The sequence below is a fragment of the Somniosus microcephalus genome, chromosome 24 (genome assembly GCF_052327205.1).
Source record: "Somniosus microcephalus isolate GS21.2 chromosome 24, FLI_Smic_1.0, whole genome shotgun sequence".
NCBI classification, from domain to species: domain Eukaryota; kingdom Metazoa; phylum Chordata; class Chondrichthyes; order Squaliformes; family Somniosidae; genus Somniosus; species Somniosus microcephalus.
Window position 1 is genome coordinate 29,317,035 of NC_141010.1, and position 144,179 is coordinate 29,461,213.

A 144,179-nucleotide genomic window follows, 5' to 3' on the forward strand; every position below is an offset into this window, starting at 1 on the left:
CCCTTGTGTTCGGGACTCATCAAACCTTTCAAATTTGTAAATTTCACATGGCTGTTAGAACAGAGGTTCCAACAGCCAGTCTGTGAAATCGACAAGGAGGATGTCGGCTCTCCCGATCCACCGCAGCTAAAGGCTGTAGAAAGAAAACAAGGTAAGTGAACACTTTTTTAAACTTATCACTCATCTTGCATATTTACCACTCCACACTTGCGCCCATTACTCACCTCTACACCTTACTTCCAGGTGCCTTCGACCGCCTCCAAGCTCCTCCACATCTCCTCCAACCCAGCGGGGTTCTCCAAGGTCGGGAAGCCTTCACCTGTGAAGGTAAAATGGCACTAACCCTGTTTTTTGCCTGTTAACTACCTGTTAACAGGCAATTAAAAGGATTAAATGCCTTTCCCGCCTCCAGGAGACGGGAACCGAAGCTACACATCTTCCCGCCTCCTGACAAAAGGGCACGGAGGCGGGATGGGGGCAGCTTTGCCATCCGCCCCCACTTTCTCTGAGTTTACCGGCTGTCCCGCCTCCATGCCCACCTCCTCGGGGCTTGGAAAATGATATCGCCCTATCTCAAAATCCTGGATCAAGTCTGAGCATTCCGTGAAATGGATCAGAGTAGAAATCTATCCTGGCCCAACACTGTCTCTTCATTATCATTTAATATTGGTAATTCCTAGTGCCCAGTGACTGTGAGCCAGAATGTGGTTGGGTGAAAGGTGTCTTACACCCCCTACTGCCTGAGGAAACGTTTTACTTTAGCAGGTTAAAGAATACATTGTTTACTGGACCTGGGTCTGAATGATAAAATATAGAACTCACCGAGGTAGTGCTATGAATATTCAATTATCTTGGGCACAATAGTTACAGGGTGAAAAAACTGTAACCAAAGTAACCCACTGTACTTATATCTCCCCCCCATCCCTCATAATAGAGACTGGGCTCCTGCTCAAAGCCAGAATACCAAACTTTAAATATTTATTTGCTATGTTGCTAAGTCAAGGTACTGAGCTATTTTGGGGAAGTCGAAAACCCTGGAGTTATAGTAGATCAGGTCTTGCTCAGTTCACTCACAAAGAATCAGCTGGGAGAGAAGCAGACAAGGCAGTATAATAACTAAAGTAAAAGAGCTAAATAAATATCTTTATCGCACCTAAAACTCACTAAAAACTGCAGGGTTTGGTTCTGTAATTTGATTACAAGTAACACTGGGAGCTTAGATTTCCTTCTCAAAACTGAAGGACTAACAAAGAACTGACCTATCACACGGACCCTGGGCTTTTATACAGTGTGGGAGCAGGAAGTCACCTGGGAGTGATGCCAATGACATTTAAAAAAATCAGTGTTGGGCCACTTGCTACAGTGTGGGAGGGATGCCTGTAAAATGAAGAATGTTTGGTTTCTCTTCTTCAAGAAAACTCACAGTGCACTCATCTGTCCTTCATTCAGTACTATAGGCACTTCCCCATACTTTCAGTGCTTACAGGACTTTTGGCTTTTGCAGTCAAGGATTTCATTGTGAAATTTGTTCCAACAGAAAACAAAAAGTCATAACTTCCAATATTGACCTTGTGCTTGTCATGTTAGAATTTCATTGAAAGAGGAGTTTCATTATATTGGGAGCCAGTAGTTATACTGTAAATGTATTTAGGGCATGTTAGACTTGTCATTATAAAGAAGAGTATGGGGTATCCAACCCGTGCTGTGTGTATCTAATCTAACTCACTTCTCAGCATTATCTGGTCTGTGGAGCTTTGCCTTTTGATCCCTCCTGTGAACAGAAACAGCTGATTTCCGGTAGGGTCATGGGAATTTTAAAAAACCCGCAGACAGTGCTGCCCCCTTTCTAAGCAGGATCCCATTGGATTGACCTGCACTTCCCACTCCCAGCAGCAACACTTTTCTCCTTCTGCTTAGATCCAGTCTACAGATCCTGGCTGTTGGAGCCAAGAACTACTAGTGCGAGCAGAAGACCCACACACTCTTTCTAAGAAAGCCAACAGCACATTGTAATTTTTTTCAAAAATTCCTTTGACTCCACAGGTTCGCAGTTTCTCCTGGTGGTTTTTTCAGAGATGAATACTTCTCATTAATAGGGCTCTCCTCACCTCACTTCTAGCTATGTTCCAGGCTTTGGAGTGGGAAGAAAGGTAGCCCACTTTGGAGTAACTGATTGACCCAGGCTCACAATGCCCCTATGCTGTTTCCATTAACTTGCCCGCTTGCTTGAATCCCAATGCTGCTGCTGCTTCTACACTCCTGACTGACTCCCAATGCTGCTATCTCTAACTCTCCCACAGTTTAGAAATGGAAGGAGAAAAATGGAAAGTGAAAAATCGCAAGGGGGAAAAGTAACAGAGAGGACAAACAAAAATAAAAGAGTGAAGAGAGAAACCAGAGTTGAAGATCGAGATAGAGAAATGTACAAACAGAAGTGAAGGAGAAAAGAGAAATAACTTAATAAGGATAGAGACAAAAGTGAGAGAGAGAGAGTGATGGGGAGAGAGTCAGAATGAAGAACAAGAGACCAATAAAGGTAGAGAAAGACAGAAATGAAAAAGGCAGACAGACAGAGGGAAGGAGAAGTAAATGACATAAAGCAAGGATCCCAGATTGAGGGTTGGACATTGTGTTTATCTTGATTCTACTTGACTTAAAATCAATTTGATCAGATGCTGGTCACTCATTAGTTGTGTCAAAGGATCCAGCCCACTGCTCTACAGCAAAGGGTTCTGCTGAGGTTGGAGCTGATGCAGATTGTCAGGGCAGAGTAGGAGGAGTGTTACACAACATCACTGTACCATATAGGAACCGAGAGTGCATGGTGCTGGCACTGGCTGCTCAAAATGGGAGCAGTCTTCCATTTCAGTGCTAAAGTACTTTAACTTGATGAGCGCAAAATCCACCAAAAAGTAATTTTTTTAATGTTATTCTACTGTCATCCATGATGAAGAATTTAAGTATTGTCCACGCAGACTAATGTCTGGAAAGACTATTGTCACTTGTACTCTTCACCATTAAGCTTTGACTCTTCAATTTCCAGGAGTACGAGACCACATGTATCTGAAACTGATCTTCATAAATTCCCTTAAGTATAGACTTGTCAATTGTGTGGCATGCGACTTCTACAGTATATAGGTGCAAATCCTATTCAATTAAAATAGAACTACTCTAAGGAGAATAGGCCGCTACAAGCAGATGGTTGTTGTTGCTAGGCGACCAGGTGAGTAGCCTTCATTGTGTTGCTTTTCATTGATCAACATGCCATAGCTATGATCAACTGCCCTGAAAGTTATCAGAATGGAAGCAATATACGTTCAATGTCAAAGTAATGGATGCAAACTCTTTTCATTATTTTGTTGCCTGAATACTCAGTCGGATTCCTGATTCAGGTTGCACTGTCTCACTAAGGCCAGCTTTTCATGTCAGCAAAGATTTAAAAAATATTTTCCCTCTAATTTTCCCTCCTTCTCTCCGTATGGTGCTGGTTCACAGTTCAGTGGTGCTGACTGCCATCCGCTACCATGACCAGTTGGCCATCCTGCATGGAAAAGCCTAGACAGTGAATGCTGGCCAGCTATTTGCTCACCGGGTGCAACACAGCTAAGCCCGATCCTGTCACCTGACATCCACGCGAGTATCATAGAATCATAGAATGGCACAGCACAGAAGGAGGCCATTCTGCCCATCTGTGCTGTGCCAGCTCTTTGAAAGAGCTCTCCAATTAGTCCCACTTCCCTGTTCTTTCCCCGTAGCCCCACAAATTTTCCCCCTTCAAGTATTTATCCAATTCCCTTTCAAAAGTTATTATTGAATCTGCCTCCACCTCCCCTTCAGGCAGTGCATTCCAGATCGTAACAACTTGCTGCATAAAACATATTTTCCTCATATCGCCTCTGGTTCTTTTGCCAATTACCTTAAATCTGAGTCCTCTGGCTATTGACCCTGCTGCCGCTGGAAACAGTTTCCCCTTATTTACTCCATCAAAACCCTTCATGATTTTGAGAACCTCTATCAAATCCATCCTTACCTTCTCTGCTAAGGAGAACAACACCAGTTCCTTTAGTCTCTCCACATAATTGAAGTCTTTCATCCCTGGTACCATTCTAGTAAATCTCCTCTTCAATCTCTCTCAGGACTTGACATCCTTCCTAAAGTGTGGTGCCCAGAAATGGCAACAATACTGCAGCTGGGGCCTAAAGGTTTAGCATAACCTTTATGATACAAGCAATTATGGATGTTCGTTTACTTCAGTATGGTTTCAGTACGTAATTTAGATGTTTCCGTACCAATTCATTTCTGACAATGTTTCAATTAGCTGACTGGTTTAAGACGAACTGCTTCAGGTAGAACCACAGATGGAGTCTGTTAGTAGAGGCTGAATGCTGCTGCAACATTGCTTTTAAACCTTAACAAGGGCACTCTGTTTCATTCCACCTTGGATCGTGAAGACACTTGAAACTAGTTAAAAATAAGAATAGTACCCTAAACACTAGGACCTAGGTATTAACGGGGGTGGGTTACGTAGGCGGGGGAGCAGAGTTTCGGACGGGAAACCCAGAAGTTTCAATTGTACAGCGTGCGTCTTTTGTACTTGACAGGTTCCTCGCCTGGAAATCTGTCTGGTTGACATCTTGGCTTCCAGTTGGTGGGGAGGACTCTAGAGCAGGCCGCAGGAGCAGGTAGGTCCGATCCCCGACCCCAGAGCGGGATCTGATCCTGGGGGGAGGGGTTGCGATCTGGAGGGGGGGTGGGGTGTCCAATCCTCGGCACCCTGGGGTTCTGATCGCGGAGGGGTCCGATCCCACAACCCCTGGGGTCTTTCTATGGGGGAGGGGTCTGATGGGGGCATGGAGAGCTTGGAGGGCCAGGGGGAAGCACTCCTGCTCCTCCTGGCCCACAAGCAGTGCTGTAAATGCACTTACCTTCTGCCTGAAGCTGTCATTGCCTCCCTTCAGCTGCCGGGTTTCCCGAGGCCTGGGAAATCCAGCCGGCCACTGTTAAACCTGCAAAGCAGGTTAAATTAGAGGCTGGCAGCCTCATTAAAATGTTTAAATTGGCAACCTGCCTCCTGTGAGCGAGTTGGCTGCCCACCCCTTGTCCCGCCTCCATTAAACACAGAAGTGGGCAGGTTGGAGGTGGGTTTCAGATCTTTTAAAATTTAACATCTGAACTGACCCCAACCCACCTGTTTTGGGGGTGTTAAAATTCACCCCTAGTAGTCACTGTATGGTATTAGGAATGACAGCCCTGGTTGATTTTTCTCCTCCTTAGCCCAGGGATACTGAAGCCAATTTTGAGCTTCATACTGCTACCCAGATTGGGATAGACTAACTCAGCACAGAGCAGGTACTGAACCTGGGACCTTCCTAGTTACTATGACCCATCCCAGACTGATAGTAGACAGTGACTTTATCAACTGAGCCACATGCAGAGCTCCAGCAAGGGGCTTTACTCAGGACTTTTAAAATTTAATTTGAAGCCAAATTAATTCAATAGCACTTGACTGGGCCTTTCTAGAAATACAAGGGATGCCTTTTCTATTTTTACCCTTACTGTGTTAGTATTCCAGCTATGAAGCATGTACAACATGTACCTTCACATTTTCCCCTCAACTTAGTAACTAAAACATTGCAGTCACCTGGTTGTGCAAACCAAAACTAACTGCGAATTTATACCCCAAAACTGCCCAATGCACTTGACTTAAGGCGTTAAGTCTCCGATTTTTACAGATAGTTTTAAAAAGAAACATGCTGTATTTGATATTGTCTGCTTCTAAGTGAGGCGATCAGAATTCATTTTCCTCAGTTTGGCAGGCAAATTGTCCTCCATTCGTGACCCTGTGGGCTGCAGGCCATGTGCCCTCTGTGACAGATCCCCCGTTGACTGTGTGAGGGGTTCCGAATTGACTTTGAAAGCCTTCAGTGGGAGTCTTTCCTCAACACCGGAATTGCTGGGGATAGAACTTATCTTCTGCAGTTTCAGAGGGAGGTCCCCAGTGCTGCAAGTTTTTTCTCCTATATCTGCAGTCATCCATAGGACTTTCCTTTGCAGGTCTTCCTTGCAGGTGCTCATTTTCTGAAGCTTGGCTGGTAATTTGCTGCCCTTTTCCTCCAGGGTATCGATACAGTCCAAAGAGAAGATTCTCTCTTTCCTGTTCTTGCTGTTGCTGATAGAGGGAGTGGCACAGGGTGATGTAAGCGACAGCTTCTCATCTTGTTCCTTCACACTATAGGGAGAAGTGGGGACCTCAAATGTGGAATGGAATTGGGAATAATCTACGCGGAAACAGCCTTCTTCTAGTGACATGACGGGAAGGAACCTATGGCCCCAAAGTACTTCATCTTCTGTGTACGAGGTCCTCGCTTGACATGTCATTCCTGCAAAGCAGAATAACAGGTGGTTTTTAAAGTTTACAAAATTGGTTCATTACTTCAATTATAATAATTAGAGAAAAATGTTAATATAAAATGGATTTGCAAATTATAAATGTCAAGTTAATTGTTATAGTTGAACATAAACGACTGGAAGTGCCTAATTATTGCTCCCATTATAAAAACTAATTTCTAATAGGCATAAAAGGTTTATTATATAATTAATTACAGTTAATTCTGCAGACACAGCAGCAGACCAAGTACAGTTGCCGCCTGATAAATACATACCTTAATTTGCTGCAAAATACCATGCTTTAACCAGGATTCTGCTCATATTAAATATATTTCAAATCATGGATAAAACAACTGTTGAGAGACTTGAAAAACTTGGACTGTATTCACTGGAGCACAAAAGTTTGAGGAAATCCAACAGGAATGGTCAAAATGATGAGAGGGTGTGAGAGAGTAAACAGTGAAAAGATGATTTCCACCGGTGAATCGGTAATAATGGAGCATAAACTCAGGATTCGTACTAGAAACATAAAGGGGAGATTGGAAGAAATCTTTTCACACGTAGTTATTAGAATATGGAATGCATTACCACAATTGGCTATTGAAGCCAATTCAATCACAATATTTAAGAGGGAATTAGATAAGTACTTGAAGCGGAAAAATATTAAAGGGTATGGGGAAAGCACAGAAAAATGAGACTGCTTACCTGTTAGCTCACATCTACTATTTTGTTCAAATTAACACCAAGAGGAAAACGTGCCCATTAGTGCCAATTATTGGTGTTCTACCATGTGGCACAAACATGGGACTTTTTTTTTTATTCGTTCATGTGGGCATCGCTGGCAAGGCCAGCATTTATTGCCCAACCCTAGTTGCCCTTGTGAAGGTGTTGGTGAGTCAACTTCTTGTACCAGCTGCAGCCCGTGTGGTGAAGGTATGCCCACAGTGCTGTTAGGGAGGGAGTTCCAGGATTTTGACCCAGCAACGATGAAGGAACGGTGATATACTGGGCCATGATTCCGCGTTTCCCACATTGTGAGCTCCCATCCTGGGTGAGGGTATTGAAGGAAAATAACTCTCAGCAGGGGGGGGGGGGAATGTTATCAGAGGTCAAATTAACTCAACTATTTCTTTGTTAATTATACAATTAATTCCAGTAATTGTTCAGTGTAGGTCAAGAGATACACCAGCAGAAATTAATTGTTCCCACTTATGAAGCAATATTCATCTTGGGAACTGTGTTGGAGATTAATTAGTAAATCATTCGCATATCAGGTGTCAGCCATGGCTCAGTAGTCATATTCTTGCCTCTGGTTCAAAGGTCGTGGGTTCAAGACATACTCCAGAGATTTGAGCACAAAAATCTAGACTGACATTCTACTGCAGTACTGAGGGAGTGCGGCACTGTCGGAGGTACCAGCTTTCGGATGAGACAACAACAACAACTTGCATTTATATAGCACCTTTAACATAGTGAAATATCCCAAAACGCTTCACAGGAACGTTATCAAACAAAATTTGACAAGGCCCCATCTGCCCTCTCAGGTGGAGGTAAAAGATCCCACAGCACTACTTAAAAGAGGAGTTCTCCCCGGTGTCCTGGCCAATATTTATCCCTCAACCAACATCACAAAAATGATTTGGTCATTATCACGTTGCTGTTTGTGGGATCTTGCTGTGCACAAATTGGCTGTTGCATTTCCTACATACAACAGTGACTACACTTCAAAAGTACTTTATGTACAAGTGGAAAGCTGTAAAGTGCTTTGAAACATCCTGAGGTCATGAAAGGTGTGATATAAATGCCAGTTCTTTCTTTATTACTTTCTTTCTCTCTTTCTCATGTGGGCTCTGAAGAGGAAGAAAAATAAATAAATGGAGAAATGGGGTGGACAACATTTTTAAAAAAAATTGCAGTGCTGGGAAACAGATTCAAATTTCTTCCCAAGCAGAATGTAAATAAGTCTTGGACATCATTTCAAGTACATAATGGCCCAGAACTTGGTGTCGGGGGCTTGCCGCGCGTGCAAGCCCCCGATGTGCACTTACCCGGCGCGCCGACATCTGAAACCTGGCCCGCAGTGGATTTCCTGTCAGTGGCCAGGTTCTGATGTCGGCGCGCTGTGTTAACCTGACCCAGCGGCATAGTTAGTGCGATGTGCCGGCTGGGATCAGGTGAGCACTGTTCAGCCAATCAGGGGAGGGGAAACTTCATTCATAAGTTTGAGAGTAAGAACTGTCAAACTCATGAGAAGTACTGCACCCCAAAACACTACTTAAACTTTAAATAAAATTTTTAAAAACATCCCAATCATTAAATTAAGTATAAATAAGTTTAAAAAAATAATTTAAACAATAATTTTTTTTTTTGAAAAAAATAAATTTTTAATAAAAAGGGTCTAAAACTAAACTTACCTTATTGTAGATTCTTTAAAATAATAAACCTGTGGGAAAAAAAATTCTAAATTGCACTAAAACACCACTTACCTGTAAAAATAAATACTTACGTGTGCTTTTTACAAGCGTAAAGACCTGAGGCCTTTACACATGCGCAAATCCCCTAAAACAGAGGAAATCCAAGACGCACGCGCTGCCCCCTACAGCGCACGCGCTAGCCTCTTCACCTCTTGGGTTAGAGGAGAGGAAATGCCGGTTTTCAGCGCATGCGCTGTGCATGCTGAAAACCGGCATTTCCTCCGGCCAGACGCGTGAGTACCCCTTCCGTTGACTTCTCATTTGCCTTTTCAGATGCTGAGGTGTGCTGTGTATTTTCTTTTTTTTATTGAAGAAGATTATCATACTAGTGAGATTAGTGCGATTAAAAATGCACAATGAAGCAGATATTTGCAGACTCTTTTCATAAAGTGTTTGACATAGAGATCAGTAGCTATTTAGAAGCTTTCCACTTGTACATAAAGTACACATGGAGTAGCAAAAAACACAACCAACAGTACAAGAATGAGCGAGGTCAGAAAGAAAGCTCGCTGGAAATCTGGAATAAAGGTAGAAAATGCTGGAAATGCACAGCAGGTCTGCTGTATTTGAAAAGGGGAAAAGGTAGGGTAATGTTTCAGGCATAACCCTGCATTGGGATCTCTATTCTAACGTGAATGAGATCCGTTTTTATTTCAAATTTCATTGCATATCGTTGGTCCTTTAACAAGCCTGACATATGTTTGCTCAAAAATAAGAAGCAAATTTGAAACAAAATCAGATGGGAAAATCACAGCCATTATTAAAGTCGACATTTACAATCCACTAGCATCCCTCAGACACATTGGGCTGGATTTTACCAGCCCTGAGGAGGCGGGTTCAGAGGCGGGACTGCTGGGAAAATCCCCCAAAATGGGAGCGGGTCCCAAACCCGCTGCCAACCCACCTCCAACCAATCTTCCCGGGAGTCGGGTCCCTGATTTGTGCAGGGACCTGACTCCTAGCAGTGGGAAGAGGGCTATAGCCACTTAACTGCCTGTTAACAGGTAGTTAACAGGCAGTTAAGAGGCTTTTTCCAATTTTTCAACTGCTGCTGCTGGCTTCCCGATGTCGGGGAACCCCGCCAGGGTAAGTGAGGCATGCTGTGGGTCTGTTGTTATGTTGGTGTTTGGATGACAGCTGCAGAAGTGGTGTGAAGGATGCAATTGGACACTGGTTAGTATCAAAGGTAAGGACATGTTGTGAAAGTAATTTTTAATGTGGGTAGATGTTTCTGCAGGTGACAAGCTGTGAAGTGTTTGTGTAGCCTCATCTCATCCGGAGAAGTGACAGATGGCTTCTGAAATCTCAGCTGCAGCTGCCATCTGTTTTATCCTAAGGAGAGAGTAATTGGAGAGCCTTGGTGCAAGGGCTCACCTTTGGACAGTGATTGTCAGTGTTTGACAGCACCTCAATGCTGTCAAACACTGTCAAATCATCTGTCAAACAAGTGTGGTGCATGTGCCTTTAAGAAAACCAGCAGATGAAGCATCATCAACTGACGTCATCTGACACCGGCTTTCCCTTAATTGGCCAGCAAGCCTGCAGGGTGGGCTTAAAAAGGCCAATCAGGGCAAAATAGCGTCTGTTCATCAGACGTCGCTGGGGGCGGGACTGGAACCCAAAAGCCAGCAGTCCCACCTCGAACTTGGCCTGGAAGGTAAGATTCCTCCCATTAAATTGGACTGCGCCCTTCTCTAATTCTACTAGTACTATTCTACATTCAAAATATTCAATCTATTATCTGCCAGGAAATTGCTTGAGAAAAAGTTCCTTGTTTGAAAATAGAATCATAGAATCTTACAGCACAGAAGGTAGCCATTTGGCCCATTGTGCCTGTGCTAGCTCTTTGAAAGAGCTATCCAATTCATCCCACTCCTCTGCTCTTTCCTATAGCCCTGTAAATTTTTTACTTTTCAAGTATATATCCAATTCCCTTTTGAAAGTCACCTTTGCTTCCCAGATCATCATAATTCGCTCCATTAAAAAAAAATGTTTCCTCATCTCCCCTCTAGTTCTTTTGCCAATTATCTTAAATCTGTGTCCTCTGGTTACTGACCCTCCTGCCAGTGGAAACAGTTTCTCCCTATCTACTCTATTAAAACCCCTCATAATTTTGAACACCTCTATTAAATCTCCCCTTAACCTTCCCTGCTCTCAGGAGCACAATCCCAGCTTTTATAGTCTCTCCACATAACTGAAGTCCCGCATCCCAGGTACCATTCTAGTAAATCTCATCTGCACCCTCTACAAGGCCTTGACATCCTTCCTAAAGTGCGGTGCCCAGAATTGGACACAGTATTCCAGCTGAGGCCTAACCAGTGATTTATAAAGGTTTAGCATAACTTCCTTGCCTTGCCTTGAAGTAGTCCACAGTCAAGTATTTTGACCATATTCACTTTGCTGAAGTACAGGTGAGATGCAAGCACACATGGGATATGAGTTATATGCGAGTCATTTGAAAGTTGTATAGGGCACATATGCTGCCGAAAGGGTTAAAATAGTAGTGTAGAAGAAAAGTCTTATTCTTAATTAAAATTCTAATGAATTTCATATTCATGTAAAAATCCATTGTTAAAGATCCAAAACTACAGCTGAAACTGAAACAAAAGTATGCTTGCATTGCAATCAGCCAGATTTTGTGTAAGGGTTGTAATAAAAATTGGTGCGATGCTAACACTGCAATCAAAATTAATGACAGCAGGAGCATCCAAAACCAAGTTAAATCCTGGTAATTAGCACAGCTCCAACCTGCTCTGACATTATTGTAGAACTTCCTTGCTAAATTGCTGCAGCATATATTTTCAGATTGGATCGCCTGAGGTAGCAACAATTACCCCCTTTTCTTATAGCCCCAATATGCATTTAATTCTCTTCCTGTCCGAGACCTCCCTATGAGTTTTACTTTATTATATGTGCGTCCTCTTTAACACCACCTCCCACTGCTCCCTTCCTTCTGCTGAACCAAAGAGATGCTGTGCACTCCAGTTTGCTCTATAAGCTGCATCAGTGCCAATTTGCTGTCAGCAGCTGCCTCACTGACTGGTTGTGACAGGTTTTACACCCCCTGTGAGATGACACACTCTACTGCCACCAGTGGAATGGCAAATAACTGATGAAATCAGCCCAGTGAGAATGGGGGAGTTCAAATGATAAAACTGTCAGCAACAATCACCTCCCGTCATTACCACCAAAAGAAGCATATGTGCTGTTCACTGATCATAGCATGGACTCCACGATAGCCCAGGGGCCTGATTCCTAGTATTAGATGACTGAGTTATGAGGAAAGACGAGAAAAATCTCATGCTTTGAAAGTGTCAGCAGTGGCTCAGTTGGTAGTGCTCTTGCTTCTGAATCAGAAGGTTGTGACTTCAAATCCCGCTCCAAAGACTTGACTCCAAAAATCTAGACTGAGAGAACGCTGCACTGTTGGAAGTGCTGTCTTTTGAATGAGTCGTTAAACCGAGGCCATGTCTGCTCTCTCAGGTGGACATAAAAGATGCCATGGAACTATTTTGAAGAAGAGCAGGGGAGTTATCTCTGGTATCCTGGCCAATATTTATCCCTCAACCAACATCACTAAAACTGATTATCTGGCCCTTATGACATTGCTGTTTGTGGGAGCTTGCTGTGTGCAAATTGGCTGCCCCGTTTCCTACATTACAACAGTGACTACACTTCAAAAAGTACTTCATTGGCTGTAAATGGGCTGTCCTGAGGTCGTGAAAGGAGCTATAGAAATGCAAGTCCTTCTTTTATTTTTTTTCTTTTGCTCTTCAACCTTGATAGAAGGTGAATGATAGGGGACCTTATCGAGGTATATAAGATACTAAGCAGAATAGAAATGGTAAATCTGTACTACGTTAAGTTAAACGATGAATGCAGAACAAGGGGTTACAAGTACAAACAGGTAAAAGGCAAGTTCAAGACTGATGTCAGGAAGCACTTCTTCACACAATGAAAATGAAAATCAGAAGAGGTGTTTAATGGGCAGCTGATCCGATATCGTCCCGTTTACTCACACTATCAGCAAAAGTTACAATTGCTTTCCAAGAAGTGATCAATACCTGGAATGGTCTTGTGAACAGGGCAGTGAATGCAAAATCTGTGGAATCATTCAACAGGCAGCTCGATGCTATCATGTGGGGACCATTGGCTGCTATGGAAGAAAGAGCTAGAAGGGCCAGCTTAGAGTTACAAGACTTGCCAGCTGCAAAATGACAAAAAAACATATACACAGAGGGATAGAATTGATCTGATTTTGTTGTTCAAAGTTTGCACTTTATGAAATTGGGTGTTGATCGCCAGGGGGAAATGTATAGATAAGTTTATTTCATCCACTCGCACTACAATGCACTGATCAGCAGACAATGAACTGATCAAAATACAATACACTGATCAGTCTACAATGCACTGATCAGCGCACAATTAACTGATCAAAACATAATACACTGATCAGCAGACAATACTGTAAAAAATGCTATAAGTAGCAACATAATACTAAGCGTGTTGGAAAAGCAGATTGTGAATGCTGTTTCCAAGAGCAAAGCTTTGAGCTCTCAGGCCGTGATTTTGCCAGCGCTCAGAGGGTGTGTTCGGAGGTGGGTCCGCTGTCAAAATCAAAATGATTGACAGCAGGTTGGGAGCACACTCTGAACCCACCTCCCTGTAAGTTTCCAAAGTATCGGGTCTGCGATTTCAGAACAGACCCGACACCAAGCGGCGGGGGAGGCATTTAAGATAGTTAAATGCTTGTTAAATGCTTGTTAACTACTATTTTGCCAGCCTATTTCTATTTTACCACTTTTTTAATGAGGCTCATGTCGTTCGGAGATCACATCAGGTAAGTAGGTCGGGTTCTCTGGGCTCGATTTTAATAGCGGAGGCGGGTTGAGGGCGGGCCCGCTGCTCGGCAGCTTTCGGACCCGCGTCCGGCTGCCGCCTCCCAGCACTTCCGATTCTAGCTTCATTGGCCTCATTACGGCCGACGTGCGGGTCCCTCCAGGCAATTGCTTGGAGAATGTCAGTTTCTCGCATCTGATTATGCGATGTTTGTTTGAAAATTTAAAGGGACCATGTCCCCATTGCATACAAATATCATTGGGATGGCTTGGTGCTTTATTATCTTGAAAGGGGAGTTGACAGCATTTGTTCTGGGCAAAATTTAACGTATGATATTGCTGGTCATATTATTCCAGAAAGAGATTCATGACTTTTTGATATATGACTTTATTATCTGACCTATGAAATGAAAAAGATGCCAGATGTGTTCCAAATATTTGCTTAGTAATATTAATGCTTTTTTCTCTTAAAGGTGCTGGGAGCTGCAGGAATAGCAGCCCCAAAAACTAAGACTGCACTCAGGTTTAATGAGGGCTCCCTCCATGCTCTTGTTGAGGGAGTTAGAGGACCTCAAGAGCTCCTCTTCCCTGCAAATTGCTGAGGAGGTGGGCTTGAGACGCACATGGGTTTTGTGTCAAAGGTTTAATGATCTGCTGAGATCACCTAAAGTGTGGCCTCTGTGTTCTGGGAAATGGAAGTTCAAGAGTGAGGGCTCAGGGTGATTTCCATGTAGAATGATGGGGGTGACACTGAACGCAAACTACCGTTTATTGGACAGCTGATGCCTGGGGTTTGAGACTGTTGGACTTATTTTCATCTCCATGTGCCAGCCACCTGTGGTTGAAGTGTTAGCTTATGCGAATCTGGCATGGATGAGTGCATCCCTTGCCTGACGGCCATCAATGTGGTCGCCTGCTGCTGGATTGGCCACATCTGGCCCCGCAAGGCGTCACTCCCCGTCCTCTTCCTCATCCTTTTCATCTTCCTCCGAGGAGGCTGTGTGCTGGGCCACTTGTTCATCCGGCAGCACTAAGCCGCGCTGCTCTTCCTCCGAATCTGACGACCAGGGTGAGAGGATGTAAATGGTTCCCATCCCGTTGTTCTAGATTTCAATTGAGGCAAGAAGCTTGCAAGTGCACTTTCAAAGTGGCCTGAAATTATTCCAATCAGTTCAAACAGCAGATGTGTGTCAGCTTGACCAGTCACAAGGTCAGTAGATTTGCAAAATCTTATCCCAAACCTCCAACAACAAAGTTGTTGTATTTGAATGCCAGCCATGTTACAGGAGTGCTTTTAAAGTTCTGCACCAATAATGACTACAGATCATGTCCTCCACCAACTCGTCTCCTTGCAGCTGGACTGTTTCTGACAAGACGGGAAACAGGAGCCAGAGGCACAAAGATGGGAAACCACTATCAAGGTAGGATTATCAAGGTAGTTAACTGGCTCTTAACTGCCTTAACTACCTGTCCCTCCGGTTGGAGTCGGGTGAGTTTGGGAGCGGCTGACCCGACACTCTCGAAAATCGCGTGGGGGCGGGACGGAGGCGGGTTGGGTGTCTGAAGCAATTTTTTCCGCTTTTCGCAGCTGACCCTCTTCCAAACCTGCCTCCTCAGAGCTATAAAATCGAGCCCTCTATGTCTCCCCATTGCTGTGAATAGGTGAGAGCTGCAAAAGTGGTATGAAAGCTACAATTTCACAGCTGCTCACTTTCCAATGTCAGAAGCTTGAGCCTTCAGGACTTGGAAGACACTTTTGAGCTTTATGCAATTTGGAAGAGTTTGGAATAAACTCTCTATCGACTGTCACCTCCTTGGAGCAAGCTCTCTCACCACTGACATATCAGGCTGGATTTTGCCAATGGGGAGCTTTTGGAGATGGGACTCCCACTTGTCGGGTTTTAGTCCCGCCTCCATCGACTTGTGGCCAACCCACACTATTTTCCCTTGATTGACCTTGTTAAGTCCGCCCAGCGGGCTTAGCCGACCAATTAAAGGAAAGCCAGTTGCAGGTGACGTCAGCGAGTGACGTTTCATCTGTCAATAGCTTTTGACAGATGAAATGTCAGCGTTTGACGGCTCTGTGAAGCTGTCAAACGCTGACAATCTGTCGTCTAACTTGAGACCTTCTACTCAGACTCAGTTAGAGAGCCTTCCTGAGCAGAAAGCAGAGGCTGCAGCTTTTGACAGTTCAGCGGCCATTCTGTTTCTGTGCCGGTGAGCTGAGGGACTCCCGAGACCTGAAGGGAGGAAGCCTGCAGGAAGAAGTAAAGGTAAGTAAACCTTATTAAATCACTTTACACACACCTCACACGCTTACCTCTGCACACATGAACCCATCACTCACCTAAACACCAGACATCTCGGCCCCTCCAGCCCCCGCAGACCCACGGCTCACCTCGCTGATCCTGGCGAGGTTCGGAGCCGTCAGGAAGCCCACACTTCAGGGCTCAAAATGGGGATTCTCCAAAAAACTGCCTGTTAACTACAGGAAACTCTTTGGTATCCGGCACCGACGGGACCGGCGTATTGCCAGTTGATTAAAAATTCCGGATGATGGAGAGGGTTATCTACCGAGGCTATTTTTAACAAACAAAGAGTCAGACTCCTATTATTGAGGTGTTCGGACTCCCGACAGCACCAAGAAGCCGAGTAGTGGCAGTTTGGAGAACTACCCCCACTGACTAACTCGCCCACCACGGGAGACTCGGACTCGGACTTGGACTCGGCAACATTGCCGGTTATTGAGGTGTTGTTTTCGGAGTATGAATTTTGCCGGTTAATAGAGAATTCCGGATATTTAGGTGCCGTTTAAACGAAAGTTTCCTGTACCTGTTAACAGGCAGTTAATTGGCACTAATCCCCTTCCCGCCTGGAGGAGACGGGACCCGGAGCAGGTCGGGTACCCACCTCCTGGGAGGATGGCACGGCGGCGGGTTGGGGGCGGGATGGGTACCTGCCCCCAGATTCTGCCATTTTCCCAGCAGTCCTGCCTCCAAACCCACCTCCCCAGGGCTGGTAAAATCGCCCCCACCGTTTCTTTCATCTCAACTTCAGCTGCCATTTATTCCAGCAACATCGGTGCCCTAGAAAAAATGTCACCTTGGTCCTCAGAATCCCTCCATGATCAGCCCCAACACCAACATCATCAGGCACACCAACATCACCAACAGCAATACCAACCTTCTCCACAATCACCTGATACTGCACAGGACACAGAGCATCAGCACCCAACAAAATTGCTGCCCAGGAGGCCAGCAATGGCATCACCATGGCCAGATTTACTTCACTTGATGCTGAACACCCTGGCTGATGCGCCAGGTTGACACCACCCCACACCAGCACCATAAAGCATCCCTACAATGTTCAAGCCATTCCTTTCACACTCATCACAATTGGGTGGGGGGGGGGGAAGTTATGTCTCAACATTCACTGGAATGCACTAAGAAACTTCCAAAGGTGAGCACAGATCTGTCTAATAAGGTAGAGTGTTGAAAATAAAGGTTTCAATGTTTGACAATACATTAACAGAAAATTTACATGAAAATTGCATAAAACACCCAAGTGCCTATCCTTGTGTGTTGTTAGTTGGTATGATTGCACTAGGATGAGGGTGAGTGTGAGGGATAGCTACTGAGACGGGGAAGTGATAATGTAGATAGAGAGGGATGAGTGGAGGTGCAAGGTAGGTTGGTGTGAGTAAAGATGTGCAGGAGTAGGGTAGGGAAGGCAGAGTGATGTGGATGTGATGAGTGGCACAGCAGGATGAGGTTGAGTGTGGCTTGGCAGTAACGTTTCGTGATCTACTGAGATCATTGAAAGGCTTGAGCCACTGCAGCCTGGTCCTCCTGATGACATCCCTGCTTGTGCCCTCCTGTGCAATGTGCAACCAGGCTGAATTGATCTCCTGGGGAGGTCTCTTCCGCCCATGGGAAGGGAAGAGAACCTCCCTGTGTGCTGTGACTCTCCATAAGCATATGGAGGGAGTCATGGTAGAGCCTGGGTGCAGCTGTGCACCTCTGTGCAGTGACTGTCAGTATTTGCAGCATCTCAATGCTGTAGAACACTGACAGCACAACTGTCAAAATCAATTTGGACATGGCCTCTTTAAGGAAACCAGCTGATGACACGTCATCAGACCCGCTTCCTATTAATTGGCCGGGAAACTCATAGGGCGGGCTTAACAAGCCCTGTTAACATAAAATCGTTTGGAGAGTGTGGGCTGCAGTAGGCAGCGGGCTCGGGCCAGGACACTGGCCCTGCCGCCCCAAACCCACCTTAGTTGGCGAAATCGCGGCCTCAGTGTTGACTATTATTTGAGTTTGGAAATTTTCTATGAACAAATATAGCTTCCCCCAAAAAACATAATGGGCTGGATCTTGCTGGAATGGGGCATTTCGCGGCATGCACCGTTCGTTAGACTTTTCTCCGCACCCTTTAGCTCAAAGTATTTGTGCCCTAACTTGCTGGTAGTGCGAGCCAAGGACAACAGGGCATCTGGGACGTTAGTGAGCGTTGGGATGAACAGTCTATGGCCTAGAAATTCAGTATAGCCGCGTTTGGGGCGCTAGTCCTGGCGATGCGCAAAGTTTAGCGCCAGGCGCAATTTAGCGCCACCTAGTGCGATATTGGGTTGCAGCGCCCCTAAAGGTGATTGCGGCGCTAAATCAGGCGCTGCACGCTACTCCTAAGGCGCAAACCCGGTGGCGCAACCCACTTTCCCTGAGACACACTGACGCCGGCCAGCTCTTAAAGGGGCAGGTCAATTGGCATCACCAGACACTCACTGCCTTGTAGGCCTTCAAAGCGGTGGGAGCCTACCTGTGGCACACCAGCCTAGCAAGACATGGAAAGGGTGAGGCAGAGGGCGGAACGCCTCACTGATGGGGCATTGGATGCTTTGGTTGGCGCAGTGGAATCAAGGCCAAGGAAGATGGTCGGAATGTGATTTATGTTTTGGACAGCCTCCCGGGTGTGAGGCAGTTATGTGTCAGTGTATTAGTTTTGCTTTCTGTTGCCATAGCTTTCTCATGTTTGAAGGAACCACATTTTGTGTAATGAAACACTTTCTTCATTTACAATGGCCATGCCTGCTATTTACATGCATCTTGCCCTTCACAGGCTTGGGGGTATCAGACCGGTTCCATTCCTGTTCTTGGAATGGCAGCAAGCATTCCGTGAGAGGGGCCTAGAAGCTACTTCTGATCAGCCTCTGACGTGCAGCCTGAGAAGAGCCACTCGCGTAGAAGTTCAGGCCAGCAGGCATCTTCTCAGCCACCGACAGAGATGTCCTGAACCTTATCTGAGGCTGCAGATCTGGCTGAAGCAGCTGGCACAGCTCAGTCACCACCTCCTTTCTAAATCGCAGCCTTCTGACACACTGCTCCTCCGGCATGTTCATGTAGGAAAACTGCTGTCGGAAAACCCTGCCAGCATAAGGTCTGCTGTGACGACGTCTGTTGGCCCTCCTCCGTCTGGCCATGCCCGCCCCCCTCTCCCAGCGTCTCAGTGCCCTTTCCAGATGATTCAGCAGCAGGACGTTCCCCTCCAATGCAGCCCCCATAATAAGTGCCCACAGGAAGGTTCCCCGTTGTCAAGGCTCACCAACAGCAAGGTGATGGTCAGAAGGCTGAAGATCGTCTGCCTGCGCTGGCTCAGTGGTCAAATGGCTCTCAGTGTGCAGCTCAGCAACTCATTGTAGCTCTCGAGGAAGTTGTGCTCCAAAAATGGCTGCCGCTTTTAAACCACACCAGTCCCCTTTAAATAACGCTCCTCCAGCCCGAGAGCGACTTGGTAAGGTTCCAGATAAGCTGTCACTATTAGCGCCAGGCGCTACGGAGGGGGGCGCCACTGAATTTCTGGTCCGGGGCGCCCAAAAGGCGTTGCACACTCAAATGACATCATAATCAGCCTGCGCCCATGAGCGGGCGCTAAGATTTAGAGCCGGCGCTAAATGCATGTTTAATATGGGGCGAGGCGCTAGGCGCCCTGCGCCCGCCCAGAAATTGGCTAGTGCCCCACTTCTCGGCCTCTTTAGGCGTTAATCGGTGGCACTAACAACCAAATTTCTCCCCCTATCTCTTTAACCAATGAGACTTAAGAATTGCGAAAGAAACATAGGAACAACAGAAAAGGAGGATGAATTAGAGTCAAATCAGGTAAAGAAAGAGAAATAGAGAGGGAAAGATTGGATTAAGAGCGACAAAAGAGACAAAGGGAAAGTAAGAAAATTTAAAATTTATAATTTGATATTTTTTAAATCTCTAACAATTGACTACATGCAGGAATGAGACTGAACAATTTAAATTGTTCCCTTTCTAGGCCAGAAAGGTTGATTGACAATGTATTAACAATTATTATGTCGTTAAAAAGGTACTTATGCTGTTAAGATCCAACCCTAACTTTCTGCGGTGAGTTTAATGGGCAATGAATGTGTAACTGCAGCAAGTTCTTAAATATACGGGGAGGCTAAGGGCGAGTTCTGTCTGTGCGAACCAAATGGCGGAGTGGCGTAAATTGACCAGCGAGTTCTGGAGATTCGTATCTCATAATCCCCTGAATTTGCTGGCCAGTTTGCGCATTAATAACAGCGTGCATCATTAACATGCCATTTTCTTTCCAGCTCAATCTGCGTGAATAAAATTAAGAGTGGTGGAATGATGGGTTAGCACCTCTGAGGCCTGTGTTCAAATCCTGTCCAGTCTGATGGGATGAAAATCTTCTCCCTGTGTGTCCTAAGTAAAATTAGTTTGGGCATCCTCAACCCAGTTTCCATCTCAACTCGATTGGCAATTCAATACCACTAGGCACAAGATTGCCTCTTAGAGAAGCTATAGAAAGAAAGACTTGCATTTATATAGCACCTTTCACGACCACCAGATGTCTCAAAACGCTTTACAGCTAATGAAGTACTTTTGAAGTGGAGTCACTGTTGTAATGTAGGAAATGCGGCAGCCAAGTTGCACACAGCAAGCTCCCACAAACAGCAAAGTGATAATGACCAGACAATCTGTTTTTGTTATGTTGGTTGAGGGATAAATATTGGCCAGGACACTGGGGATAACTCCCCTGCTCTTCTTCGAAATAGTGCCATGGGAACTTTTACATCCACCTGAGAGAGCAGACGGGGCCTTAGTTTAACATCTCATCTGAAAGATGGCACCTCTGACAGTGCCGCACTCCCTCAGCACTGCACTGGAGTGTCAGCCTAGCTTCATGTGCTCAAGCCCCTGGAGTGGGACTTGAACCCACAACCTTCTGACTCAGAGGCGAGTGTGCTACCCATTAATGCATAGCTAACACTATAAAGATGTCTGGTGTATGAAATGAAAATGAAAATGCCACAATGGGACCCAGTTCTGATATTATCATTAAATTATTTTGTTGAGGCGATGTAAATGGAATTTTGCCCTGCCTCTTCTGTGTTTCACTGGGCCTGACATGCTAAAACTGGAGTCCAAATAAGTTGAAAGATGTTCTATTCCCCAGCAACACACCTCCTCTCCATGAGCAAAATTCATCCAAAATAAATTATTTTACAGCGCTCCATTTGTATCTTTTATATTTGATTCCACCAACTTTATCATTTATGCTTTATGCGGGTATACAGCTCATTATAAGTTCATAAGGTCATATTTCAGGGATAAGACGTCATTTAGTCAACCAAAGCTAATCCCTCTAGGACATAAAATCTCCCATCACAAGATTTAATTGTTTTATGAATTACCCAATGTTTTTTTCTTTATTACATTACTTGGTAGATTATTCCAATATTTATGAGTCATTGAGTAGAGAAGTCTTTCCGGAGATCTGTTCCAAATATACATGTCATGAAATTCCATTTATGTCCTCCGGTCTTGATTTCATGGTGCACTTTGAAATACTGGGTTTACTTTGTATATACTATTTCATATTTTCTATACTTAAATACCTTCTTTCTAGACTGAAAAGCTTAAACATCTTTATATAACATTGGAGTTTGTGATCTGTCCTCTGTTACATGATACCAGATAGGCTAGACATTATGCTGTGTGATATTAGTGCATGACAGCTTAATGCAATCTTTTGAAATCATCATTTCTGCTATTTAAACAGAGGCATAATTGCTAGGCTGATTTCTTTGCTTTTCTGACTAAATGTAAGATTTTAGTACAGTGCCTCTATAAATCATTGAGAATACAAATCGCTATTGACGTCTAAAAATAATACATCAGTTAGATGTCTAGAACTTAGTTAAAACACCATTTGACTTGAGTGCTTCATGTTCAACTCCATAAACCTACAGCTAAAATGTATCAAGTGCTGGCGTACAAACCATGCAGCACTATTTACTCCAGCCATATTTCAGAATAAAAGCTCCCACGACTAACTTTTGGAGTTTGCCTGCCGCATGAGAAAGGAGATTTCACCAATCTGGTGCAAATGGGCCAGAAGCAAAATCTCAGCTCAAGTGTCAGAGTGATCATTTTATAGCACTCAGCGCATGAATCTGGCCTGGGCAGCCTATAGTGCACACATTCTGGGAGCCTGCATTCACATCAGATCTTTCCAACCTTCTGCAGGACTGTAGCGAATGTGCCATTACTTAGGATTCCATAATGCATCAATAATGCCACAGCTTTAAATCTGGACCAAGCCTGAGCAGCAGAGGTTGAAGGTCATGTAGTGCTGTACATAGGAATTGCTAGACAACAAATGACCAAGGCCCATCTAGTTTGTCTTCGACCACCTTATCCCTGTGCTTGCTGACCTACATTGGCTCCCGGTCCAGCAATTTAAAAATTCTCATCCTTGTTTTCAAATCACTCCATAGCCTTGTCCCTCCCTATCTCTGTAACTGCCTCCAGTTCTACAACCCTCCGAGATCTCTGCGCTCCTCCAATTCTGGCCTCTTGTGCATCCCCGATTTTCATCGCTCCACCATTGGTGGCCGTGTCTTCAGCTGCCCAGGCCCTCAGCTCTGGAATTCCCTCTCTAAACTTCTCTACCTCTCTCTCCTCCTTTAAGAGCCTCTTAAAACCTACCTCTTTGACCAACCTTTTAGTCATCTGTCCTATATCTCTTTATATGGCTCAGTGTCAAATTTTGTTTGATAATGCTCCCGTGAAGCACTTTAGGATGTTTTACTACGTTAGAGGCTATAAAAATGCAAGTTGTTTTTGGTAGTCGCATGATACAATGATAATAGAGTTGTTGACTAATGTCAACAATCAATCTCCAGCAATTAGTCTACAACAGACCCAGACATGACATGTGGAAAACCCCAGTGGTGGAGAGCTTTGGGAACCACAGCTCCAAAGTCACCTTTTTCCTCCCAAGCATGCTACACTTACATGTCATGTCTCAAATTACTTATATACTGTATCCCAAAATGTTTGGGTATGAATAATATTAAGTGCAAGGTCTCAGGGTGAACTAAATACAATGACTGCAGACAAATCCACATAAATGGAAATATGTGGAGTCAAAACTTGTAGGACATAGAATCAAAGAATGGTTACAGCACAGAAGGAGGCCATCTGGCCCGTCGAGCCCGTGCTGGCTCTCTGCAAGAGCACTTTAGATAGTCCCACTCCCCCACCCTTTCCCCGTAGCCTGTAAAAGTTTTTCCTTCAGGTACTTATCCAATTCTCTTTTGAAAGCCATGATTGAATCTGCCTCCATCACCCTTTCAGGCAGTGCATTCCAGACCATCACCCTTTCAGGCAGTGCATTCCAGATCATAACCATTCACTGTGAAAAAAGTTTTCCCTCATGTCGCCTTTGGCTCCTCTGTCAATCACCACATACTGAGAATCTTTTTCAAACTATTGTGTAAATGAATAATAAAGTACCGCATCAAAATGCCTACAAAATACTACTCTCCTCACTCAGTGTGTGCTGCCATATGCATGCATTGAGGGAATCCAACTCCATATCCTTGTTCTCTCCTCTCTTGGAATAGGAGAGTAGCAACTGTGTGTTGAGCCCTTGTGTTTGCACTGCAGAACTGTAGAGCCAAATTTCATCATAAGGGAACCATTTTTATGCAGTGTAAACGCAGGGAATTGGTGCATGGATGTTGCTCTCCCATAACCTAATCTGCAGAAACAATTTAAAAATGGCTAGAGTTAAGGCAAGTAAGGCCTTAACCTGCACAATATCTAGGTAAATGATATCAAGACCCAGGGATCATAAGAGAGAACCCTTACTCTGTACACTGGTTACTGGGAATGTATCGCGTAGCGTTACGTCTCCTTTCTATAAAAAGCAGATTGACTGTACACTCTTATCGGGTTGAGACTTGGGCTTTAAGCCAGACAGGTTTATTTAAGGAAAGCAGGTAAATTTACTGTATACAGTATAAAATAGCGATTCGTACACTTCACTATTCGCCTGAATACATAAAATAATAATGTCGCTCACTTTAAAGGGAAAGGTGCTCCCAGGGAGTGGGTCTCAGGAAATCACAGGCTGCCGCCCATGATTTTCCTTGCATTCATTTTAATTATACTGAATGGAAAATCACAGGCTGCGTGAGCACGATTTCTCAGGCTGTACTCCCTGTGACCACTGCTCCCTAGTAGGGTAACAGGTTGGAGAACCACCCCTTATATTGATATAGTCTTTTTAAAAAATCTTAGTGTGTCCATGTATAAAATTATTGAAAGTAAAACTGTTTACAGAATCTTTACAGGTCATTTGAGGGCTTCAGACAGCATTATAAACAATAAAAACTAAGTTTTGGTGCCGCACGTCCATCTACTGAATTGTAGGATTGAATTACTCTCTTAGGTTTACAGAGCAGCATCTGTTACTGTTTCTAACACAAACACAGATGGATTGGATTTTCTTTATAATTATAGTTCTCTGCGTTGCATTGTCACATTCTATTTCCACTGCTGTTGCTGGTTTAAGCTGTCATGTGATGTAGGGCCTGAAGGTAAAACAATCTTTGTGAAATATGTCCTGAAGGGATTTGCAACATAGACCTGGGAAGTATATTGAATTACAGAAAGGGACGTGCAGTATATTTGGCGTGCTGTATTAAAAGTGCCTTGTATTTATTATAATCTGTTCTCCCAATTGTACTTGCATCGCCATTAGCTATTGGGCATCGCACTAGAATCGCCACGCCAGATTGCTCTATACTACATGAAAGGGCTTTAATGTTTGGGAGCAGAATGGAGCAATCTAGCTTTACTGCCTCTGCTGTGATGATTTCTGAGAGTTGGGTCACAACAAAAGGAGTTGGATAGCACAAAAACAATGAAAATATGCCCAGAGATAGATAACACCCAACATTACTAATCTGACATGCTGTATTAGTAATAGCATTCCCCACGCGATGGATTCATCATCTCTGCTGGGGGAGCAACAGAAGGGTCATTTATTTTGCCTAAGTTAGGAAAGGGAAACTGGAGAACAGGTCAACTTATTTATATCTTTATGCACCCCCTAATTTTTTGGCTTGGAGGAAGTCATAAGTTCAGGCATAGAATCAGCTGCCTGTCTGCCTTGCTGCTAAAGGAATAGTGTATATATGACATATACATGGAGGACCTTATACTGCGGGACAAGTGCCTGGGCCCCTCTGTTTTCAGTGGTTACCAGGAACTACTCATTATTTAATACCATCTGTATGTGAAAAACACTCTTGATTCTGCTAAGCATGCCTATACAACTGAGTTGATGTATGCGCATCTATGATCTCTGTAAATTATACACAACGCATTAAATCATATTTAAGATCCAAGTTCTAATGAGTTTTCATCGTGGGCAGTTAGAGGTTTAGAAATCAAGTGTACAATTTTCCAAGCTGTTGTGGTTTGTGAGTCAATTGCTTGTGATTCAATCACTAAATGTGCTTGGAGAAAACATATGCCCGGGGTGGGGGTGTCTGTTCAGTATTTAATTCTCAGACATGTCACAGATCAGCAGCTGACATGAACTCTCACTCCATCTCAGTCCCTTGCTGAATGAATCCCTCTGATCATTTTCTGAGATGGGGGCATGTTATGTTTGAACTTTGACCTCACTCTTTCAAAAGCACTACATCTCAAGCCTTGTCAATCATCTTTATGATGCATTTAACAAAGTGTTTCTTCACTTTATTCCGATGCTGAGATGGAAGCTATTTTTCAATCTTTGAACCAACTCAAGCAATACATTGAAACCTCATGGGCTTCCTCTATTTCAACTATCTCGCCTGGTCACATCAATTCTGCAATAAATGACAAATGCTTTGTTCACAACAGACATTGAAAAGTGCTCATACCAGGAAAAGGACATCACTGCAGAACAAAAGGTCAGCACTCCAGAATAAAAGTTATTCACCCCAGTCCCCACTCTAGTGTAAATGCTGTTGTATTACTTATATACAAATACCGGAACCAATAAACAAATATAGAGTAGGTAAAGGATCTCAGAGGCTACAAGCATTTAGAAATGCATGAGTTAATCAAAGACAGGCAGCGTGGATTTATTAAAGGCAAGTCGTGTTTGGTAAACTTAAGGGCTTATTCAAGTGATAGATTGGAGTTAATAAGGAAATATAGTAGATGTAATATATATGGATTTTCAGAAGGTATTCAATAAGGTGTCTCACAAGATGGATGAGCAAAAGGGGTTTGAAGGGATAGGGGAACAGGGTGGGTAAATGTGATTAGAACTATTTGCTCTCTTGGGGTGTAAATACTGACACAAACTGGTTGGGTCGAATGGCCCAGTTCTGTGTTGTAACTTCTATGTACTGTTTTATCATGCCCAGAGCATTATACCATGTAATGCACCATGTATTCTTTTCTGATAAGGTAGAGCTATGCTTAACCTGGCTTGTCCCTTTAACATCACAAAGTCTAATCGCTGTGTATAGGGGTATATCAAAGTTAATTACTGCTGAGAAAGATTTATTGATTGGCAGTAGCTTGTAAATCGCAACTCCAGATCAGAAGAAACAGACAGGAACTGACCGTTTTCCTTTCTCATTTTTATACTTCTTTTAAGATACTGCTTTCTTATTGGTAGGTTCAGTTACGATTTACTTAAGTTTGCCGAATATCAGGTGTAATGTTGATACAGACTTTGCAAGCTTGACATTTCCAAGTGTATTATATATACTAGATGATCTCCCATGTTGTTATTTATGGCTAGTCATGGATCTAAAGCATGGTTGCAATGTTCAACTGCTAACCTGGCCAATCCTTTAAAGGCCACTGCTCAGGCATTACCTGTGGAGAAATGGTCTAAATTGGTCTTGAGCTCAATCAGAGGCTAATTATTGTTGCCGTTGGAAGTTTCTCTAGATTAGCAACTGTCTGATTACTTTCTTTTCTTTATTAATGACCTCACCAAGTTATCTCAGGGTCAGAAGTAAACATTGGGAAATAACTGAATCCCTTTCTCTTTTTTTGTGTACCCTTTTAGAGATTGTTCAGTTATGATTTGCTGGTGCTTTATAGAAAATTTGATGGCTGCAGAGCGAATCTTGGACAGATGCTGTCAAGCTTTTACTTCAAGAGAATATAGATGCCGTGAGTTACAAGGCAATAATTCAATCAAGCAGTTCTGATAGTATAAATGGTGAGAACAAATCTCAGCTCATTCAGCAACATCAGCGGAGCTCTGGCTTTAAATTTCTCTTATTCACTTTGCCAGTTATTTGTTATTCTTTATAACATAAAGGGATTTAATTTCCTCTTGTGCTCTATTTTTAAAATAATGGTTGACAAAGTTGTATTAAGTTCCCAGGTTAGCAAGTGCTTTAAAATAGTGCGGACAGCAATTTAATGTAAACATAATAAGCCAAATCTTTCTGGAGCAGGGCATTTCACGGTATGTACCATTTTTCCTGCATCATTTAGTCTACAATGAAACCGTCAACAGACAATGAACTGATCAGCAGATAATACTGTAAAAATGCGAGAACTAGCAGCACAATAATGCTGAATGTGTTGGAAAAGCAGACTGTGAACGACACTTCCAACAGCAGAGCTTTGGACTCTCAGGGCAGGATTTTCATTGGGTCGTGGAGTCGGGATTGGAGGTGTGTGGGGGGTTTAAAATCCCGAAATCAGGGGTCCCGACGCCATCCCGCACCCAAACCCGCCTCCATGCCAGTTTCAAAGGAGGCAGGTACCCACCCCGCACTGGGACCTGCCTACCCAAGGTGGGAAGGGATTAGTGCTAATTAACTGCCTGTTAACAGGTAGTTAACAGGCAGTTTTTAGCCTAATCCCTATTTTGAAGGTTGAAGTGTGGGATTCCCGATGGCTCCAAACCACGCCAAGTTAGAGGAAGCGGGCCGTCCGATTGAAGGACTTGGAGGGGTCGAGGTGTCGGTGTTCAGGTGAGTGATGTGTGCATGAGTGCAAAGGTAAGTGTGTTTGGTGTGTCGAAAGTGATTAAAGAAGTTTAAATGACCTTTTCTTACCTTTTCAGCCTTCCTTCCTTTAGGTCCCGGGAGTCCCTCATCTCACCGGCACAGAAAGCAGAATGGCTGCGAACTGTCAAAAGTGACAGCCTTCAGCTTACTGTGCAGGAGAGATTTCTAGCTGAGTCTGTGGAGAAGAACTCAGGTTAGAAGTACGACTGTCAGTGTTTGACAGCTTCAAAGAGCTTTCAAACATTGATATTTCATCTGTCAAAACCTCTTGACAGATGAAATTTTAGTCTGTGATGTCACCTGTTGCCAGGTGGCCCTTAATTGGCCTGCTGAGCCCGCTGGGTGGGCTCAACAAGGTCAATCAAGTTAAAATCACGTGGATTGGCCACATCGCGATGGAGGCGGGACTACAACCCCGAAAGTTGTAGTCCCGCCTCCAACCCAACTCCTGACTGAAAATCCTGCCCTCAGTGTTGGCTATGTTTTGAGCGTGGAAATTTTCTACAGACAAATATAGCTTCAATCCCAAAAAACATAATGGGCATCTCACCACACATGCCATTAGTTAGACCTTTTCTGCACCCTTCAGCTTGAAACTTTTTGGCAACGTAACTTGCTGGAAGTGTAAGCTGATAACGGCAAGGGCATTGGAGCATTGGGGCATCTGGGACCTTAGTGAATGGTGGGACCAACAGTCTATCTCCTTAACCAATGAGAGATAAGGATTGAGAAAGAAACAGAGGAACGACAGAGAAGGAGGGTGAATTAGAGTCAAATCAGCTACAGAAAGAGAAATAAAGAGAGGGAAAAAAATTGGATTAATAGAGAGGGAAGGAAAAGTTAAAATATTTTAAATTTGACATTTAACAACAATTTACTACATGCACAAAAGAGATTGAACAGTTTAAATTGTTACCTTTCTGGGCCAGAGAGGTTGATTAGCATTGAATTAACAATAATCACATTGTTAATAGGGTACTTACACTCTTAATCAATAGCCCTAACTTTCCGTGACGAGTTTACTGGGCAATTAATGTGCAAACCCAACAAGTTCTTAAAAATTAGGGGGAGGCTAAGGGCGAGATACCGTTTGTGCGAAGCAAACGGTGGAGCGGCGTAAATCGACCAGCAAGTTCTCGAGATTCGTATCTAATGGCCCATCTCTTAATCCCCTGAATTTGCTGGTTGATTTGCGCATTAATAATGCTGTGCATTGTTAAGACACCATTATTTTTCCAGCAAGATTCAGCCTATTGACTAATGTGGTAAAATAATGCACAGGAGAAATTGAATTCTGTTTAATTTAAAATGTAACCAGTTTTGATGTACCTCACTTTTACACTGTTTCACTGAGGTTTCTGCAGATCTTCTGTCGTTGTCAGTGGACAGTGAGGAGAACCCCCATGGAAATTCAACTCCACATAGCGTAACTGGCGCTGTGATCCTTCTCACTCTTTTTGATCATAAGTCACACTTCAGTTTGACTCATTCAGCAGCATTCTGAGCATTAACTCAAAGTCATGGGTTAAGTCCCACTCAGGGAGTTGAGCACATAAACTAGGCTGACACTCCAGTGCAGTACTGAGGGAGAGACACAGACAGAGACAAAGACAAAGACAGAGAGGGGGAGACAGAGAGAAAAAGGGCAGAGACAGAGACACCCAAAGACACAAAGAGAAAAGACAGTCAGAAAGAGAGGTATAGAGACACAGGCCTTGATTTTAACAGGGGAGGGGGCGGCGAGGGTTGGGGGGAGCCCGGTGGTGGGCGATGAACCCGGCAAGACCGGGGCATGGAGGCACTGCCAATCTTAAAAGCAGGGCTTCATTTGAATAAATAATCGCAGAGTCCAGCCCGGCACCCATCCAGATTGACCACCTGGCTGGCGAGCAGTATGGGAGCCTGGCCGAAGCCGGGGACCCATGGGAACGGTCCCCGGCAGTCAGTGGCTGGAAGGGACTCACTCAACTTGCAGTGGGAGAAGGAGGCCGGGATTTTCTTTTAGTAGTTAAATAGGGCAGGTCGGGGCTACTGTGGCTGGGGGTTCCCCGAAGAACATGGGGATTCCAGGGCTGGGGAGGCCAAAGGGCTCCTTGAGAGGCCTGGGGGGAACATTCTTGCTTCTCCTGGCCCACAAGGAGTTCAAAGACAGGCAAAGCTTTAAACCTCTGCCCCTATATTTTTTTCATTTTTTCTCTCTCTCTCTCACATGGCAGCTGTCGATCATTCTGCCATTGCCATTTACACTTCATCTAGAGTCATCTTTTGTTTCTTAACTTGTCCCATTACCATCTCCTTTTGTCTTGCACCATCATCCCTTTTGTCTCTTAGGCCTAGAAATTCAGTATAGCCACGTTCGGGGCGCTACAGTCGGGCGGCCGCTAAAGTTTGCGCCCGGCGCAAGTTCGCGCCACCTTCGCCGATATTCAGTCGCATCGCCCCAAGAGGTTGCTGCTGCGCTAAAACAGGCAATGCACGACTATCATTAGGCGCTAAGCCGGCGGTCTGGGGCGATACCCCCGAGGGCGAGCGCAGCGCAGGTGCGGCGAGTTGCTGATTGACGGCAGACACTCTGGCGCCGGTCAGCTCTTAAAGGGGCAGGGTGGACTTGTCTGGCTGCCATGCCCTGCGCACTGCAGCCCTGAAGCAAGGCCTGACCAATGCTGGTTCATCAGTTCTACGCCCTGGACCATGGGGAAGCCCGCTATTCTTCCAAATCCCATTGGACGCTCTTGCTGCTTGTCCAGGGTCATGGGGAAGGAGATGTACTGACGTCTCCTTCTGAAAAGGGCATTGTTCACCTGTCAGATGCAGCAATGTACCGCGAACTGGGAGATGTTGGCAATGTCCCCAGTAGCGGATTGGAAGGAGCCGGTGGCATAGAAGTTGAGAGCCACCGTCACCTTCACTGCCACCGACAGAGACGTCCTGCTCCTCAGCTGTGGCTGCAGATCTCTGCGAAACAGGTGGCAGATCTCAGTGACCACCTCCCTTCTGAATCGCAGCCTCCGAGCACACTGCTCCTCAGACATGTTCAGATATGAGAGCTGCTGGCGGTATACCCTGGGTGGGTAAGGCCTCCTGTGCCGACACCTGTTGGCCCTTCTCCGTCTGGCCATGACTGGCACTCTCTCACGACGTCTCTGATCCCTTTGAATGCAATGCAGAAAGCCAACGTTTCCACCCATTGTAGCCCCCATTACAGTATATGTGGCGACTCAAGGCTATGGCACTGAAAGTGAAATCCAAGTGCAAAGCTCTGGCCTGAAGCCAGAAGTACCTGTGCGAGCGCTGAGTCAAAGCAGAAAGCTCTCTGCCTTTGTCTCTCACACAGAAGGATTGGCACAAAATGGCTGTCACTTATAATGCAGGAGGAGCCCCCTTTAAATAGCGCCCCCCGCACCCCGCAGCGACTGGGAACCGTTCCCCTCTACCAGTCGCTGGGGGCGCAAGGTGCATAGAAGGGCGGCGCCACTGAAGTTCCGGTTTGGGGCGCACAAAGGGCGTTGCACGATGAAATGACGTCAGGATCTGCGCGCGCAGCTGAGCGCGCGCAAAGACTTTGTGCCGACGCTAAATCTCTAGTGAAGTTGGGGAGAGGCGCAGGTCGCGCTGCGCCCGGCCGCTAGCCGCCTATCGCCCAACATCTCCTCCTCCTAAGGCGCTACCGGCTGGCGCAAGCAACTGAATTTCTAGGCCTTAATCTCTTCTGCCTTCCACCCTATCACAGACCTTCCCTTTTGTTCTTTCCTCCCCTCCCCCCTTTCCACACCCCTACATTTGCTTAAAAACCTGTTACATCTCCAACTTTTTCCAGTTCTGACGATGGGCCATCGACCTGAAACGTGAACTCTGTTTCTCTCTCCATAGATGCTGCCTGACCTGCTGAGTATTTCCAGCATTTTCTGTTTTTATTAAAGCTTTAAACTTGCCTGGGCCTCTTCAGGCCAGTTGGTTCCTCCCGCTAGGATTCTGTTGCCAGGCGACCGACAGCGCAGGACTCCCCCTGCATGGGCCTTAAAATCACATCGCAGCGCCGATGACATCAGCGGGCCATGACTTTGGAATCTAACCTGCCTGATTTTAGCGAGAGGCTCATCCAGGGCCTGAATTGTTGCCATTAATATTACGCAGGTCTGGAAAGTAGCAGTTTGCAGGCGGGATCATGATTTTTAGGATTTTAACCCTTTGACCGACCCTTGCCTGCCTATCGGGGGGGGGGGTGGGGGGATTAAAAATCGAGCCCACAGTTTCAAACTTTGACATCTCATATTACTCATGTTCTAAACCACAAATAAATTAAACAGACACAGATTTGCTGGGATTACCTAGAGGGTAAGCATATCACTTTGTAAAGCAATTCTGGATAGATTATCAGGTCAATTCCTGTTAGTGATAATACTTTTTGACAATACCATTCATCAAATGCAACACTTGAATGTCTTGCAATATAAATTTCATCCAGTCATAATTCATTATTCAGTCATACATTGATGGTCCCTAACCATTCTATGCCACATTTTCAAAGCTAGCAATAATATGGATGTAAACTCTGGTTGACTGTACAGGGTACAAGACTGCTATATATTTGGGGTGTGTGATTAGAATGAAGGACTGCCCTATTCTCAGCTTGATCATAGTACACATGATCTACTGGAACAAAGACTTGGGGCTGGATTTTTGTCAGCCCCGAGGAGGCGGGTATGGAGGCAGGACTGCCGGTAAAGTTGCAGAATTTGGGGGCGGGTGCCAAATCCGCCCCCATCCCGCCTCCGTACCCTCTTGCCAGGAGGTGGGAAGTCGTCCTGCCCCGGGTCCCATCTCCTCGAGGGGGGAAAGTGATTAAAGCCTATTAACTGCCTGTTAACAGGTAGTTAATGGGCAGAAAATAGGATTGTTCCCATTTTACCTTCCCAAGTGCAGGCTTCCCGACCTCGGGGAACCCCGCCAGGGTGGAGGAGATGAGTAGGAGGTCTGTGGGGGTCGAAGGGGTCTGAAAGTGAGATGTAGAGGTGAGTGATGGGTGCAAGTGTGGAGTGGTAAGTATGTAAGGTGAGTGTAAAGTGTTAGAAAATGTTCACTTACCTTTGTTTTTGCCTACAGCCTTCAGCCGCTGTGGATCTGGAGTCCTGACATCTCCATTGTAGATTTCACAGACTGGCTGTTGGATCCTCCGAACAAGCAGCCAGGTGATTTCTGCAAAGTTGAAAGGTTTGATGAGTCCTGAACACAAGGACTCATCAAACTACACAGAATGTCAGTATTTGACAGCTGCACAGAGCTGTCAAACGCTGACACTGCGTCTTTCAAAAAATCTTGACAGATGGCACATCAGACGTTGACGTGCTCTGTCAATGACTTCCCCCTAATTGGCGTGCTGAGCCTGCTGGGAGGGCTTAACAAGGTCAATCAGGGGAAAATCCCTCTGGTTGGTCAGAAGCTGATGGAGGCGGGATTGAAAGTCGGCAAGCAGCAGCCATGCCTCCAAAAGCTTCCCATTGACAAAATCCAGCCCTTACTGTATGCACAGAAAACAGTAGTCTTTACTAACAAACATAACTTCCATCATCTCCTCAGCTTCTACATATTCAGATGAAAATTTGCTTGTCCTTGCCTCCCCATAGTGATGTGGTTCAAGTATTAAATTGAAATGCTTTTTTCAGGCGCCACTGAACACCGTTAGTGCTGGCACTTTGATGGAGGCATTAGTGCTGCACAATGTGGCGCTGGCACACTTAGCAGTGAAGCCAATATAATTCTGCCCACAGACTCATAAGTATGCATAATGTCAAGTAATGGGGTAGAATTACATAGAATATACAGATATAGACCATTCGGCCCAACCAGTCCATGCCAGCGTTTATGCTCCACTCAAGCCTCCTCCCGTCTTTCCTCATCTAACTCTATCAGCATAACCCTCTATTCCCTTCTCCCTCATATGCTTGTCTAGCTTTCCCTTAAATGCATCTATACTATTCGCTTCAACAACTCCCTGTGGTAGCGAGTTCCACATTCTCACCACTCTCTGGGTAAAGAAGTTTCTTCTGAATTCACTATTTGATTTCTTGGTGACCATCTTATATTGATGGCCTCTAGTTTTGCTCTTCTGCACAAGTGGAAACACTGTCTCTGTATCTACTCTATCAAAACCTTTCATCATTTTAAAAACCTCTATTGGGTCACCCCTCTGCCTTCTCTTTTCAAGAGAAAAGAGACCCAGCCTGTTCATCCTTCTCTGAAAGGTATAACCTCACATTTCTGGTATCATCCTTGTAAATATGTTTTGCACCCTCTCCAGTGCCTGTATATCCTTTTTATAGTATGGCGACCAGAATTGTACACAGTATTCCAAGTGTGGTCTAACCAAGGTTCAATACAGGTTTAGCATAACTACCCTACTTTTCAATTCTATCCCTGTAAAAATAAACCCTAGTGCTTGGTTGGCTTTTTTTATGGCCTTATTAATCTGTGTCGCTACTTTTAGTGATTTGTGTATTTGTACTCCGAGATCCCTTTGTTCCTCTACCCTATTTAGATTCTTAATTTCCAAGAAGCTTCACTGTAAAACTAACCCCACTCTGGAGCCTTTCCTGAGGGTCCCTAAATACTATCCTAAGCCCAACACTAGAGAAATGAAACAAAACAAGATGGGTGCAATTTACAGATAATTAAACCCAATAATTTAATTACAAGCTGGTGGCATTTTCCTAACATTTACTATTCTGATTGAAAGACGCAGATGCAAAAAAATAAACCAAAGCTCCAATTTCTTCCAATGCCTGTTGAGGTCCGCTATATTGCTTCTCTATAATAAGAAAAATAAGAAATAGTAGTATTTGTTTCACTAAGGCTCACTGTGTTGTTAAATGAAACGCTGCTTGATATTTAGAATTGACATGCCTCTTACAACCGATATTTACAGCATGAAGCTTTTGTAAATCTTTATTGGTCCATTCCACACACCCAGGCTGAAACAGTGTTATTCCAAGGTATTCTTTTCAGCATTTTGGCTTTAGCATGAAGACAATTAGTCACAATAGAAATTCACCATGTGAAATCCTAACGGTTTGCGCATCCACATTCCTGTGTGCAAGTTCCCGCCAAGAAGCTTTTCAAATCGGTGTCAGTGTAATAAGGCACTGAAGTTATGAAAGAAAGACTTGCCTTTATATAGCACCTTATCACCACTCTCAGAAATAGTTCAACATACAATGAATCATTTTGAAATGCAATGACCGTTAGGATGTAGGCTAACACAGCAGCCATTCTATTCACAGCAAGACCCCACAAACAGCCGTGAGGTGACTGACTAGTTAATCTCTTTTTGATGGTGTCAGTTAAGCGAGGAACATTGGTCACAGCACCAGGAGGAACTCCCTGCCCTTCTTTGAATAGTGCCATGGGATTTTTAATGTCTACCTGAATCACAAGACAGGCAGATTGGTCCTCCGCTTGACCTTTTATCCGAAGTACGGCACCTCTGATCATGCAGTGCTCACTTTGCATTGCATCTGGAGTTTCAGCCTAACTATTTTGTGTAATTCCAAGAGTAGGGCTTGAACCCCCAGCCTTCTAACTGAAAGGTGAGGATGCTACCAACAAAGCAAGACAAAAAGTGACTTTAGCAAAGGCTGGAAAACAGACCGGGTCCCTGCCTGCGTTGTCAGTATCTGCAGGGCCTCTTAAGGGGAAGAACCACCATCCACACCTTGCAAGGGCATCTGCTTCAGAGGAAGTAAGGCCAAGGGCATGAACCCTCTACATTGAGAGTCCCTGCAGTTTGTTCCCCTCAGAGGCCTGGTGTAACTTCAGAGGCTGGTGTGCCAGGAAGTAAGAGGTGTACCAACCTCAGGGTCAGCAGAAGTAGGGACCATCTTGGGGGGTCAAGGGCAGGGATTATTTTACCCAGAGAGTCGTGAACCTGTGGAATTCTCTGCCACAAAGGGCGGTGGAGGCCAGTTCATTAAATATATTCAAGAAAGAGTTGGATATATTTCTTAAGGCTAAAGGGATCAAGGGATATGGGGAGAAAGCAGGGACCGGGTACTGAATTTGGATGATCAACCATGATCTCATTGAATGGCGGAGCGGGCTCGAAGGGCCGAATGGCCTACTCCTGCTCCTATCTTCTATGTTTCTATGTTTCTAAAGGAAGCAAGACAAAGACGTGCAAGTAAATTTCAGTTACGCTTTAAAATAATATTTGTTAGCATAGCCTTTTTAAGCTGCTGTAGTTGTAAATCCTGCAGCAACATACTAGTTTTGTCCCACCCCCAAGTGGCAGGAACTAGTGTGTTTCATGGACCCAGTAACATTTGCCCTTTCAACTCCTCCCTTCCCATTGTCCAGGGCCCCAAAACCTTCCAGGTGAAACAGCGATTTACTTGAACTTCTTTCAGCTTAGCTGTATTCGCTGCTCATGATGAGACGTGGGCACACGCAGCCCCAGATAAGACCACCCTTGAAACATCTAGCCTCAGAGCTGCCCATCAAAGGACTGCAGCCAATTATTGAACTAGCCCCTTCTCTTTTGACCCATGAATCAGCTACCAATCATTGACCTGTGCCAGATTACTTGAGTTACCTGTTCAAGAACCAGTAAAGAAATGCCAAAACAATTAAAAATAATAAAATAAAGCTCCTTTAATTATCTAGGTTGGCTGCCATTCACAGTCTTCAAACACAGACAATGAGCCGGATTTTGTGTAGATAATAACGGTGAGGCTAACTGTGCTCACTGTTAGAACAGGGGAAATTGGACAATGGTTTCCAGTGTCCACATATGTGCAGATAAATGTGGAAATCTGAAAGTTGCTGTCAGAAAGACCCCGCTCCTTCACAGGGTGCGCTGTTACAGTCCTCGCCGATAGACTCGGTTCTGAAATGAATGAGTCAAAACCAAGTCATGCCCACTAGATCCCCACTAAAGGTGGCAGAAAAAGTTAGGAGTAAGTGAATTTTTAACAGTGTGATGATAAGTGATGATTACTGCCAAACAACCTCTCCGGCTCTGAAAATTTAATTTTACAAGTATGGAGTCTCATTCCCTCCAAAGTTAATTAGTGTTGGAGATTAAAACATTTTTTTTTACTTTTTCTCTCTATCTCTTTTATCTCTTTCTCTCTTAATCCCATCTGTCTTTCCCAATCTTTATTCCACTTTATGTACATGATTTAAATCAAATTTATACTTCCTAGTATAGACTGCATGGGGGGGAATTTTTCAGGGGTCAGTGGGTGCATTTGGTGGCGAGTCGGGTGGGAAAAAAGATTTTTTTGACAGTGGGTTGGGGACCCACTGTCAACCTGCCACCACGTGACTTTCCCAGATGTCGGGTCTGTCAACGCTGAACAGACCTGACATGCAGTGGCAGGGGAGGAAATTCAGGTCATTATGACCTTGTTAAGAGCCATTTAAAAAGTATTTTGAGCTCACCTTTAAATTTTACGAGGTCGCCCACAGATTCCACGCTGCCCGGGGATCACGTCTGTTAAGCTGAGATGGGAGATAAATGGCAATTGAATCAGCTGATTACTTGACAGCTGCAAATGTGCTATAAAAACTCCCATCTCACAGCTGTTCACTTTCCAAGCTCAGAAGCAGTTGCTTACTGCATTTGGAAGACAAATTGAGCTTTATGCAGGTTGTCAGTGTTTGGAGTAAACTCTCTATCCAGTGTCACCTCATTTAGAACAACCTCTCTCACCATTGACAGATTGCTTCTGTCATCTCAAGTTCACCTGCCATCTATTACATCAGCATCAGTGCCCTTGAAACTACCTCACCTTGGTCCTCAGAATCCCACCACAACCAACCTCAACACCAGCAGCACCAGGCACACCAGCAGCATGAACAAAAACAGCAACCTTCTCCACGATCAACTGATGCTGCAAAGGACACCAGCACCCGACCACATTACTGCCCAGGAGGCCAAGGATGGCCTCACCATGGCCAGATTTACTTCACCCTGGCTGCCAACTGATGTGCCAGGTTGGCACCACCCCACACCAACACCATAAAGCTTCCTTACAATGCCCGAGCCATTCCTTTCACACTAATCGCTATTGCAGGGTGTTAGATCCGTGGTTCAGTGGATAAAGAATTACATGCATGATGTATATAAACAAACAACAGGTCTTTACTGGAGGAGGGTCATCTCTAGACTGGAGTACAGAGGCATGCGCACAGCTTATATACCGGTGTGGTTACTGCCGGTACTACAGTATACAGGAGCTGGAAAAAGTAGTTCTGACTTAAAGCACATACACTACAATTCCTCCCTTTTTAGATTAATAATACCCCCTTAATATTCAAATAACAATTACATTATTACATGTACATTCAATAACAAAAAGTCCATTTATAGATTCAGTCTTTGGAGCGGCTTCCTGACCCTTTCGGGATAGCGCCTTTCCGGAGGTTCTTGTTCTTGGTGCAGAGGCGATTCTGACCCCTTTTCATCGGGTAGTTCATCGGGTTCCACTGCTACTGGGTCTGAAGTAGATGCTACCGGTATGTTGGGTTCATCCCCAGGTACTCGAAACATGGGGTTGACGCCTTCCTGTGACGCTAAGATCTGATCGACGTGGCGTCTCACAATGTTCTCCCCGACATCCACTGTGTACATTAATGGCCCCTGCCTTGTACATATCGTTCCGGGTTGCCACTTCTCTGTTCGATAGTCACGGGCCAAGACTGGTTGCCCTACATTGAAGCTCCTTGTCGGCTTCTCGTTGATGTGCTGGAATTGTTTGTCCTCAACATTTCTTCGCACATTTGGTCTGAGCAAATCCAGACGAGATCTCAACCTTCTGTTAAAGAACATCATGGCCAGGGTCTGGTTGGTAACTGCATGTGTCGCGTTTCGGTAGGCTAATAAGAAATTGTCCATCTTATGCTGTAGTGGAAATTCATCGTCACACATGGCCTTTATCGCCTTCTTAAAGGTTTGTACGAACCTCTCAGACAATCCATTGGTGGCTGGATGATACGGGGCGGATGTGTAATGCCTTACCCCATTCCTTTTCATGAATTTTTGGAACTCGTCGGACACAAACTGTGGTCCATTATCAGAGCAGATCTGCTCTGGCAAACCGTTTCTGGCAAATATGGTCCGTAGGACTGCAATCGTTTTCTCTGTAGTGGTTGAAGACATCTTTATCACCTCAGGCCACTTTGAATGAGCATCCACTGCTATTAAGAACATTGAGTCCATGAATGGACCAGCGAAATCAATGTGCACTCATTGCCATGGAGAGGAGGGCCACTCCCATGGGTGTAGAGGGGCATGTGGTGGTGCATTTTGGACCTTCTGGCATCCTAAGCAGCTCTTAGTTAGGTCTTCGATTTGTTGATCGATTCCTGGCCACCACACATAAGCCCTAGCAAGGATTTTCATTTTCACTCTCGCCAGATGACCTTCATGGAGCTCCTTTAGCACTCTCTCCCTTAACTTGGGTGGAATCACCACTCTGGATTCACACATCACTGTCCCCTGGCATACTGACAGCTGTTCTCTTCTGGATGAGAATGCTGGCAACAGTGAGTCGTCATGTGTTGGCCATCCCCTCACCGTCAATTCATATACCCGTGACAGCGTCGGATCATTGCGGGTCTCCTTCTCTATATCCGCGTTTGTTACTGGCAATCGTTCAATTATCGACAAATAAAATATCTCGATAGGATCCACTGCTGGTGCTTCCTCCACCGTAGGCAGTGGCAGGCGCGATAGCCCATCAGCGTTCCCATGCTGTTTCGTGCCTTTATATTCTATTTCATATTGATTCGCCCCTAGAAACAGGGACCATCTTTGTAACCGCTGTGCAGTCATTACTGGCACGCCCTTCTTAGGATTAAAGATGGAGACAAGTGATTGGTGGTCAGTCAGCAAGGTGAACTTCTGCCCATGCAGATAATGGTTGAATTTTTTTACTCCCCATACTAGGCTGAGGGCCTCCCTGTCAATCTGGGCGTAATTGCGCTCGGCTGAGGTTAGTGACCGAGACGCAAAGGCCACTGGCCTCTCCAACCCGTCTGGGAATTTGTGCGACAGCACCGCTCCAATGCCGTAGGGTGATGCATCACATGCCAAACGAATTGGTAGTGCTGGGTTGAAATGGGCCAACACCTCTTTTGATGTGATCAATTCTTTACACTTCTGGAAAGCTCGTCTACGTTCGTCATCCCACTTCCATGGTACCCCTGTTTGCAGTAGGGTGTTCAGCGGGTGTAGTACCGTGGACAAATTTGGTAAGAACTTGTGGTAATAGTTTACCAGCCCGAGGAACGACCTCAGTTGTGACACATTTTCCGGTGCTGGAGCCTTGACTACTGCCTCAATCTTGTCAGGGGACTTATGTAACCCCTCTTCATCGATGACGTGGCCGCAATATGAGATCTGTTTCTGGAAAAACTCGCACTTGTGGCGATTAGCTCGTAGCCCATATTCCTTTAATCTGGCGAGCACCTTCTCCAAGTTAACGAGGTGATCACCGTCATTTTCGCCCGTGACCAAGATGTCGTCCAAATAACACTGGGTCCCTGGAATCCCTTGCAGGACCTGATCCATCGCCCTTTGCCAGATAGCCGGAGCTGAGGCTACTCCAAACACCAGCCGGTTGTATTGATAGAGACCTTTATGGGTGTTGATCGTAAGGTAATGTTTCGAAGCTTCTTCTACCTCCATTTGCAAGTACGCCTGGGCTAGATCAATTTTGGTGAAGCGTTTACCACCAGATAGCGAGGTGAAAATATCCTCAATTCGTGGAAGCGGATATTGCACCGTGTGAAGGACTGGGTTCACTGTCACCTTAAAATCCCCACAGATGCGGATCTTCTTTGGTTCCCCAGGCGTATTACTCAACGACCTCTTTATTACAGGGACGATGGGTGTAGCCCACTCACTCCAGTCCACTTTGGACAGTACTCCTGAACGTTCCAACCCTTCCAGCTCTGCTTCAACCACTGGTCTGATCGCATAAGGCACTGGTCTGGCCTTCAGAAACTTTGGGCTTGCATTATCCTCTATTTTAATTGTTGCTGTTATTCCTTTTAGTGTTCCTAGTCCCTCCTGGAACACTTCTTTTGCGTCAGTTAGCATTTTTGACAGTTTTCCAGGTGTGACGTCGTCATCCTTTTTGGCCTCCACCTTCAGTGCCTGTATGGAATGCCAATCTAAATGTATCTTCCGGATCCACTCACGTCCTAGCAGTGGTGGTCCTCCATTTGGCAATAAATATATATCCATTTTAGGTATTTCCTGACCTTTATATGTCACTTTCACCCTTATTTTTCCTTTGGGGTAGACTTTTTGCCCCGTATACATCTTCAGGACAATCTCTGTAGCTTTCAAGGGTATGTGTGAAAATAGCCGCTTGTAGTCTCTTTGATTTATGACTGTTAGAGCTGACCCTGTGTCCAATTCCATTTACACTTGGACTCCGTCTATCTTGAGTGTAACCCAGATAGTCTGGTGATCCTCTATTTCGGTTACATTATGTAGTTTCAGACAACCCAGCTCCTTGCTTCCGGAGTCTGTGTCACTTTTCTGTTCGTCTGAACCACTGTCCATCACCTGGTGTACCTTTTTGTACTTCTCCTGTGGAGATTTCTTACTGTTGGTTTTCTTCCCAGACCTGCAGACTCTTGCTATGTGTCCTGCTTTCCCACACTGTCTGCACACTTGGTCCTTGAACCAACAATCTTTCTGGTCATGTGTTGTTCTGCCGCAGCGATAGCACTTCCCTGTTCCATAGGTCATTTCGTTGGTGCCGTATTCTTGCGGTCTCCGTTGTATCTCTGCAGCGCCCCTTGCGGCTGCTTCGTGTGATACTGCCATACTGAAAGCTTTGTCCAGCGTAAGGTCCTTTTCTGATAGAAGCCGTTTCTGGGTTCCTTCACTTTGTAGCCCACACACAAACTTGTCCCTTAACGTGTCTGCTAGTCCCGCTCCAAACTGGCAGTATTTCGATAGCTTGCGCAGTTCCGTTAGGCACTCAGCATTGCTTTCGTCTTTGTGTTGGTTCCTTTTATGGAACTTAAATCGTTCTGCTATCAGCAGCGGTGTGGGGTTTAAGTGGTCCTGTAGGATTTCTACTATGCTTTCAAAATTCTTGTTTACCGGCTTCTCTGGGGTTATTAGATTTCGCAGTAACCCATAAGTTTTTGCACCCATGGAATTTAACAGAACCAGTGCTTTATTAGCATCTGGCACTTCATTCGCCCTGCAGTACACCTCAATACCTTCCACATATGTCGCCCAATCTTCGACTTCATTGTCGAATGTAGAGATACTGCCACTCTTCGGCATCCTTGGTTGTGCGTTAACTATCACCAATGGCGCCTCCCGTGCTTCCCCTTCTTCTCCGCTGGCACAAAATGGCGTCTCCCGTGCTTTCCTTCCTTCCCGCGCTCGCCCGTCTTCTCCGCTGCGGCTTCGCAAAATGGCGTCTCCCGCGCTCTTCCTTCTCCGCGGCTCAATGGCGCCTCCCACGCTCTCCCTGCTTCTCCGCGGCTCAATGGCATCTCCCGCGCTCTCCCTGCTTCTCCGCGGCTCAATGGCGTCTCCCCTTGCTTCGCCCCACGGACCCTGATCAGCCCGTGATCCCTGGCTGTGCGCTGCGCATTCTACTCTTGATATTTGTCGACGCCGCTCAGTCTAGAACCCGGCTGTTTCTTACCCTCTCTCTCTCCGGTTTTGCAGTATTTTTCCACGACGCCGCTCGGTGATCAATCCCCGGCTGCGCCCTGCTCTCTTCACCCTCTTTCTTACCCCGTCGACGCTGCCCGGCTCGCTCTCTCTGCCGTCAGTCGGCTCCAGCCGCCGCTGCTCGGGAAGGGTCTGCTCAGGACCTGTCGTCGGTCTCTTACTGCTCGTTGTGGCTGGGGAACCAAGCCCGGCTCTCCACAGCCTCCCCAGCGAAGTTGGATCTCTGCCTGACTGCTGGGCTGTTGCTCGCGGTTGACGCCCGTGTTCCTGGACTCGACTATTTTTTTTTTTAATGTTGCAGGTAGATTCGCATCAACACTCGTCGCCACTGTTAGATCCGTGGTTCAGTGGATAAAGAATTACATGGATGCTCTATATAAACAAACAACAGGTCTTTACTGGAGGAGGGTCATCTCTAGACTGGGGTACAGAGGCATGCGCACAGCTTATATACCGGTGTGGTTACTGCCGGTACTACAGTATACAGGAGCTGTAAAAAGTAGTTCTGACTTAAAGCACATACACTACACAGGGGGTACCATTATGTTTCACCATTCACTGCAACTCACTAAGCCACTTCCAAAGGTGCACACAAATCTGTTCAAGAACGCGAAGTGTTGAAAATAAAGATTTCAATGTTTGACAGCACATTAACAGAAACTTCACATGAACAGTGGCTCAAATACACAAGTGCCTACCCTTGTGTGTTGTTAGTTGGGATGCTTGGACTCGGATGAGGGTGAGTGTGAGGGGTGCCGAGTGAGATGGGGAAGTGATCATGCAGATAGAGAGGGATGGGTGGAGGTGCAAGGTAAGTTGGTGTGAGTAAAGATGTGCAGGTGTAGGGTAGGGAAAGCAGAGTGATGGGGATGTGATGAGTGGCACAGCAGGATGAGGTTGAGTGTGGCTTTGCAGTAACGTTTGGTGATCTACTGAGATCATTGAAAGGTTTGCGCCACTGCACCCTGGTCCACTCGACGACATCCCTGCTTATGCCTTCCTGTGCAATGTGCAACCAGGCTGCATTGGTCTCCTGAGGGGGTCTCTTCCGCCCATTGGCAGGGAAGAGAACCTCTCTGTGTGCTGTGACTCCCACTATTAGCTTATGGAGGGAGCCATGGGAGAGCCTGGGTGCAGCTGTGCACCTCTGTGCAGTGCTCGTCAGTGTTTGCAGCATCTTACTGCTGTAGAACACTGACAGCACAAATATCAAAATAAATTTGCGCATGGTCCCTTTCAGGAAACCGGCTGATGTGACGTCATCAGACCCACTTCCTTCAATTGGCTGGCAAACGTGCTGAGCCGGCTTAACCAGCCCAATCAATGTAAAATCACTGGACAGCAGGCTGGGGCCAGCAGCAAGGTTGGGACCCGCCACTGACCCTGGCCGCACCCGACCCGCCGAGGTAGGGGAAATTGCGGCCCATGTCTCAGTGAGAATTCTTCAATCTGATTGTTTGAAGAGCCTTGTTTCCCGTCGCCGCCCCCCTGCTCAGCGATGCCACAGATGCTCTGTAGGGGGGGCTGTGCTGGATCAGACACTGGATTAGAGCAAATCTCCGGGGGAAAACTTTGTGGGCAGCTGTCAGTCAGGTGAAAGGCGAGCGCCGTTCCTTCACCGCTGACTGCAAAATCCGGGTCATTGTTCGTGCAACGAGCATGAATGGCTAGAGCCATTTGAGCAATTGTTATATTAAATGTTCTATTATCCAATAGGAACCAATTACTAATTAGTTATGGATGTATCATCAATACCCATTCAGGTGACTGTTGTGTATGTACCTTTAAGAGAATAACTGGTCTCAGACTGCAATACCGGCAGTGACCACCCCTGTATAAAAGGCGCTAGAGAGCCTCTGTTGGTAAGTTTCGTTTATGCCTTTCACCAGTAAAGACTTGTTTTTTTCTCTCCTGCTAGTCCGTGTCTCAATCATTCACGGACTTAACACTGGTGACGAGTTAGAAAGAACTTACCTGCAACTCAGCAGCAGCTCCGACGACGTTGAAGGTCGGAAGAAAAAAAAAAAATAGAGTCCATTGAAACTCGAGGAACGGGTGTCGACCGTCAATCATCGGGTTCAAGGCTTTGCAGGAGCGACGTTCCAGAGCCAGGCTGGGTTCCTCGGTCCGTGGTTTCCCAGCTAATCGGGCTGGTGGCAGGTAGTGCTCTGATCCTTCCTGAGCTGCAACGGGGCCGGGCAGCGAGTCGGGAAGCAAGGAGAGAAAGAAAGGGTGGAGCACACAGGGCACGGCCGGTGTTTCGAAGCTGGGCAGCGTTCGGACCTCAGAAGAGGGAGGGAAGTGTTCCAGAGGGTCCGCTCCACGACGGGAAAATAATAAAAGAAAAAGAATACGCGCAAGAAACCGTGGAAAGCAGCGCTAACAACAGCGGGGAAGAAGGAAAAGCGCGGGAGGCGCCATTTTGTTAAATCAGAGAAGAAGGCAAAGCGCAGGAGGCGCCATTTTAGATTTGCAAGATGCCGAAGACTGGCTGTATCACTGCTTTTGATAATACATTAGAGGACTGGACCACGTATGTGGAAAGAGTCGAGGTATATTTCGAGGCAAATGAAATAGCGGAGGGGAAAAAGGCATCAATATTGCTAAACGTAATGGGCGCTAGAACGTACGGCCTATTGCGGGATCTGATTACTCCAGCCCAACCGAAGGCGAAGAGTTTTAACGAAATTGTTGCTGTTCTACAGGAGCAATTAAACCCTGCACCGCTGCTGATAGCAGAAAGATTTAAATTCCACAGGAGAACTCAGCACAAAGATGAGAGCAATGCTGAGTATCTTACGGAACTACGCAAGCTATCAAAGCACTGCCAGTTCAGAGCAGGACTGGCAGATACCCTACGGGACAAATTTGTCTGTGGACTCCTGAGTGAAGGAACACAGAAGAAGTTACTCGCAGAAAAAGAGCTGACGCTAGATAAGGCTTTCAGCGTGGCAGTATCGTATGAAGCAGCAGCCAGGGGAGCTGCAGAAATTCAACAAAAACCACAGGAATACGGCACCCACGAAATGACACGGGGATTTGCAAAATGTTATCGCTGCGGCAGAACTAACAATGACCAGAAGGACTGCTGGTCCAAAGACAAAATATGCAGACAATGCGGGAAGATTGGACACATTGCACGAGTTTGTAGGTCTGGGAAGAAGACCAGCGACAACAAAAAGGCTACTAAGGAACCGTACAAGAAAGTGCAAAAGATGACGGACAGTAGTTCCAAAGACCAGATGAGCGATAGTGAATCCGAGAACAGGAGATTAAGCTGTCTCAAACTTCACAATGTAATCGCAAAAGAGGATCACCGAACCATTTGGGTCACCCTCACGATAGCAGGGTCCCAAGTTAAAATGGAATTGGATACAGGATCAGCGCTAACCGTCATGAATCGACGAGACTACGAGCGGCTATTTTCACACATACCCTTGAGAGAGACATCCATCGTCTTGATGATGTATACGGGGCAAAAAGTATACCCCAGAGGAAAAATAAGGGTGCCTGTCGAATACAATGGCAAAAAAATACAGAAATTGTATCTCTACATACTGCCAAATGGTGGACCACTGTTATTGGGATGGGAATGGATCAGGAAGATAAACTTAGATTGGCATTCCATTCATGTAATGACGGTGGACGGTAAAAAAGATGAAGACGTCACTCCTGGACGATTGTCAACAATCTTAGCTAACGCCAAAGAGGTATTTCAACAAGAACTGGGCACGCTTAAAGGCGTAACCGCCTCGTTAAAAATAGAAGAGAATGCAGTTCCCAAGTTTTTCAAAGCGACACCGGTACCATATGCAATTCGTCCAGCCGTCGAGGCAGAGCTGGAGAATCTGGAGAAGGCGGGCGTGTTGTCTAAGGTCGACTGGAGCGAGTGGGCGACACCCATCGTTCCTGTCATGAAAAAAACGTTAAGCAATAAGTCCGGAGAGCCAAGGAAGATTCGCATCTGTGGCGATTTCAAGGTGACGGTGAACCCTGTCCTTCACACAGTACAATATCCTCTTCCAAGGATAGAAGACATCTTCGCCTCACTGTCTGGAGGGAAGCGTTTTACAAAAATTGACCTAGCACAAGCATATTTGCAGATGGAGGTTGAAGAGTCCTCTAGGAAGTATCTCACGATAAACACTCACAAAGGTCTTTACCAATATCATCGATTGGTATTCGGAGTAGCATCGGCTCCGGCGATATGGCAAAGAGCGATGGAACAAGTCCTGCAAGGGATTCCGGGGACTCAGTGTTACTTGGACGACATCCTTGTAACAGGTGAAGATGACAGTGAACACCTTAACAACCTAGAACAGGTGCTCACTAGACTATGGGAACATGGGCTGCGAGCCAACCGCCCCAAGTGCGAATTTTTTAAGAAACAGATATCGTATTGTGGCCACGTGATTGATGAAGAGGGGTTACATAAGTCCCCTGACAAAATTGAAGCGGTTGTTAAGGCCCCAGCGCCTGAAAATGTGTTGCAACTGAGGTCATTCCTCGGGTTGGTGAATTACTATCATAAGTTTTTGCCGAATTTGTCGACAATTCTGCATCCACTGAACGCCCTGCTACGAACGGGGGTAGCATGGAAATGGAGCGATGATTGTAAACGTGCTTTTCAGAAGAGTAAGGACTTAATCACTTCGAAGGAAGTATTGGCTCACTACAACCCAGCACTGCCAATCAGGCTGGCGTGTGATGCGTCTCCCTACGGCATTGGGGCGGTACTGTCACATAAATTCCTTGATGGTTTGGAGAGGCCGATAGCTTTTGCGTCACGCTTGTTAACTTCTGCCGAGCATAACTACGCCCAGATTGACAGAGAGGCCCTCAGCCTAGTGTGGGGGGTGAAGAAGTTCAATCACTATCTGCACGGTCAAAAATTTACTCTACTAACCGATCATCAACCTCTTGTCTCCATTTTCAACCCTCAGAAGGGCGTACCGATAATGACAGCACAACGGCTGCAGAGATGGTCCCTTTTCCTAGAGGCACACCAATATGACATCGAGTACAGGGGAACTAAACAGCATGGAAATGCTGATGGATTGTCACGTCTACCGTTGCCGACGGTGGAAGAAGAAGACCTTGCAGTGGATCCAATGGAGTTATTCCACTCGACGAATGCAAACATAGAAAAGGAAACACGGAATGACCCGACACTATCACGGGTCTATGATTTAACGGTGAAGGGATGGCCAGCACATGGCGAACCACTGCTGCCAGCATTTTCGCCAAGAAGAGAACAGCTGTCAGTGTGCAGAGGAACCTTGATGTGTGGATCCAGAGTAGTAATTCCACCTAAGTTGACGGACAGAGTGCTCAATGAGCTTCATGAGGGTCATCTGGATGGGGTAAAAATGAAGAGCTTAGCCAGAGCGTTTGTGTGGTGGCCGGGAATCGATAGAGAAATCGAAGAGATGACCAAGAGCTGTGCAGGATGCCAGAAGGTCCAAAACGCCCCACCACAAGCTCCTCTGCATCCATGGGAGTGGCCCTCATCTCCATGGCAAAGGGTGCACATTGAGTTTGCTGGTCCCTTCTTGGACTCGATGTTTTTATTTGCGGTGGATGCACATTCAAAGTGGCCAGGGGTAATAAAAATGTCCTCAACCACCACGGAAAAAACTATCGCAGTTTTACGAACCATATTCGCTAGGAATGGGCTGCCTGAACAGATTTGCTCTGACAATGGACCACAGTTTGTGTCTGAAGAGTTCCGGAGGTTCTTAAAGAACAATGGTGTTAAGCATTACACATCTGCCCCATATCATCCAGCCACTAATGGATTGGCCGAGAGGTTTGTCCAAACATTCAAGAAGGCTATCAAGGCAATGTGTAATGAAGATATACCCCTACAACACAAGGTGGACAACTTCTTGTTTGCCTACCGGAATGCGACACATGCGGTTACCAACCAAACTCCAGCCATGATGTTCTTCAATCGAAGACTACGATGCCGCTTGGATTTGGTTAAGCCAAACGTCCGAAGAGATGTGGAGAACAGGCAGTTTCAGAATATGAAGGAAAGGCCGACCAGGAGTTTTAAGATAGGTCAACCAGTTTTGGCCCGGGACTACCGCACTGAGAAATGGCAGCCAGGAACGATTTGTACACGACAAGGACCTCTCATGTATACCGTGGACGTTGGGGAGAGCATTGTAAGACGCCATGCTGACCAGATTCTAGAGTCACTGGAAAACGTCAACACCACACCACGATCTGATACACCTGGTAATGAAATCGACGTTCCAATTGCAGCTACCGCAGAACCGGTAATATTGGAAGCAGATGAACCAAACAACGACATTGATTCCGACTCAACATTGCCAGAAGAACCTGATAATCCAAAGAGGCGTTATCCAGACAGAATCAGGAAGCCTCCTCAAAGACTGAACTTATAATTGCTTAAACTTAACCAATGTATCTAGCAACAGTAATTGTGATTGTTATTCGTTATCATTTGTGTTAAATGAATGTTATGTACTGTTTATCTAAAAGGGGAGGAATTGTTGTGTATGTACCTTTAAGAGAATAACTGGTCTCAGACTGCAATACCGGCAGTGACCACCCCTGTATAAAAGGCGCTAGAGAGCCTCTGTTGGTTAGTTTCATTTATGCCTTTCACCAGTAAAGACTTGTTTGTTTCTCTCCTGCTAGTCCGTGTCTCAATCATTCACGGACTTAACAGTGACCAGCCTGGATTCGGAGTTGAATGAGTATTAAACAGGCTGGGCAATTTCTGTGTAAACCTTGATTAATAACCTCTCGAGCTGTTATTACTAATAAAAAATTCCAAATAAAAAGTTTAACACAGATTTAACTTTTATCAGAAGGGGCGTTTTGAAAGCAATGGCCAAATTTTGGGAAAATTGTAGTCAGTTAGAAAAGTCACAGTGTACCTTTAAGAGCTTCCTTCCCAACAGGCCATTGATGCCTGCCTTAATATGGGCAGACCTAAGGCTTGCTGGGTACATCAAACACAATATTGGTAATTAAGGATTGCATTGTAATGACTTTATTATCATGCTGTTCCAACATATAATGATACTCCCACACAATCTACATGAGAGTAGATAACACCAGCGGGAACTAAATGTGCAATTTTAAAGGTGGGCAAGACATTGGCCCTGCATTTACAGTCGGAGATTTCCCGCGGGGAAATGCCTCCGATCCGCAAATAAAATGCCCGCGTACCTGGTGGTCCAGGAACTGCGGAGACTAGCGGTCCTGGGCCTCTCGGGTATGCACGGGTAGAAGCCCATGTACCCCAGGGGCGCACGCGGTGCGCAATCGCCCCTGGGATCACGTGGGCTGGACCAACGAATGAAAGAAGGGGATCCCCATTCATGTTTATGGGGATTCTGTATGTATGGAAACCCCATAAGCATGAATGGGAATACACCCAAAAAATACATGTACACATCAAATAAATTAAAAAATATATAACGTGATAAAAATGATAACTTCTTGGAAGTTATGTCATCACTTCCTGTGAACTATGAACTATGAACTGTGTACATACCTCACTTCCTGTCATATGTCACTTCCTGTTGGACTGGTATAAATACTGGTCTGTTCAGTATTGTAAGAGGCTTCTACCAGAGGCATGGTAAAGACCTCTCTTGTGTATATAGTGTGTTTATAAGTTACTTAAAGCTTACTTTAAAGTTACTTGATAGTAAGTCTCCTTTTTCTTACATCAATTTAAGTAACTTAATATTTACACTGACAAATACTAGACCTTCAGACAAACTCGGAAGTTAAGGATCCAGGGAACCACCCATCATGGAGAAAATCCTTAGACCTATTCGTCTGGACTTGGACCCGAATACACCAGCAGCTGGCAGGGCATGGAAGCATTGGTATCGTACTTTTGAGAATTTTCTGGATGAATGTAAAGCGGATGCTCCTGCTAAATTGAAGATACTTGTCAATTATGTGACCCCAAAAGTGTTCGAATATGTTGATGAATGGGATAATTACGAAGAGGTGATTCGGGCACTTAAGAAACTGTATGCCAAGACCCCAAATGAGGTCTATGCTAGACATCTACTGGCCACAGTCCGACAAGGGCCAGGGGAATCAATTGACGAATTCCTGCAAGAACTTCGCAGGCTCAGCGTAGATTGTAACTTTCAGGCAGCCTCAGCTGAGCTGTACCGCCAAGAAATGATTCGTGATGCTTTCATCTGCGGGATTGCCTCTCCATTTATACGCCAGCGTCTACTAGAAAGTAAAACACTTGAGCTACAAAAAGCTTTTGACCTAGCTTGTTCACTGGATTTGGCAAAGAGAAATGCAGACCTCTATCAGCTGCCCAGATCTCGATCTGCTGCTGTAGCTGCAACCAGACAATTCAAGCGGTCTCAGGTGAACCCTATCATGGGGGAATCTAATTCTGATAATTCTGATGAAGAAGAGGAGGACAACCCCACTTTAGCAGCCTCTTGGCAATCTAGGAAGGAATGCTTCTTTTGTGGAGATGCTTTTCACCCTAGGAAAACCTGCCCTGCTCGCAATGCAATCTGCAGTTATTGCGGGAAAAAAGGACACTTTGCTAAAGTTTGCCTATCAAGGGCCTCTACGAGGGCCAATCCAGCTAAGGCCTACCGAACTGCCCCAATTAGGGCCTATCAAGATGCTCCAGCTAGGACCTATCAAGCTTCCTCTCGAGCTCTCTCCCGAAGAAGCACACCGAGAGTTTTAGCCACTCTCTGTGCAACAACACCAATTACAGCTGCTTGCCCACAGAACCTGTCTCATGCAGCCACAAAAATTTCAATTAAAGGGCATACCTTAGATGCCTTAATTGACTCAGGAAGTACTGATAGTTTCATTAAGGAACAGATTGTTGCGAAATTGAAACTACATGTCTTCCCATCGGACCAGGCAATTGCGATGGCCCAGTCATCACTTAATAACAGAATCTCCGGCTTTTGTGTTGTTGATATGACACTTCATGGTCGTATGTATCCCTCCACCCGACTTTCGGTGCTCAAGGACTTATGTAGTGATCTCCTCTTAGGGCTGGACTTCCAAAAACAGCATAAGAAACTCACCATTGAGTTTGGTGGATTCAAACCCGGACTTACTATTTCTAATATACCGTCTAAATTACCATTTTGTGCATTATCAGCAGCTTCACTTGATGAACCCTCATTATTTGCCAGTATTCCGCCTCAATGCAAACCGATAATAACGAAATCGCGGCGCTTTAATCAGGAAGACCAATCTTTTATTGCGGCTGAAATCTCTCGACTTCTAGCAGAGGATATCATTGAACCATGTTCGTCGCCCTGGCGGGCTCAAGTCGTCATTGTCAAGAACCCTCTAAAACCTCACAAACAGCGACTATGCATCGATTATTCGCAAACCATCAATCAATATACCGACTTGGACGCCTACCCATTGCCACGCATTGATGATATGGTTAATAAACTGGCCGAATACAAAGTGTTCTCAACTTACGATTTAAAAAGTGCCTATCATCAGTTACCCTTGAAGGTCTCAGATAAGCAGTACACAGCCTTTGAGGCTAATGGACAGCTGTACCAATTTCGTCGCCTCCCATTCGGGGTTACTAATGGAGTGGCTGTCTTTCAACGGGCAATGGATGGCCTGGTTAAGCAGGAAAACCTAAGGGACACTTTTCCCTATCTTGATAACATTACCATTGCAGGTCACGATCAACAGGAACACGACTCCAACCTCCAAAAATTTCGGGATGCCCTCCATCGCCGTAATTTGACCCTGAATGAATCCAAATCTGTTGAGTCGCAACCGACCATCAACATCCTTGGCTACTGCGTAGGCAATGGTATCATTAAGCCAGACCCAGAAAGACTTCACCCGCTCCAAGAGCTCCCGTCACCTAAGAATCCGGCTTCTTTACGTCGGGCACTCGGTCTGTTTGCATACTACGCTAAATGGATTCCTCATTTTTCGGACAAAATCCAACCCTTGCTGCATGCTAGATCATTTCCACTGGGAACAGCAGCTGTTGCAGCCTTTAACCTTCTCAAAAAACAGTTGGAGAAAGCGGCTCTTCACTCCATTGATGAGAATCTCCCTTTCGTGGTTGAATGTGATGCCTCGGAGGTGGCGATCTCGGCTACTCTGAATCAGGAAGGTCGTCCTGTAGCATTTATGTCCAGGACCTTACAAGGTGCCGAGCTACATTATCCTCCGGTTGAGAAAGAAGCCACAGCCATCATAGAGGCAGTACGGAAGTGGAACCATTTTCTAGCTCGCCAGCACTTTACATTGATCACGGACCAACGATCAGTCGCCTTCATGCTCGATAATCGAAAACGAACCAAAATTAAGAATAATAAAATACAACTTTGGAGGATGGAACTGGCCTCTTTTGGTTATACCATTCTCTATCGGCCTGGCAAGGAGAATGTGGCCCCAGACACCCTCACACGGGCATTCTGCTCCACTATGTCATCCTCCACTCTCACGGATGTCCACAATGGTTTGTGTCATCCTGGCGTTACGCGCATGCTACATTTCGTACGATCACGGAATCTCCCTTTTTCCACTGGAGATGTAAAGAAAATATGCTCAGAATGCCGGCTTTGTGCGGAATTAAAACCTCAGTTCTTCCGCCCCTCAGATGGTATACTCATACATGCAACCCAACCGATGCAACGACTTAGCATCGATTTTAAGGGCCCAGTGCCCTCTTCAACTCGGAACACATATTTGCTCACCATGATCGACGAATATTCACGTTTTCCGTTTGCCTTCCCCTGCTCCAATATGCTGGCGTCCACAGTAATCTGCTGCCTTGAGCAGGTATTTTCTCTCTGTGGCATGCCGGCTTATATTCACTCAGATCGGGGTCCATCCTTTATGTCAAGGGAACTCAAGGACTACCTCTCAGAACGGGGAATTGCTACAAGCAAAACAACACCATACCATCCCATCGGAAATGGGCAGGTAGAGAGGTATAACGGTATCATCTGGAATTCCGTACGTCTCGCTTTAAGATCTCGGGGCCTACCAGACCAGCAATGGGAAACAGTGCTTCCGGATGCATTGCAGTCTATACGGTCCCTGCTTTCTACAGCCACAAATACTACACCTCATGAGCGGTTCTTTGGATTCCAGCATCGCTCATCTCATGGGACATCACTCCCGTCATGGCTAACTACTCCTGGACCTGTATTATTCCGAAGATACGTTCGGACGTCTAAAAATGACCCTCTTGTAGATGAGGTCGAACTAACCGATGCCAACCCCACCTATGCAAACATACGATATTCCGACGGCCGAGAATCTACCGTATCATTACGGGATCTGGCTCCCTGCCCACCAGGACCTAGTGGGACATCGGGTGATGGCATTTCACCAGGAAACTCTTGGGACCTATCGGGTACCCCTCTCCAGGATCCTGATCGGACACCAACTAGCTTGGTGCCGGTAGAACCCCGTGCTCAAGGTTGCGACCCTCCCAGTACCGCGCATGAAAGCACTGATCCGCCACAGACCAGCTCTGCACCTCCCTCTGAACAGAGGCAGTCCGACTTTGAACCTATTGGGGCTCGTACTCGAAGCCATGATCTCCCCGACCCTTCACAGGGCAATCCAGGCCACACAGACTCTGACCAATGGCCAACCGCATGTAAGCGGACCAGCGACCCTCTACGACGGGAATCCAAACGGGTGCGACTCTTCCTTGTTCGGCGGCTGCGGACCAAAAGGTAGACCACAGCCTCCTAATCCTGCAGGAGGGAAGAATGTGATAAAAATGATAACTTCCGGGAAGTTATGTCATCACTTCCTGTGAACTATGAACTATGTACATACCTCACTTCCTGTCATATGTCACTTCCTGTTGGACTGGTATAAATACTGGTCTGTTCAGTATTGTAAGAGGCTTCTACCAGAGGCATGGTAAAGACCTCTCTTGTGTATATAGTGTGTTTATAAGTTACTTAAAGCTTACTTTAAAGTTACTTGATGGTAAGTCTCCTTTTTCTTACATCATAACATATTTAGAGTTAATTAAAATGCCATTTAATTAAATATTTAAAACAAAATATTTTTTTGAAAAATAAATTTAAATGTTTTAAAGGGGCTAAAAATAAACTTACCTTATTGTACAGGTTTTTAAGGGTATAAATGATTGATAAAAATTTATTTTAATTTTTTTTTAAACTCTTACACTGGTAAAAGCAGGTCTTACATCTGCTTTTACCACGCGTAAGAACGTCATGGGCATTCGCTGGGCAGAAGTTCGGCAAATAGCGCAACTCTCCGCCCACAGATGCCTTTTTCCCGGGGATGCGGATGATTCTTGACAGATCACAAGTTCCAGGTTTTCACGCATGCGCTTCGCACGCCTAAATCTGGAACCTGTGCGGCATGTACGCACCTCGTACGCACCCGTAGGGGCCGCAAATTACGGCCCCATATGGGTGGCAGGTCAGGGAGCCAGTGGGTATGAGGTCTGTTCTTCTAACCCTGTTGAACAGACATTCATAATTGATATTACTTTTGAAGCAACAGTAACAGCTTTAGATAGGATTTTAAACTGCCGTTTCTTTTTAAATTGAAGCATTAATTAAGTTTGAAGTAACCAGATTTTACACACTCATTGTTTGCTGTCTCCATTGCCATTGCTCGTCACAGTCAAGTGAAGCAAAGCAGAATCAACCACCAACCTGAGGCCTCCGTTCCAGCTGTTGCACATTCTTATGTTTCACCATCACAAGGAAGATTTTACAAGATACCCTCCAGGAATGGAAATCACAAATGTCCTCTACTGGCACTAAATAGTTGAACTTATTCAGAAGTGGATTCAGCCAGGGAATTTATTCTCTGTACTGTCCAATCCACTGAAGAGTACACCCCGAACTTCCTTTTAAAATCATGATAGGATGTTTTTGATGGCTGAATGAGTTTATCCTGTGAGTAGCTGAGCAATACAGAACCTGGAAGGTCCCCAGTTCAACTCCTAGACTGTGCTGATTTAGCTGGGGCATTGGCGGAGATTAGGGAACGAAAAATTGAATAGGAGGCCTTTTCTCGATTGCTATGCGGCCAACCCGACTACAGTGGCATCACAACTAAGCCCAATCCTGTCTCACCTCCCCAACATCCACATACTTGCACTTCAACAGGGTTAGAAACATAGAAACATAGAAGATAGGAGTAGGAGTAGACCACTCGAGGGGCCTTGGATGTGTTTGGAGTTATCTCTCTATCCAGTGTTACCTCCTTGGAACAACCTATCTCACCATTGACAGATTGCTTCTGTCATCTCAACTTCAGCTGCCATATCTAACAACACAATGGGCACGATTTATGCTCTCTCACCTTGGTCCTCTGAATCTGATGACGATCAGCTGCAGCAGCAACAGAACCAGCCACACCAGCAGCAGCAGCAGCAACTAGAGCGCCAAGCTTCTCCTCAACCACCTGATGCTGCACAGGGCAGAGGGCATCAGCGCAGGGCTGCACCGCGCCGGAGGCGATATCCCCAACACAGGGTCTACCGGCAGAGGATGAGCTTCCTCAACATGACTGAACAGCAATGCCAAAGGAGGCTCAGGCTATCATGCCAGCTTGTCGCAGACATTTGCACATTGCTGGAGCAAGACCTGCAGCCTAGAGGAAGGGGTGGACATGCCTTACCAGTGGCTGTCAAAGTCACCAGTGCCCTCAATTTCTTCGCCTCAGGCTCCTTCCAGGGATCTGCAGCAGACATTTCCGGCATCTCGCAGTTGGCCACCCGCACATGCATCACACAGGTCACTGATGCCCTCTTTAACAAGTCTGCAAATTATATCCACTTTGCAAGTGATGAAGGCAGTGTCAATGAGCGGGCACTCAGTTTTGCAGCTCTGGCTGGCATCCCACAGGTGCAGGGCATCATTGACTGCACACATGTGGCCATCAGGGCACCACATCAGAACCCAGTAGTATTTGTCAATCACAAGGGGTTTCACGCCCTCAACGTGCAGCTGGTCTGCAACCATAGGAAGATTATCATCCATGTGTGCGCCAAGTTCCCTGGCAGCTGCCATGACTCGTATATCCTGTGCCAGTCTACCATCCCTCAGCTCTTCACACCACCAAACAGTCTTTCCGACTGGCTGCTTGGAGACAAGGGCTATCCCCTGAAGACGTGGCTCATGACACCTTTGAGGAGGCCAACAAACGAGGCTGAGGGACATTATACTCAAAGCCACATCTCCACGAAAAGTGTCATTGAGCAGACAATAGGCTTGCTGAAAATGCGCTTCAGATGCCTCGACAGATCTGGAGGAGCCCTTCAATACGCACCAGGCACGGTCTCCAGAATCATCGTGGCCTGCTGCGCCCTGCACAACATAGCGCAGCAGCGAGGATTAGCATTGGATGAGGAAGGTGACACAGAGCGCACATCCTCGGAGGAGGAGGAGCAGCATAACTTTGAAAACGAGGGTGAGGAAGACCTGGAGGAGCCAGAGGTGCCACTGTGAGCAGTACATGACCACATTGCTGCCCATGACGCCAGGGATGCCCTAATCAATGGCACATTTACATAATTTTAAAAGCTGAGACATGTGTCTGGCACAGGCGTACGCAGGTTGGCATCACCCCACACCAACACCATAGAGCAGTCCAACAATGACCATTCCATTCTTTTCACTCTCACCACCATTGGTGGAGGTCAATGAGCCCTGACCGTTCACTCTGCCACTTCCATTTGAGCACACACATTTGGCAAGGACTGCAACATTTGAAAAATAAATGATTTATTACAGCTACATCATAGAATTTTAACATCACATTTATAATGAAAAACACATCCGTGTGACTACCCTTGTGACTATTTGTGTGGCATCTTTCTTTTACGAGTGCTTCTACATGGTGCTAACTCTGTGGCTTCAGCAGAGGTAGACGCAGCCTCCTCGACTCCCTGCTGTGCCTGCTTAGACACCTTTGGCGGTCATCTGCTGGGTTTTGGAGCCTGTGAGGGCCCCGCCAAAGTCTGCTGCTCCTGCGACTGTGCAGGGGCAGACTCAACCATCATTGGCATCTGGGGCTCTGACTGAAGGGGTGGAAATCTGAGCACTTGGAGAGGAGCCCCCACTTCCATGTCCCCATCACCATCATCCCTCTCATGGGCCACCCGCACTTCCCTGCTAGCAAGTAGCTTGAGGGCACCTTGCTGCACTTCAGTGGGGCCATGAGGGCCCTCGTCTATACTGACACCCCTTCTAGAAAGGACGTCTATGCGCCTCTGGTTTCTCTCCTCCATAGATGCCCAACTACTTTGAAGTGAAATCATGTTCCCATGAGACTGCCGCATGTCCTCCATGCAGGTGGCCATCCTATTCATGGAAGAACTTATAGCTGCCAGTGAGTGCGCCACGGTGGTGCTCATGTTTCAGATGGACTTCTCCATTCTTTACACACTCGCAGTCACTGCAGTCAAGAAGCCTGTCAGAGCCTCCTGCACTTGTTCCTGCAGCTCCAGGATCACCCTCTTCCTGGATGGCCCCCGAGGCTCAGCGTCTGCATGCAGCTGAGCAGAGCTGGGAGCATCCTGCACCCTCCAGCGAGGAGTCTCCACTGCTGTCACTGTCTCCACCATCTGCTCTTGCTCACCTGTGATGTGTAATACACCAGGTGACATCACTACTCTATCTCGCGAGGGACCCACTGAGGTGTGCGTCTCTGCGCTGGTGCTGGCTTGCCTGGTATGAGGTGACGCTGCTCCCTCAGAGGCAGGAGGCTCCTCTGAGGACTCTTCTTGCTCATCCTCCTGGACAGTTGGGGGGTGGTGGGGGGTGCTCTTGATGGACCTGTGGGAGAGTATACGAGTTAGATATACGAGATGTCGACTGCAGAAACATACCATTATCCACATGATGAGCATTCATTTTCTGTTGACATCAGACCCCATATGAGCCGTGCAAGTGTATGGAAAATAATCCTGTCACCAGGTTCTTCTAATGAGCTCCTCGCTCCATCCCCCACTTCCGGCTGGTCGACCACTCCTGCGATATCCAGTGCTGCCTCCTCTGCAGTGGTCAGGTAGGCCATGGCTTGAGGTCCTCCTCTGGTTCTCTCCCTCTCTCTCTTATTGTGGGCTCTCTTTTCCTGCGAGGAGGGAAAGAAGAGAAGGTTGAGTGAGAGTGATGGAATGAGTGTAAGTGATGGACGGGTTACATCTTCAGAGGGAGAATATGATGCAGTGGGGTGCCAATACCAAGTTGCCTCCTTTTGTGTTGTTAGTTGATGTCATTGCATTATGATGAGGTGGAGTGTGAGGGGTGCATAGTAAGATGGGGACCTGATAATGTAGATAAAGAGAGAGGGATGGATGAAGGTCCAAGGGATGTTGGGGTGAGTAACATTGTGCAGGAGTAGGGATGGCAATGCAGAGTGATGGGGATGTGATGACCGGCACAGCAGCATCAAGGTAAGTGTGGCTTTATACTCACTTTTCCTGATCTTACAAGATCATTAAACTTCTTGCGGCACTGCACCCAGGTCCGAGCGACCACTGACACGCCTGTCACCTCCTGTGCGATCTGCAGCCACGCTGACTTCATCCACTGGGGAGGCCTCTTCCTACCTGCAGTAAGGAAGAGAACCTCCCTACGTGCTCTCACTCCCTGCACAAGATGATGGAGCGAGTCCTCACTGATGCGAGGCGCTGCTCTTTGGCAGTGGCAGCACATTGTGCACACCTACATATACTGACCGCACTGAATTAAGTGAAATTACAACTGACTGCAAATGGGGCCATGGCTCCTTTAAATATACCGGCAAGAATCGCGTCATCCGCTGACGTCACCAGGCCCGCACCTTTGAATTGGGCCGGGAAACGCGCAGGGTGGGCTTAACAAGGCCCATTATGGGAAGATCTTATTTGTGAGTGGGATCAATGCAGCAGCGGGGTTGCCACACGCCACCGGCCTCTCCCGCCATGAAGCCGCCCAGGTAGGCGAAATCGCGGCCAAATTCTTCAGGAGAGGAGAAGAGGGGAGAAAGTCACTGTGGGGAAAATGAAAGAAAATATGGATGACAATCAGAACTGTTATTTTATCAGTACTGATAAAGCCAGCATCTGTCCCTTTGAGTGAGACTGTACAGACGTATTGAATAAACTACTTAACAAATAGTTGTACCACAATTCCACTTGTATCCAATGGAACTTCAGTAGGGTCACCCCAGTTGCTTGTGAAAATTCTATGGCTTTACTAGAGATGAACCTTATATCTAAATTGTGCCAAAATAAAATTATTTGCGACAGTTCAATGCTACATAAAATTTAATTCATGCAGGTGACAAATTGAACCAATTTTTTGAAAACTGAAGCAGCTGAAATTTGATCATTGTTTACTTGTGAAGATTGACACCTGACCTAATTCAAGCCAGTTATGTTTTGGAGGCGTCTGTCTAAATATTATTATAAAATATATATAGTAGTACTCATGCAAAAGTATGTCCCTGCACGTGTATGCCACAGTTTATAATGTTGCGCCTTCAAGGCAGCTTATGGCTGGGAAGCTGATGTTTGTGTACAGTAACAAAGATAAAGGTCTAAATGTGTTATGGCGGTCAAGATTACACATGGGGGTGGGGGAAGGTGATAAAACTGAAATTCTTAGAGGGAGAAATTCGGTACCTTAGCGCCTCCCGTTATCGCCTGGGGGGGGGTAATAACGGGGCACTAACGAGGCGCTAACGATTTACCGACCAGGCTAACGACTCCCACTAAATTGGCCGAGAGGTTTGCGGCGGTGGTAACACATTGTGCCACGATATTCTGCACCTGGAGATCGTGACATCATTGTCCTGTGCATCGCCCCGGTAACGCCCCGGACCCGGGCGACAACACCGACAGCTGCAGGAGGCGTTGTTCAGGAGGCCGGGCACTTCGGGGGCGCAAGTTAAAAGGGATGTTGACGCGGTAAGTATAAAAATTGTTCCAATGTATTACTTCAATTTTTTCCATTTTTCCTCTGTCAGCTAACTGGTCCCAATGCAGAGTCTGCAGAGATGGCCCTTCCCTTTAAGGGAGGGAAGAAGCCTCAGATCTCGGCAGCGCTGATTCTGCCCTGCCTGCGTCCTTTAGCGCTCCAGGAAGGAAGTGGAGCGCTTGATTTAGTGCTCCATTTCCTCCTTGGAGCGCTAACAGCCAATTTAAGGAAGCTCAGATTCATTAATGCCTGACGCTAATTTTTCACAATTTCAAAAATTTACACCCCAAGCGGGGCGATACCGAATTTCTCCCCCTTAGTGTCCTAATGATGACCATGTGTCTCTTTAATAGTTTAGTGGAACAAGAGGGAAGAGCGAGGATGGGATGCTTCTTCCTTGCTGTTGAGAATCCCTGGCATCCATCCCTGATTTACTGAAAAACCTGACCATGTCCTTACCAACTGAAAGATCTCAGTCAGAGAGCAACAGTATGAAAGGTGTGGACGTGTCACATGCATTGAACTGGGAGTGAGGGGGGTTGGGGTCACTACGAGCTTGTATTGAGGCACGCTGCGGGAGGGAATGTTTGACGCTACAACTGGTTGAAAACAGAAAAACAGTTTCAATTTTCCAGCACTGTCAAACCTCATCAAGAGAATACAAAACAGGTCATAAAAAAGTGCTGTTTTCTTTATGGCCCAATCACAAGAATTGCAAAATGCAGTCAACAGGAAGCAGAAAAAAGCTCATGAAAACCATTATCTATATAAAATTTAATAAATGGATTTTAGTCCTTTTACCTGGAAAAATACAGTTAGTTTTAAAGGAGAATTTACAGACACTGATGACAGATAATGGTGCAGAGCAGAATACCCAGCTTCTTCCAGCTGAGGGTAAACATTGATTCTGAGATTTCAAACTAAGATTTTAACCTTCAACGTTCCCTCTTCCAGACACTTGAACTGCCAGAATCTAAGCAAGTCATGAATAAAATTCCTTTCAAGCAAACATGGAAACCCCATTTTGAATCACCATGGAAATCAGGTCAATATCACTCTGGGCCAGCAGAGAAACTGACACTGGACTGCGAAGAATCTTTGTGAGATCCTGAATGAGATTGCTTTATTATAATAGCTCACAGATATCCAGTCTTCTCCACTTCACGGCTCTGAAAGCTTATTTAAACAAAAAATAAAAATGATACGGTAGCATAGTGGTTATGTCACTGGATGAGTAATGCCTAGAGACTTGGACTAATGATCTGCGTACATGAGTTCAAATCCCACCACAGCAGCTGGGGAATTTAAATTCAGTTAATTAAATAAATCTGGAATATAAAGCTAGTATCAGTAAAGGTGACCATGAAACTACCAGATTGTTTTCAAAACCCATCTGGTTCACTAATGTCCTTTAGGAAATCTGCCGTCTTTACCCGGTCTGGCCGATATCTGACTCCAGACCCACAGCAAATGTGGTTGACTCTTAACTGCCCTCTGAAATAGCCTAGGAAGCCACTCAAGTTGTATAAGGTGGCTCACCACCTCCTTCTCAAGGGCAATTAGGGGTGGGCAATAAATGCTGGCCTTGCCGGCGACGCCCACATCCCGTGAACGAATAAGTAAGTAACACAAATACCACGCGCAACGTTGCAAGTTTTATTCAGCAGCTCCTCTGAGAAGCAAGAGGCCCAAATTTCCTCTTCAGCGCAATAGCAGTGAATGTGGATCAGACCTTAAACCCAACCTTTGCTTGCACCCCTGATTTGGTCCATTCTCCAGGGTCAGGTTAATTTACATATTGAGCACCAAAGTTATTTACAGTGTTGCTTTGTGCCTATTGCAGGTGGGGGGGAATAAATTGTGACAGTGCTTTGCCAGAGCAATTAATTAATTAATTGTATGATCGCATGCCCATTAATATTTTATTATGTTTAACAAATATTGGTGTTAGCTTGTTTGAGCATGAATTAATTTTGAATTGATGCCTTTTTCAAAAGTAGTTGAGTAACATGGAAAGCAGGTGGGATTGATGTGCCTTATTTTTTGGAGCTCTACTTGCGCTGTATTTTATACAGTTCCAATTTTACATTTTAAATTAATTCTAAATAATGAATAACAAAAATAGTCCCATATTTCTGTCCCAATATATTCTATAAATGTAGCTGGATTTAGCTCCTTATAAATATCAACCTCCATTTTAGCTTTCTGTGTTCCAACATATGAGAGGATGTCAACCCAAATGGAGGGTTGTCTGCTGTTATGAGAGCCTGGGCAGCAATTTCCCCCCCCCCAGAAAATAAGGTAGTTACAGCAAGTGTGATTGAATAGTAATAACAGTCAACTGATGAAATTGGAAGATTGCAATCTCATCCTTCAAATCGACTGTTGTTATTTAAATGATGGATTACTTTACTTGAAATTTGATGTTTCATTACCTTGGCCTTTTCACGTGAACTAGGATAGTCGAGCAAAACAGAAAAGGTGGTGCTGCTGTTTGTTTTTAAAAAAACAAACACATTTCTTTGTAAATCAAGTCCTGATAGTCAGCCCCACCCCACCAGTACACCACCTGTGAGATTCACACAGTCATTGTGTGGATGGGGGATATGGTGACATTCACATCCAGCATTAGTTTCGAACAGTGGCTGCAGAAAGAAGCATTCTGGTATAAAGCAGCAGTAAGACAGCGTGAAAAATTTAGCAATAAAATCAAATCTGAATTAATAAAATCCTACGTACACTGGCTTCTACATCTCAACGGTGACTGCACTTCAAAAGCACTTCATTGGCTGTAAAGTGCTTTGGGTCATCCTGGGGTCATGAAAGGTGCTATATAAATGCAAGTTTTTCTTCTTTCTTTCTGAAGCAATAACTCTGAAAGCACGTTTGCTGAAAAGTTGTGGCAATAGATTAAAGGGCCACCTCAGTTTGCAACTTTAATATTACCGATGAAAACATTTAAGCCTGGGGATAACAGAGGCCAAAATTATGATGTTCTTTTTTTCTTTGTTCTCGAGATGTGGGTGACGATGGCAAGGCTGGCATTTATTGCCCATCCCTAGTTTCCCTGAGAAGGTGGTGGTGGGCTCTCTCCTTGAACCACTGCATTCCTTGTGGCGATGGTGCTCCTTCCCACAATAGTGTTAGGTAGGGAATTCCTGGATATTGGCCCAGCCACAATTATTGTATGAGCACTGATCGAGCTTGTATCAGGACCTCCCAGTTAAAATAGTGGCGAGAGAAATTTGATACAAACACACTAAGCGTTACTCACCATCATCTCTAAGCTGTAGGCTCATACGGTCAATCATACTAAATGGAGTCTCTGATGGCACACTTCTTTACTGCATCAATGTATTGCACCAGAGTAGTAGAATGCAGATATGTCCCTATTGTCCTAACAAGGCGAAGTCCCAATCTTAGTTGGGCACTCTCAGAAGGATAGGAGGGGCTGGGAAGGAGGTGATGATTAGTGAGCCCCTCAAAAGCTGTAGTAGCAAAGGCTTGGGAACAGATCACCTACAAAACCCTCTCAATCAAGGAGAGAAAAGAGTAAAGAGAATAAATAGCTTACAAAATGGAAGCAGCCCACGCTGGATCTTGCCTAGTAAAAGGTTACAAGAGACTGTGAAAAATAATGTTCTGGATTATTTAAAAAGGAAAGCAGAAATAAACACAGACTTACCAGTAGTCTCAACAATCCCCTCCAGAATCACCACAACTTCAAACTGATCGCTTCTCAGAGATCGTTGAGATAGATCAAAGAAGGGACTTTTAGGATTTATTTCATGGCAAATAGTCAGAGGTGAAACAAGAAACAATTGATCTGCACCAGTCCCAAATCCAACATCCAACTCACACTGATCCAGGGGCAAGAACTCTCCTTCTGGGGTCTGCCTGGACTGAAAACAAGAAAGAAAAGACAATATTATATTTGGAGCTAGTTCTTTGTATTGTTCCTGTTTGCTCATTAAGTCTAATCAATGGGTTTCGCACACTACATCAAGCTGATTTATGGCTAACATATATTCAGCTCCAGGAACTGCTAATAGCTTTCCAAAGTAAAGTAATAAGTACACATTGCTAATTTTTAGAACTCAAAGTAATTTGCTTATGTTTTACCAATCCTTAACTTTCAGAAAGGCTGTTATCGAGATCTGCATATCATAGCACAAGAATAGAATATAAAAGGGAACAAGAGTTGAAAAGAAAATATGTGTGTTAATAGTTATGCCCGCATCAGGAACTCTATAATTCTCATCTACTATCTGGGAGTCTGAAGGGAGCATTTCTGGCAGTATATAGAAGGGAAGAGAGAGAAGAGAAACATATCAGTCTGAAGGAGGAAGGGAGAAAGGCATTCTACATTTAGCAGTGAGAGAGGGGAAAAGGCAAGCAGCAGCAGTGGCGAGAGGATAAAGAGTGGGCCAAGAGCGGACCTGAATTAAAGCAGCGGCAGCGGTGAGAGGATAAAGAGCGGACCTGAATTAAAGCAGCGGCAGCGGCGAGAGGATAAAGAGCGGCCCGAGAGCGGACCTGAATTAAAGCAGCGGCAGCGGTGAGAAGATAAAGAGCGGACCTGAATTAAAGCAGCGGCAGCGGCGAGAGGATAAAGAGCGGCCCGAGAGCGGACCTGAATTAAAGCAGCGGCAGCAGTGAGAGGATAAAGAGCGGACCTGAATTAAAGCAGCGGCAGCGGCGAGAGGATAAAGAGCGGCCCGAGAGCGGACCTGAATTAAAGCAGCGGCAGCGGTGAGAGGATAAAGAGCGGACCGAGAGCGGACCTGAATTAAAGCAGCGGCAGCGGTGAGAGGATAAAGAGCGGCCCGAGAGCGGACCTGAATTAAAGCAGCGGCAGCGGCGAGAGGATAAAGAGCGGCCCGAGAGCGGACCTGAATTAAAGCAGCGGCAGCGGCGAGAGGATAAAGAGCGGCCCGAGAGCGGACCTGAATTAAAGCAGCGGCAACGGCGAGAGGATAAAGAGCGGCCCAAGAGCAGACCTGAATTAAAGCAGCGGCAGCGGCGAGAGGATAAAGAGCGGCCCGAGAGTGGACCTGAATTAAAGCAGCGGCAGCGGCGAGAGGATAAAGAGCGGCCCGAGAGCGGACCTGAATTAAAGCAGTGGCAGCGGCGAGGCTCCAATTCAAAAACAATGTTAAAAAATTAATGAATTACATCACAGTAGAGCAGGTAGGTGATCGGTTGGTGAGTATTGCAGCTTTTTTTTGCTCTCTAACTTAGGGAAGGCGGTTAAATTAAGAGCTGAGAAACTGTAACTTGCTATTAATTTAGGCCCTAGCTCTGCAAACTCTCTCAGCGGAACCTCATTCTTAGTTCTACCTATGTCATTGGTTCCTACATGGACCACGACAACTGGATCCTCCCCTTCCCACTCCAAGTTCTTCTTCAGCCGTGAGCAGATATCCTTAACCCCGACACCGGCAGGCAACACAGCCTTCGGGACTCCCTTTCGCGGCTGCAGAGAACAGTATCCATCGCCCTGACTATACTGTCCCCTACCACTACCACATTGCTAAATTAAATTAATACCTTAAACTAGATAAAATAATCAAACATTAAAACTAAAATATCGATTGAATAAAAGCTTTAACTAATTAATTAATAAATAAAACAAGGTTAGAGATGGCCGGACAGGTGGTGTGTTGTAACTGCAGCACGTTGGAGTTTGTGGAGAGCATCGCGATCCCGAGCAACCACATCTGCAGTAAGTGTCTGCAACTCGAGGAAATTCGGCTCAGAGTTGTTGAGCTGGAGTACGAGCTGCAGACATTGCGATGCATCAGGGAGGGGGAGAGTTACCTGGACACTTTGTTCCAGGAGGCAGTTACACCCTTTAGGTTAAGTAGTACTTTAGAGTTCATCAGTGGTTAGGGACAGGAGGGTGTGACTGCGAGTCAGGAAGGTATGGGGACCCAGGATGTAGTAATGGAGGAGCGTCAGCCCTGGCCCTTGTCCAACAGGTACGAGGTACTTTCTACCTGTATGGATGAGGAAAAGGACTGCAGGGAAGATGGGCAAACTGACCACGGCACCGTGGTACAGGGGGCCATCCAAGTGGGGGGAGAAGGAAGGAATGTGGTAGTGGTAGGGGGCAGTATAGTCAGGGTGATGGATACTGTTCTCTGCAGCCGCGAAAGAGAGTCCCAAAGGCTGTGTTGCCTGCTGGTGTCAGGGTTAAGGATATCTGCTCACAGCTGGAGAAGAACTTGGAGTGGGAAGGGGAGGATCCAGTTGTCATGGTCTATGTAGGAACCAATGACATAGGTAGAACTAAGAATGAGGTTCTGCTGAGAGAGTTTGCAGAGCTAGGGCCTAAATTAATAAGTAGAACCTCAAGGATAATAATCTCTGGATTATTACCTGAGCGACATGCAAATTGGCATAGGGTCAAACAGATCAGGGAGCTAAATGTGTGGCTCAAAGAGTGGTGTGGGAAGAAGGGGTTTCAATTCATGGGGCACTGGCACCAGTACTGGGGAAAGAGGGAGCTGTTCCATCGGGACGGGCTCCACCTAAACCGGGCTGGGACCAGCGTCCTGGCGAATCGAATAACGAGGGCTGTAGCTAGGGCTTTAAACTAAAAAAGGGGGGAGGGGTCAGGTGAGGGGAAATTTAGAAATCTAAAGAGAAAGGTCAAGGCACTAGAGCAGTGTAGCGATTTGGGTCAAAATAAGTAGAGTGTGACAGGAAGGGACAGAGAGTTTAACAGTTGCAGTGCAGCAAAGAGTAAGGTCAAAGCAGGGAATAATGTTAAAAAAAATTAATTTAGGGCTCTTTATCTGAATGCACAAAGCATTCGTAACAAGATAGACAAACTAGTGGCACAAATAGAGATAAATGGGTTTGACCTAATAACCATTACAGAGTCGTGGTTGCAAGGTGACCAAGGTTGGGAACTAAATGTTCCAGGGTACTTGATGTTTTGAAAAGACAGACAGAATGGAAAAGGGGGAGCGGTTAGCCCTGATAATAAAGGATGACATAAAGACAGTAGAGAGAAAGGATCTCAGCTCGGAAGATCAGGAAGTAGAATCAGTATGGGCGGAGATAAGGAATAACAAGGGGCAGAAAACACTGGTGGGAGTAATATATAGGCCCCCCCCCTAACAGTAGCTATACTGTTGGACAGAATATTTATCAAGCAATAGTAGGAGTTTGTAACAAAGATAATGCAATAATCATGGGGGACTTTAATCTTCATATAGACTGGACAAATCAAATTGGCAAAGGTAGTCTGGAGGACGAGTTCATAGAATGCATTCGGGACAGTTTCCTGGAACAATACATCATGGAACCAACCAGGGAACAGGCTATTTTAGATCTTGTATTGTGTAATGAGACAGGGTTAATTAGCAATCTCATAGTAAAGGATACTCTGGGGCAGAGTAATCATAATATGATAGAATTTCACATTAAGTTTGAAAGTGACTTGCCTCAGTCGTAAACTAGAGTCGTAAACTTAAATAAAGCCAATTACATAGGTATGAGGGGCGAGTTGGCTAAGGTAGATTGGAAAAATAGATTTAAAGGTATGGTGGTAGGTAAGCAGTGGCTAGCATTTAAAGAAATATTTCATAATTCTCAACAAAAATACATTCCATTGAGAAACAAAAGCTCCACAGGAAAAGTGATCCATCCGTGGCTATATAAAGAGGTTAAGGTTAGCATTAGATTGAAAGAAGAAGCTTATAATGTTGTGAAGAATAGTAGTAAACCTGAGGATTGGGAGAGTATCAGAAACCAGAAAAGGATGACTAAAAAATTGATAAAAAGGGAAAAAATAGAATGAGAGAAAACTAGCAAGAAATATAAAAACAGATTGTAAGAGCTTCTACAAGTATGTAGAAAGGAAGAGAGTAGCAAAAGTAAACGTTGGTCTCTTAGAGGCTGAGACAGGAGAAATTATTATGGGGAATAAGGAAATGGCAGAAACGTTAAACAAATATTTTTTATCTATCTTCACAGTAGAAGACACAAAAAGCATACAAATTTGGTGGGGAACCAAGGGTCTACTGAGGGTGAGGAACTTAATGTAATTAATATAAATAGAGAAAAAGTAGTAGAGAAACTAATGGGACTAAAAGCCGACAAATCCCCTGGATCTGACGGCCTACATCCTAGGGTTCTAAAAGAGATGGCTGCAGAAATAGTGGATGCGTTAATTTTGATCTTCCAAAATTCCCTAGATTCTAGAACGGTCCCAGCGGATTGGAAGGTAGCTAATGTAACACCGCTATTCAAGAAAGGAGGGAGAGCGAAAACAGTAAACTACAGGCCAGTTAGCCTGACATCAGTCGTCGGGGAAAATGATGAAATCCATTGTTAAAGAAGTGATATCAGGGCACTTAGAAAATCATAATATGATTAGGCAGAGTCAACATGGTTTTATGAAAGGGAAATCGTGTTTGACAAATTTATTAGAGTTTTTTGAGGATGTAACTAGCAGGGTAGATAAAGGGGAACCAGTGGATGTAGTATATTTGGATTTCCAAAAGGCATTCAATAAGGTGCCACATAAAAGGTTATTGCACAGGATAAGGGCTCATGGGGTTGGGGGTAATATAATAGCATGGGTAGAGAATTGGTTAACGGACAGAAAACAGAGAGTAGGGCTAAACGGGTCTTTTTCAGGCTGTAACTACTGCGGTGCCGCAAGGATCAGTGCTGGGGCCTCAGCTATTTACAATCTATATTAATGACCTAGATGAAGGGACCGGGTGTAATGTATCCAAGTTTGCTGACAATACAAAACTGCGTGGGACAGTAAGATGTGAGGAGAACACAAAGGGGGTGATTTTATCAATGGGGATGTGATGGAGGCGGGACTGCTGCTTGTCGGGTTTTAGTCCCGCCTCCATTGACGTCTGGCCAACACACGCTATTTTCCCTTGATTGACCTTGTTAAGCCCGCCCAGCGGACTTGGCAGGCCAATTAAGGGAAAACCGGTGACAGAGAACGTCAGCGTATGACATTGCTTCTGTCAAAAAATTTTGACAGATGAATTTACATCATTTGACAGCTTTGAGAAGCTGCCAAACACTGACAATCTCTGTTCTTTGGTGAGTCCTTGTACGCAAGACTCACCAAACCGCTTTCCTGAGCAGAAATCAGTTAGCTGTTGCATCGGAGAATGCAGCAGCCATTCTGTCATCTTTACCGTGGAGATGAGGCAGCTCCGCAGCCTAAAGGAATGAAGCCTGGAGGAAGAAGTAAAGGTAAGTAATCTTATTAAAACACTTTAGACTCACCTCACCCACTTACCTGTCCACACTTGCACTCATCACTCATCTGCACACCGGACATTTCGGCCCCGCAGACCGACGGCCAGCCTCACTGACCCTGGTGAGGTTTGGAGCCGTCGGGAAGCCCACACTTTAGGGCTCAAAATAGGGATTAGCCAAAAAACTGCCTGTTAACTACCTGTTAACAGGCAGTTAATTGGCACTAATCCCCTTCCCGCCTCGAGGAGATGGGACCCAGGTCGGGTACTCGCCTCCTGGGAAGATGGCACAGAGGCGGGTGGGGGGCGGGATGGGTACCTGCTCCCAGATTCTGCCATTTTCCCGGCAGTCCTGCCTCCAAGCCTTTCTACCAACTAGCTGTGGATGCTGAGTCTTTGAGTATATTCAATGCTGAGATCGATAGATTTTTGGACTCATGGGGAATCAAGGGTTATGGAGATCGGGCGGGAAAGTGAGGTCAATGATCAGCCATGATCTTATTGAATGGCGGAGCAGACTCGAGGGGCCGTATGGCCTACTCCTGCTCCTATTTCTTATGTACCTCTGAACCCCAATGTTCAAGTGGAGGAAAGTAAACGAACATCCATTGCAGATTTTACAGAATTTGGGTCACTGAATCACAAAGAGAATCGAATTCTCACCACCAGTCTCCTAGAAGAAATAACTGCTGGCTAATACCAATACAATAGAGATCACAGATAGGAGTGGAGTGCTTTGAGGAGTTCATCTTTCATTTCTTCCTTGTTTTTTGATTCCTTCATTTTTTTCTCTCCTTTGTCCTTTATTTCACTTTATTAATGTTTTATGTTCATTCTTTTTTATTTATTATCTCCTTTTTTAAGTTTCTTTTTCATTTTACTAGAATTCATTTCCCCCCTTTATTTTCTTTTTGCTCTCTCTCTCTCATTTCCCTCATTTCCCCTATATTTTACCTTCCCCCAGGACAGACCAAGATCTTGAACACTGGATTTTTCCAACCTTGGCGGGTCCGGGGAAGGCGATGTCCGTGGCGTGTGGGGACCCCGCATATGTCTCGATTTCGGCCTCCAACAAGATTTTCCGTTGATGGGGCTTATTAAGCCCGCCCTGCAAGATTCCCAGCCAATTAATAGGACGCAGGTCTGATGACATCATTCTTACATGGACCATGAAAACTGGATCCTCCCCCTCCCACTCCAAGTTCTCTTCCCTTCCAATGGGTGGAAGAGACCTCCCCAGGAGACCAACATAGCCTGGTTGCACATTGTACAGGAGGACACAAGCAGGGATGTCATCAGGAGGACCAGGCTGCAGTGGTGCAAACCTTTCAATGATCTCAGTAGATCACAATATGTTACTGCAAAGCCACACTCAACCTCATCCTGATGTGCCACTCTTCACATCTCCATCACTCTGCCTTCCCTACCCAACTCCTGCACATCCTTACTCACACCTAACTTGCACCTCCACTCATCCCTCTCTATCTACATTATCACTTCCCCATCTCACTAGCCACCCCTCACACACACCCTCATCCTAGTCCAATCATACCAACTAACAACACATAAGGGTAGGTAGTTATTGCCAATGTTCATGTAAAGTTTCTGTTACTGTGTTGTCAAACACTGAAATCTTTATATTCAATACTTTGCCTTCTTGGACAGATCTGTGTGCACCTTTGGAAGTGGCTTAGTGAGTTGCAATGAATGGTGACACATAATGGTACCCCGCCCCCAATGGTGATGAGTGTGAAAAGAATGGCTTGTACTTTGTAGGGATGCTTTATGGTGTTGCTATGGGGTGGTGTCAACCTGGTGCATCATATGTCAACCAGAGTGTACAGCATCAAGTGAAGTAAATCTGGCCATGGTGAGGCCATCCCTGGCCTCCCGGGCAGCAATGTGGTTGGCTGCTGATGCCCTGTATCCTGTGCAGCATCAGGTGATTATGGAGAAGGTTGGTGTTGTTGGTGCTGCTGGTGTGCCTGGTGATGTTGGTGTTGGGGCTGATCATGTTGGGATTCTGAGGACTGAGATGAGATTTTTTTAAGGGCTGCTGATGGAATAGATGGCAGCTGAAGTTGAGATGACAGACGCGATCTGTCAAGGGTGAGATATGATGTTCCAAGGAGGTGGCAGTGAAGAGAGAGTTTACTGCAAACACTTCCCAACTGCATAAAGCTGAAAATTCTCTTCCAAATAGTGAAGGCTCAAGCTTCTGAAATTGGAAAGTGATCAGCTGAGAAATGGTAGCTTTTATACCATTTTTTCAGCTGTCACTTATTTAAAGCAATGGAGAGTTGTTTAAAACCCAACATACTTACCTGGCGTGATCCCCGAGCGACGTGAACCTCGTGGAAAACTTGAGAAAATGGTTTGTACCTGGTAAAATGCTGATTAAATTGCTTTAAACACACTGTTAACTATCTGAATTGCCTGACCTGCCGCTTAGTGTCGGATCTGCAAAGCGCAGGCAGAGCCGGCACTAGGGAAACTCACAAGGAGGTGGGTTCAGAGCGGAATACCGCCCCGCTGTCAATTTTTTTGAGTTTGACAGCGGGCCTGCCTCCGAACCCGCCCTCTGAGTGCCAGCAAAATTCAGCCCATTAGCACAGCAGTATTTGATTGCATCTAACTATAATACATTAATGGGAACCAGGCCAATAGTCTAACCACATTAAAATGAAAAGTTGACAATGGTAAACTACCAGTCACTATTTCCATCCCCTGGTGCATATAATTCAAACCCAGCGCAACCATTTAATTCTAGATACACTTCATCACTACATCTACTGTAAATAAAAGCATCAAATGAATGTCATGCTTGAAGGCTGTTTTATGCTCTATCAGATTATCTGTTAACAATTAAGGGTTTATTTCCCTCTAGGCGTTGATTAAAAAAAAAATTGATGCAAGTAAATGGGTTAGCAAGACCGACAGAAAGCGATAACAAACGTTTTGTCCATTGTCATCAGCACTCTGAAGCTTGCTCATAAATTAAAATTGGTTTTACAAAGAAACAAAAACAAGATATATTTTAAGAGGTTTTTAAAGGTCATTCATGACAGAATCATGCAGCCTTGCTCAGGGTTTGGGTGGGGAATAGAAATAAGAATTGAGTTTTGAACGGTCATTCAGTACTATGGGGTACGGTAGTGTAGTGGTTATGTTACTAGACTAGTAATCCAGAGGCCTGATTATGGGATATGGTAGTGCAGGAGTCAAGTAACTGGACTAGTAATCCAGATGCATGGTAATGCAGCGGTTAAATTACTGGTTAAATAAATACCTGGTTTTGGGATACAGCAGTGCAATGGTTATGTTACTGAACTAATAATTTGAATGTGAGTTCTAATCCCACGATGGCAGTTAGAGAATATGAATTCAGTTTTTTAAAATCTGGAAATAAAAAAGCCGGTGTCAGTAAAATTGGCCATGAAACTGTCAGATTGTTGTAAAAACCCTACTGGTTCACTAATGTCTTTTAGGAAAACTGCCGTCCTTGCACTGTCTGACTTGCATGTGACTCTATTATTGTTGACTCTTAACTGCCCTCTGAAACGGCCTAGCAAGCCACTCAGTTGGATCAAACCACGACCAGCGGTTCAAGCAGATGGCCCACTACCACCGCCAACTAGGAATGAGCAATAAATGTCAGTGACGCCCGCATCCCGATAATAAAAAAAAATCTGGGCTTAGTGATATTAAACCAATGGCAAGATTTGGAGATATCAACAGAATTAATCATTACTGTTTAAAAATAAACACTGGCAGTTTTGTGATCTGCAAGGGATGCAGCTGTGACTTAATTTCACTCCCACTGGTACCCTCGATTCGACTTCCACTGGAAGCCTGGAATGTTGGGTACATCCCAGATGGTGACTTGCTACTCGTGAAACTTACTTTGTTAATTTCTCATTGTAGAAAATGTCCCAAACAACAAACGCTTAAAACAACTCCAAATAACCCATTCACCTCCATAGGAAGGTTAGAGGCTCATTTATCACTCATGAAAATTACTTCATGAAAATTACTTCAGGCATTGTACTGTGTGAGAACCGCATTTCCGTGGCACCATCTATAGGGGCCTTCATGACCTGGCATTTCAATTTTGTGAATTGGAACATAGGAGGGAAGGAACATAAGAACAGGAGTAGGCCATTCAACCCCTCGATCCTGTTCCGCCATTCAATTAGACCATGGCTCCATCTACCCGTCTTGGTTCCTTAATACCCTTGCCTAACAAAAAAATCTATCGATCTCAGATTTGAAATTTTCAATTGATCTAGTCTCAACAGCTTTTTGGAGCGAGAGTCCCAGATTACCACTACCCTTTCTGACATCAACCCTGAGCAGCCTAGCTCTAATTTTAAGGTTCTGCCCCCTTGTTCTGTACTCTCCTACCAGAGGAAATAGTTTCTCTCTATCTACCTTATTAAATCCTTTAATCATCTTAAACACCTCAATTAGATCATGCCTTAATCTTCTATTTTCAAAGGAATACAAGCCTAGTCTATGCAACTTGTCCTCACAACTTAACCTTTTTCACCCCGGTACCATTCTGGTGAATCTGCACTTCACCCCCTTCAAGGACAATATAGCCTTCCTGCGGTGCGGTGCCCAGAACTCAATGCAGGACTCCAGATGGGGTCTAACCAGACCCTTTGCATCCCATGGCTAAATTAACAACATGTTCCTGATTTATACCTTTTAATCAGCTCATTGATGATTTGAGAAGTGTTAAAGTAGCATTATTACAGATGTCTGATGATTAGCATTGCGGTTAGCCTGTTTTCTGCCATTTTGGTTAATGAAATGGATTTCTTTTTACTGGAAAATCATGCAAACCCAATATTTTGATACAAAGGGGGAGAAATTCAGTAGGGTTGCGCCACCCGTTAGCGCCTTAAGAGGGCGCTAAGTGGGTCTCAAGCCAACTGGCGCCCAGGCGCGGCACTGCCCACGCCTCCCACTAAATTCCACGGGACGTTAGTGGTGGCGCTAACCGTTAGCGCTGCGCCGCTGCCGATTATGTCATCGGTGTACACAGCGCCCCGCTGACGCCCCGGCCGTGATATTTCGCAGCGCCCCCTGATTTACCAGCAGACGCTATGTCCGACGGGTTCAGGGGGGCCTACCTGCGGCCGGGGAGGCGCAAGTTAAAGGCGAGGTGCGGAGTGGCCATTTTTGTTGCTGGCCGCCTGCCAGCACCTGCCTGCGCTCCCGCCCCCAGCCTCCTGAACCCTCCCCCTGCCCTCCAAGAGCCCAGCACTTCTCTTCGGTGCCGGGCTCTTTTGCCTGCACTCCCGATCCTCGGGGGCCCAGCTGGGCCCCAGATCGCGCTGCACAAGGCCCCTCCCCTTTAAGAAGGGGAGGAAGGCCTGCAATACCGCAGCACGATGTGCCGCAGCGTGTGGCGCTGCGGCATGTAGCGCCACGATATTCACTCGCAGTGCCCCAAGAGGGATGCAGGGTGCCGCCAGTAGCGCCGTGCTTCCCTTTGGGGTGCAACCACTCAATTTCCGGTGCGGGGACGCGAATGTTTCTGGGGCGCTACTTTTAGCACCCTGGCGAGGCTGGCGCCCCAAACGGGGCTATACTCAATTTCTCCCCCAAAGTTTATAAAATTATACACAATCATAATGGTATTATTAATTATTTATTACCAAAATACAGAAAGACTTGCATTTATATAGCACCTTTCACAACCACCGGACGTCTCAAAGCGCTTTACAGGCAATTAAGTACTTTTTGCAGTGTGGTCAGTGTTGTAATGTGGGAAACGCGGCAGACAATTTGCACACAGCAAGCTCCCACAAACAGCATTGTGATAATGACCAGATAATCTGGTTTTTGTTATGTTGGTTGAGGGATAAATATTGGCCAGGACACCGGGAATATCCCCTGCTCTTCTTCGAAATAGTGCCATGGGATCTTTTACGTCCACCTGAGAGAACAGATGGGGCCTCGGTTTAATGTCTGATCCGAAAGACGGCACCTCCGACAGTGCAGCACTCCCTCAGCACTGCACTGGGTGTGTCAGCCTAGCTTTATGTGTTCAGGTCCCTGGAGTGGGACTGGAAACCACAACCTTCTGACTCAGAGGCGAGTGTGCTACCCACTGAGCCACAGCTGACTCTAAAAGAGCGATCCTCCTAAATTATAATATTAATTTCACTTGGGAGTTTTTAGTGAATATGTCGGTCATTTCACCTGTCTACACTCCATTTAAACCCAAATCAAATAAAGTGAGCCAAACATCTGACAATCATCAACCCTTATGTATCTGCGTGTCTTGATTTCTCTAACCCTCCACTCTGGTAAGTGTCTTACCATTAAGGCTATACTTTCTTTCACTGTCTTTCTTTCCCTAAACAAATTCCTTCACATTTATTTTTGTTAAAAAACCTAACTTTAGTTAGCGGCCGCAGCACCCACTAAAGAATCCTTGGTGGGGCAAGCCTGAAGCCTGTTTCAGTGAGGGGATCAAAAACAGGCATTATGCCCCTCATTTACATATATAAAGGACCTAACCCCTGTTTTAGTCGGCTGCTAGGGATGCCTGAAAAATGATCCAACCCAATTTTCTCAGAACACAGGACATTGCTCCCGCAAATTGGGCCTTGTTGCACCCATTTTACATTTATGGGCACAACGAGGACTGGTTTCTACCCCAATAGGTCTGCTATTGCAAGTGAAATGATATAAGCAAAGAAAGTGTTTATAGTTTTGCAAGAAATTACAATCAGAGGAAATCTTCCCACGCCATTCACAACATCATCACATAGCAACCATAGGAAAAAACATTCTCCGTGTTGAATTCCCAATCTCAGCCAGGGTGCTTGGAGAAGGCACAAGGAAGAAAAGGTAAAGTAAAACTCATAATATGGCAGAACCACTGAATGACACTGGCTAACTGTATATAATTCTCTTTAACGATGTTCTAACACCAGCCTAAACCTGTACCATTGTGTTAGACATTACTGTGTTTTGTATATAGAGTTTGCATGTACGGGGCGTGGCCCCTTTAAGAGCGTGGGAAAACGTGGGCAAACGTGGTGACGTCACATCGCAAACCACGGGGCTGCCTAGGCAGTCCTTGTGGCATCTACGTTGAGTAAAGACCTGTTTAATTGCTCTCTTGTGTCGATCTCTGTTATTCGTAGGAATTCGTTAATTCCTACAATAAACAAATCGAATCAAGTCCCTTTCGTACATCTCCTAGCAACTGGTCTAAGTGTGGTGCCAGCAGATTACTGAGAGAAAATTACTTATCTAGCCCCTCCGCTCTGGGTGCATGCGGGGGAGTAGATCTAAAGACAAATAAATCAGTACACACTTTGAAATGGTGGAAAGATGATGGTCTCTGACTCCAATGGGACACTGTAAAATAGGTTCTGTTACAGATCACACAAACACTTACTAACACAAAGAACTTGTCTCTAGCGCATTGCCAACAGCAGTAAATTTGAAGCTTTTTATTGTTTCAAGTAATGGTACTGTAGATGTCAAAGTATGAACAATGTATTGTTTTGTAGCGCAAGTAATAAGAACAGAAACATTAGCGTTTGAACTCAGATCTGAAAGAATCCTTGTTGCTAATAGTTACCAAATGACTGTTCCACAATGAAATGTTGCTCAATGCTGGAGAATTATCACAAGTCAATAATGAACTAACTTGTAAAAAGTAAAAGGGGTTTAAAATTTATCACCTGTAGATGTAAGTGAAACTTCCATCAGCAGTTCATGAAAACTGTAAAGAACAACAATTTTTCTGTATATGTAGTGTACCACTGGGTGCAACGATCTATACAAAGTACACATTTAAATACATTTCATGTTATGTCAGGAATGTGAAACAAAATAATAAGCAGGAACAAAAATATCATTTTAAATGCTCTTAAAAAATAAATACTAGTGGATCTCCAGTGGCATCGCTCACAGGCCTGGCATCTCAGAAAATTGTCATGGCCACCAGAGAAGTAACCATGGCAGCCGGACCTGCAGCAAGGGCCAGAACCAGAGGCACCACCAGTATCTGTGGCCACTGATGAATAGACGCTCCACAAAAGGAGCAAATATCAAGTCCCAGGTTAGGCCCTGAGGCAATGTCATGGGTATGTTTATTTTTTTTTGCAAATTAATTTTTTATAGTTGTTATGTTATAAATTATTGATTTTTTTGCCTGTCTTTACTTGGCTGGTAAGGCAGTTGATGTGATTTTCAAAATTATTTTGATTGATTTCATTGATTCCCCTTCTCCGTCTTGTGTTATGTTTTAATGGCAGCTATTTGATTACGATTCATTCCTGACAGGTACTTTTTGCACTCCTTTAGTACTTCTATGATTGTTAATTTTTATATCTGGTTAATACATGTTCCTTACCTGTTCAATCATGATTTGTTGTTGTATTATGAATATGCAATTTTAGCCAATTTGGTGCAAGTATGGCGTACACATTGTGCAGGAGACACTTTTAGCCGTGACACTTTGTGGTAAGGTTGAACATGTGCTAGGTGCATGACTTTATAGCAAAATATCATAAATAAATAGAATATGTGTACGTTGGAGATCACTCACTGTTCTGGACCAATGAACATTTGTGTGCAGAGAGCACCCTCTAGTGGCGGTTATTGTGTTAACAGTTTGTATGCTGGAAAGGTCATCTGACCTTTCTTCCTGTGTGAGGTCATTTGACCTTTGTTCCTTTCTTCCTGTGAGAGGTCATTTGACCTTCCTACCTTTCTTCCTGTTGACCCCAGGAAGCAGTTTTGCTAGGAAGAACCTGACTCGAGTAATGGAGAATCTGCCATGAGAGGTTCCATTTACAATCTAATGTAATCTGATTTCATATGTTAGGCCAAGCGCAATATCTGTGAGTATCTTTGTTCCTTAGCATAATAGCAACGTTGTCAGAGTAATATTTTGATAATACTATGTTTGTAAAAGGTTAATATTTGATAGTTATAGAAGTTAGTTCAAATGTTAGATAGTTATACAATTAGTCTATTCTACTGTTGTAAATATGTTTATATCTTATGTAATATCGAATGTATAGTACTCAGTTTATGTACAAAACATACTTTGTCTTTGTTTACAGTTTCACAAATTTGTTCAAGTAAAGCTTCAAAACAGCAACCGGCTTCAGAAGAATTATTTTTGAATGAGTGGTTAACTTGCTGGATAGCTAGATAGGAGCACGTCTAGCGCGGCCAGTACACTCACCTTACAATGATGATAGCATTCTTGATCATCCTTTGGTGTGAATGTTGTCATTTGTTGACTACAAGAAGCACTGATTCAAGGGTGAATCATAGAAATTTATGGCACAGAAGGAGGTCATTCGGCCCATCATGTCTGAGCTGGCCGAAAAGGAGCTATACAGCCTAATCCCACTTTCCAGCTCTTGGTCCATGGCCCTGTAGGTTACGGTGCTTCAAGTGCATATCCAAGTACTTTTTAAATGTGATGAGGGTTTCTGCCTCCACCACCCTTTCAGGCAGTGAGTTCCAGACCCCCACCACCCTCTGGGTGAAAAAAGTTCTCCTCAACTCCCCTCTAATCCTTCTACCAATGACTTTAAATCTATGTCCCCTGGTTATTGACCTCTCTGCTGAGGGAAATAGCTCCTTCCTATCCACTCTAACTAGGCCCCTCATAATTTTATACATCTCAATTAAATCTCCCCTCAGCCTCCTCAGAAAGACAGGAAGACTCAATTTCATCAAGGGATTCAGATAATGTCATAAACCATAACAGATTATACACTGCTGTTATTGAATTACTTTTTTTTTTAAAGAATAAAAATGCCAAAAGACAAAAAAACAAAGAAGTTTGTTTTACTGCTTTTGCTGGTATCTTCTCAAGATGTGTGAGCTGTTGAATAACAACAAAAATTAGGAGCTAAAACCACAACTTGTGCAATAGATTACAAATTAACAAATCCTTTAAACCGTTGCCCAATTACAGCCAGAAATCAACATGGTAACAAGAGCCCTTAAGCCGTTGTGTAGATAACTCCAGTTATAGGCAGCTTAGATGTCTGCTGTGTTACGAGCAAAAATAGGGATCAAATACAGAATGAACTTTATTGTACATATGAAAAATATATATAGGTTCATGGGAGTGATGTCAAGGCTGCAATATTCCCTCAGGATTCAAGGTTTATTACTCAGGTATGAAACATTCTAATAGGTTATCTGAATCCCCGGATGAGATTGCCTTCTAATCATTCCCAGTTACCTGTTTTTAGTTACTCAGCACGGTTTGTTTGTACTGTTTACTGTGGTACTACAGGTGCCAAAGCAAAATGTGACCTAACTGCTAAGACAGTGACCCAGACAGCAACCAGTTCTCAACCCTTCATATGCACTGAACAGAAACATTCAATTCAGCAGATCTCTTCTGTTCCTCAGTGCTGTAGCAAAAGGCATAGTGGACAGATGAAGATGAATCTGTTACATTCACCCAGGATTTAGCGCTGCCGATAACATTTAGCGGCTGCCAGATCGTGATGCCAACACCTGTGGAACGCCCCATTAACGACCCAGATGCAAAATTGACTGCCGCCCCCTGCCTTAGCGCCTGGCGTGAACAACGGCAGGAAGAGGAGGCGTGATGCAGTCGGATGGCCACTAGGAGCGGGATTTAAAGGGATCAACATCCGGTTTCATTTTAGTCGTCAATCAATGCTGCCTTCTCTGTTTGACTGAGGGAAACAGCTGTTTTCAGTGAAGTAAACATTTATTACTGTCAGGAGTGTTCTGGCTGCTAAAAAATTGTCGGTTTCATTGTGTTGAGATTTCGAACTCCTACACTTGGATACGTTAATGGAGGCAGTACTGGCACTCGACCTCGCCCTCCAGCATCAACATCGGAGGCATCGGGAGGCAGAGACAAAGATTGGAAAATGTGACCAGAGGGAGGAGGCCCAACAGGGCTCTCAACAGGAGGCCTTACCCTCCCAGGTTATTCCGGGAGCACTTATCCGACATACATTTAACTGAGGAGCAGTGTCTGAGAAGGCTCCGCTTCAACAAGGAGGTGGTCGCAGAGATCTGCCACCTCCTGCAGCCAGACCTCGAGCCTGAGATCAGGACTACCACAGCTCTCAGTGACAGTCAAGGTCACCGTCGCCCTCAATTTCTACGCCAGCGGATCATTCCAGTCTGCAGAAGGAGACATATCTAACATTTTGCAGTTCGCCGTCCATTGCTGCATCCAGGAGGTCACAGAGGCTCTCTACAGAAGGAGAAGGGACGACATTTCCTTCCCCATCACCAGAGAGAAGCAGGACAAGCACGCATGTGGCTTTGCCAGGATAGCAGGCTTCCCCATGGTGCAGGACACCATTGACTGCACCCATGTGGCTTTGTGGGCACCCCGTAACAATTCTGAGGTATTCCGTAACCGCAAAGGATATCACTCACTTAATGTGCAGTTGGTGTGCGACCACAGACAGCGAATCTTCACCACCAATGCCCGCTATCCTGGCAGCAGCCACAATGCCTTCATCCTATGCCAGCACTCTTCCAGCCACCACATCAAGCTTGCGACTGGCTGCTCTGAGATAAGGGCTATCCACTCTTCACCTGGCTCATGACTCCCCTCCGCAACTCCAACACTTCTGCCCAGCACTCATACAATGAGAGCCATGCCGCCACCGGGAACATCATCGAGCAGACCATCGGGGTGCTCAAGCAACAGTTCCGCTGCTTTGACCGCTCGGGAGGATCCCTCCAGTACTTGGCTGAGCAGCTGTCCCATTTCGTCGTGGTGTGCTGCATGCTGCACAACTTGGCCATCATGAGGGCCCAGCCATTGCCACCAGCCATAGCGGGACTACCTCAGGAGGAGGGAGAGGAAGAGGACGGAGGAGGAGCAACAGGAGGAGGAACAGGAGCGAGGGAGGAGGCAGCCACTAAATCGGCCTTCTGGAAGGCAGTCAGTAACTGCCTGATCAGACTGCGGTTCCAATAAATTCTGCCCCACATCCCGGTTGCTCACCACGTCCCCATCATTCCATCCGTTTCACTTGCCATATCACAGCACAAAGCTGAAATGAGAGACAGCACAAAATCAGAAAATTCCATTAATAAATTTATCAACATTCAGTAAACACATATATACAACAACAATATTAACTAATCACCCTTGTGCAAACCCTTACTTCCCCTCTTCACAAAGCCTTTTCCTAATCTACTGCTCCTACGTAGTGTCTCCCCAATGGCTGCAGCAGGGCTGGTGGAAGGCTGCTGATTGTCAGTGCCAGAGACTACAGATGGCCTTGCAGGACGCCCTCGACCAGCTCTAAGCCTGGAAGGTCTGGCTGTAGACTGCACCATCTCAGACTGGGCAGCAGCAGTCTGGCCTGGCTGGATGACAGGCTACGACAAGGGCAATGGTGGAGTGGCAGTGCTGGGAGCAGGAATGCTGTCCTTTGAGAGAGGACAGCAGGTTCCTGCTCGACTGACACACTGCCACTCCCCCAGGGCAGCACCTCAGCATCCCTACCAATCTGCTGCATCACAGATTGCTGGCCTGCTGTGACACAGTGAGATCCCCGGTGGGCTGTGGTGGACCCAGCGACGATGGCGGCAGTCAGAGTGATGTGCCATCAATAACTCAAGGACAAGAAGTTAAAGGATTCAACTGAAGGCTTTTAATCGCTAAGAACATTGCACGTCATTCCACATCGGATTCGTCTGGCAGAATGACTCATACAGCTCTTGGGGCTAGATTTTCAGTTGCTTGCGCCAGCAGTTAGCGCCTTAAGAGAAGTGATTTCCGGGCGCTATGCGTGTAGCGCCCGGGCGCAGCGCAGTTTGCGCCCCGCCCCAAATTAAGCTGCCCGTTAGCGCCGGCGCAAAGTTTAGCGCCCGCCCGGATGCGCGCGCAGAAAATGACGTCACATCCTCGTGCAACGCCCTTTGGCCGCCCCGATTGCAAACTTCAGTCGGACCGCCCCATTGTGCGGCGGGCGGCCGGAGCGTTTGGAAAAAGGAACGCAACACAACCAGCGCGGGCCCCGGGGGGCGCTAATTAAAGGGAACGTCCTCTCCAGTATAAAGGCCATCCTTTTTTCAGAAAACAGTCTTGTGCAACGCATTTCTGGAGACACAACAAGGAGGATAGCTAACTGGTTTCAAGCAGCAAGAGCCAGGTATTTTTGGACTCAGGCAACAGCGCTGCAAGTGGCCATTTGGAAATTAGAGTGTTTGCCAGGATTTGATGGGGGTTGCATGGGGTGCCAACGCGGAGCTGCAGCTCCATGTCCGTAGGGCTCGCAGACGCATTGTGAGAGGGGCAGCCCTGGCTAGAGGCAGAGGGGGCTACAGGCGTCGGCCACGTAGGCCTTACCCAGTCAGGCTATACCGCCAGCAGCGCTCCTACCTAAACATGAGTGCCGCGCGATGTGTTAAAAGGCTCCGATTCCGAAAGGGGGTGATTGCAGAGATCTGCCACCTGCTTCGCCGAGATCTGCGGCCAAAGCTCAGGTGCAGGACGTCTCTGTCGGTGGAAGTGAAGGTGACGGTGGCATTGAACTTCTATGCCACCGGCTCCTTCCAATACGCTGCTGGGGACATAGCAAACACCTCCCAGTACGGCGCGCATCGCTGCATCCGCCAGGTGACCGAAGCACTGTTCAGAAGGAGAAGCCAATTCATCTCCTTCCCCATGGCCCTGGAGAGCCAGCATCAGCGCGCATTGGGATTTTCCAGACTCGGGGAATTCCCCTTGGTGCAGGGCGCCATTGACTGTACGCATGTGGCTTTGCGGGCCCCTCTGGAGCATGGCGAGCAGTATCGCAACAGGAAGGGCTACCATTCTCTGAATGTGCAGCTGGTCTGTGACCACAAGCAGCGCATCATGGCAGTCAATGCCAGCTTCCCAGGCAGCAGCCACGATGCCTTTATCCTGCGGCAGAGTACTGTGCATGACATGTTCCAGGCACAGCCTCCCCCAAGAGGATGGCTACTCGGGGACAAAGGCTATCCTTTGTGCACCTGGCTCATGACCCCGCTCCGCGCGCCCAGGACCGCTGCTGAAGAGGCCTACAACGAGAGCCATCAAACCACCCGCAACATCATCGAGCTAACTATTGGGGTCCTCAAGCAGCGGTTCCGCTGCCTTGATCGCTCCGGAGGAGCTCTCCAGTATTCGCCGGACCGGGTCTCCCAATTTGTGGTGGTTTGCTGCATGCTACACAACCTGGCTATCCGCAGGACTCAGGCACTGCCACCTGACGTTGGACCAGCACCTCAGGAGGAGGAGCAGGAGGAGCATGAGGAGGAGGAGGAGGAGGAGCAGGAGTACGTTCCCAGGAGGGAGCGACCAGGGCCAAGGGCCGCACGACGCCACCTTATTACACGGTACTTCTAAGCCCCCTGTCAGGGAATGGCCAGGGGCCATGAGGGAAGATGAATGCAGCCGCTCCGCAAGCCCTCAGCCGGCGAAGCCAACAAACACTAAGAAGAACAACCATGGAGACTGCATGAATAAAGATAATTTTTTATTACACAAAAATGAAAAGCCCTTCCCACATGAATCCCCAAAAACAATAAACGGGCCCCACAAAAAGCCCAACAAACGACTCACTCCCACAAACTGGGGAGGAGCCACTCCACCTTTATTGAAACCGGGCCTCAACGTCGGCCTAACGCAAAAAAAAAGCCCTCCAAAAGCACAACCATGGGCAAAATAAAGATGGCCACCGCCATATTAAAGGAAAGCTGGCCACACCCTCTACTGAGTGGCCCGCGAGGGCGAGACCTTGGCCAGCATTTTGCCTCCCCTGCCCTGCCTGCTGCTCCTTCGCAAGCTCTGCCCAGTGGCTGCTGCGAGGCTGGGGGAAGGCGCCTGAGGCTCAGATGCCCTTCCGCCAGATGCCGCTGGGGGGCGGCCTACACGGCGTTTGGGCCTCGAGGGGCCGTCTCCTGAGTGGCGCACCTGAGCCTGGCCACCATCAGCTGCAGCCGCTTGCCCTTGACGCCCCAGAGGGGGAATGGCGGCGACGGATGGCGCAATGTGGGCCAGCTGGCGTCTGGGATGCGCTGGCTGGTGCTGTGGCGCGGTGGCACTCGGCCGGGCCCGCACTGCAGGATCCGCAGCAATCAGCCGACGGCCGGCTTGCTGGGATGGTCCAGCGCGGCGCCTGCCCTGGCGATGCCTGCCTGAGACAGCGCGTGTGGCAGCAGTGAGTGGCCCTGTGGTCCTGGTGTGCGCGCGCATCACATCCGCCAGGGTCTTGACGGCATCAGTTAGCATGCGGCCAGTCGCGGCAGTTGCTGCCCCGAACTCGCGCACACTGGTCGCCAGCGACTCGATGGCCTCAGGCATGCGCCCCACCACGCTCATGAGCTCCGTGTGGCGCCGGTCCGAGTCGTCGGCCATCTGATCGAGCTTCCGCACCTCCTCCGAAGTGAAGGTGTCCGGACTGGAGTCGCGACTCTCCCGCTGGGGAGGAGGGGTCCGAACTAGGGGACCCTTGCCGCGTTGGTGACGGCGAGTGTGCCGAGCAGCAGCACTCCCCTCTGATCCTTCCCCCCTTTGGGGGGAAGGCCGCGGGCCACGCGCACGGCTGCTGGGTGGCTGGACGCCACTGGTCCCAGAAGCTGCATTGCCCTGCGACAGTTCCTCCAGGCACTCGTCCAGTGAGGAGGTGTCAAGCATTTCCTCCTCTCCTGCGGTACGTGACTGTTCCCCCGAAGGTCCGGCTTGCTCCTCCTCCTCCTCCTGGTTGGAGGTGCTGTCACTGGCAGCCTCAGGGTCCTGGTCGTCACCAGCTGAAAGCAGGAATGCACAAGAGTAGCTTCAGAGTGAGGAGACGGCGTCAGCGAGGGAGTTAGGACTGGTGGGATTCAGCGCATTGGTGGGACAGTGGCAAAGGAGGTAGCTCGGATGGGCCAGTGCGACGCGAGAGGGCCAAAAGGCGAGGTCCTTACCATTGCCGGGCAGTGGAGGGTCGGATACACCGCACGCTGTGGGGACAATCACACGGGCTCCCATGAGCACACACGCGCGCTCCTCCAGCCGAGTGAGCTTCTGCAGCTTGGCGCGGCCACCCCTGGCACGGGCCTGGCGATTAAACGCTACTTTAGCCTGCAAGAGAAAGGACGGGCTGTAAGTGCGCAGTGAAGCCCTGATGTAGTGTGCACTGCCTCCCATGGTGGAATAGCGTGGACAGAGTGAAGCCCTGATGTACTGTCCACTGCCTCCCATGGTGGAATAGCTTGGCCAAAGTGTAGAGTGCCGAATGGCCATTTGATGCTCATGACTGTCCCAATGCTGCTGGCTGAGGGCTGGCCAAAAGGACTTTCAGGTCCCTTTGCCCATCATGTCAGGTGTACATGCAAGAATGAGGAGGAGACTGGAAAGGCTACTCACCCTCACAATCCTGGTCAGATCGTTGTATTTCTTACGGCATTGTGTGTGGGTCCTGGGGGCCTCGCCGGTGAACGTCACCCTCTGGGCGATCTGCTTCCAGGCTTTGGTGTAGTCGTGGTGGGTTGGATTCCTCCCACTCTCTGGAAACAAGATCTTGCGCCTCACCTCCAGAGCTGTGACCATTATGTCCAGATCACCCTCTGAGAAGCGCAGGGCACGCTGACGGGCCTTCTCTGGCGTTGCCATGACTCCCTGGGGCTGAGCAGTAGTGTTGAGGCCTCTTTGCAAGGCTGCAGTGTGCAGGGCGTGGCAGCAGACCAATTCGTCCCTTCCCCCTTTAAGAGCTGGTCGGCACCACGGGGTCTGCTGTCAGTGCAAAAATGACCGCACCCGTGCTGCGCCCCGCCTGGGCGCTATCCCTCTGGACCGCCGGCTTAGCGCCTAAAGAGAGTAGTGGAACGCCTCTTTTAGCGCTCCACCAACCTCTTAGGGCGAAGCCACTGAATTCCCGGCAACGGGGCGCTACTTTGGGGCGGGCGCTAACTTCGGGCGGGCGCTAAAGCTAGCGCCCCAAAACTGCCTATACTGAAAATCTAGCCCTTGAGACCTTTATATGACAAAAGACAGGGGCGGAGCCAATACACACAATAGGGGAAAAGGGGGCGGTACACACAATACAATGCAGGTAAAACACAGGGGCTGATGAAGACATATATTTCATCACACAGAGCTTGCATGGCATCAAGCTGAGACTGCATGAAAACAGACTGAGACTTGATGGCAGCAACCATTGACTGCATTACAGCACTAAGACGTTGCGTAGCTTCCGCCTGTACTGCAATGGATGCTGCCACATCACCCATGACACACGGCATGAGGTCAGGGTCCCCACAGTCTCTTAGGGAGTCCACCATACTTTGCAGCCTGGAAATGATGGGCTCCATGGTGTGCACAGAGCTCTGTGCAATGTTGGAGGTGGACTCCTCCACGCTCTTTACCATTGCCGACACTCTCGGGTGCCCTTGCCATTGCACCTATGATCTCAGTGTGCATGTCCATCACCCTTCTTGTGAATGCCTCCCCATCGAGGTCCTCATCTGAGTCCTGTGCAGCAGAACTCGCCCTCTGGGGAGCTGGCTCCTGAGCTACCTTTTCCCCTTGGCCTTGCTGCAGCCCGCTCGTCCCCTGTGCATCACCCAGTGCAGACCCCACTACTAAACCTGCCTCTAAAGATTGCTTAGTGCCAGTATCTGAGGTGGTGCCTGCGGGTGAGCGATGCAGTGACGCGGTGCTTTGCTCCTCCTCCTCTTCTCCTTCCTCACTCTCAGTGGGAGGCTCAGGGACAGGCTGGTCATCTGGTTGCTGATTACCTGAAAGCATAAAGGCACAAGACTCGCGTTAAGGTGAAGGCAGGGGGGGGCAGGAAGGGAGCAAGGAACGCAGTATCAGGAGCTGGAAAGTGGGGCAGGCTTATGGTGTGAGGGGGAAGTGGAATGAGAGAAGGAGAGGGGATGAACATTCCATTGTTGCTCCCAAGGGGGTCGACGTCGCCGATGGCCACGGCGCCCACCACCTGGCGCCCAATGACTCTCAACACTAACTCCTCCAGGTCTGTAAGCTGTTGGATGTCCACTTCACCCCCGCCTGTTCGTTGCTGCTCCCTCCTATGGTGGCCCAGCTTGGCCTGCAAGAGAAAGGAAAGTGTGTGAGTGAGTGTGCAGCTGTGTGTTTGGGAGATGTGCCTGCCATAGTTGAATAGCTGTGATTGTAGGCAAGGCGTGAGATGTGGGTGTGAGTTTGAGTAGGTGGAGATGCGTGGTGGGGGTGTGGTGGTTTGTGTAGTGAGTACAGACTGAGGTTCAGATGCTGGTATGTAGGACTTGTTGAAGCATGTACTCGAGTGATGTCGTTGAATTTTTTACGGCACAGTGTGAGGGTCCTGAGGACCACACTGCTGGCCAAGATGTCCTGCGCCACTTCCCTCCACATTGCCCTGAAGACCTGGAGCAATGGCCTCCTGCCAGTGGCCAGATACAGCACTGCCCTCCTTCTTTCGACTGCCACGACCAATGCCTCCAATGCCTGGTCACTGAAATGGCAAGCTCTCTCCCTGGGACTGGGATCAGCCATGAGGATAAGAGGTGTAGCTATTGAATTGCTTGGAGGTCGCCTTCAGAGCCAGCAATGTTGAGAATGAGTTTGTACAGAATGATTGAACCTCCCCTTTAATAACTGGAAGGAGCCAGTGTGAATGATGAGTCCTGATTAGACTGCACCTGAAATTGGTTGTATCTCTGCAGGTCGCGCCCCGCTCGCCGTGTGTAGCGCCCAAAGTTAGGTGATTAGCGCTTGATTCAACGCTCCAATTCTCTCTTGGAGTGCTAACAATCTATTTAGCGGGAGCTCAGAAGGATTAGTGCCTGGTGCTAATTCTCCAACTTTTTAAAATTTAGCACCCCAACCGGGGAGTAACCGAATTTCTATGCATCTTTCTCACAAGGCCATCAGTTCGGAATATAACTTTTTACTTAAGAGTATTACATTTTTGGCATCAAGTGGTATTTTGTCCTTCTGCAAAATGTGCAACAAAATTATGGGGCATGAAAAATGGAACTGCACATGTGCCCTCTTTCAGATGCAGAGACATCCTGTCCCTCTTCCACAGTCATTATTTTGATGGGAAAGTGTAACTGAATGCAAAGTTCCAAAATGTGTATATTCAATAACTAATCCTAAATTAGGAAAATTGAAATCACTTGGTCGATCTTGGCTCAGTGTTCGCACTCTCAGACTGCGATTCCGCTGACTGAGGCGGGGCTGGTGCGGCCGGGGTTGGTGGCGGGGTGCGACCTCGCTGCTGCCTCCAGCCCGCTTTGCAGAATGATTTTACGTTAACAGGGCTTGTTAAGCCTGCCCAGTACGTATCCTGGCCAATTAAAAGGAAGCGGGTCTGATGACGTCATTTGATGAAGCGTCATCAGCCAGTTTCCATAAAGGGGCCGTGTCCAAATTTACTTTGACAGTTGTGCTGTCAGTGTTCTACAGCATTGAGGTGCTGCAAACACTGACGAGCACTGCACAAAGGTGCACGGCTGCACCTAGGCTCTCCCATGACTCCCTCCATATGCTGATGGAGGGAGTCACAGCACGCAGGGAGGTTCTCTTTCCTTCCCATGGGCGGAAGAGACCTCCCCAGGAGACCAACGCAGCCTGGTTGCACTTTGCACAGGAGGGCACAAGTGGGGATGTCGTCAGGAGGACCAGGCTGCAGTGGCACAAACCTTTCAAAGATCTCAGTAGATCACAAAACGTTACTGCAAAGCCACACTTAACCTCATCCTGCTGTGCCACTCATCACATCCCCATCACTCTGCCTTCCCTACCCTACTCCTGCACATCCTTACTCACACCAACTTACCTTGCACCTCCACCCATTCCTCTCTATCTACATTATCACTTCCCCATCTCACTAGCCACCCCTCACACTCACCCTCATCCTAGTGCAATCATACCAACTAACAACATACAAGGGTAGGCACTTGAGTGTTTTAGCCAATGTTCATGTGAAGTTTCTGTTAATGTGCTGTCAAACATTGAAATCTTTATTTTCAACACTTTGCGTTCTTTGGCAGATTTGTGTGCACTTTTGGAAATGGCTTAGTGAGTTGCAGTGAATGATGAGACATAACGGTACCCCTTCGCAACAGTGATGAGTGTGAAAGGAATGGCTTGGGCATTGTAGGGATGCTTTATGGTGTTGGTTTGGGGTGGTGCCAACCTGGCACATCATGCGGCAGCCAGGGTGTACAGCATCAAGTGAAGTAAATCTGACCATGGTGAGGCCATCCCTGGCCTCCCGGGCAGCAGTGTGCTCGGGTGCTGATGCCCTGTGTCCTGTGCAGCATCAGTTGCTGGTGGAGAAGGTTGGTGTTGTTGTTGGTGCTGGTGTGCCTGGTGATGCTGGTGTTGGGGTGATTGTGGTGGGATTCTGAGGACCAAAGTGAGTATTTTCAAGGGCACCGATGCTGATGGAATAGATGGCAGGTGAGGTTGATATGACAGAATGGTGAGAGAGGTTGTTCCAATGAGGTGACACTAGATAGCTGACTCCAAACACTTGTAAGCTGCAGAAAGCTCAATCTGTCTTCCAAATGCAGTAAGCAACAGTTTCTGAGCTTTGAAAGTGAACAGCTGTAACATGGGATCTTTTATACAACTTTGGCAGCTGTCAGGTCATGAGATAATTTAATGCGGAATCCACCCACGACATGCTGAGCTGACGTGTTCCCAGAGCAGCGGGTCACTCATGGGGGAGCACATAAAATTGAAAGGTAGGCAGAAAATAATACTTAATTGGCTGTTAACAATGCATTTAACGATGTCAATTGCCTCCCCTGCCGCTTGATGTCGGGCCTGTTCAGCGCTGATGGACCTGACACCTGGGAGACTCGCATGGAGGCGGCTGGACAGCGGGGTCCCAACCCGCTGTCAAGAATTTTTATTTTCACAGCTGATCCACCTCCAATCCCGTCCTCTCAGCGCCGGTAAAATTCCTGCCTCAGTCTAGTCAGCAGGTTGTGGGTTCAAGCCTCACTGCAGAGACCTCTGTGCATAATCTTGGCTAACACTTCAATGTTGGAGATGCCGGGGGCTAAATTGAACCATGTAGCGCCCGTTTTTTAGGCACTACATAGCCACATAAGGATCAAAAATGGGGTCCAAGATGCTTGTGTACACTTCCAACGGGAAGAGTGCCGGACGCCATCTTGGCAAAGGACAAACAAGAGGCATCCTTTAGCCATGTCTGAAGCAGGTGTTAGTTGATTTGCCTATGCAAATAAGGGGCCTAACATCTGCTTCTGGTTCCTGCTGCAACTTTAGTTTGCCCTGAGGCAGCCAGTGTCAGTGCTGGTCTCTTTCAGGAAAACAAACTCTAAACACCATGTAAGTAAAAAAAGGTAAGTACTTACCATAATTATCGCTGCTGCCGGTCTTGAGATTGCCGACCTCCCTCCCAGTCCTGACCTCCAATTCCACCCCTGCCACACCCAATCTCCCCCTGGCCTCGACCTTATAGCGCGCCACCCCACCCCCGCCCCCCGACAGCACTCCCGAACCCCCAACAGTCCTGCTGAGGCCTGCGATCTCCCTCTCTGATTCCCAATCACGAACTCCGAGGACCACCCATTCCTCCTCCAGATAGTGGTTCCAACCTGGCCCATAATGTGGCAGCCAGGATGTACAGCATCAAGTGAAGTAAATCTGGTCATGGTGAGGCCATCTCATGCCTCCCGGGCAGCAATGTCGTCAGGTGCTGATGCCCTGTGTCCTGTGCAGCATCAGTTGATTGCAGAGAAGGTTGGTGGCGTTGTTGGTGCTGCTGGTGTTGGGGCTGATCATGGTGGGATTCTGGGGGCCAAGGTGAGAGAGTATAAAGGGCACCCATGCTGAATAGATGGCAGGTGAAGTAGATAACAGAAGCGATCTGTCAATGGTGAGAGAGGTAATGAGGTCAGACTGGGTGGAGACTTGTGTAAAAACTTGCAGCACGGTGAATCTGTTGTGGAAATGTAGTGAGGAAGAGCTTGTGGCTGAGGGAGGCTCTGTAAGGTGGGAGCTTTTACTTTACATTTGAAGCTGTCAAGGAATCAGCTGGAGCAATGGTCACTGAACTCCCACCTCAGCTTGACAGATGTAGTCCACGACCAGTGTGGACCCCGTGGGCGAGCTGTCAAATGCCAAAGGTGAGCTGAAATTCATTCTTTAGTGGCTCTAAACATGCCACTAATTACCTGAATTGGGTCGCCTGCCACTGCCTGTCAGGTCTGCTCAGAGCTGACAGACCCAACATTGGGAAAGGCGTGTGGGAGTGAGTTAACAGCGGGTTCCCAAACCCCTGTCAAAAATATTAAGATTTCCACCCGACCCGCCACCAATCCCGCCCGCTGACTCCCCAGAAAATTCCGGCCACTGTTTCCGAGACCCCGTTGTGCACAAACTGGCTGCTGAGTTTCCCTACATTAGAACAGTGACGACACTTCATTGGCTGTGAAGTGCTTTGGAATGTCCTAAGATCATGAAAGGCGCTATATAAATGCCTTCTTTCTTCTTTACCTTCTAGATTTGGTTCTGGAGTCATCCCGAACAGATAAAGTATCACTTCTGGTATATTTCAGGCTTGGCAAAAGGTTTTTCAATTTTTTGCTTGTTACACGTTCGCTGAATCATTAAAAATAAAAGCTTTGTCAGCAAAGCTCTTTCAGAATAATTGGTATGTAAGGGAATATCACAGGATACTTATTACATTTCTAAATATTTAAGAGAGATCAAAGACTGTTCCTTTAAATCTTTGAAATGGTGATCCAAATTGAAAATAAGGGGAAATTTTTATAGTTTGTGCCCAAAGCTTTTATTTGAAATGCAGAATTGATGTTAGTTTGTCTTCTTGAAGCTGCTTTGTATCCTTGGGGACTGAAGGCCTTTTGGGCGTGAAATTCGTTTTTTGAAAAGTTAGCGCCCGGCGAAATCCATTGAGAAATGTTGCAAAATTGGGCGTTTTCGTCCCAGGAGTGAAGCGGGGCGGTAAATGAGGCGCTAATGGTCTCAGTGGAGCGCTGCAGGGGGCGCCATTGCCAGAGCGCTACCCAGTTTCAGCCAACTTGCGTTCAGCAATCAGCCTTCAAACCTTGACTCTAGCTATTCCAGCTCTTAAAGGGGAGGGAATATCAAGCTGCAGTTGCTCATTATCAGCATTGCTGCTCTTGAGTGCAACCTCTCAGCTACTGAGACAGCTTTGTGCCATGGCTGCTGCAAGGGAGGGAGAGGGCTACTCGATTCAGCGACGTGGAATTGGATATATTCAGCAGCTTGTCTGACAATGTCTCAGCAGAGTTATGGCCAACAAAAAAGTTTCCCCAAGATGGCGCCTTTAAATAGGGCGCATGGAGCCGAGTCCCGACTGCAATTCGACAGCTGATGCTGCCTTTGTTAGCGCCAGGCGGTAGGTGAGGGGAAGCGACTGAATTTTGCATCTGGGGCACTAACGCGGCACTGCACAGGGCGATGACGTCATTATCGCCGGACGCGAATGAGCGGGGTGGTACCTACAGGAGCATGGCGCTAACTCTTAGCATCTCCGCAAAAACCCAGTCCAATTTAGCGTGGGGCACTAATATTGACGTGCCCGGGTGAAAACCCATCTGCGCCACATTAGTGCCCCATAGAGGTGCTAACGGCAGGCGCAACGCAGCCGAATTTTGTGCCCTAAGAGTCTAAGAAATATATATTTTCCCCCTCATCATATTTCTTTTCAGTACAGTGCACGATGAGAAGCAAGTGTGGAGGCATGGAAATGGTTCAATTCACGAGGCAGTCAGAAAATAATAGGAAATGCCATTTTTGATTATTGGACAGGAATGTTGTTGTAGACTTCACAAGAATTAAAGGGGTTGAATTATCTTGGCAATAAAAAGGATGGTATCTGGTAGCTGTAAATACAGGGTAAATTCTGAGGTAACTGGCATGATACTAGACAATGAATCTCACTGTGATTTTTATAATAAGCTAAGTTTTTGAACTTGACCTAAAATTTTTGCTAATTGTTCAAAAATAGCTATGGTACAAATGGTTGTGATTCCATGACGACCCAAAGTTCAAGCCCTATGTCTTGTGCAAACTCATTTTATGCCAGCAATTTGTTGCAAAAAAGCTTTAAATCTGAGTCCATCGTGATTACAAAATTCGGATACTTACGAGCTGTTTTATATCAACACACAACTCAGGCTGGGTACATTCCAAAACAAAGATCCACAGCTACATCTATTGCAACATGCAGATCTATAGCTGAAAATTAAGTTCATTACAAAACAGATTATATACGATAGAAAACCCAGATCTAGAACTCAGTTTATATGCACATTACAAATGTCTAAAACAGAGGGTATATTCATTGTGAACTACAAGTCTATAGATTTACACAAATTCATTTCAAGCCAATTACTAATTTATTTTAAATGGTGGCATCAGTTTTGCAGCTTTTGATTAATGCATTAACAAAAAACCCATCAGAGATTTGAAACAAGCTTTTACACCCCCTGAACAAAGTACATTGGCTGCACAGCTTGAAAAATGAGTCATATTACAAAAGATACACAAAATCGTAAGAATTATTTTATTATAAAATTGGTTTACAGAAAAATGGCGACTAGAATTTTTAACAGACCCTTGGCTGGAACATCCTCTCATTAAGTTTTTGTTTTCTTAGATTCCACTTGCTAAGGTATCTGTTTATCACATTGAACATTCTACATGCATTATACTGACTATGTAATTCAAAAATTAATAGAATATATATTAGTTATTTGCTTTGTATCACCTATATTTAGGTTCAGTGGATTATTCTGTTTTTTTGTCACCCATAATATTTTTATACTTCACTCCCGAGTTGTACTCTGATTTTTTTTTTAACATTTTACAATTTGAAACTCTAATTAACTTGTTGACACAGTATTACTTACAACCATGCTTCCAAAATTACCATCGATTTGGGGACTGCAACAAACTGCGGTAAATAACTTTGCATTCTAAAACAGTAACTCATACAAAATGGAGATTACACAAAAGTTTGCATGATTCTGAGGGAGACGAATCAACAAATTAGAGTTTAGTGCCCCAGAAATTCCACGGAGGTCCGGCGGAGCCCCCCCCCCCAGGAACATTGCAGTGACCCAGATGTTTCTGGGAGTTTCCTCACTATCTTTTAAAATGCAGAACTTCCATCCACCCCTTACAAGGCAAATGAGGGGTAGAAGGTTGGGTTATGGGGGCAGGGACTCCCTAGGCCAGATGTTCCCGCTACTGATCCTCATTCATGGATCCAGCATTGTAGTGGTGGATGGAATGCCAAGTGGCAGCCTTGGCTCTGTGGTAGCACTCTAGTTTCTTGAGTTAGAAGATCATGGGTTCAAGCCCCACTCCAAAGACTTCAGCACATTATCTCACTTCAGTAGCACTGAGGAAGGCATGCACTGTCGGAGGTGCCATCTTTCGAATGAGACATTAAGCTGAGGTCCTGTCCGCCCTCTCAGGTGGACGTAGAAGATCCCATGGCACTATTAGAAAAACAGGGAAGTTCTCCTGGTGTCCTGGCCAACATTTATTCCTTAACCAACACCATCAAATATACTTTAATTTGATGATTTGTTTCATTGCTGCTTGCGGGACCTTGCTGTGCACAATTTGGCTATCATGTTTCCCTACAACAATGACTGCACTTCAAAAATACTTAATTGCCTGTGAAGCACTTTATGGCATCCTGAGGCAGTGAAAGCTACTATATCATTGCAAGTTCTTACTTTATGTGGTCTCCACCAGGGTCTCCAGGCCAGACAAGTGGCCTGATTCCCCAAAGATCTCCCAAATCTTTTCTTTAAATATTTGAAGATCTGCCCCCTGCCAAAGAGATAATGGCTGGAGGAAGGCCTGGATAACCCACGCCCACTGCTCCCCCCACCCCACCCCCCCCCCACAATGATCAGGCGCCGGAGTTTCTAGCCGACATGATCAAGTGGGTGGCCCAAGGTATGTCCCAAGAGGCATTTATACCCAACTGGCCCATGGAACGGAGGTGCCCTCCCACTCACCCTGTAAACTCCAGCTGCTGCGATTTACATTTGAGGAAGTTCGGGGCTAGCGTTTAATTCAAATTTTGTATCAACAATATAAACACAAGCAGCTTACTAAAATTCCATAATTTCACACACTGAATAGCACCTCTGGCAGGATAGAGGAACAACAAATGTCTTACTGTCACGTTAAGCATTAGCTGCTAATATCGGCAATAGTAATTCTAGCCTACAGTCCCCTATCATTTCAATATCTACCAAGACATCTAGGCAGCAGGGAATATTTGTATTATTTGAGCATATTCTGATGGAGTGTGTTTATGAAGCTCAGTTTCAAGGAGACATAAGTACTGAATGCACTTGCAGCCCCCGTACTGACTTTCTTTATTAACTCTTCCATTGCTGAATTCTCCTGAGAACAATATTTCTGTTATTTAAACATCATTTTTGTTTCAGTCAGTAAATGCTAAACGCTTTAAAATTCAATTTGCAACAATCTCCATTACTAAATGCAACAAAATCTTGCAATGAAACATTTGTTTAATATTTATCAGCTTAGTCAAACAAATTATTCACAGAGCAAAATCTAGTTAGAAAGAGCATCTGTTTTGACTTAAACAAATTGCAATGGCTTTTACTGGTAAATGAGTTCAAGTTTGTTTGTGCTTACCTTGATCACTTTGCACCTTATCTGAGCAGAGACCATATGGCTGTTTCTAAGGTTCCCTACTCGGAACATCAGGCACATTTTGCCATCACGCTGGGAGATGACTGCGCTGTGGCTGAACATCAAAGTCTCTGCCCTTTTCTTTGGCTGGGACATTTTGATGAACATACACCCGATCAAAAAGGCATCCACGATGGAGCCAAGCAAGGATTGGAACAAGAAGAGGATGATTCCCTCGGGGCATTTCTCAGTGATGTATCTGAAGCCATAACCAATAGTGGCCTCTGTTTCTATGAAGAAAAGAAAAGCTGATGGAAAATTGTAGACATTGGCCACACACGGGGTATAGTTCTCACCATGAGTCTGGTTTATGTCTCCTCGGATGTAGGCGATGATCCACCACATTGAAGCCATCACTAGCCAGGCTATTGTGTAAGTCAGAATGAAGATTAGGAGATTCCATCTCCATTTCAGATCCACTAAAGTAGTGAACAAATCAGAAAGGTATCTACTTGTCTCTCCGACTAAGTTCCCATGCTGTACATTGCACCGACCGTTTTTGTCTACAAACCTTTGCCTTTTCTTTTTTATGGGAGTGGTGTAGGTGGAAACCCTGGAAGTATTGACAACTTGATAGTCTTCGCCGAATTTTCTACGGAGCGCAGACATTCTTTCAGCAGCACACTGACACCATCAATCCTTGTCCAGAGTTGTTTTATTCTTGAGGCAGCCCAGTCTTTGTATTATAACATTTGTCCCCTTTCGAATCTGGAAGTTGGAAAGGCACTACATGACATTGTTTAGTTGCTAGGTAGCCCAGGGTTTTCACTTCGAAAGATGTTTCCCTGTTGCTAGGTAGCTTAATGTTTCCAGACAGTGTAGGAAACTGGGGGCTGTCCTCGCTTCAGCTGCTCTGGTAGTGATCTGTGGAGGCAGAAGGCTCAGGAGCATGTGCAGCATTGTTACAGGAATGCTGCTGTGGTGTTGGAGACTCCCTGGGAACTGTATCCAGCATCACAGTGTTCCTGGAGATAGGAGCAGCTCACGACAGCTAGCTGACCAATTGCAGCACACCGCTGCCTTGCAATGGTCCCTCAGGGAAGTGATAAACAGAATCAGCGAACAACAGGGAGAAAGAACAGAGGCAGATAAATAAAAAGATAAAATGAAAATGAGATTGGGAAACGGAACTGTGAAACAGAATTTCAAAAAAGGAGACCAAGAAACAGACAGAAATAATGTAAGTGAAGATTGAAGATCATTTTAGTAATGCAAAGTTCAATCATCCAGAATACTATCAAATAATATGACCATGTTTATCATTTCATACTAAATTATGGAGTTGTTGTACATTACTATATGTCTTAAAAATCATTGTAACAGTGTAAATAAAAAGGCCTTTATTCCAAGATACAAAGTGAATAAATGTAATTGCAACAGGTTGGTAGAATCAAGAGAACAAGAAAAATCTAAGTTTATACATTGTAAAATCCTTTTAGAAAACAAAGTGCAATTTATAAAGGATTGAAATTAAAATGAGAATACTATTTCAACGAAACATAATGCTGCCCCCTACAGATGAGATTTAAAGAAACCAGAGCCCAGAAATTATATTGTAGGAATAAATGGGATGAATTTTAGCAAACCAAAATGGGTGGGTCAGGTTCAGGTCAAATGTTAAAATTTCAAACTGCTGAACCCCGACCCCAAGCCACCTCCAACCCGTCCACTTCCGGGTTTTACGGAGGCGGGAGAAGAGGTGGGCAGCCAACCCACTCCCAGGAGGTGAGTTGGCAATTTAAATATTTTAATGAGGCTGGCAGCCTCTGATTTAACAGTGACCGGCCGGGGTTCCCAGGCCTTGGGGAAACTTGGCAGCTGAAGTGAGGCAAGGACAGCTTCGGGCAGAAGGTAAGTGCCTTCACAGCACTGCTTGTGGGCCAGGAGGACCCCCAAGCTCCCTTCCATCAGACCTCCCCGCCCCCATACAAAGGCCCCCGGGGTCGTGGATTGGACCCCGCCCTGGGATTGGATCCCCCTCCCGCCCCCAGGGTTAGGGATCGGACCTACCTGGTCCTGCGGCCTGCTCCAGAGTGTTTCCTGCCCGACTGGAAGGCAAGCCTGTCAATCAGGCTGACTTCCGGGTGGGGAACCTGTCAGTGCAAAAAAACATACACTGTGGAGTTGCTTTCTTTTTATTCGTCCCTGCGATGTGGGCGTCGCTGGCAAGGCCAACATTTATTGCCCATCCCCAATTGCCCTTGAGAAGGTGGTGAGCCGCCTTCTTGAGCCGCTGCAGTCCGTGTGGTGAAGGTACTCCCATAGTCCTGTTAAGGAGGGAGTTCTAGGATTTTGACCCAGCGACGATGAAGGAACGTGATATATTTCCAAGTCAGGATGGTGTGTGACTTGGAGGGGAACTTGGGGGTGGTGGTGCTCCCATGCGCCTGCTGCCCTTGTCCTTCTAGGTGGTAGAGGTCGCGGGTTTGGGAGGTGCTGCCGAAGAAGCCTTGGCGAGTTGCTGCAGTGCATCTTGTAGATGGTACACAATGCAGTCACAGTGTGCCAGTGGTGGAGGGAGTGAACGTTTAAGGTGGTGGAAGGGGCGCCAATCAAGCAGGCTGCTTTCTCTTGGATGATGTCTAACTTTTTGTGTGTTATTGGAGCTGCACTCATCCAGGCAAGTGGAGAGCATTCCATCACACTCCTGACTTGTGCCTTGTAGATGGTGGAAAGGCTTTGGGGAGTCAAGAGGCGAGACACTCACTGCAGAATACCCAGCCTCTGACCTCTTGTTGCCACAGTATTTATGTGGCTGGTCCAGTTAAGTTTCTGGTCAACGGTAGGATGTTGCTGTTGGGGGATTCGGTGATAGTAATACTCTACAGCATGCGACGAATCCCGGGTTTCCCGTCTGAAATGCCAACCCCTGCCTACATAACCTGCCCCTATTAATATCCAGGCAAATGTGTTTGTCTGAAATCCTTCTCTCATGATTTTAGTGGAGGTTTTAAATGGCATTAAATGTTCGTCAGCTGGTATGTAATTTCAGGACCCAGTATTAAGGCCAACATTTTCCTGTTAGTGAAACCTTATGAAATAAAGATACAGGTTGGACTCCGCTGCCAGACCATTGAAAATTCCGAACCACTGAAGGTTAGGTAAATAATACCCAGTATGCCTTTCTACATGTCTGTCCCTTTCACCCGTCTGGCTTTTTCGTCCTGAAATTCATCCTGAAGTTATCCTCTTCACTACTGAGTTTTGCGTAAGCTGCAAATGTGGGAATGATGCCTTGTATACCCAAAATCGAGTTTGTTAACATAAGACCGCCAGTTTCAATTCGTGCCGGACCACTGAAGGTGCCGGACCATCGGGTGTCGGATTACCGGGGTTCAACCTGTATACGTAAAGAGTGGCAGATAGATAAGACAAAGCAGCATCGGATTAAACTTCCATGCGCCAAGCACCCTGAAAAAGGGGTTTGAAATGCTTATGAAAATTTGAGTATAGATTTAAGGTCTTCTTAAAGGTCATATGAGCAACTAATGCTGCATTCTGCAGCTACGGAAGCACATAAAACAGTGAACGGTTACAGTAATTCAAACCTGCAATAAGTGATAATTAGGTGAGCAGTGAATAGCCCCAGAGCTACCCAAGGCAACGGATCTACCACCATAGAGTCAATTATAACATAGTGAGTGACGTAAGAAAACTACTAGGCACTTGGTCTAAGCGTTAAACAAAGCTTTAATCAACTGTTTTACAACATGGAGGTCTAGTTGTGTCCTTCACTAGTTCCTGTTAAGAATGTCCTGTGCAAGCTGGGCCCGTGCCCGAGTATTTATACTCTCCCTGGACAGCGCCACCCGTAGGCCGCTCAGTATTATTTCATAAGTCTTTCTTTCATGAATGACTGATTCATGTCAGTGAGGAACAGTTCCAGAGGAGGCGCAGGCTCACCAATGTCATTGTGACATGGGAACATAGGAACAGGAGTAGGCCATTTAGCCCCTCGAGCCTGTTCCACAATTCAATGAGATCATGGCTGATCTGTGACCTAACTCCATTTACCTGCCTTTGCCACATATCCCTTAAAGAAAGAAAGAAAAACTTGCATTTATATAGCACCTTTCATGATCACCGGACGTCTCAAAGCGCTTTACAGCCAATGAAGTACTTTTGAAGTATAGTCACTGTTGCAATGTGGCAGCCAATTTGCGCACAGCAAGATCCCACAAACAGCAATGTGATAATGACCAGATCATCTGTTTTTGTTATGTTGGTTGAGGGATAAATATTGGCCAGGACACAGGGATAACTGCTGCTCTTCTTCGAAATAGTGCCCATGGGATCTTTTACATCCAACTGAGAGAGCATACGGAGCCTCGGTTTAACATCTCATCCAAAAGATGGCACCATCCAACAATGCAGTACTACCTCAGCACTGCACTGGAGTGTCAGCCTAGTTTTGTGTGCTCAAGTTCCAGGAGTGAGACTTGAACCCACAACCTTCTGACTCAGAGACGAGTGTGCTGTCCACTGAGCCACAGCTGACAACTTTTGTTACCTTTGTTAACAAATATCTATCAATCTCAGATTTAAAATTAACAATTGACCCAGCATCAACTGCCATTTGCGGAAGAGAGTTCCAAACTTCTACCACCCTTTGCATGTAGAAATGTTTCCTAATTTCACTCCTCAAAGTCCTGGCTCTAACCTTTAGTCTATATCCCCTAGTCCTAGACTCCCTAACCAGCAGAAAATGTTTCTCTCTATCTACCCTATCAGTTCCCCTGAATATCTTGAAAACTTCGATCAAATCACCCCTTGACCTTCTAAATTCCAAGGAATACCACCCTAGTTTGTGTAATCTCTCCTCGTAATTTAACCCTTGGAGTCCACGTATCATTCTAGTAAATCTACACTGCACTCCCTCCAAGGCCAATATATCCTTCCTAGGGTGTGGTGCCCAGAACTGAACACAATACTCCAGGTGTGGTCTAACCAGGGTTCTGTATAGCTGTAGCATGACTTCTACCCCCTTGTATTCTAGTCCTCTAGATATAAAGGGCAGCATCCCATTAGCCTTTTTGTTTATTTTCATTACTTGCCCATAACATTTTAATGATCTATGTACATGGACCCCTAAGCCTCTTTGGACCTCCACTGGTTCTAGCTTTTCACCATTTAGAAATACTTTGATCTAACCTTTTTAAGTCCAAAGTGGATGACCTCACATTTGCCTATATTGAATTCCATTTTTTAATTTTTTTATTCATTTATGGGATGTGGGCATCATTGGCAAGGCCAGCATTTATTGTCCATCCCTAATTGCCTTTGAGAAGGTGGTGGTGAGCCGCCTTCTTGAACCGCTGCAGTCCGTGTGGTGAAGGTACTCCCACAGTGCTGTTAGGTAGGGAGTGCCAGGATTTTGACCCAGCGACAATGAAGAATCGGCGATATACTTCTAAGTCAGGATGGTGTGTGACTTGGAGGTGGTGGTGTTGCCATGCGCCTGCTACCCTTGTCCTTCTAGGTGGAAAAGGTCGCAGGTTTGGGAGGTGCTGCCAAAGAAGCCTTGGCGAGTTGCTGCAGTGCATCTTGTAGATGGTACACACTGCAGCCACATTTTCCCATTCACTTATTCTATTAATATATCAGAGTGACTGAGGTACACCACTTGGTTCATGAAGATCTGCAGGGACAGTCAACCATCTGCAATGCATGACCACTAAAGATCTTGATTTCCGTCAACTTTTATACCACGGGGCATTGCAGCACCCACCATTAGGAACCTGCTACAATCCTCCCTCACTACACATTCCACTTCATGCCCCCGCAAGAAACATCTGTGGAGCAGACATTGGAGGCAGGGAAACAGATGCAGGAGGGTTTTATTGCTCAGTTCTTCCAGTGAGCTCTGCGGGAAACAAGCAATAACCGAACCGTTTGGATTTTAACTCCCAATCTGCCCTGTTTATGCCAGATGGAGGGAGTTCAAAATTCCCCCTTATTTTTTTCTCTAGGACATATTTACTAATGTGATTCTGCTATTTTCCATTCCTGTTTAATTTTAGCTGTGTGCTACATATTTAGTGTTCAGCCTCTGGACAACTAGCATTTTATTTTCTACACAATGAAAGAATGACAGACTAAGATATAATCATGGTGAATTAATTTTATTAATTAGTACAGTGCCTCTGCTGATGGGTTTAATTATTTTTTTGCCATGTTCGTTGTTTGTGTGTCATGAATTTTCCATGATAGTTGCGGATGTGCCTGACAATTAAGTGTTCCCTTAGTTGAAGGACTAGTGGGTGGCTGCATAGCTAACTGGTGAACTGCAAGGATCTGATAACTGTATCGGCAACTAGCCATGAGATCAAGACAAGGGGTCTGTGTAGTCACTGGGGCTCTGTGCTCTGAGGCAGCGCCCAAAATGTGCAAGCACCTCAACAGATTAGTTCCCTTTATTGGAGGGCCAATCAAACCTTTTCACAGCAGATTTCTGGGATCTTCCAGGCCATGACCGCGCTGGGCCTCACACCCATTCCTTTTGTGACTTGTATGTTGGGGTTTTCCCAGCATCCAGATGGAAGGACGGAACGGAGATTGGAGTCAAGGGAATTCTTGGTGTAGGGAAGCCCTTCCTTCTGCACTGACTGTTTCTAAATCAAGGGCCAAGTTGGATAGCAGTTCCATCCAATCCAGGCCCCTTCAAAACTGCCAGTGAAGGAACTTCTAGATGGACCCGGCGTTTCCTAGTCCCATCCAATTTTGCTTCCTTTATGCTGCACTCCTGGCCATTTTATGCCAGGATTGTGCCTCATGCTCAATGTCTGGAATTCTAGAAGCATCTATCAGCAAATATTTAGTGACAAAGTCTCTGATGATGACTTATTTGAGCTGATTGCAAGCAGATTTCCTAATTCTGCAGTAATCATAATAGATCATAAGTAGGTCCCTGGATTGTAGGGGTTCCCTCTTTTCGATGTAGAAACACAGCTGTGAGGAACAACATTACCTGTCAGCTTTGATTGAATTAGCAATCAAAGCAGCAATAATGTCCTACCCCATGACAATGGTGCCAATCTTTTCACAGTGCTATTGAAATGATCACAAACCAGCAATGTCTTGGTTACTCTATGCACACAACTGAATGGGTGTCTTTTCTCACGGTGTCCATTGATCTGTGTAAGCATAGAAAATGGGCATTCATAAGGTTTTGGAATTCCTCCAACATGGGTGCCTAAAACCATTCTCCAGGTGAGTTGAAGCTGTCACTGAGTACATCACATATCTTTTACAGTGTAGTTTCTCCCCCACATAGATACATGCACTGTGCTCCTACTCCACAGTAATTTAATAATCCTGCCTTTTCTTTGTGCTTCTTTCTAAATCATGTACCTTCTTCCACAAGGTCGTCCAGGTCCTCAAAGTGGGGGAGGAAGCATTGACTGTAGATGGCATGTTGCCATTCTTAGCACCTTTTTTGTATGTGAGGGAGCTATCCTCCCCATCTTTACATATCCATGTTCACTAGAGCTTCCTCACTATAATTGTCTCTGTGCTGTACTCTCTCACACATACACTCAAGAATAATATCATAGCATACAATTTATTGCACTATAAGTAACATTTGAAGGGTTGATAACAAGTGTTCCTCTTTTGTTTCTATGGAAGTCCTGAAGAAACACTCAGTGATCCCAGCTTTCTCTATTGGCCTCCCATCCTCTATGCTATATAATAACAAATTTGTCTCAAACTCGTTCACATGTATTCTGTCCCACAACAAGTATCACCCGCCCATCACCCCTGTTTTTGGCAGCTCTACACATTAATACGCTTTATATAAATACAAGTTATTGTCATTGTTGTAGACGGTGTTAACCCTGACAACAAAACACAAGTGACACGCACCAATACGCTGCAGAATGACTGGTGCTGCTAATACCCACTAAGGTAGCTTTGATTTAGCCTGAAGCATAACAGTTCAGGAGAGCATGGTGACCTTGACAGACACTTGTACTGTCCTTTTGATGATGGTCATCTGCAGGTTAGATTCCAACAGGCAGCACCTGTCCATCGCTGCCTCCTTGATGGAACAGTACCTGTGTAAACAATTACCCTTGGACATTCCCAGATAGGCATGCCTGACTCTGCAGACATGGCTGCATGTGTAAAAGTAGGTGAAAGCTGCAAACAAGTCTGCCTTGCATCCTTCCTTCCACCTCTGAAAAACACAATTAGAGAGTACTGCTCAATCCAATACAAATTTTAAGAGTTTAGCTTACTGCAGTGAAATATGTAGCAGCACTGCTTCCTGACAGCATGCATCCTGCCCTCCCTTCGAAGACCTTTCATTTGGGGAGCTGAGCACCTGGTGCATTCCCCGCAAGAACACTGGGGCATTGTGCCAGCCTCATTTTAATGTCATTAGCATAGAGTTTAATATTTAAATGAAACTTTTGGACAGGATAGACCAGCCAGAAAAATCTGCACCGCGATCTGTGCAGGACTCTAGTGATATGGCTCTCCGCCCAATATCCCACACCTCGTTTGCCCAGCCCAAGTGCAGCTCATCCCACCAGTCAGAAAATCTAGCCATCTGTTTTTACAAGTGTTTGATAACATTGCCAGCATATGCTGGATTTTCTCTGGACCACAGACATTGGGATATTTGTTTGTGTGCATAATTTCCCGTTTTGTTTTTTTAATCTCTGTTTCATCATTATAAGGAACCAGCAAGAAAAACCAAGGTATCTCCCCACAAGAATGAAGGGCAAAAAAATAAGATGGAGATTCAACTCCTGGCCACCATCATTCACATTGGCGGAGGCTTGGGATCTAACCAGAAGCCTGCTTAGCCTCAACTGGTATGTGACACAGGGAGATCAGGGAAGAGAGAAAACTGAAAAAAAGAGGTATGGACTCATCATCCAATACAAAGGTTGATCATCCCCTCTAAGATGAAGCATGTGGTGCAATAACAGAGCCAAGAAATGCCAAATCCTGTCCAATATGATCAACAGTTGGATTTGAATTCATGACACTGTTAGGTTTCAAAGTAACAGCCTGTCACCCAAGTACGATCTATGACTGTTTAGAGTTAGATATCCATTCCTTGTGGTTATTCTAGGCCTATATTAAACCTGTAGCACCAAAGTCTTATAGTCACAATATACTGTAAAAACATTCCTTGACAATATGTTGATGCACGACTAATTCCAAATGTTAATCTTTCTGTAGTCAGTAATGATGAAATCAATCCCATTACATCATATATCCAACCCTCGCTGCATATAATGGGGTTGCCACTATAATGTATAATTTGCATATTTCTCAACAGCCTCTTCACTCTTCATCTGAATTATTCATACAATTAACATATTGCATAACAGCTCCTTCCAAACTTCAAGACCAATATTCACCTTTATTAGCATATTGTACAGTACTGCCTAACCCAGAACCTCAGCATTACACTGTTACCAAGAATATTACACCCCTGACCACTGTTGCTGGAGAAAAAAAACCTGTGATGGAGCTGGGTGATTTTATTCCAGTATAAATTATATATTATTCTCCCTAAGGGCACATACTAAGAAACCAATTTGCTGTTTACAAAACATTAAAACACAATTTAAATATATGTATATACTTACATTTTCTTTAATTGATTTGGTCAATCGGGAATGAATTCCCTAATCCATTTGATCGTGTCTCCCTCCACTCTTTCTGTGGGCTAGCTAGAATGACAGATGGAACAATGAACTTACGCCATCTATCACTGTCCTGAGTCCTGCCTAGAAATCTGATTGTTGGCTGTTGTTTGTTGGCTGTAGTCTGCTTAACTACTCACAAGCAAAGTGGTGACCACTGCTAGGTAGCAGATGTGGTACTTAAATTGTAATTGATCTTAAACTAGTGGATCTGCCATGACATTACTCATAGTGCTATTGTAAAAGTATAAATATCAGAAGATGCAGCTGGAGAAAGAATATATATATATTTTAATAATATGTTTGTGCTCCGATACATGGACATGAACTGATTACTGAAAAAAATGATTTTGAGTTTTCATTTCCAGTAACTTACAACACAGATTTTTTTTAAAGTATCATTGATTAATAAGATAAGGGGGTAATTTTCTGCCTTTGTGTTTCTGGCACAAAGCATTTCATGCCAGGAGTGATGTTGGAATATCTGGCCTGGTGGATAGTGCAGCTGTTATGCAGTCTACCGCACTTTGCATTAATGCTAATACAGAAAATCAGGCCGGCTTCATAACAGACACTCTAATCCGTCATCATGCCTGATATTTCGATATGTGCTCTGGCTACACAATGATTTTCACTGGGATCACATCAATGGAAAAATATTCCTATAGCATTAGCATAGTTGCACATATACTAAAGACTAGAAATGTACGCATCATACATAACGCAGGTGCACTGAAGCTCTGGCCGCAATGTCCCCTAGCTCGTCGGATCTGGTGCAGTCGGGGTCGGTGGCGGGGTGCGACCCCATTGCTGGCTCCAGCCCGCTGTCCAAAGTGATCTTACACTGATTGGGCTTGTTAAGCCTGTCCACCGCATTTGCTGGCCAATTGAAGGATGCGGGTCTGATGATGTCACTTGATGACACGTCATCAGCCAGTTTCCTTAAAGGGACCATGCGCAAATTGATTTTGACAGTTCTGTTGTCCGTATTCTACAGCATTGAGGTGCTGCAAACACTGCACAGAGGTGCACGGCTGCACCCAGGCTCTCAGCATGCAGGGCAATCCTCTTCCCTTCACATGAACGGAAGAGACCTCCCCAGGAGATCAAAGCAGTCTGGTTGCACATTGCACAGGAGGACACAAGCAGGGATGTGGTCAGGAGTACCGAGCTGCAGTGGCGCAAACCTTTCAATGATCTCAGTAGATCACGAAACGTTACTGCAAAGCCACACTCAACCTCATCCTGCTGTGCCACTCATCACATCCCCATCACTCTGCCTTCCCTACCCTACTCCTGTACATCCTTACTCACACCAACTTACCTTGCACCTCCACCCATCTCTCTCTCGCTATCTACATTATCACATCCCCATCTGACTAACCACCCCTTACACTCACCCTCATCCTAGTGCAATCATATCAACTAACACACAAGGGTAGGCACTTGTATGTTTTAGCCAATGTTCATGTGAAGTTTATGTTAATGTGCTGTCAAATATTGAAAACTTTATTTTCAACACTTTGCATTCTTGGACAGATTTATGTGCACCTTTGGAGGAGGCTTAGTAAGTTGCGGTGAATGGTGAGACATAATGGTACCACCTGCAATGGTGATGAGTGTGAAAAGAATGGCTTGGGCATTGTAGGGCTGCTTTATGGTGTTGGTGTGGGGTGGTACCAACCTGGCACATCATGTGGTAGCCAGGGTGTACGGCTGCAAGTGAAGTAAATCTGGCCATGGTGAGGCTATCCCAGGCCTCCCGGGCAGCAATGTGGTCAGGTGCTGATGACCTGTGTCCTGTGCAGCATCAGTTGATTGCGGAGAAGGTTGATGGTGTTGTTGGTGCTGCTGGTGTGCCTGGTGCTGCTGGTGTTGGGGCTGATTGTGGTGGGATTATGAGGACCAAGGTAAGATTGTTTATGCTGATGTAATAGATGACAGGTGAAGTTGAGATGACAGAAGTGATCTGTCAACGGTGAGAGAGATTGTTCCAATGAGGTGGCACTGGATAGAGGGTTTACTCCAAACACTTGCAACCTGCATACAGCTCAATCTGTCTTCCAAATACAATAAGCAACAGCTTCTGACCTTGGAAAGTGAACAGCTGTGAGATGGGAGCTTTTATAGCACATTTGCAGCTGTCAAGTAAAGAGATGATTTCATGATGACACAACTCCCGACCTGCTGAGCTGACATGATCCCCGAGCAGTGTGGAACCTGTGCACAACCTTGTAAAATTTAAAGATGAGCTCAAAATAGTTTTTAAGTGGCTGTTAACAGGCTCTTAATCATCTAAATTGCCTCCCTCGCCGCTTGGAGTCAGGTCTGTTCAGCGATGACAGACCCGACATCTGGGAAACTAACATGGCATTGGGTTGACAGCGGGTTCCCTGCTGCTGTCAAAAATAACATTTCCCACCCAACCCACCAACAAATGCACCCGCTGACCCCCTGAAAAATCCCCCCCTCTGTGTCGCACAGTGGCTTGTGTCTGTGATTCACACATAACCCTGGTCAACAGAGGAAATGCCAATTGGATTTGAGGTATTTTCCCAATGGAAGCGAGAAGGAAATCAGAGCGCAAATCAACCCATACCGTTGTCCCACAGCTCTAAGCATCCAACTATGGATTATAACTGGCAGAGGAGCTTGGGCTTGGCAGCTCAATGTAATGTGTGGTACTGTATATTGGTAATGTTACGATAAGGCTTTTTCCAGGATCATTACTTCCTATCTAGTTGTTAGATCTGTAATTTACATATTTTGCTTAAACACATAACAAGAGAGAACAGGATAAAATACCAGTTGTATATTGAGTGCAGGAAAAAATTGCAGCCTCAATGTAACATTGACTCTATAAAAGACACATACGCACACCCACATTACACTTGACTGCCTGATAGCTTGGTTGGGGAATAGTACGCAGTCCTAAAGAGGGAGAGAAAATATATTTTTTAAATGAAGGCAATTTCTTATCTCATTCACTGTTTGAAGAATAGACCACTATACGTAGACTAACACCTAATAAAGGACAGCTCTTTTTCTGCTGTAATAAAGTCTCTCATTGCTGACACCAGTTATTTAAGGTCATCCTGGTAATTATCTGTTTAGTAGAAGAAGGTCATTGTTGATGGCTTTGGGCAATGCTGTGAATTTGAATGTGTAAATATTAATTAGCACTACAGCTGCACTCGTGCAAGTAGGCTAGACATACTTAATAAGTGTTCAGAGCCCATAGTATGGAAAATCATGTTTCTTTACTCCCAGCTATGAAAATGCCCAAATAATATTGGAACAAAAGGAGGAGATTCTCTTGCTAAAACACATAGGGGAGAGAAATTGGTCCTCGTTGCACCTGTTTTCTGGGCGGAAGACAGGGGAGAAAGGGCCTGTAATGGAGCGCAACATCCTACACCAGCATTACAGTCACTGTCATTTAGTAATGGTGGCTTCTCAGGCGCCCCTGGCATTTGTTAAGGAGGAGTCTAACACTTGTTTAAGGACCCCTCAGCAAAATTCATCAGCACTGGGCAAATTTTGAACTGGGCGGATTATGGGCTGGGCAGATTATGGGCTGGGCAGATTATGGGCTGGGCAGATTATGCACTGGGCGGATTATGGTTGGGTAGATTATGGGCTGGGCGGGTGATGGGCTGGGCGGATTACGGGCTGGGCGGATTACGGGCTGGGCGGATTCTGTGCTGGACAAATTATGGGCTGGGCGGATTATGGTTGGGCAGATTATGGGCTGGGCGGATTATGGTTGGGCAGATTATGGCCTGGGCGGGTGATGGGCTGGGTGGATTATGGGCTGGGTGGATTATGAGCTGGGCGGATCTTGGACTAGGCAAATTATGGGCTGGGGCAAATTATGGGCTGGGTGAGTGATGGGCTGGGCGGATTATGGGCTGGGTGGTTTATGGGCTGGGCGGATTATGGGCTGGGCGGATTATGGGCTGGGCAGATTATGGGCTAGGCAAATTATGGGCTGGGCGGGTGATGAGCTGGGCGGTTTATGGGCTGGGTGGATTATGGGCTGGGTGGTTTATGGGCTGGCTGATTATGGGCTGGGTGGTTTATGGGCTGGGCGGATTATGGGCTGGGCGGATTATGGGCTGGGCGGATTATGGGCTGGGCGGATTATGGGCTGGGCGGATTATGGGCTGGGCGGATTATGGGCTGGGCGGATTATGGGCTGGGCGGATTATGGGCTGGGCGGATTATGGGCTGGGTGGTTTATGGGCTGGGCGGATTACGGGCTGGGTGGTTTATGGGCTGGGCGGATTACGGGCTGGGTGGTTTATGGGCTGGGCGGATTAGGGATGGGCAAATTATGCACTGGGGGTATTAAAGGAATCAAAGGATATGGGGATAGTGCAGGAAAGTGGAGTTGAGATAGAAGATCATCCATAAAGTTATTGAATGGTGGAGCAGGCTTGAGGGGCCAAATGGCCAACTCCTGCTCCTAGAGTCAGAGTGTTATACAGGACAGAAAGAGGCCCTTCGGTCCATCGTGTCTGCGCCGGCCATCAAGCCCTATCTATTCTAATCCCATTTTCCAGCACTTGGTCCGTAGCCTTGTATGCTATGGCGTTTCAAGTGCTCATCTAAATGCTTCTTGAATGTTGTGAGGGTTCCTGCCTCTACCACCCTTTCAGGCAGTGCGTTCCAGATTCCAACCACCCCCTGGGTGAAAAAGTTTTGCCTCAAATCCCCTCTAAACCTCCTGCCCCTTACCTTGAAACTATGCCCCCTGGTTATTGATCCCTCTACTAAGGGGAAAAGTTCCTTTCTATCTACCTTATCTATGCCCCTCATAATTTTGTACATCTCAATCAGGTCCCCCCTCAGCCTTCTCTGCTCCAAGGAAAACAACCCCAGCCTGTCCAGTCTCTCTTCCTAGCTGAAATGCTCCAGTCCAGGTAACATCCTGGTGAAGCTCCTCTGCACCCTCTCCAAAGCAATCACATCCTTCCTATAGTGTGTCGACCAGACCTGCACACAGTATTACAGCTGTGGCCTAACTAGCATTTTGTACAGCTCCATCATAACCTCCCTGCTCTTGTCTTCATTAGCCGAGGCACAGAATATAAGTATCCCATATGCCTTTTTAACCACCTTACCTACCTGTCCTGCTGCCTTCAGGGATCTATGTACATGCACACCAAGGTCCCTCTGATCCTCTGTCCTTCCTAGGATCCTACCATTCATTGTGTATTCCCTTGCCTTGTTAGTCCTCCCAAAATGCATCACCTCACACTTTTCAGGGTTAAATTCCATTTCCCACTGTTCTGCCCATCTAACCAACCCATCTATATCATCCTGTAGCCTGAGGCTTCCCTCCTCACTATTTACCGCTCCACCCATTTTCGTGTCATCTGCGAACTTACTGATCATACCTCCTACATTCATATCTAAATCATTAATGTACATTACAAACAGCAAAGGACCCAGCACCGATCCCTGCAGTACACCACTGGACACAGGCTTCCAGTCACAAAAACAACCTTCGACCATCACTCTCTGCCTCCTGCCACTAAGCCAATTTTGGATACAATGTGCCAAATTGCCCTGGATCCCATGGGCTCTTACCTTCTTGACCAGTCTCCCATGTGGGACTTTGTCAAAAGCCTTACTGAAGTCCATGTAGACTATATCAACTGCACTACCCTCATTCACACACCTAGTCAACCCCTCAAAAAATTCAATCAAATTGGTCAGACATGATCTCCCCCTGACAAAGCCATGCTGACTATCCTTGATTAATCCTTGCCTCTCCAAGTGGAGACTAATTCTGTCCCTCAGAATTTTTTCCAATAATTTCCCTACCACTGATGTTAGGCTCACTGGCCTGTAATTCCCTGGTTTATCCCTACTACCCTTCTTGAATAATGGTACTACATTAGCTGTCCTCCAGTCCTCTGGCACCTCCCCTGTGGCCAGAGAGGTTCTGAAAATTTGTGTCAGAGCCCCTGCAATCTCCTCCCTTGCCTCACACAGCAGCCTGGGATACATCTCGTCTGGGCCTGGGGATTTATCCACTTTTAAGCCCGCTAAAACCGCTAGTACCTCCTCCCTGTCAATGCTGATTTGTTCAAGTGTATCACAATCCCACTGACTGATTTCTATGCCTACATTGTCCTTCTCCATAGTGAGCACAGGTGCAAAATATTCATTTAAAACCTCACCTACATCTTCTGGCTCTACACACAGATTGCCACTTCGGTCCCTAATGGGCCCTACTCTTTCCCTGGTTATCCTCTTGCCCTTAATATACTTATAAAAAACCTTGGGATTTTCCTTTATTTTGCCCCCTCTTTGCTCTCCTAACTTCTTTTTTAAGTACCCCCCTGCACTTTCTATACTCCTCTAGGGCTTCCACTGTTTTTAGTCCTTTGTATCTGCCAAAAGCCTCCCTTTTTTCCTAATCCGTTCTTGTATATCCCTTGACATCCAGGGTTCCCTGGACTTGTTGGTCCCACCTTTGACCTTTACGGGAACATGTTAGCGCTGTACTCTCTCTATTTCCTTTCTGAATGACGCCCAGTGCTCTGATGTGGATTTTCCTACAAGTAGCTGATCCCAGTCCACTTTGGCCAGATCCTTCCTTATCATATTAAAATTGGCCTTCCCCCAATTTAGAACCATTATTTCCGGTCCATCTTTGTCCTTTTCCATGACTACCTTAAATCTCACTGAATTATGGTCACTGTCACCAAAATGCTCTCCTACTGTCACTTCTACCGCTTGCCCGGCTACATTCCCTAGAATTAGGTCCAGTACCGCCCCCTCTCTTGTAGGACTTTCTACATGCTGGCTCAAAAAGCTCTCCTGGATGCACTTTAAGAATTCTGCACCCTCTAAGCCTTTCACACTCTGACTATCCCAGTTAATGTTGGGGAAGTTGAAATCCCCTACTATTATTACCCTATAATTTCTGCACTTCTCTGAGATTTGCCTACATATCTGTTCCTCTATCTCCCCCTGACTGTTTGGGGGCCTAGAGTACACTTCCAGCAAAGTGCTTGCCCCCTTTTTGTTTTTAAGTTCTACCCATATGACCTCATTAGAGGAACCTGCTAAGATATCATCCCTCCTTACTGCAGTAATTGACTCCTTGATTAATATTGCGACACCCCTCCTCTTTTACACCCACCTCTGTCTCGCCTGAAGTTTCTGTACCCTGGAATATTGAGCTGCCAGTCCTGCCCCTCCCTCAACCATGTCTGTGATAGCAACAATATCATACTTCCATGTGTTCATCAACACCTTCAATTCATCTGCCTTACTCGTAAGACTCCTTGCATTAAAATAAATGCCACCCAGTCTTGCCATACCCCCTTGTGGTGTTACATATTTGCTCTGCCTCCCAGACTGACTTGTTTTTTCCTCTATATTTGGCTGTGCATCACCCCCTACTATAGCTCCACTCCGTATCCCATTCCCCTGCCAAGTTAGTTTAAACCCCCCCCAACAGCACGAGCAAACCTCCCCGCAAGGATGTTGGACGTGTTCTGGTTCAGGTCCAACCCGTCCGACTTGTACAGGTTCTACCTTCCCCAGAAACAGACCCAGTGATCCAGAAAACTAAAGCCCTCCTTCCTGCACCAACTCTTTAGCCACGTATTCATCTGCGCTATCCTTCTATGCCTATACTCACTAGCACGTGGCACTGGGAGTAATCCAGAGATTACAACCTTTGAGGTCCTGCTTTTTAATCTGCTACCTAGCTCCCTAAATTCTTGTTGCAGGACCTCATCCCTCTTTCTACCTATGTCGTTGGTACCAATGTGAACAACGACCTCTGACTGTTCACCCTCCCCCTTCAGAATGCCCTGCAGCCGTTCAGTGACATCCTTGACCCTGGCACCAGGGAGGCAACATACCATCCTGGAATCACGTCTGCGGCCACAGAATTACCTGTCTGCACCCCTCACTATTGAGTCTCCTACCACTATTGCCCTTCCAGTCTTACTCCTCCCCCCTTGTGCAGCTGAGCCACCCACAGTGCCGTGAACTTGGCTCTGGCTGCACTCCCCAGAGGAACCGTCACTTTCACCGTTTTCCAACACAGAAAAACAGTTGTTGAGTGAGATGCACTCTGGGGCTTTCCTGACTACCTGCCTGAGATAAAGAATAGATTTGCCTTCCAAAGCTAGGCTTTATTAACTTTAAAATCTGCAGCACATCTTCCCACATCCAGTCCCAACCAAAGCTGGAAAAGAACTGAATTTAAGGTGGCCACAACACATCATGTGATCATCAACTACCAATGAGATTACAACATATATCCCAAGGCAGTTAACAAACAACCAATCACAATACTTTCACTAAACAAGGAATAATCACCACATTCACCCCTCCTTTTAAAATATACTCCAACCTAAATAACCTTTACAATTTATAATTAATTATTTACAACTAAAACTATGCACAACAAGAATAAAACTGTTCACATGACACAATGCTAAGTGAACAACAACAAATAGTAACATTGCACATAAGTATTAAGTATCTCTCAACTAAAACAATATACTGTAATATTTCAACAATTTTAAAACATTACTATCAATTTAAAAGTCCATTTTCAATCGGTCGACCGGATATCTTGTTCGTGTCGACCTTCTTAACCTTGGTGAAATTCCTTGCCCTCCCACACCAGAAGGCACAGAAGTATCTTCAGCAGGAAGGCTATCCATATCCCGATTTTCAACGGTTTCCGGATTAGAAATCCCATCAGAAGGTAAACTGGGACAGTCATAAACATCTATCAAGGGCTGACTAATAGAAATATAATTATCTGCAATCGGATTGGAAATATTCGTAGTATCTGTAACAGCATCCACATTATCTGAATCATGACTATTGTTAATATCCTCAGAAGAGGGCTGGCCCCCACAAGGAACCAAGTCTTTAATTGAAACAGTACTTTCTTTCCCATCTTGGAATCGAATATGAGCATATTGGGAATTTGCCTCCAACAGCTCCACCTCCTCCACCAAAGGATCATATTTTGACAACCTAACATGGCATCGAAGCAGCACAGGTCCCTGCATAGTAAGCCATGAAGGTACCGAATATCCCGTAGTAGATCTCCGCGGATAGTTAAAGAGCCTTTCATGGGGGGTCACATTAGTAGCCGTTGAAAGCAATGATCTAATGGAATGCAGGGCATCAGGCAGTACCATTTCCCACTGTGTATTCTTAAGGTTCCGGGATGTCAAAGCCAACATAACTGCCTTCCAGATCACCCCATTGTATCGTTCGCACTGTCCATTACCCTGGGGATTATACGGGGTAGTTCTACTAGTAGAAATTCCCCGACTCTGAAGGTATTCCTTCAACTGGGAAGACATAAAAGAACTTCCCTGATCCGAATGGATATACGCAGGCATCCCAAAGATAACAAAAAGTTGAGTCAGACATTTAATAACTGTAGCAGCTGATACATCTGCACAAGGAAATGCAAAAGGGAACCTTGAAAACTCATCCACAACAGTAAATATATATCGGTTTTGAGTAGTTGAAGGAAGAGGCCCCTTAAAATCGACGCTCAAACGTTCAAAAGGAGAAGTAGCCTTTATAAGATGAGCTCGTTGAGGCTTAAAAAAATTCGGTTTACACCGAGCACAGATAGAACATGATGAAATCATCCGCTTGACGTCTTCAACTGAAAAAGGCAAGTTCTTACTGCGTACAAAGTGTATCATCCTCGTAACCCCAGGATGACATAAGGCATTGTGAAGATTAATAAGCGTATCTCCGTGAATCACAGAACAATAAGCCCTCGACAGTGCATCAGCAGCAACATTATCCTTCCCCGGACGATAAACTATGTCAAAATGGTAACATGCCAACTCAATCCTCCATCTCATTATTTTATCATTTTTGATCTTTCCAAAATGTTTAACATCAAACATAAAGGACACAGATTTTTGATCAGTTACCAACGTGAAATGTCGCCCCGATAAATAATGTCTCCATTTACGCAATGCTTCTACTATTGCGTATGCCTCTTTCTCTATTGAAGAATGTCTTTTTTCACTATTGTTCAAAGTACGTGAGGAAAAGGCCACAGGTCTTCCATTTTGGTTCAGAGTAGCCCCAATTGCAAAATCCGAAGCATCCGTCTCGATCACAAAGGGAACCTGCTCATCAATAGAATGCACAACTGCTCCTAAAATATCCTTTTTTAAATTCTCAAAACATGTCCTGGCCTCCCATGATAGAGGATATGTCGTAACCCGAATAAGAGGCCGGCTCTTCCGTGAAAAATTTGCAATCCAATTAGAATAATAAGAAAACAGTCCAACAACTCGTTGCAAAGCCTTAGAATTAGTAGGACAAGGTAAATCAATCAATGGTCGCAGACGTTCTGGATCTGGTTTAATCTTGTTTCCCGAGATAATATACCCCAATAGATTTACCTCAGTAGTCGAAAAGATACATTTCTCTTTGTTAAAAGTTAAACCAACTTTTTCCGCAGCTTGAAGGAATCTTTTTAAATTAGAATCATGCTCCACCCTTGATTTGCCACACACTGTGATGTCATCTAAGTATGAAAAGGTGTCAGAGAGGGAGTTATCACTTATAAAGGCATCCATTGCCCGTTGAAAACAAGCAACACCATTAGTAACACCAAATGGTATTCGGCAAAACTGATACAGCTTTCCACCAGCCTCAAAGGCCGTATATGGTTGATCCTTCTTAACAATAGGAATCTGATGATAAGCACTCTTTAAATCAATAGTGCTAAAAACCTTATACTGAGATACTTTGTTGATAAGCTCATCAATCTTAGGCAAAGGGTACGCGTCTAATTGAGTATACCTATTAATAGTTTGGGAATAGTCTATCACCATTCGTTTCTTGTGTCTCTCGTTAGTCGTGACAACTACCTGTGCTCGCCAAGGCGAACAACTAGGTTCAATGATTCCTTCCAATAAGAGACGTTGAACTTCAGAATTAATAAATTCTCTATCCTGACTACTATATCTTCTTGACTTGGTAGCAATTGGCTTACAATCAGACATCAAATTGGAAAAAAGTGATAATGGAGAAATAGATAAAGAGGTTAATCCACAAATAGATAAAGGTGGCTTAGTCCCTCCAAATGAAAGACTAAGAGACTCGTGTAACTGAAGCACATCATGTCCAATCAAAATATCCGCACAGAGATTAGGCAAAACAGATAGGCATATATCAGTATACGTATTACCTAGAAGAATCATTTTCACAAAGCAACAACCAGCTATTTGTGAAGTAAGGGTCGTCTGAGCCATACACACCTGATACGTAACAGGCGAAATTTTCAAATGCTTCTCCTTCGCAAACTGAAGGCTTATAAAACTCTCAGTACTGCCCGTATCTATAAGGGCCTTCACTTCCAACCCATTAACTTGAGCCGTAACTATAGCTTTGTTTAGGCCATGAGCAAATGCAGCAGAAATTGATGCAATAAACACCCTATCTAAAGGCTGAATAGTCACAGAGGAGGTAGTGGAGGAGGGCCCTCCCACACCAGGAGAGGAGGAGGTAATTGAACCTGATGATTTGCACACGCGTGCATAATGACCTCTCTTGCCGCATTTACTACACACAGCCTCCCGAGCAGGACACTTCAGACGAGGGTGCCGGATATTCCCACAAAAATAACACTTCTGAATCCTAGAGGCAACAGCCGCCGAAGTAGAAACTGTTTCAGAATCTAGTAAACCACTCCCATTAAGTCCACATAATTCCTTTTCATCCGAAACTGCCGAAACCATAGTCGCAGGCCGATTAAAAAGAGCATAAGAATCCGAACTTCTCTGAGCCACATCCAATGTAGAAGCTTGCTCAAAAGCACTTTTAAGATCCAAAGTCTTATTTTCTAACAACCGCTGACGAATTGATCTAGACAGTAATCCATTAATAAAAGCATCCCGTACCGATTCTTCCTTATATTCTTCAGCCGTCACGGCCTTATAATTACAGTTAACACTAAGGCACCGAAGTGCTTGTAAATAAGTATCCAAAGATTCTCCCACCTGCTGCCTACGGGCAGATAGAAGGTGATGTGCAAATACCTCATTCTTTGGTTTAACAAAAATCTTTTCCAATGTAGAAATAGCCACTTCATAAGTTTTACAGTCCAAAATATATTTATATACATCCGGAGCAATGTAGTTGATCAGCATATTCAGCTTATTTAGAGACTCTTGATCCAACACGCCCAAAAAGTTTTTAAATGTACAATACCAATGTTTCCATTTATCATCCACTCCAGCAGAATTGGGGTCAGCCTTGAATCGTTCTGGTTGAAGATATCGCTCCATTCTAACATAAAGTTAATAAATTGAGATAAAGAATAGATTTGCCTTCCAAAGCTAGGCTTTATTAACTTTAAAATCTGCAGCACACCTTCCCACATCCAGTCCCAACCAAAGCTGGAAAAAGAACTGAATTTAAGGTGGCCACAACACATCATGTGACCATCAACTACCAATGAGATTACAGCATATATCCCAAGGCAGTTAACAAACAATCACAATACTTTTACTAAACAAGGAATAATCACCACACTGCCTGACCCCCTTCTTATGACTGGTGGTCACCCATTCCCTCTCTGACTGCACTTTCTTAAGCTGCGGGGTGACCATGTCTAAAAACATGCTATCCACGTAACTCTCAGCCTCGCGGTTACACCGGATCTCAAGTTGGCCAAGCTGTTGGCACTTACTGCACATGTGGTCATCCTGACTGCAAGAAGCGTCTAGGAATTCCCACATGCTGCAGGCCATGCAACGCACGGGACTGAGGTCCCCTGTCATGCTTTTAATTTAAAAACTCTTACCTCAAATTTAAAGTCTCGGATTCTCGCTCTCCCTAACTACCTTAACTATGAACAACCTTAAAAGAAATAAGCTTAAAACTGAAGGAAAAAAAAGCACTCACCCACTTTTCACCAATCAGCTTCTTCCCCTGCGCCGGCGTCACTTTCTGTACTGTGACATCACTCTCGAATTCTGTCACTGCTGCCGCAGCTCGACTGGGCCTGAAAATCACCGACCTTTATTTTCTCCCACAGCCACTGCTTCCTCGCAGGTCCACTGCTCCCGCTGCTGCCGCTGCTCCTATTTCTCATGTTCTTATGAATTATTGGCTGGGCAATTTATGGGCTGGGTGGATAATGGACTGAGTGAATTATGGGCTGGGCAGTTTATGGGCTGGGCAGTTTATGGGCTGGGCAGGCTCCGCTCAGGTTTTCAATTACTTGTTGTGGCCTAACCAACATCCGCCAACGAGAAGTTACATTTTTTAAATTTAACTTACCTTCATGTGAAGCCAGGAGGATCAGCAATGCTCCTCCAGACTCCAGAGCTCTCCTGAAAGCCACTGCCAGCCCTCGATCACTCACCGACCATTCTCCTCCTCCCCTCCAGGTCTTACCTGAGGGCCACTGCCAGCGAGGCAACCGACCCAGATTTGAAGCCATTACACTGGCGAGCTGCCTCTGGAGGCACGACAGATACCCGCAGCTCACCGGAATTCAGCTGATTAAGCCCGAGACCCAAGATCGGTCAAGCCTCGGGCCTCCACGCTGTGCTCGGAGTGTACCAACCATTTAAAAAAAACGAATCGCAATCCCTGCACCTGAATGGTGAGGCTTGAGGTGTGCCTGATATTGGACCTCGGGATTCATTACCATTGAGCCAGTGGACTGCACCCGATATTGCCCCCTCCCCGTTGAGTGATAAGCCAATCAGCAGCACGTTTAGCGCTGAGATCAGCGCTGCAATCATGTAAATGAGCAGGCAGCATGAATTTTGGGTGCTACCTGCACCACTTAGAATGGGTGCTGGGACGTACCTTACCCAATTTCTAGGCCTAGGTTTTCTAGCTGCAGATGACAGGTAGATTCCAGCTTTGGCTCCTCACGCCCCATGCAAATTAGATGCCATCCCACTGAGCCTGTGAAGTCTGAAGTCAGCAATGGAGGGTATCGGTGCGCATGGTCCCACCGTAGCCATAGGGATCATGCCCATGGATTTTTGGGGCCTACCAACCCTTGGCAACTTTTTCAAGCCCATCAAGTGCTGATTTGTGTGAGTCATACAGGGTAAAGAGTGTTACAAAGGAAACATAAGTGGACTCAATTAGGTTGGAGTACAGCCACGTCTACTAATTGTGGGGTTTGATGAACCCAAAGTAGAATATCTCCAGCTACAGAAATGCCGGGGGAATGTTCATCTCAGATCTGTACTGCTGTTACCAGCGAGGGATAGCAGGGTACATGCACTCTGATACCATTTCCTATTTCTATTTACTCTGGGGCAGGCAGTCTGAAAATGCTGGATCCATGAAGTAGCTACCTTTTGTTATAGCATGCCAGTTAGTAGCAAATAACAACGATTTCAGAGCTAATGCAATGTGCTTTTTATGGTGCAGACTCTTGATTCTGCAATGCAGCTATCAATCATGGAACAACCTCCAGGACAAAACCTTACATTGCACCATTTTTGCAATTCAATATTGGCCCTGAATTTGCGGTCGGAGGCTTCCCGCGGGGAAGATTCTTGACAGATCGCAAGCTCCGGCTTTTCGCGCATGCACTTCGCGTGTGAAAACCCGGAACTTGCGCGGCCCGTATGGGCGTGTACACACCTCGTACGCACCCGTAGGGGCCATAAATTGCGGTCCGTTAATACAAGATTTCTTATCAAAGGATATGGAACAAAAGGGAGTAAATGAAGTTGAGGAACAGATCAGCCATGATCTAACTGAATGATGGAACAAGCTTGAGGGGCTGAATGGCTAATCCAGTCCCCATGGTCAATATTATTATAGATGCTTCTTTGAAACATGATAATTATATGAAATGTTTGTGAGCTTTGGCATCACATGATACTTTACTTTTCATTAAATTATAAAGCACCTCTCATCTATTCGGAGCTTTCAAATGTAACAATAATTAAATATTTAAAAACTGAGAATAGTAATTACCGGTGTAATGGATTACATTACATCTCACGCGTCCTCTCCTGTGGCATTAGAATTATCACAATAGAGGCCTGAAGAATCACTTTGAATCCTTGTTATGTTCATGAGTTTTGTAAGCACTGAAGCTTAATTTCTGATCCTAATTCATCCACGCTGTGTCTTCCCTTTACAATTTCTTTAAACCCAGGGAAGATGCTCTGATAAATTGATGGAATAAAAGATTCAGAATGTGCAAAGGAATAGGATTTATCTGTTTTAAATTGCGAAACTATGGTGAAGGGCTATGGTGCATAGATCAGGATTCCGACAAGGGTACGAGAAATAAATCGAGAGAGAAGTGGCAGCGAGGTAATGCATAGCTTAGTTTTTTAAAAGCTTGTAAATAGTAGGACTGTTGTAGCAAGTTAACTCGGAAGTTCCACAGTTTTGAGCTCCTGGGAAACAATGAGGTCGGGTAAGAGGTGGTGCGATGAATTTTGATTTCAACACATTAAGGGGGCAGGGTTGAGGAATAACTTGTAGGGAAGCATAATTTAGGCCTTGGGAGGAACACGTGGGATCAATTCAGGTGAGTAATATCAATAAAATATAGAAAGACAAGAAAAATTGTAATGGGTAGCTAGTTTTAAGCATTATTCATGCATATATTATTTAAATTGAATTACTGTGTTACATAAATAGTAAATAACTGAGAGTAAAAAAAAACTTGCATTTATATAGTGCCTTTCACGTCCCAAAGCACTTTACAGCCAATGAAGTACTTTTGGAATGTAGTCACTGTTGTAATGCAGGAAACGCGGCAGCCATTTTGCGCACAGCAAGATCCCACAAACAGCAATGTGATAATGAGCAGATAATCTGTTTTTTGAGGGGTAAATATTGGCCAGGACACCTAAATGAAATCTAATAGTCTGAGATTATATTATAAAATACACGGGGATACATTTTTGCCTTCACCACATGTTTAGTAATCTGGCGGAATGGACCATTATAAAATCTGACCAATTTTCATCCCATGGAGGCATATACCCATCGTTTGAAACCTGAGGTTGCATTACATCCTTAAAACCTACCCCTTCTACCCATTATTATTTGTATGTTACAGAGTTTTGTTCATGCTATTACTTTTGTTTGTTTTTTTAACCATTTTGTGCCTGGATGTACTGAGTAAGTTTTCCACTAATGAATGGCAAGTTCTATTTTTCAGTATGTTGAAGTTCCCATGCAGGTAGATTAAATACTTCTGCCCTTGCTAATTCTAATGAAAAGAGAGGGATGATAGGAGCTGAGACAATCTTTCTACAATATAGGGTCCCTGTGTCGGGGGCAGGCTGTGTGATTTCACAAAAAAGTATTAATGGTCCTTGGGATAGCATTACTGTGGGTTTACAGAGAAATAATTTAAAGTCAGCCCAGCACATATTCAGACTTAAAGAGCTGGATTTTGCTACTGGGGCGGGCTGGGGTCGTGCAATCCGCATTTCGTGTTATCCACCCGATTCTAAATCGATGTGGGAAAATGATGCGATTTTAACTTAAGTGGGCAATTGAGTTCCGGCGTGTGGGAACACCTGGCCAATGAGTTTTCCAGTCTGAAAGTCGCCTCCAATGACATCATCATTGCTGCTGCATTTAAGGTCTGCAACAAGCCTTGCTTCTTCTGCAGACTGCCAACCTTTTGGCCTTTCATGTTAGAGGGACCTGGAGGCAGAATGACCAGCGAGAGACCGAGGTCTGCTCCCAGGTTTTGATGACATTGCCCTGCAAGCTTTAGTGGAGGGAGCAAGAGCCAATAAAGAGGTGCTCTTCCCTTCTTCAGGGAGGAAGAAGCCTCCCCAGCAGACCAAGGCTGTGTGGATCCAGGTGGCCCAGGAGGTCAACTCTTTGTCCATAACCCGCAGAACCTGGATACAGTGCAGGAAGAGATTTCATGACCTTCTGCGCACTGGAAAAGTAAGTATGACTTTCGCATCACTGATCCCCATTGCCTCTCCTCACCAGCACTCAGCTTTAGCAATCTCTTCCTCCACATCCCACTTGACACTGACATCCATGCACCCCTAACCATTCCCTCTCTATGGTCACATTCACACAACTATTCAATTATGCAGCCCTCACACTCCCTATCACTGTGATGCTATGAAAACAACTGACAACACATAGGGTGGGCCCTTGGTCTTGCCACCTCACTCCATCTTTGTCTCCTTCTAAGTATCTATGCTATGGATTCTCTACACTCACTCCTTCATTCTCACTCAAACTCCACTTGTCTCCTTCATTGCAGGAAAAGAGAGCTCACAATAAGAGGGAAAGAATGAGGACAGGAGGAGGGCCACCCTCAGTAGCCCAGCTCAACCCCTGGGAGGATGCGATCCTGGAGATCGTGGGAGTGGAGGACGATGCGCAAGTGGGGGACGGACAGACGGGTGCATCACAGCAAGCTGGTGACAGAATAGTTTTCCTTCTCTCTCATTGACTTTGCATGAGTCGCTGATAATGATTCTGAAGCTCTAACAGATAGACTTATGATCATCTGCAATATGCATGTAACCTTGGCATCACATCTCTGACTCTTTCCTTTACTCCCCCACAGGACCATCGCAAGCACCCGTCCCCACTAGCCAGGAGGAAGAGCCTGAGCATCCAGACTCCTCAGAGGAAGCTGCAACCTCTGAGGGTGCAGCGTCAGCAGAATTCAGCGCACCCAGCAAGAGCGCAGACACTCACACCCTCGGTGGTACCTTCGCGAGATAGTGCAGTGTTGTCACCTGGTATACCACAGCTCACAAGTGAGCATCAGCAGATGGTGGAGACAGGGACAGCAGTCCTAGTTGGAGGGCGCAGGACGCTCCCAGCTCAGCTCCGCTGCATGTCGACCCTCTGCCTCTGGGTCCATCCACAAGATCCAGGAACTCCAGGAACAGATGCGGGAGTCTCTGGCAGGTTTTGTCTCCAGGGTCGCTGCGAGTGTGGAGCGAATGGAGGAGTCCATTGCAAACATGAGCAGAGCCTTTGTGGAGTCATTGGTGCATGAACGCATCACCATGGAAAGGGTGGCAACCTTCATCGAGGTGACACAAAGCTGGGTGGGCATGTGTGCTGTGAGGAGGATGCCGAGAAACTCCAGTATGATTTGGACAGGTTGGGTGATTGGGCAGATGCAGTATAATGTGGATAAATGCGAGGTTATCCACTTTGGTGACAAAAACAGGAAGGCAGATTATTATCTGAACGGCAATAGACTGGGAGAAGGGGAAGTGCAACGAGACCTGGGTGTCCTTGTGCACCAGTCGAAGGTAAACATGCAGGTGCAGCAGGCGGTTAAGAAGGCAAATGGTATGTTGGCCTTCGTAGCGAGAGGGTTCAAGTACAGGAACAAGGATGTCTTGCTGCAGTTGTACAGGACCTTGGTGAGACCACACCTTGAGTATTGTGTGCAGTTTTGGTCGCCCTATCTGAGGAAGGATGTTCTTGCCATGGAGGAAGTGCAGCGAAGATTCACCAGACTGATACCTGGGATGGCAGGAATGATGTATGAGGAGAGATTGGGTCGATTGGGCTTATACTCGCTGGAGTTTAGAAGAATGAGAGGGGATCTCATTGAAACTTATAAAATTCTAACAGGACTAGACAGACCAGATGCAGGAAGGATGTTCCCAATGGCGGGGGAGTCCAGAACCAGGGATCACAGTCTAAGGATAAGGGGTAAGCCACTTAGGACAGAGAGGAGGAGGAATTTCTTCACCCAGAGAGTGGTGAACCTGTGGAATTCTCTACCACAGAAGGCAGTTGAGGCCAATTCATCTATATCTATCTATATTATATATATAAATAAAAGGATCAATCTGTCTGTCTGTCTGTCTGTCTATCTGTCTGTCTGTCCTTCGGTGTGTCTGTCCGGCTATACACTCTAAAGTTATAGAGCGTACCTACACGTGCGTTACATCAAAAAAAAGCTTACGATTCCGGAATGGTCATAAGCGTATTTACGATTCGGCGAGACAAAAATTGCGCCCGCGGTATCCAAAAAACGTTCAAAATTCCGCTCATTATCCGCTCATTAGCATAGAGTGACATTAAGGTCGACCAATCGTACAGTCGAGCGACCCGACGGTCGACCAATCGTTGCGTGGCGGGAGCGGGTTCGTCGCGCGTGCGGGCCCTCCTAGAGTCGAGCGACAGGACGATTGACCAATCCTACGCTTCGGTGACATGACGGTCAACCAATCGGTGCGTGTGTGGGCGGGCCTTATCATTCTGAACCGAGGTGAGCGGCCGCCATCTTGATTCCAAACTGTTCATTTCTTTTTCCCGCTTTCTGCATGTTTCTTTTCAAATATACATTTCCAGCAAAAAAAAAGTTGCTTTTAAAACACAAATTGTTTTTTAAAAAAGTTAATTAATTTGTACATCTTTTCTCTAACCTCTATAATTTTCCTACCTTTCACCGTTTTTGTAGGCCTCGAAGCCTGGGCCTCTCCTCCGCACCCACGCCCGAGCTAGGCACCTCCCGGCCCCAGTCAACAAGCGGCCCCCGATCGCCGCCATCTTTGTGAAGGCTGGAGGGGCGGGCCTCAGCCGAGCGTCGCTACCGCCGCCATCTTAGTAAAGTCTGGTGCGGCGGTGGCGGCACGGAGCTCCGCGGAGCAGGTGCGCGGCGGCGTCTCACTCTCCCCCCCCCCCAGTCTCTCTCTCTCTCTCTTCCCCGCGCCTCCTGAATGCGCGGGGGAAGAGGCCCGGGGCACCGTGGCCGCTTTCGGAGACTTCAACTCCGTGACAGGTGAGGAGGGTGTTTGTTGTTCACGTTGGGCGGCGGGCGGGTTCCCCGGGTGCTGATCCCTGGCGGTGTGGGTGTGGGGCCGGAGCCCGGCTCTTACCTTGCCCTGGAGAGTGGGCGGACGGCGGGGCCTGGAGTAGCAGAGGGGAACAGTCAACAGACAGACGTCAGAGAGACAGAGAAATAGGGAGGGAGGAGGGGGAGAGGACAGGGAGAGGGGGAGAGAGAGGGAGAGTGAGGAGAGGGGCAGGGAGGGAGAGGGGCAAGGAGGGAGAGGGGAGAGAGAGAGGGTGGGGGGAGGGGAGAGGGGGAGGAGAGGGTGAGGGAGGGAGAGAGAGTAAAGCAGGGAGAGACAGGGGGAGGGAGAAGGTGAGGAGAGGGGGAGGGAGGGTGGGGACGGGGAGAGGGTGAGGGAGAGAGAGTAAAGCAGGGAGAGACGGGGGAGGGAGAGAGAGGGTGAGGGAGGGAAAGAGGGGGTGGGACAGGGAGGGAGAGCTTACCTTCTTTCTTCCTTTGCAGGGGTCCATCGGGCCACCTTCCCCCCCGTCTCTCTCTCTCTTCCCCCCCGTCTCTCTCTCTCTTCTCCCCCGTCTCTCTCTCTCTTCTCCCCCAGTCGCTCTCGCTCTTCCCCCCCAGTTGCTCTCTCTCTTCCCCCCCAGTCGCTCTCTCTCTTCCCCCCCAGTCGCTCTCTCTCTTCCCCCCCAGTCGCTCTCTCTCTTCCCCCCCAGTCGCTCTCTCTCTTCCCCCCAGTCGCTCTCTCTTCCCCCCAGTCGCTCTCTCTTCCCCCCAGTCGCTCTCTCTTCCCCCCAGTCGCTCTCTCTCTTCCCCCCCAGTCGCTCTCTCTCTTCCCCCCAGTCGCTCTCTCTTCCCCCCAGTCGCTCTCTCTTCCCCCCAGTCGCTCTCTCTCTTCCCCCCCAGTCGCTCTCTCTCTTCCCCCCCAGTCGCTCTCTCTCTTCCCCCCCAGTCGCTCTCTCTCTTCCCCCCCAGTCGCTCTCTCTCTTCCCCCCCAGTCGCTCTCGCTCGTCCCCCCCAGTCGCTCTCTCTCTTCCCCCCAGTCGCTCTCTCTCTTCCCTCCCAGTCGCTCTCTCTCTTCCCCCCCAGTCGCTCTCTCTCTTCCCCTCGTCGCTCTCTCTCTTCCCCCCAGTTGCTCTCTCTCTTCCCCTTGTCGCTCTCTCTCTTCCCCCCCAGTCGCTCTCTCTCTTCTCCCCAGTCGCTCTCTCTCTTCCCCCCCAGTCGCTCTCTCTCTTCCCCCCCAGTCGCTCTCTCTCTTCCCCCCCAGTCACTCTCTCTCTTCCCCCCCAGTCGCGCTCTCTCTTCCCCCCCCAGTCGCTCTCTCTCTTCCCCCCCCCAGTCGCTCTCTCTCTTCCCCCCCCCCCAGTCGCTCTCTCTCTTCCCCCCCCCCAGTCGCTCTCTCTCTCTCTTCCAACAACAACATGCCCTCGAAAAAGCCTCGGCACCGCCGGGCACTCCAGCTAGTTAAATATATTCAAGAAGGAGTTAGATATATTTCTTAAGGCTAAAGGGATCAAGGGATATGGGGAGAAGGCAGGGACAGGGTACTGAGTTTGGATGATCAGCCATGATCTCATTGAATGGCGGAGTAGGCTCGAGGGGCCGAATGGCCTACTCCTGCTCCTATCTTCTATGTTTCTATGATAAGTCGCCAGAGTGCAGAAAACATGGTGAGTGTTCTGAATAGAATGACATCTCTGGAGGAGCGATGGTCGTCTATTGAACAGAGAAACCAGACCTTCATGGAAGTCCTTCTGAGTAGGACTGCCAGTGCAGATACGGGTCCCCATGGCCCCCCTGATGTGCAGCAAGGTGCTCTCAAGCCACTTGCAAGCGCTGAGGGGGCCTGACCCATGAGAGGGAAGTTGGTGGCAGACATCAAGGAAGTGGGGGCTCCTCTACAAGCACTCACACTTCCATGGCACTGCAGAGCCCTCGGTCAGAGCCCCACCAGAGTCCACACCCAACTGAGATCGGTGTCTCAACCCCTGCACAGCCGCAGGAGCAGCAGACTGTTCGCCACCCCAGAGGACGCCCGCCGAAGGTGTCGAGACAGGAGCAGCAAGAAACTGAGCAAGTGGCCTCCACATCTGCTGAAGCCACAGGGGAAGCACTACGTAGGAGCACGCGTAAGAGAAAGATACTGCACAAATAGTCACAAGGGCAGTCACTTGGGTGAAATTTGATGTTTAATGTTAAAAAGCCATCAGATGGTTACTGTAAATAAAAAATCTGATGGCTACTGCTGCAGTTGTGGCGTGTGTCATTTCGCTAATGGGACTTCCACATTGAGGGCTTACAATTACTTGCAATTGTCAGTATGGTGGTCAGAGTGCTAGGAATCCGCTGGTTCTTGTCTATTTTCGATGCTCTGGTAAGAAGCTGCGAGGCAAAAGTGCTTGATTGGCTAGGCTAAGCAAAATTGGCCAAGATGAGTGTGTTCCTTGCATCCCGGGCAGCAGTGTGGTCGCGCACTGGCGCCTTCTGGCCTGTGCAGCTTCAGGTGGGTGAGCAGCAGCTTGGCGCTCCTGTTGTTGTTGCTGATGTTGGTGCTGCTGTTGTTGGTGCTGCTGCTGCCACGGCTGGTCTTCGTCCTCATCTGATGTCCAGGAGGAAAGGAAATAAATGGCTCTCATGCTTCTGGTATATGCCTCAGTTGAGGAAGCGCTCAGTGAAGGTGGCGAGAGGGGTTTCCCAGGAGGTCACACTGGAGATGGGTGTCAGGCTCCAAACTTCTACAGCTGTGGTTATGCCTTCTAAAAGTTTCCCCCAGACCTGAGACAACAAAGTCCTGCCACCTGCAAATCTCCTATTTAATGGTGGAACTGCAGCTAATAGTCAGCAATCCAATTGTGCTACTGCCAGGTTTCACCGTCGTGTTTCAGAACAGGCGTGCTTCACGTGGGAAAAGGGTTAAAATCGCAAAGCTCTTTCAAAATGGCATGTTAGAGGCAATTTAGTGCTTGTTAAGGGCCTTAACGGCCTATCCCGCCTCTTGGAGGCAGGACGGAGACGGGACCATTAGACACGAATTAATGAAAATTGCTTGGAGGCGGGATGGAGGCGGGGTTGGGCCCGCCCGCCAATTTTTGCAATTTTAACCCCCCACACGTCTCCAATCCCGCCTCAACGGCCCAATGATAATCGAGCCCAAAGACTTGGTGGTTTACTGCTGGATTAATAATTGTGATAGATTTTATAATAACTCAATTGTTTTTTCCTTCTATTTCCTCCACAGTCAATTGTAATCCACTTCATATATCTTCTGGCTGATGGGCAAACAGGCTGGTAGGATCCTCAATGATGTTCAATCTACACTACAGCCTATTTTTCAATTGTTTTTAGAATTCACACAGTATTTTAAAAATGGTTCCCTTTTGTTAATCAAAGAGTGACCCCTTGTGGAAAAAATTGTTTCACATAAAAGAAAACTCCCTACATCTTAGTAGGATTTAACTTGAAATGAAAGTTTATGGATTAATAATGTAAGATGAGAAATTACTGTTGGCAATAATGGCATTCATTCTAACAGAGGTATTAACTCATTTAATTTCAGGGCCCCGAGGCCCTTCTGGTAACTACAGCCCTTATTCATTCAAGGCATGTATTTGTGAGACATCGTGGTTCCGTTCTTAAATTACTTCTTTATTGTATTACTGCTAGCATCAATTTCATTATCATTCATATGACCCTGAGAAAGAAAAATGTTTGAGTACAAATTATAATTTATTGAGCAATTTTATCCCTAAAAGGTCACTAAAATAGTTAGGGAGGTAATTTTGATGCTGGGTGACACTGTAAAATGCACACTATCAGCTTGGCTACCCGTTCAACATCTATCATGATTTATGTTTCCATTTGGCGTTGGTTTTTAACGGGTGGCCGAGCCGATATCGCACGTTTTATACCACCATCCAAAGTCTAAATGACCCCTTTAGTGTTTGAAATGGGAAAAAATATTGCACTGTGCAACGTAAACTCACACTCTCAGCATAGGCCCCCTCGCCATGTCGGAACTTGGGAACATGCTTGAACTGGGTGACGAATTTAGGAATGTTTTCTACTTGCCTGTATTTGCCATTCTGCTTTTTGATTAGCACAAAACACACCAAAAACATCACAATTAAAAAAAAGAAACCCAGACCCTCAGTGAATATATGGCAATGTGTCAGCCCAGTACATATAAAGAGAATGTTGCTGGTTTACTGCTGGAGTGATATTTGTGGTAGATTTTATTTTTAAAAAAGCACTTGCATTTATATAGCACAGCCACCGGACGTCTCAAAGCGCTTTATAGCCAATGAAGTACTTTTTGAAGTGGAGTCACTGTTGTAATGTGGGAAGCGCGGCAGCCAATTTGCGCACAGCAAGCTCCCACAAACAGCAAGGTGATAATGACCAGATAATCTGTTTTTGTTATGTTGGTTGAGGGATAAATACTGGCCAGGACACCGGGGATAACTCCCCTGCTCTTCTTTGAAATAATGCCATGGGATCTGTTACATCCCCCTGAGAGAGCAGACTGGGCCTCGGTTTAACATCTCATCTGAAAGACAGCACTGCATTCCGCTGGAAGTGTCAGTCTAGATTTTTGTGCTCAAGTCCCGTGGAGTGGGACTTGAAGCAACAACCTTCTGACTCAGAGGCGAGCATGCTACCCACCGAGCCACAGCTGACACTTATAATAATTCAATTGTTTTTCCTTTCTTTTTCCTCCACAGCCATATATCTTCATATATCTTCCGGCTGATGGGCAAACAGGCTGGTAGAGTCCTCAATGACGTCCAGTGTCACTGTTGCTTTTAGAATAAGCCAGATGGAATTGCGTAATGATCCATGTTATGGTACAAAATCAATGAATACGTATTGACACAAATGATTTAATTTTTTTTCCAATCCATCAAATGAAGATGTCATCAATCATAGACCTCAAATGGATTCTGGGTATTCAGTGTTGGCCAGGATACACACAACCGAAAAAAGCAAGACCGAAACTGCTGATGTCAACACCACACCACCTCGACAATATAATAAAAACAGTAAGCGGGATTTTGCCCTTTGGTGGAATCCTGCTGCACCTGCGTTCTGTGTTTCTGAAGATCGAGTTGGCCACGGTCGAGCCTGGCCATTATTCTGGAGTCAGCCTAATTTTGTCAGGGTCGCCACAAGATTCCTGGCTGTGATGGGAAGCCAGCCTTGGAAAGGGGTGGATGGGGTTGGGGGATAGAGTTGTTGTTGTAGGCTTTGTGCAGCTGCAGCAGCAGAGTGGTTTCACCCCCTCGAGGGCAGCGGGAGAGGAGGGCAGTTCTTAGAGAAACTTTACACTTCCTTGAGGAGGATTTAAGTGTTAAATCACCCTCCACTTAGGAGAGCAATTCTGGATGTCACTTTCAAACTGCATCCAACATTGTTATGTTTGTAATAATGGGAAATGCGTTGTATGACGCTTTCCTATCACAACTGTGTTATTTAAATACATCTACTCATATTTGAGGATGTAATTAGAGGCCGTTGTCACTTACGGTGGAAAATCACAGAATTGGTGGCAACTGGCAGGGAGCTGGTAGGAAGGTTTCCTGTCCAATTTCACAACCTCTTCTCATCCCTAAAGGCGGGCGGGCAGGGAGCAAAAGATCATCGAGCATACGTCTAGCACACATTTACTGTCCCTCACACTTTCAGTGTCACATTGCAAATTTCTGTAATTATTTGGAATATGTAGGGGGAGAAATTCATTATAGCCCAGGAATGGGCAGTAACTTTTGAAAAGTTTGAGAATTAACGCCAGGTGCTAATGTTTCAGACTGCACGCAAAATTCAGTCTCATAGCACAAAGAAAGGATGGGAGCATTAAATCAAGCACTAATGGCCCAGCTTAGTGGTGTTAAACTCGAAGCGCTGACCAATATCAGGTGCAGTCTAATCACAAGTCATCATTGACAGAGGCTCTTATCAGTTCTTAAAGGGGAGGTTCATTGATGCTGTAGAACCTCATTTTCATCATTGCTGGCTGTGCAGCCATCTCAGCCAGCAGCAGCAGGTCAAGGGGAAGAAGCCGGACGACTCAAGCAGTCGTAATGATGGCAGATCCATGCCCCAGGGAGAGAGCCCGCAGATTCTGCGATCATACATTGGAGGCATTGTGGTCCCCAGGACCCACACAGAGTGCAGGAAGATATTTAACGGCCTCACTCAGGTGGTCAGGGTGAGTCAATGCTTCAACGAATGCTACATACCACAGTCTGCACACACTGCCCAAAGCACCACAACCCCAGTACTCACCCACCAACAATCTCTACCTACCAACACTCACACCCACATCTCACACCTTGCACAAAATTACAGCTAGTCAACTGTGGCAGGCACATCACCCAAACACATTGCTCCACACTCACACACACTTTTCTTTCTCTTGCAGGCCAAGATGGCTCACAACAGGAGAGAGCAGGAGCGCACAGGTGGGGGACAAGCCGACACCCAACCAGTTTCTGAGCTAGAGACTATTGGGCACCAGATGGTGGGCGCCGTGGCCACCGGTGATGTTGACCCCCTTGGGGACAACAATGGTATGTTCATCCCTACTGCTTCTTCTCACATCCCACTTTCCCCTCACCCCACAAGCCTTTCCCACTTTCCAGCTAATCATGCTGTATGCATGCATTTCTCCCTTCCTGCCCCCCTCCCCTCACCTTAACCCGAATCTTGTGCCTTTATGCTTTCAGATAATCAACTAGCACCTGAGCAGCCTGTCCCTGAGGGCACCGTAGAGAGCGAGGCTGGAGAAGGGGAGGAGGAAGAACACACCGCGTCACTGCACGTCTCACCCACAGGCACCAGCTCAGATACTGCCACTATGCATTCTTTAAAGGCTAGTATAATAGTGGGATCTGCACAGGGTGAGGCACTGGGAACCAGGAGAAAAGGATAGCTCGGGAGCCAGCTCCGCGGAGGGCGAGTGCACGCGTGAGTTCTGCTGCACAGGACTTAGATGAGGACCTCGATGGGGAGGCCTTTAGAAGAAGGGTGATGGGCATGCAGACGGAGATGATAGGTGCAATAGCAAGGGTGCCCGAGAGCCTCTTGGCAATGATAAGGAGTGTGGAGGAGTCCACCTCCAACATTGCACAGAACTCTGCGCACACCATGAAGCCCATCATTTGCAGTCTGCAAAGGATGGTAGACTCCCAGAGAGACCGTGGCAACCCAGACCAGATGCCGCATGTGATGGGCGATCTGGCAGCTTCCATTGCAGCACAGGCAGAAGTGATGCAACATCTTAGTGCTGTAAAGCAGGCTATGCTTGGTCGCATTCAATCTCAGACTGCTCTCATGCAGTCTCAGCTTGATGCAATGCAAGCTCTGACTGCTGCCATCATGGCTGGGTCTATCACCGTCCACCGGGGCTTTCACGGTGTCGCAGCAGGCCAGCAATCTGTGCTTCAACCGATTGCTAGGGATGCTGAGGTGCTGCCCCGGAGGAGTGGCAGTTGGTCAGTGGAGCAGGAACCTGCTCTCCTCTCTCAGGATGACAGCATTCCTGCTCCCACCACTGTCACTCCACCATTGTCCTTGTCGCTGCCTGTCATCCAGCCAGCCCAGACTGCTGCCACCCATGCTGAGGTGGTGCAGTCTACAGCCGGGCCTTCCAGGCCCAGAGCTGGTCGAGGGCGTCCTGCAAGGCCATCTGAAGTCTCCCACATGGACACTCAGCAGCCTTCCACCAGCCGTGCTGCAGCCACTGTGGGCCAACACTTCACAGGAGCACTAGAGTAGGCAAAGGCACAGTAACGAGGGGCACTAAGGGATTGCACAAGGGTGAATAGGTAATATTGTTGTTGTAAATTTAATAATTCAGTTTGGATCTATTTGTGGTGTCTCTCATTTCAGCTTTGTGCTATGATATGGCCTGCGACAAGAATGGAATGATGGGGATGTGGTGAGCAACGGGAAACTGGGGTTTAATTTATTGGAACCACAGTCTGATGAGGCAGTCACGGAAGGTTGATTGAGTGGCTGCTTCCACCCTTACTCCTGTTCCTCCTCCTCCTCGTCTTCCTCTTCCTCCTCATCCTACTCCTTCTCCTCCTCTCCCTCTTCCTCCTCCTGAGCTGGTCCTGCAATCCAGGTGGCAAGGGCTGGGCCTTCATGATGGCCAAGCATGCAGCAGACCACCATGAAAAGGGACACCCGCTCAGCCAAGTACTCGGGGGCTCCTCCTGAGTCGTCAAGGCATCAGAACCATTGCTTGAGCACCCCGATGGTCTGCTCGATGATGTTCCTGGTGGCGGCATGGCTCTCATTATAAGAATGCTGGGCAGGAGTGTTGGGGTTGCGGAGGGGAGCCATGAGCCAGGTGGAGAGCGAATAACACTTGTCTCTGAGCTGCCAGCCACAAGCTTGACGTGGTGGCTGGAAGAGTGCTGGCACAGGATGAAGGTATTGTGACTACTGCCAGGATAGTGGACATTCACATTGAGGATTCACTGTCAGTGGTCGCACACCCACTGCACAAAATGCCTTTGCGGTTACAGAAGATCTCAGGATTGTTATGCCGTGCCCGCAAAGTCACGTGGGTGGAGTCAATGGCACCCTGCACCATGGGGAAGTCCGCTATCCTGGCAAAGCCACATGCACGTTCATCCTGCTTCTCTCTGGTGATGAGGAAAGAAATGTAATCCCTTCTCCTACTGTAGCGAGCCTCTGTGACCTCTCGGATGCAGCGATGGACGGTGAACTGCGAGATGTTAGCTATATCTCCTGTTGCAGACAGGAAGGATCCGCTGGCGAAGAAATTAAGTGCAACGGTGTCCTTGACTGCCACTGAGAGAGCCATGGTCACCCTGATCTGAGGCTGGAGGTCTGGTTGCAGGAGGTGGCAGAATTCTGTGACCACTTCCTTGTTGAAGCGAAGCCTTCTAATACCTCCAATTAAGCGAGGAGTAGTGTATGAGAAGTGCCCTCGGAATAACCTCGGAGGGTAAGACCTCCTGTTGAGAGCCCTCATGGCCCTTCTCCTCCCTCTGGCCACATGTTCCAATCTTTCTCGCTGCCTCCACTCCCTCCGCCGTAGATCCTGTAGAACGAGGTCGACTGCCAGTACAGCCCCCATTAATGTAACCAAATGTAGCAACTGATTGTTAGTAGCCACAACACTCCTGATACTAAACAACCTTTAAATGACTGAATTAAACTTTTACACAATGTCAAACTGACAAGGAAGTAGTGAAGCAGCACTAACATGACAGCTGCAACTCATTACTCATGATTTCTTTAAGTAGCACCCTTGGAGCCGGCATCCGCCTGCTTGACACCTTCTTTCCCTGTCGCTGTCGTGGTGAGGCGCTAAGGCAGGGGGCAACAGTGAATTTTGCAGTTCGGGCACCCAGTGAGCGTTGCATGCTCACTGATGTCACAATCTGCCTGGTGCTGAGGTCCCTGGCTGTAACTCATAGCGGCGGCACTACGGGGGGGGGCAGATTTGGTGTACCTCGATGGATTCACCTCGCCCCAGCGCTACTGCATCAGCGCCCCATTAGCACCCCTGCCAGGCGCTAACTGGAGGTGCTAAGCAACTGAATTTTTCCCCAATTAAGTCCCCAGGCAATTGAAGATACCTTGACTAATCAGTCAGAATGTACATAATTTATGACTTATTTTGCCACATAACAAGTGCACAGATATGTCCACAATCTACCCATTTATCTTATAAAAGCAGAGTTTCGAATGTATGGCTCTAGCATACATTAAAAAAAAATAAAAAGAAAGAAAGGAATTTAACGTGCAGCCTGAGGAGAAATTATTTTCTGACCATATCCATTGCTTGTTTAACAGCAATTAGACATTTGTGGCTTAAAGGGACACAGCTTCATCTTATCAGCTGAAGAATACATTGTGCATTACCTGGTTTAACATTCCCGAGCTTATAAAATGGTGCACCAGCCAACATACTATGAGCAATGGCAAGGACAATATAATAACATTATAAAAATTGGGAATGATTTCTGAGCATCATTTTATTAGATTAGGAGTTAAATACATGGGGCCAGAAATTCGGGTCCCCACGGGTGTGTATGCGCTGGGTACTCACGCGTAGGGCCAATGAAAGTGCCGGTTTCGTGCATGCACTGCGCATGCGCAGGAAACCGGAACTTCCGTTCACTTGAAGGAAGGGATTCACAGGTCAAATGCATGCGCCAGAGAGGCAGCACGTACGCCTGGAACTTCCGATTGTTTTACAGGTTTCTCCATGCGGGTAAGTCCCTAGCAGCTGCGCATGAAAAAAGCAGTTGCAAGGCCTGCTTTTAACAAGGTAAGAAGTTAATTAAGTAAAATTAAAACATATTTTCCACAGGTTTATCATTTTAAAATACTTTAAAGAAACGTAAATTTATTTTTAGCCCCGTTAAAAACTTTAATTCATTTTTTCAAAAATTTAAATTTTTGTTTAAATAGTTAATTTATGTAATTTATAGTTATTTTGAAAAAGTGATTTTTAAAAAATTTATTTGAAGTTTTACTTAGGTTTTGGGGCCGATCTCTATTCATAGATTTGACAGGTCTTTCTGTCAAATCTATGAATAGTGATTCCCTGCTCCGATTGGCTCCCCATGGCCCACGTGATCCCAGGGGATGCTGCAATCTAACTTCGCCCCTGGGATACACAAGCACTGCACAGCGGCAGCTGGAGGAGGCCCAGGATTGGAATCCCACACGGCCCCACAGCACAACGGCAGGCGCGCTATGGAAGTGCAGGTCGGGACTTGCACCCGCAGGAAGCCTCCGACCCGAATTTCTGGCCCATGATGATAAACTGCCAATTTGTTTGGGGTGTCATCTGAACTACCGCATTTCAGTGAGGTAGTAACCACTACTGGAAGTCAGTTAACTCTTTGTGAATAGGGCAGCACGGTGGCATAGTGGTTAGCACTGTTGCCTCACAGCGCCAGAGACCCGGGTTCGAATCCGGCCTCGGGCGACTGTCTGTGTAGAGTTTGCACATTCTCCCCGTGTTTGCGTGGGTTTTCTCCGGGTGCTCCGGTTTCCTCCCACAGTCCAAAGATGTGCGGGTTAGGTTGATTGGCTATGATAAATTGACCCTTAGTGTTAGGGGGATTAAATACGTGGGGTTACAGGGATAGGGTGGGATATGTGTTGGTGCAGGGGTTACGGGGATCGGGTGGGATATGTGTCGGTGCAGGCTCGATGGGCCGAAATGGCCTCTATCTGCACTGTGGGGTTTCTGTGGGTTTCTGTGAAGGTAGAAAATCCAGTCCATTGGCAAACCTACTGATTGATACTGCTGATAGACATAGATCATTCCATTGAGAAATAAAAACTCCATGGGAAAAGTGATCCATGACTAACTGTAGAAGTTAAGGATAGTATTAGATTAAAGGAAGAGGCTTATAATGTTGCGAAGAATAGTAGAAAGCCTGAAAGATTGGGGAAGCTTTAGAAACCAGCAAAGGATGATCAAAAAATTGATAAATAGGAAGAAAATAGAATGAGATTAAAGTAGCAAGAAATGTAAAAACAGATTGTAAGAGCTTCTAAAAGTATGTAAAAAGGAAGAGAGCAGCAAAAGTAAGTGTTGGTCTCTTAGAGGCTGAGGCAGGTGAAAATATAATGGGGAATGGAGACTTTAAACAAATATTTTGTATCTGTCTTCACAGTAGAAGACACAAAAAGCATACCAAAAATAGTGGGGAACCAAGGGGCTAATAAGTGTGAGGAACTTAAAGTAATTAATATCAGTAGAGAAAAAATATTGAGATACTAATGGGAATAAAAACCAACAAATCCCCTAGACCTGATGACCTACATCCTAGGGTTCCAAAAGATGTGGCTGCAGAGATAGTGGATGCATTGGTAGTGATCTTCCAAAATTCCCTAGACTCTAGAATGGTCTCAGCAGATTAGAAAGTAGCAAATATAACCCCGCTATTCAAGAATGGAGGGAGAGAGAAAACGAGGACCTACAGACACGTTAGCCTGATATCAGTTGTCGGGAAAATGCTGTAATACATTATCAAGGAAGTGATAACAGGGCACTTAGAAAATCATAATATGATTAGGCAGAGTCAACATGGTTTTATGAAAGGGAAATCGTATTGAGCAAATTCATTGGCCCAGAAATTCGGGTCTCCACGGGTGAGTACGCATGGGGTACTCACCCGTAAGCCCAATGGAAGTGCTGGTTTCGTGCATGTACTGCGCATGCGTGGTAAACCGGCACTTCCATTCCCCTGAAAGAAGGGGTTCAGAAGTCGAACGCGTGCGCAGGAGAGGCAGCATGTGCACATCGAACTTACGTTTTTTTTGCAGGTTTTCCCGGGAGGGTAAGTCTCCAGAAGTTAGACATGTAAAAAGCAGTCGCAAGGCCTGCTTTTTACAAGGTAAGTGGTGAATTAATTAAAATTAAAACATTTTTTCCACAGGTTTATTATTTTTAAATACTTTAAAGAAAGGTAAGTTTATTTTTAGCCCCGTTAGAAAATGTAATTAATTTTTTCAGAAATTTAAATTATTGTTTAAAATAGTTATTTCATGTAATTTAGAGTTTATTTTAAAAGTGTGATTTAAAAAAAAAATGTATTTGAAGATTTAGTGATGTTTTGGGGCTTATAGTATTTATAGGTTTGACAGGTCTTCCTGTCAAACTTATGAATGAAGCATTCCCTGCTACCATTGGCTCTCCAGTGCATCGAACTAACTGCGCCCCTGGGATATGCAAGCACTGCGCGCTGGCAGTTGGAGGAGGCCCAGGATCGGAATCCCACACGGGCCCACAGCTCAACGACCGGCGCAGTAGGTAAGTGCAGGTTGGGGGCTTGCACCCGCAGGAAGCCCCCGACCCGAATTTCTAGGCCATTAGAGTTTTTTGAGGATGTAACTAGCAAGGTAGATAAAGGGGAATCAGTGGATGTAGTATATTTGGATTTCCAAAAGGCATTTGATAAGGTGTCACATAAAAGGTTGCTACCCAAGATAAGGGCTCATGGGGTTGGGGGTAATATACAGACAGAAAACAGAGAGTAGGGATTAATGTGTCACTTTCTGGTTGGCATGCTGTAACTAGTGGGGTGCCGCAAGGATCAGAGCCGGGGCCTCAGTTATTTACAATCTATATTAATGACTTAGATGAAGGGACCAAGTGCAATGTATCCAAATTTGCTGACAATACAAATGTAGATGGGAAAGTAAGCTGTGAGGAGGACACAAAGAGCCTGCAAAGAGATATAGACAGGTTAAGTGAGTGGGCAATAACGTAGCAGATGGAGTATAATGTGGGAAAATGTGAGATTTTTCAATTTGGTAGGAAGAATAGAAAAACAGAATATTTTTTCTAATGGTGAGAAATTATTAAATGTTGGTGTTCAGAGGGATTTAGGTGTCCTTGTATAGGAAACACAAAAAGTTAGCATGCAGGTACAGCAAGCAATTAGGAAGGCAAATGGCATGTTGGCCTTTATTGCAAGGGGGTTGGAGTACAAGAGTAAAGAAGTCTTACTACAATTGTACAGGGCTTTGGTGAGACCACACCTGGAGTACTGTGCACAGTTTTGGTCTCTTTATCTGAGGAAAGACATAATTGTCTTGGAGGCGGTACAACAAAGGTTCACTAGATTGATCCCTGGGATGAGAGGGTTGTCCGATGAGGAGAGATTGAGTAGATTGGGCCGATACTCTCTGGAGTTTAGAAGAATGAGAGGTGATCTCATTGAAACATACATGATTCTGAAGGGGATTGACAGGGTAAATGTTGAGAGGTTGTTTCCCCTGGCTGGAGAGTCTAGAACTAGGGGGCATAGTCTCAGGATAAGGGCTTGGCCATTTAAGACAGCGATGAGGAGGAATTTCTTCACTCAGAGGGTTGTGAATCTTTGGAATTCTCTGCCCCAGAGGGCTGTGGATGCTGAATCATTGAGTATATTCAAGGTTGAGATAGATAGATTTTTGGACTCCAGGGGAATCAAGGGATATGGAGGTCGGGCGGGAAAGTAGAGTTGAGGTCGAAGATCAGCCATGATCTTATTGATTGACGGAGCAGGCTCGAGGGGCCGTATGGCCTACTCCTGCTCCAAATTCTTATGTTCTTATGTTCTTATCATAGATTACTCTCTTTTAAAAGCATGAGTTCAATTAATTGATTAGAATGGGTACTCAAATCATGCTGTACTGGTCAAACTGTGAAGACTGATCACCCCATAGTTTAAGGATGTGCTGTTTGTAGGAAAGTTATTCTCTTGGAATTTCTACCAGGATTCTTCCGATCCCCTTTGGCTGATGTTCAGCAGAAGCCCCAGATAAACCCCATTTATGCCATTTCTCCAGAATTTCAGCCAAAGTTACAGTGAGAGATCAAGGAACCCCTATGGAAATTCTAACCTACTGTGTACAGTGTAAAACCAACTATTCTTTGATTTCAATGGTAATGAAAATCGGGTGATTTCTTTAGCAGGTACACAAAACACAGCACTAGTTTAACATTCTGGCATTAAGTTGAAAATTACCCCATCCACTCTCATTAAAGTATTGGCACGGATTTTTCTGTACTAATAACGGCAAGGCTGTCAACGCTCGCCATTATTACAGGATAAAACTGACAGCCACTTCTGGCGTCCACACATGCACTGTTAAATGCAGAAATCCAGAAGTTGCTGTCAGTGATACCCTGCTACTCCACAGGCTGTGCTGTTGCAGTCTTTGCTGATGGTGTCTGCACAGAGATCACTGTAATGGCGTGAACTTAGGGAAATTACTGACTAGTCTCGTACTAAAGAAGGATGAAAAAGTTCGGGATAGTGCAATCAGCAGTAACTGAGCCTTTAATATCATAATAAGTGATAATTACTGCTGAACAAACTCTCTAGGCCAGAAAATTAATTTTACAAGTGTGGAGTTTCATTCCCTCAGAAGAAAATTAAAGTTGAGAATTTAAAAAGAAACATTTTTTTTTGATTTTGTTTTTCACTTTTGTAAATCTTTATTTTGCTTCCTGTACAATGATTTAAATGTAATTTATATTTCCTGTTTTTTACTTCCTGCTTTACAGTCTGCGTGTCTCAGTGAGGATTCTTCATTCTGATTGATTGATGAGACTCCCTGCTCACAGACGCCACAGATGCCCTGTAGAGGGCACCGCACTGGATCAGATGCCTGCTTACTGGAAATCTCCGCTGACAAGCCCGTGAAAAGTCTCTGGGCAACTGCACACGAGGTAAACAGTGAAAGCCATTCCTTCGCCCCTCACAGCAAAATCCAGGCCAATCAGTTTTGTTGGTCAAAACTAAACCAAGCACATAAAGCCAGATAAAGCCACTAAGATTTACTAGGAAATGAACATGGTGACAAAATATAACCAGCCCATGCATTTTATAATTGCTCTGTGTCCTAATGCCTGTATTGGTATATTCCCTTTTGTGCTATCTGCAAACTCAAAACTGTTTCTTACTTTGCATGATTCTTGAAAATAAAGTGTTAAACGTAAACCAAAAAGAAAACACAACATCTTCCAAGAATTAGGCTTTGAATACAGATCAGCTTGGACAACTGGCTCAGATTTGTGCTCCTCTCTCCCACTGTGACCTGGTTGAGAGCTGACAATGTTCAAAACAATGACTTTGTCCCCCATTGCAGGAGTACAAGCTGCAAGCTTAACTCCAAGTTATATCATAACTGTCCAAACTGTTTCCGATTCCAAAGCATTCCTACTTATGGTGTGGAGATGCCGGAGTTGGACTGGGGTGGACAAATGTAAGAAGTCACACAACACCAGGTTATAGTCCAACAGCTTTATTTGAAATCACAAGCTTTCGGAGCGCTGCTCCTTCGTCAGGTGAAGTGGAGAAATGCATAAAGACACAGCTTATATAGTCAGAGAATCATGTCAGATGTTTACAGGTAATGTTTCCAACTGCAACGCAAAATCGTCGAGCAGAAACTGATAGCCAAGTTCCGCACCCATGAGGACGGCCTCAACCGAGATCTTGGGTTCATGTCACACTACATGTAACCCCACCTGACGCAGGGTCATCCAGACTCGAGTCGACATTGGCTTGTTCTCTCTATACAGATGCGGCCGGACCTGCTGTGATTTCCAGCAAAAAAAATGTTTTTTGTCTGTTTTTTTGTTTTTCATACAGACCCCAGCATCTGCAATATTTGACCCCTTGTGACCCCACTTCATTGTTCTTTGATGTAATGTTTTCCTGACTGACCTGTTTGGACACCATTCACACCTTTGATTGCTGTGATTATCTCTCTGCCGAGGTGTGATAAATGGCAGTTGGAAACATTACCTGTAAACATCTGACATGATTCTCTGACTATATAAGCTGTGTCTTTGTGCATTTCTCCACTTCACCTGACGAAGGAGCAGCGCTCCGAAAGCTTGTGATTTCAAATAAAGCTGTTGGACTATAACCTGGTGTTGTGTGACTTCTTACATTCCTACTTATGACATTTGAACCTACCTCAACCATGTCCCTTCAATTCCAACATCAGAAACATTCCCCTAATCCACACATTTGGAGTTTACATTTCCTGGTAAAGATTTCCTGAGCACTTTTCCACAATGGCAGGATGATTCTTTACAGGTTAAAGCGATAACAATGTAATTCTTTACAAACAGCTGCAATATCACGAATTTCCTGTTGGAAGTGCTACTGACTGTCAGAAGTCGCTACTCTCAATGGTGCCCCCAGCAGGACATAGCGGTACTGCAGCCCTGAACTACACTGCCGTTGATTTTGCACGTCATTTCACAATTGTGTACATGAAACAAATTCTAAATTTATGGCCACATAAAAATGAAAGATCCACAGAAATGTGTCATGGACTAGACAAGTTACAATTGCCCTTTTGGTACTGCACGACTCCACGCGAGATACCCGAATGGAATAGCCAGGCAGAGTAAGACTTAATGATGCTGGGGTGAAGCTCAAGGACATCAATCACCTTTATGCTTGGTCTTAGTGTATCAGTGCTACAAAGGATCTGTATGACACCAATGGATTTGATATCGATAGTTCACAATTATTTCCACAGCAGCTTAGCTTTTAATCTTATAAATCGGAGTGTGGGGACTAGGGCTTTGGCGGTTAAAGAAGAGCAGGACAAAAACATAATCAAATAAATGAAGTGAATACAGTATAACCCAATCTGACCATCAGAAGCAGGCTACCAACTGCTTGCCAAGCAAACGGATTGGAAGTGTCGTACCTGAGTCAGCTACCAACAAAGGGTCTACCTGAAGATCCTTTACTTAATTGCATCAAATTATGAAGCACCTAGGCAAGAACGATTTGGATTTCAGCTTCCTTAAATGAGTTGGTCCTGCCCACAAACTATCACCGCACTCCAAAAGTAATTCATTGAATGAAGATCTTTATACAATACCTCATCACGTTGCAATGTGATAAGGTGCCATATAAATGCAGTTTTGTGTTGTTTTAAAGCAGAGAATAGTGTACAAATTAAATTCCACATAATTCTAAATATTATCGAGAGTAATATCCCACCAGTTAAATTAACAGGATGGACACCATCAAGATAGATATCACCTTAACTCTGCTCCTGATGCAAAGAATTCCCACCTCATAGACCAGCCAAGAACTAACAAAAATCACAATAGCAAATAGATCCAAGTGAGAGTCTGGGATCTAAACCAGATGCTTATAAAGCAGGTATCTAATTCTATTGGCTTACCAGAAGGAGACACATGAGTTTCTTGAGCTTAAGTCCAGTTCTACAAAAATGTGTCCTCTCCTGTTGTACTCACATTTGAATGGAAACCTAATTCTCCTTTCCTCACTATGCAGCCATGTACCTTGACTTCAGGCTCATCGTATATTGTGTAATAATATTTAACCCAGGCTAATAAATTTCCTTTTACAGAGATGTTAAGCCATTTATCTTAAACTGGTTGATTATGTGGGTACCACAAGACGTGCAAGTAAAATGAGAGATTTGGACATTGAACAAAGGATTTTGCTCTGATATTGACCCAGAAATTACTGGAACAGGGCATCTCACGGCGAGCGCCATGAATTG

General features: G+C 46.0%; 1 protein-coding gene across 1 annotated transcript; it reads right to left on the reverse strand.

Moving 5' to 3' along the window:
- Positions 1–5,523: 5,523 nt before the first annotated feature.
- On the reverse strand, positions 5,524–97,625 carry LOC147101161 (G protein-activated inward rectifier potassium channel 1-like). Its single transcript, XM_085966375.1, has 3 exons — positions 96,633–97,625; positions 64,396–64,612; positions 5,524–6,380 (listed from the first exon to the last, which is right to left on the reverse strand). Exons 1-3 carry the CDS (start codon positions 97,296–97,298, stop codon positions 5,776–5,778), a joined length of 1,488 nt encoding a protein of 495 aa, XP_085822501.1. The 5' UTR covers positions 97,299–97,625; the 3' UTR covers positions 5,524–5,775.
- Positions 97,626–144,179: the final 46,554 nt, after the last annotated feature.

What these genes read in the sequence shown, in the direction of transcription:
- LOC147101161 (XM_085966375.1), bottom strand. Translation starts at nt 97,298, where the DNA reads ATGTCTGCGCTCCGTAGAAAATTCGGCGAAGACTATCAAGTTGTCAAT. An exon ending in TAAGGTGCAAAGTGATCAAG is followed by an intron (nt 64,613 to 96,632) that starts GTAAGCACAAAC and finishes TCTTGTTTTCAG; the next exon opens with TCCAGGCAGACCCCAGAAGG. An exon ending in GGGGATTGTTGAGACTACTG is followed by an intron (nt 6,381 to 64,395) that starts GTAAGTCTGTGT and finishes TCTGCTTTGCAG; the next exon opens with GAATGACATGTCAAGCGAGG.